Source organism: Arachis hypogaea, chromosome 3 (genome assembly GCF_003086295.3).
Source record: "Arachis hypogaea cultivar Tifrunner chromosome 3, arahy.Tifrunner.gnm2.J5K5, whole genome shotgun sequence".
In the NCBI taxonomy this organism is placed as follows: Eukaryota; Viridiplantae; Streptophyta; class Magnoliopsida; order Fabales; family Fabaceae; genus Arachis; species Arachis hypogaea.
This window is the reverse complement of record NC_092038.1, coordinates 128,521,554-128,643,683: the sequence shown is the minus strand read 5'-3', so window position 1 is coordinate 128,643,683 and position 122,130 is coordinate 128,521,554. Positions and strand designations below refer to the sequence as shown.

The 122,130-nt window shown below is 33.1% G+C and overlaps 5 protein-coding genes and 1 pseudogene across 11 annotated transcripts; 4 read left to right on the top strand and 2 right to left on the bottom strand.

Moving 5' to 3' along the window:
* Positions 1-14,857: 14,857 nt before the first annotated feature.
* LOC112791512 (E3 ubiquitin ligase PQT3-like) lies at positions 14,858-23,083 on the top strand. 5 transcript variants are annotated; one of them, XM_072233508.1, is made up of 17 exons: positions 14,870-15,616; positions 15,741-15,922; positions 16,221-16,253; positions 16,615-16,711; positions 16,924-16,999; positions 17,095-17,261; positions 17,597-17,673; positions 17,774-17,830; positions 17,944-18,100; positions 18,182-18,333; positions 18,528-18,692; positions 18,796-19,098; positions 19,196-19,238; positions 19,445-19,694; positions 19,775-19,897; positions 20,973-21,045; positions 22,443-23,083. In XM_072233508.1, coding segments are annotated over exons 4-14 (1,278 nt in total). In that variant the 5' UTR covers positions 14,870-15,616; positions 15,741-15,922; positions 16,221-16,253; positions 16,615-16,631; the 3' UTR covers positions 19,446-19,694; positions 19,775-19,897; positions 20,973-21,045; positions 22,443-23,083. The 5 variants fall into 5 exon arrangements, with proteins under 5 accessions (XP_029153032.1, XP_072089607.1, XP_072089609.1 ...); XM_072233507.1 differs by having other exon boundaries at positions 15,034-15,616; positions 16,188-16,253; XM_029297199.2 differs by lacking the exon at positions 16,221-16,253 and having other exon boundaries at positions 14,858-15,616.
* Positions 23,084-40,219: 17,136 nt separating this feature from the next.
* On the bottom strand, positions 40,220-41,171 carry LOC112782360 (NAC domain-containing protein 10-like; the record flags this gene model as incomplete). The annotated part of the gene is made up of 1 exon (XM_025824721.3): positions 40,220-41,171. A coding segment is annotated over one exon (627 nt), but the record flags the coding sequence as incomplete, so codon positions are not given.
* Positions 41,172-64,004: 22,833 nt separating this feature from the next.
* Positions 64,005-67,990, bottom strand: LOC112791511 (receptor-like protein kinase HSL1). Its single transcript, XM_025834373.3, has 2 exons — positions 65,229-67,990; positions 64,005-64,793 (listed from the first exon to the last, which is right to left on the bottom strand). The coding sequence occupies exons 1-2, from the start codon at positions 67,834-67,836 to the stop codon at positions 64,402-64,404; spliced, it is 3,000 nt and encodes a 999-aa protein (XP_025690158.1). The 5' UTR covers positions 67,837-67,990; the 3' UTR covers positions 64,005-64,401.
* A 24,349-nt stretch (positions 67,991-92,339) lies between these two features.
* Positions 92,340-93,635, top strand: LOC112791510 (protein DMP4-like). The gene has a single exon (XM_025834372.3). It carries the CDS (start codon positions 92,831-92,833, stop codon positions 93,443-93,445), a length of 615 nt encoding a protein of 204 aa, XP_025690157.1. The 5' UTR covers positions 92,340-92,830; the 3' UTR covers positions 93,446-93,635.
* Positions 93,636-96,115: 2,480 nt separating this feature from the next.
* On the top strand, positions 96,116-99,440 carry LOC112791509 (triose phosphate/phosphate translocator, chloroplastic). 3 transcript variants are annotated; one of them, XM_025834371.3, is made up of 12 exons: positions 96,116-96,831; positions 96,912-96,977; positions 97,152-97,217; positions 97,387-97,465; positions 97,552-97,672; positions 97,753-97,848; positions 97,932-98,044; positions 98,125-98,202; positions 98,302-98,418; positions 98,560-98,659; positions 98,781-98,881; positions 99,136-99,440. In XM_025834371.3, exons 1-12 carry the CDS (start codon positions 96,569-96,571, stop codon positions 99,151-99,153), a joined length of 1,218 nt encoding a protein of 405 aa, XP_025690156.1. In that variant the 5' UTR covers positions 96,116-96,568; the 3' UTR covers positions 99,154-99,440. The 3 variants fall into 3 exon arrangements, with proteins under 3 accessions (XP_025690156.1, XP_072089612.1, XP_072089611.1); XM_072233511.1 differs by having other exon boundaries at positions 96,245-96,836; XM_072233510.1 differs by lacking the exon at positions 97,753-97,848 and having other exon boundaries at positions 96,299-96,831; positions 97,552-97,713; positions 97,910-98,044.
* A 13,574-nt stretch (positions 99,441-113,014) lies between these two features.
* LOC112791508 (homeobox-DDT domain protein RLT1-like) overlaps positions 113,015-122,130 on the top strand; it is a 10,022-nt pseudogene continuing 906 nt past the window's right edge.

Below are 122,130 nucleotides of genomic sequence, written 5' to 3'. Positions count from 1 at the left end.
GCATACAGTGTGCTTATAAGTCGTACGGCTAGGCTGCATGCAGTGTGACTTTTCAAATCAATAAGCGTACATTTAGAAAACAGTTCTCAGTGTGTGGGCGTCCCTACTTTACATTTGGCACTAAGGCCCAAACAATGTCACATCTGCTCTCCTATGGCAGACAGTCTCTTAAAGTTTTTCTTTATCTTTGCTCTCAGCTCTCCTGTGGCAGAGGTCCTTCTAATTAATATATTCCTTTAATCTTTGTTCTCTGTTCTCCTGTGGCAGAAATTCCTTTTCTTAAAAAATCGAGCTCAAAACAACACTTAAAACAAAACCTCTCCTTGAAAAATTGGTTTTAAAACATTATGTTTTTCTTAATAAATCGAGTTTAATAATAGAATACACCTTTTCTCAACTAAATAAATCTCAAATAATATAATTTTCCAAAACCAAATCATTTAAAATAATTTTTCAAATAAAACCTCAGATTTTATAAAATTTCGTTAGCATTTTCTCTAAAATTCGGATTAAATCACCCTTACGGGTTCCCTATTCTTCAACAATTCACCAGCCTTTTTCTCAATAATTCTCAAATCAGCAAAATTCTTAATAATCAGAAAACAGTCACAAATAAAACATCATCACAATAAATCCAGACCGAGCACAAGCCTAAATCAATTCAACGCTCAACACAATATCATCCAATCAAATTAACATATCCAGTAACCAATAATTTCTCAAACAAGCTTGCAACAATATCCACCATCCTTAAGTAAATCTCAATTCCACATCAATCACATTTTCACAACCTCAATCCAAGCTTAATTCCACCAATTAATCTCTCGTAACAACTAAACCAGTCATATTCACAGCAATAATCCATACTCAATAACATTACTATTATTAATATATATATATATATATATTTGCAATTATCTAATTAACTTTGTAGCCATTCTAAATTAAAAACTTTTAACTTTAAAAATAAATCTGCTACCTCCGTACGTAATCAAAGTCCATAAAAATGTTGGAGAAGCTTTTTGACTGAGCTGCTATTAAAGAAGAAAACGTCAGAAATTGTCTGTGCCTCCTAGAACTCCAATTGATCGAACTCAAGAGGAAGAGGAGCTACGTTACTATCAACTTCTACTGGACAAAAATAACGCCAATATATAGAGAAGTAAGATACAAACACTTTTACTGGATTAGATTTTTTATTGGAGTTACGGTGATAAAAGAAAAGGAATAAAAGATAATGATGATGATTAAGGATAAGGCATGTGAAGGTGTCAAGGTTATATATATACCTATGTGTACTAAAGACATGTTTCCATTTTTTTTCCTTTTGTTTCCTTAGCTTGATGGCTTCGGCCTTTCTTCTTCTTTTTAATAATAATAATAATAATAATAATAATAATAATAATAATAATAATAATAATAATAATAATAATAATAATAATAATCAATGTAAATTTTATCTATAAAGTAGTTTTTAATAAATAATTCAATTTATTAGAATAAGTCATAATTAAATTAAACTTCAATAATAATAAAATTTATTTGATTATTTTTGATAAAATAATAATTAAAAAAATAAAATTGCAATAAATATAATAATATATAAATAATTAATTATTTAAGTTTTAAAAATTTGGAGTCTTACATCGACACGTAAATTTTAAAATCTTATAAAATACGGGGACACGCATAAATATAAAATATAAAGTATCTTTTAGATTAATCATAATAATATTTTAATATTTTACTCATATTAAAATATAAATTAATTTTTTTATTTTTTTAATGTCTTATTTTAATTATATCAAGTATTAAAATATTTTTATTATAATAAATAATAATATATATCCATAGTTGTCAGAACCGAACCGGTGATCGAACTGATCGTTCAACCGGTGAGTTGCTGCTTGAACCGGTTAATCCAATCCCACATAAGTAAATCACATAAAGTAGCTAAAAACTTAAAAAGTAACAGTTAAAAAACATATCTCCAATAACATTTTAATAAATATTAAGTCTCAAATCCTAAAAATAAGTAATACAAAAATAAACATAAAATTTGTTTGTACTATTACATAAACAATTCAATTTAACACAATGAAAATAATAATTCAGTTTTTTTTCTGTTACTATTTTTTTGGGTTCCAATTGTTGGATCAAGAGTTGATCCTTGTTTTTGAGAAGTTGGTATTTCCGATGGTATATTTGATGAAGTCATCCTAAATTTCTAATCAATCAGGACTAAATGACTAATCTTCAAGAATAATGCACAGCAACAATCCACTAACTACTAAGAATAATATACAATAGCAATCAACATATATAACACTATAACAGATAATCAACAATCAACAATCTAACAACAATGAATAATCAACAAACTAAACAAAAATAAAAAATAAATCAACAAACAAGAGAAATTAAATAGAAAAACATATGTGAAAGTATTCATGTTCTCATCTGCCATATATAACAACAATATATTACAAAAAATTGAACAATCAACAATCTAAATTCTAACAGAAATCAAACAGAAACCAACATACATAATCAATATCATTAATCAATTAATTCTAACTATCAGTACTAAATTATTGAAAATTTAATATACTGAATAACTTCAAAAAAATAAAAAATAAAAAATACATACCTGGAAGGATGGAGGGACGAGCAGAGAAGAGGAAAATCGGAGGTGACGACTGACGAGCAGGAGGCAGTAGGCGACGAGCAGTAGTAATAGCAGGAGACGACTTGAATCTTCGATGGAGGTGCTTCTTGGCTGTGGTGAGTGGCACACTGGTGTGGTTACCTCCAGCGACGACGGTGAGCCAGGTGAGATGGCGCTGCCGCGCTGGCTGAACGGGTCTCCGTCTTTCTCACACTCTCTGTCTCTATCTCTCAGCTCTCATGGTGGTCTCTCATGGCCAAAAGGTTTGGGAAGGGAAACAGAGAAAAGGGATGATGAACGATGGAGGCTAGGGTTTCACTTTTAGTTCAGATTTCAGTAGCTTTAGTTTTTTTTATTTTAATTAGAAACGACGTCGTTTCAAGTGCAGAAAAAAAAAGAGTTCGAACCGGTCTGGGTTAAATGAAACCTGCCAGTTCACCGGTTCTATCAAACGGGGTCATTCTGGTTCGATTCTTTGTCCGGTCAAAAAGTTTGCCTGGACCGGTTCTGTCACCAGTTCATCGGTTTTCCAGTTCGACTGGGTGGTTCGGTCCGATTCTGACAACACTTACTATATCTAAATTTATTTTAAGAATATATTTTAAGAATAAGACTGGACACGCTGACATGTAATGGTATTTAGATGTGTCCAAATGTATTTAGAGAAAAAATTTTATTTTTTATTAAGACACAATTTGGACACAGCAAACACGCATGTCGAATGAGGGTCGATGAGTGTCGTATCCAAAATGTGTCCAACACATGGACACGACAACTTAACAAAATGTCCGTAGATGTCATCCTTCTCAAGTCTCAACATCTAAAGAAACCACAACCTAACCCCTTTGTAAATTCGCATGTTAAAGCTTAAGACTGTCCCATTCTCTAATCGTGATTGTCTATCTATTCTTTATATAAATAGACAAAAAAAATAAAAACATATTTTAAATATATTTGTATTATGTTTGAACAAATTTTCATTCATATATTTGAATAAAACCATTGGAATATTCTTCTTTTTTTTTTTGTCTCAATGTGACTATAGATAGTACTTAAACTTTATTAACCCGAAAAATTATTAAACCAACTCTATTTTACTAAATAGTAATAAGACATGTATATATATATTTTTGAGAAACTTGCATTGGACTTATATATTTTTGAAGAAAGAAAACCCAAGAAATAAATTTTTTTAAATTTTGTGATGGACTTATAAACGAGTCCTTGAAAATTTAACATATTATACTTATATGTTTTCAAAAATGACAATGTTAAATAGGATATATTCATTTTTATCTCGATGATCTATAAGACGATTATCCTAATTGTTTAGGATTTATCTAATATTTTTTTTAGAGAAACTATAAATAGGAGTGATAATGGAGCGGATAAGAGCGAGATTTAGCTCTATCCAACCCCACCCCACTCTACAATGATTTGCATCGAACTCGTTTTATTTCTATCCGCAAATAGTAAAAAAGTTAAACCTAACCTGCTTTTACGGATACCTGCCATTATAATTATTAAAATCCAACAAAAAATTAAAATTTAAAATTTATATAACTATCATTACATACATAACATAAATTAAAATAAAAACTTAAATATAATATAATATTATTAATTATTTTACTAATTATTTCATATATATTATATACTGGGACAAGTAGGGACGGATTTAACCTACACTCAACCCCGCTCAAGAACCAGCCCCAGTGCAGAGCGGATAATTATCCGCCCCAAACAAGTAGAGATAGGATGGGTATCAAATTCGGATAGTGTTGTCATCCTTAACTATAAATCCATCACCAAATTTAATTTAAAAATTTATTTTTTAAAAAGTCTATAAATCCAACAGAAAATTCTCGAGTTGCTGATATGTGCTTCAAATGTTCGAAATATGAAGAGTTCAAGTATTATTTAGAAGATATTAGTTTACATTTTTAGAATATTTTAATTTAATTTGATGCATTTTTATTACTAGATTGGGCTTTATGTTTATAGGCTTAGAGTTTTCTATATTTTAACCTAATAAGAGGTTATAAATAAGTCATAAACTAGGATAGTCGTAATATAGAATAATTTTGAGGTTTGAAAACCCCTTTTTTGGTTTCGTGATGAAACCATGGTGTGGACAATTGAAATTGAGGAGTCCATCTCTTGTTGCATCGGGGAATTGAGTAGAAGGTTGAGGTGTCCCTTCAGTTCAGTTCCACAATTCCCTATGCAACAAGAGAGGGACTCCTTAACCTAAATTGTCCACACTATAGTTTTATCACAAAACCAAAATAGAATTTTCAAACCTCTACATCATTCTAGCTATGACTACCCTAATTTATGAGGTATTTATAACCTCTTATTAGGTTAAAATATAGAAACCTTAAACCCATAAACATAAGGCGCAATATAGTAATCAAAGTACATCAAATTAAATTAAAATATTCTAAAAATATAAACTAATATCTTCTATAATACTTGAACTCTTTATATCTCGAACATTTGAAGCACGTATCATTATACACCTCTTCAAAAAAGATTCGTCCTCGAATCTTATAGGTGAAAAAATAGTATATGAAAAGCACAATAATTACAAGGAAGATAATTTTTTTTGTATATATATATTTTTTCTTCTTCTTTTTTTGACACGGTATGCTTTTTTTTAAACAATAAAATCAACAATAATGACAAAACAATAATAAAATACAAACGAAAAATAAGAACACAAGAACTTAAAGAAGCACGCGACAGACAGTGGACTCTTTTTTTATGATAAAATAAGAACAAATATAGATTAATAAAAATTAATCTAATACCGGAGCTCTGATACCAAATGATAAAGAAATAAAAGGATAAACAATAAGATAAGGATTCAAACTGAATAAAAAGATACATTAAAATTGAAATAGGAAAAAATGATAGATTGAAATTGAGTACAAAGAGAATCACTCTACTTTCTATCTAATTTCTTGACACAATAATAAAGGAACTCCTCAATCTAACTTGTCAACGCCATAGTTTGAGAATTAAATCGAAGGGATTTCTCAACCTTCTACTCAATTCCCCGATACAATAAGAGAGGGACTCCTCAACCTCAATTCTCCATACAATGGTTTCATCACGAAACCAAAATGTGGTTTTCAAACCTTTAAATCATTCTATGCTACGACTAGCTTAATTTATGAAGTATTTATAACCTCTTATTAGGTTAAAATATAAAAAATCTTAAGCCTATAAATATAAGGCCCAATCTAATAATTAGAATACATTAAATTAAATTAAAATATTTTAAAAATGTAAACTAATATCTTCTAAATAATACTTGAATTCATCATATCTCAAATATTTGAAGCACGATCAATTGCTTTATACTTTTATTTTTCCATCTCAACGTGACCTATTCAAACTTTATTAACAAAAAAAAAAATTGACTAACTCCTATCTCACTAAATTAAAGTTGCTGAATGAGAATAATAGTTAATAACTTATCTTTTTTTCATTATTAAAAAATAAAGAATAAAGAATAAATATTAGTGGAAAATGTATTTATTAACACATCAACCAACTTTTGGTTAAAATTTGAAACAACCATTTTTTTTAGGAAGATTCTAATATGATAAAAGTATCTAATGATTTTTAAAGAATCAGGATGTTTAGAAAAATTTAAAATAAATTTAGAATAAAATTATAAATATATTAATATAAATTTTTTCGCATAAAATATTTACAAATTTGTTACATGTTCTTGTTATTTTTCATTTTTATTGGATTTAAGCTTTTTTTATTTTAGACATTTTTTAAATAAATAACTTATTTATTGATATATATTTTAAAAAATATTATACGATCAAATTATTTTTATAATCAAATTTAATTAAATATTTTTTATATATCTTTTCTTTCTTCTCTATTAGATCAATTACTTTCATTTAAAATAATAAAATTTATATTACATCAATTTAAATTATTTTTTCATCCATTCCAATTCAAATTATTGTAATAAATAAATAAATAAATTATTGATATATAATTCTTAAAATATTTTAAATTTTAAAAAGATATGTGTATTAATAAAAGAAAAAATGTAAATATTTTAAAAAATTATCTAAACAAATAATTACTTTAATTAATTTATTAAAAAAATATTATTAACAAAAAATTGTCGACCTATATTTATCAAACTACATTAAAAAATTACAATTTTTTTTCAAATAAACTCTTTTTGAAAATTTAATATTTTAAAATAAACATCAAATTTTAATTTTTAATATAATTAAATAATTTTAAAAATAAAATAATATTTTTGTGTTTTAATACTAATATAAAAAATATTATTTTTTTTGTAATATTAAAATAAATCTTTAATCCTTTCAAAGAAAATTAATTAAAAAGATGTTAGTCTATATCAGAGTTGACAATCCAAAAAACAGATACCTCACCATTCGAAAGAAGGGTCTATAACTCTTTTTCTATATATACACTGTAATAATAAAAATTTTTTTTCTAACCTCAAAATCACGCTTTTTATTTTTCGTGAGAGAGAGAAGTGTATTGCAAGATGCAAAGAAAAATATTTTATATTATTATAAATTATATAAATTGGAGATACTGATTTATTTGTATTGTTTTTTTTTACACAAATAATTATAAATTAGACAGTACAATTTGTATTTTTAAAAGTTAAAAAAATTTAATATTAAAATTAGACCATTTAATTTTTATTTTGAAAAATAAAAAAATTAAAAATATAAAATATAAATCATACCTCTTATTTATAATTTATTTTTTTCTTCAAATAAATCGAACTATTTGATTTGAATATTATCAATAAAAAAAAATCTCTATATAAAAGAAAAACACCTAATCTTCCAATAAAACCGTATTACACTTATATTTAATCAATACTAGTGTATATTCCCGTACCTTGTACGGGATAATACATAAAATTATATTAAAAATTTTATTAAAAAATTAAATAATATATAATAATTATTATTATAAATATTTTATAAAGTTATAATTAAAATTTAATTCTCAAAATTTTTAATATTAAAATATTAAAAATAATTAGTATTTATCTTAATCAATTTGAGTTTGTTAAGTGATCATCTCACTCGTCCGCTTAAACAACTATTAGGAGTTAGAATCTCGCTTTGTGTATATAGCAATTCATTAGCTAGCGATAAACCCTTAATAAATGGAGTATCAATACGTGGTTAGACTTGGCAGGAATTTTCGAATACGCGGGTACCCGACCCGTCCATACCCGGATGAAAAGGGTAATAACTTGACCCGAGTCGGGGCAGATTTTGTTCAAGACAGGATATGGTCGGGTTTAGGGTGTACCCGCCCCAAATATGTACATATAAACACTTTTTAGGAATTAGGATTTGTCTCACATTACACATGATTCATAGCTTCAATCTATACTCTATAGCTATGCAAGATAAACTCAGTCACCCTCACCTAAAATCTTCTTCTTCTCGACTTCTTCACAAAAAAATTCCATAGCTCTCGTCATGTTGTTGCTGAGTCCATCGCCGCTTACATATTCATAACTCCCATCTTCCTTCACAGCTAGAGACGGACCCACGTTTAATATAGAGGGGCATTTGCCCCCACAAATTTTTTTTTAAAGTAATACTTATATACATATATACCACTTATTATATTATATTTGTCTCAAAATAAAATATAAATAGTTCTTTTGTATTTTATGTTAAAAAATATTTTGTTAAACTTAACACATAATAATAATTATATTGTTAAATTTGATTTAGTATGAAAAATAAATAAATACACTAAAAAATTAGTGATAATTAATATACTGTAATTATTTTGGTTAAAAAAATATATTATCTATGTATTAATATACTGTAATTATTTTGGTTAAAAAATTTATTTATACTATAAAAATTATAATAAGTAGATTTGACAATTAAGTAAAATAATTGTTTAAAAATATATAAAAAATAATATTTAATCATGTTAAAAATAAAAAAAGTTCTTATAAATATTTTTTTTGTTATTTTAAATATTATACTATGTGTATGAAATTATATTTTATTATTTTAAATATTATAATACTGATTGTGTGTATATTTCTAGTTCTTATCAATATTTATTAGATAGTTCTAATTTTAAATTTTGAATATATCTAAGCCAATTTAGATTGATCAAGTAATCAACTTAGTCGTCCGCTTAAGTAAGTATTGAGGGTTCAAATTCTATCTCGTATGTATAGCAACTCATTGCCGACCAATTGTAAATTCTTAAATGGAATTCAAATTCATGACGGATTAGTCCTTAATTTGTTGAATATCGTGGGAAGCAAAAAAAAAATATCTATACCTAAATTTTATTATATTTTTATCCCCATTACTAAATTTTTCTGGGTCCGTCATTGTTCACACCTTATGTCATCATCGCTGCTCATCCCGTTACCATCGTTGTTGAGCCCGTCGCCACCATTCTCCTGCCGAGTTTCTTTTCTCTGGGTAAATTTTCCTCTTTCTCTCTCTCTCTCTTTCTCTCTCTCATTGTGAGTCTGTTAAGTTCTTCTCTTCTTCTTCCACATACTCATCACTTAGTTGTCTTCGCTATGAGACCGGACGTTGCCGTTGCAGTTTCATCTGAGTCTGTCACCGAATAAAATAGAATTTTTACTCAAGTTAAAAATAGACATGCATGAGATCATTTTGCATGTAATTTCTAAATTTTCTCATCCAAATTTGATCTATGTGGTTGAGTGTTTTAGTATGGGATCATCGTAGTTTTATTGTGACACTAATGTGATAAACTTTTCGGTAATTTCATAACTAATATATGAGATAGACCAGATTATTAAAGTAATGAGAGAAATAACATTCAGATTTACGCGTAAAATTTATAAGAGATTGTCTCAGGAAAATATATATTTATAACCCAAGTAGAAGATTGTTAGGAAATTATTATTTTTTAATATATTTATGGATAATACATATATTAATTATAATCGTAAATTAAGTAATTTCACATTAAATGACTTATATGACGGTGATGCCATTTATTGTCATAAATGTTAAATTAAATAAGTCATTATTACTTTTGATTTAGATAAATGAGATTAAAATCATAGATACTATTTTATTTGAGTTTTAGGGTTTAATGAGTGTCACACTCAAATATAAATAATGACTTTAGAATTTTGGTCTCCAACACATCAAACTCGCCTTCGTAATTCTTTTTCCACAGTAAAATTGTGATTCAGCCCTATCAAAAATACAGAAAATTTTGGTTGACGAAAATCAAAGAACCACAAGAGCCAAGCTCTCTGATCTCAATCATACTCTCGAATGAAGAAACGCTTTTGCGCTCTTAGTTATATTTTTTAATGATTTAACATGCATGATCTTGAGGTTGAGAAATCCTAAAATTTTTAGCTAAAATAAAAATTTTATTCAATCAAATGATAATAAATAATTTTATTGAATTAAATGATATTAATGTAATCATTAGATGATAAAAAATGCTAGAAAAATAAATAAATAATATTTTAAGAGTATAAAATATTAAATTGTCATTTTAATTGACTTTTTTAATCAACGATAATAAATATCTTAAATTAATTAAATTTTTACAAAAATTATACACCTAAAACTATTTCATTTTTTTTAAAAATCTTTTGAAAATACAATGGTTTCAATAAGAGGTTGACTATTGATAATTGAATATAATATTTTTAAATTCGTATTTTCAATAAAAAGATGTACTTAGTTCTATCCATCCTAAATAATTCTATATTCACTATTACTTATCCGTCTAAATAATTCTAATATTGATAGAATATTATTTTTAGATGCAAAAAATTTAAAATATATTTATTCTATTTCAAAAATTAATATTCATATTTAACTTAGAATTCCAACAAATATGACAAAAATATTATATTTTTTAGTTATTAAAAAATTAAAGTAAAATATCTATAAATATATTTTTGTGCTTTAGCTTTAGATTTTTTAAAAATATTTGGCAAGTTAATGGAATCAAATCATATTTCTATAACATATATAAAAATGTATATTACACATAAATTAAAAAATTAGGTATAGTAAGAACAAATACATAAATTAAAATAAAATTTAGAAAAATAAGAACCAATAAAATACTGAAGGAAAGAAATATAAATAGAAGAGAAACAAAATTATTAGATGGAAGAGAAATAATTTAATAAATTTTATGTGTATATAAAAGAAGAATAAAAAGAAGATATACAATACTTTATTTAATTTAGCAAGATTTATGGAAATAAACACATAGAATAAGAGAATAAAAAATAATAATAAAAAAAAAGCTAAACATCTAAATTAATATCAAAAAATAAAAAATAATAAAATAATAATAATCTATCATAATCTTAATCTTTTAATATAATTCTACCATAATCTTAATATAATCTTTTAATATAATTAATTTTAATTAAATAATCAAATAAATTGAATATAAATATGTCTAATCTAATCATATAAAAAATAGTAAATTTTTTACAATTAGACATATATATATATATATATATATATATATATATATATATATATATATATATATATTGGGAATAAAACATCACTTTAAAATGAGATTATTATTATTAATGACATATAAATATTAAAATTATATTAATACATTAATATAAATACATTATTATAATAAAAAGTTACAAAAATTAAAATAACTGAAATTTATTAACTTTAATTAGTTAAATTAGCATAAAATAAGAAAGAGATGATTAATCAGATTAAATAAATTAAAAAAATATTACTCAACAAAGTAAATATCACAATAATTATATTACTAATTGAAAAATAATCTATTTAATCAATTCAAATTTTTATTGAAAATAGAGAACTAAAGATTATCAATGAATAAAAATAAATAGGATATAATACATTAAAGAATAATTTTAGTTGTATAAATAATAAAATAAATTATTATATACAATTTTTATTTTTTACCTTACTATGATTGAAGTTAACATTAATGGTAAAAAAACTAATTTTAAATAATCCATATTTGTATTTTATAACATAATTAAAGTACAATTCATAATTTTTTATTTTGTGATTAATTAATATTTTTTAAATTTTTTGGTTAAGTCTTCTGTGTTTTATTATTGATAAATATTTTTTACAAAATACAAATTTATGATGAGTTATTACAATCATAATTAATTAAAAAAATCAAGAAAAATTATAAAAAATCAAATAAAAGATAAAAATAGAGTAAACATTTATTTTGAAACTAAAAATTTGTTAATTGTGCTAGAAATTCTAAAAATTTGTATCTTATTATATAATCAATTTTGTTACTCACTTTAACCTTAATATTCATTTATTGTATCTAAAAAAGTATATAATGTCACACTTTATTTTTAAAAAGATGAAACTCTTCAAATATATGGTATAATATATAATTTAAGAACAATAAAATAAAAATATTTAGAATTTTATAATAGTATTTAAAATTTTCAATGACGATATTACAAAGTGTTTAAATCGACCAAATGAATTCAATAGTTATTCTTTGCACATCTTATTTAAATTTGAATATTAAAAATTTACTTTTATCTTTTTTTCTAATATAAATTATTTTTGACAAAAAATAGAGAAAAAATTTATTAGACCAAAAAAATATCCGATCAAAAAATTATTATAAGGAGATTTATAATTAGAGAAGAAAAGAATAAAAGTATTAATAATAATTAAGAAAAAGAAAGAAGCTTGTATTAAAAAATGTTAGAAAAGAAATAATAAAGTTCCTATTAATAATAATGTTGAGGAATGATGTTGCTGCTTTAGGTTTCTAACCTTCGTCTTTGGCCATTTTTTTTTTCTGTTCTTTGCCTTTTTTTAAAATTATCAAGTCATAAAAATAAAGAACAATTCAAGAAAACAAAAGCAGCAAGATCGAAAACAGTAAGATCAATAGTAACTATACAACTCAAATACATAGGAGAAAAACAAACTATTATATGATAGAATTAACATGAGTATATTTCATCATTAAATAAACAAAGTTAATGCACAACAAAATTACATGTAAAGAGAAAAAAAAGAAAAAAGAGTTAAAATATCCAAAGTGATAAAAAGATTATTTTATAGAAGACTATAAAATAATAAACTTCTAACTAAATTAAATTGTACTTATTATTATTAGAAAGGGTAAGAGAGAGTAGTAGAGAAAAAGTTTGTGTGTATTCAAGTTGTGTAAAATGATACAATATAGAAGGGTATTTATAAGTGCTAAGAGAATTGAAATAATAAAGACATAATATCCTATAATAAATATTTAGATATGTTAAATAATGCTAATTGATCTAATTGATCATAATTATACTCTAACAAATATATTCAATTAATTGATATACATAATATTAAATTGTGTGATACTTAAATATCTCAATTAGTTGATATAATTAATCCACTGTAATGAATTGTATTTAATGAGTTAAAAAAATAAATCAGAAAACATTTTAAGAAACATGCCAAGTCAACTTTATCATTAAGTGCAAGAATTCAATTTTTATATAATAGAATAAATATAATAGATAGATATATCATTATTCGTTATTTTAACTTATCTATTATATATTTTTTTATATTTACCACTCAATATATTAAAATACAATTTATATATCTAGATAAGAATTACATAGATATTTAATTAAAAGAGCATTTAATTTTTTAAAATATGATAACAGTTTTAATTTCTTTGATTTTTCTTTTTACATTTTTTTGTGTGTTTTTTCAAATAAAAGACAAGTCTATAGCAAAAATAGGAAGAGATTGTAGTATTTATTGAAGAGGAAAAAAACAAATATAATTAAAATTTATACATTTAAAATGTGTTTGAACTTTAAAAAATGATATGAGATATGAGAACCCATAGACACTTGGTTTCAATGAATCTGTTTACACCATTCAACTCAGTGTTCTTTAACTTTCTGTTTTCTTCTTTTTTATTTCATATGAATTTATCAGTGCCAAACATGCATCACATAGAGTATTTTTTAACTCCATCTTAATTCATATATTATCTTTGCTAAACAAAATATAAAAGAAAAAAGACAATAAATAAATTAAAGTTATTATTATTTAAAGAGACAGTAAATATATTAGTATTTTTGTATTTTAAATTAATTAAGATCTAAATGAAAGATAACATTAATTTAAAAAAGTTAAATTAAAATTAACTCAAATATTGATATTTAAATTATAAAAAAATTAATTTTCATATTTTATAAAATATCATACTGGTGGTAATTGTAAATATGACGATACTTAAAATTAAATAAAGTAATACAGATAAAATAAATAAAAAAATAAAAAATAACTAAATCTTGTATAAAATTTACCTATAAAATTCTGTACCGAAAAATAAATTTAATTTTAGTATATTAATAATATAAAATATTTTATATAATCATTCAATTCAATTAGATTTATCTATTTAGGTCATTATTGAAAAATAAATTTAAGATTCCAATATATAATTACTTTAAATTAAACAAAAATTATCAATACTATATAAGGGACATACTATTCCACTAAGAATGATTAGTATAAGGAATAATTTTCTAATTTTCTATACTAATATTAGAAAGTTTATATAATACTATATAATAATATTATCATTATCAATACTATATGATATCAAAACAAAAAAAAACATCGTGCTAATATAATATTATCAATATTATATAAATCATCTTTATATTTATTTTTCTGTGCGTGTATAATATTTAATTAACACATTAAAACATATATAATACAAAGTGATTTACAAATTATTTTATTGAATATTATAAATTAGAGTAATTTATAAATTATTATAAATTCGTATATAATGTATAATTAAATTTAATAAATTTAATTAGAATAAACAAAAAATTATTTATTTTATTTCAGACTTTATAAATGAATAAATTAATTAACTAATATAATAAATTACAATTAATATAGTAAAATTAATTAAGTAATATATATTATAATAAATTATATTAATATTTAAATATCTAATCAAATCAATTAGTTAATATAATTAAATCATAATAATAAATTGTATTAAATGAGTTAAAATAATTAAATCAGAAAAGATTATTCGAAATATGTCACGTCAGCTCTATTATTAAGTATAGATTAGCCTCAAAATCAAGCCAAGCGATTTCTCGGCCTTTGTCTCAGAAATCCCCAAAATTGCTTTTCTTTCATCTCCTTACATTCTTTCTACACTTGATTATGCTCTTCTCTTTCCACACCCCAAAGCCAAACTTTTCCCAACTCTAACCCTAACCTTAATTAATCATTCTCCCCTTCTCCTTCAATCCTCCACCATCGATCACCGATTCCAGCTCTGCAACCGCACGCGGAGTTGTTCGTGATTCTCTCATTCGAGAGTTTCGATCGCAGAGGCTCGTCCAAATCCGAGTTCGCAGTTTCGCCTCCTTCACGTTCTTCTCCGAGTTGGGTCGGTTGTCGAAGCGCGACCGTCGAAAATTGTTGCTGTTCTTCCTGCTATCGATTCGACGATTGCATCGCTCAGCTCCTAACTGTCGTTGTGCCGGTGCCACGGTGGTTTCTGTTTCCATAGAGGGCTTCGACGGAGATTCTTCTCTTGGATCGGTCGTATTCGGAATACTCCGATTTGTGATGGTTTTCATTGAGAGCAGCTGCAACGGAATCTGAATTAGCTGAGATTCTGAATGCATAACGGAATTTTGTGAAGAAGTTCAAGATTCCGCGTTGATTTTTGCTGTCAGAAGAGAATTCTAGTAGTGTTCGTGCTCTCATCCTCAGCCTCAGCCTCAGCCTCTGCCTTGTGGGTTCGATTTGATCGATCTTAACCCTAGTAATTTGCAAGTGGAGGACAAAAACAGAGAAAAGAAGAAAAAAGAAATAGAGCTTTGGATATAGTATTGTACTGTTTTTGTTTTGATTTATTTAATATCAAGGGCCATTCTAGTTTTGGAATTTCATAGGCCCTTTTAATTCATCGTTTATTTTTGTTATCATTGATCGTAATCTTTTTTTTTTTCAAATAGAAAGAATAAATATACGATGGCGGTGTATTATAAATTTAAGAGTACAAGAGATTATGATTCAATTCCCATGGAAGGTCCTTTCATCTCTGTTGGAACATTGAAAGAAAAAATATTTGAATCCAAGCATTTAGGCAGGGGTACTGATTTTGTTCTCGTGGTAACCAACGCCCAGACCAATGAAGGTTGGTTCTGAGACTTTTTAATTAAAACTATTGTTATTCTCATTCAGATAGCTGTTTGGGTGGCGATACCATGAGTTTGGGGGGTTAATTGTAAAATTAAAATATGGAATTATTGCATTCTCTTTGCCTTTGAGAAGGGGCTTTCGTGGTTAAACTCTCAGTGTTTATCATGTTCCTCTCAAAGTAAACATTTTTGCTAGTCTTGGCTTTCAGGAGTTCATGGTGTTGAAGTTGGGTTTGATGTTTTATTTTCATGCACTGACAGTGTTGTTTTACACTGATGTCCAACAAAAATCAGGGAATTGTTGTGTTGTGATTGACAGTTAAATAGGTAATTCTCGTGAATTCTATTGGTTAATAAATATATAAGATTACACTGTCAGTACATGAGAATCACTTTATGATGAAATTCTTGCTTTTTGTAGTGTTTTTTATTTGACTAACATTGGCCTCCACCTCTGCAAAAATCAAAGGAAAGACAACGAGAGAATAGGAAATCCTCAAAGTTAAAATGCTTAGAATGTAGGCCAGGGTGTTGAGAATTTGAGTTCCAGTGAGGTTGTAAGCTAGTTGTAGGAATTACAAGTGCCCAAACCTTGCAGGATTTGCAGCATGGTAGTTAATATATATAATTGCCTTGATGAATGGCATATTCAGTGTTTTATAGCTGCTCTGTCTCTTTGGAATTTCAGAATATCTTGATGAAGCAATGCTGATTCCTAAAAATACCTCACTGTTAATTCGTCGGGTTCCTGGTCGGCCACGTTTACCAATTGTTACTGAACTAGAGTATTATCTCTAACCTTTAATCTTATTACTGTTGTTGGTTTTTGGACTATTGTCATGCATCATGCATGTTGGTTCTTGAAATGGGTAGTCATGGGCTTGCTATTCTCATCTTGATACTTCACGTTGTAGTCACACAGTTTTCCCAAGAAACTACCCTTTTGATTTGTGAGCAAAATTCTGCGTTGAGTTGCTACTTTCCTTGGCTTTTGCAGGCAAAAAAAGGTGGACTTTACGGCTATGGAAGCCGAACCTGAAAACAGCAGCTTACCAGCTGAAGATGCATCTGCTGTAAAATATAAGTCCCTTTTTGCTTTCCATGTGTTTTATTTGAATAAACAATTCCGCTTCATTCCTATTTTATTTACCTTCTCATAACATGACAGCCAGAAGATTCAGATTGGGATGAATTTGGAAATGATTTGTATGAGATTCCTGATGTACCATCCATTCAATCAAGCAACTTAATTCCTGAAGCTCCTCCAACCAACAAAGCTGATGAAGAAAGTAAGATAAAGGCTTTGATTGATACTCCTGCCTTGGATTGGCAACGGTGAGTAAACTATCCACTTACCTTCAGTTGTCTTTCTTTATTCTTGGAATCAGCATAAAAAGGGATGATGACTGTAAATATGAATATGAATTACTAATAAGTAACTTTGTATTCTTTTTCACCTGCAATAATATGGTCAATAATCTCTGGTGGAAGGGATTGCTCATTCTGGAATCAGCACCTGTACTAGAGGAGCTGTTGTTTCTTATTTACCATCATTCCTGCATAAGGATTTCTGCAGAAAATTTCATTTCACATACCAAATGTGCTTTGTTTTGGTGAAATCATTGTCACTCTAGACTTTGCCATATCTAAAGTTTCCTTTTGGCATGCAGTCAAGGATCGGACTTTGGTGCTGGTAGAGGTTTTGGAAGAGGTATGGGTGGACGGATGGGGGGTGGTCGTGGTTTTGGTGAGTCTCCTTTTCCTATTCTATACAAGTTTGAGTCACTGCCTGCTTTGAATACAGATTTTGATATTACTGTTCTAATGCTTATTCACTTACTGAGCAGGGATGGAGTGGAAAACACCTCCCCAAGGCTATGTATGTCACAGGTGCAAGGTTCCTGGTATTTCCTAGACTCTTATTATTATCAGGCAGAAAAAGGGGCTTTAAATCTGCTTAAATTGCTGGATGGCATTGTCGGTTATGCTTAGCTTACTTATTAAACTTTTTTTGTAGGCCATTTTATTCAGCACTGCCCTACAAACGGTGATCCAAGTTATGACATCAAGAGAGTTAAACAACCTACTGGTATTCCGAGATCCATGCTGATGGTGAACTCACAAGGTTCCTATGCTCTACCAAATGGTTCAGTAGCTGTATTGAAGCCAAATGAGTGAGTACGTGTTGGTTCTTCGTCTCCATTCTGTCATATGTAGGACTAATATTGTATTTCTCACCTAATCCTGCTAAACAGGGCTGCTTTTGAGAAAGAAATAGAAGGTTTACCTTCCACCACACGTTCTGTTGGGGATCTACCACCTGAGCTCCACTGCCCCTTGTGCAATGATGTGATGAAAGATGCTGTGCTGACAAGCAAGTGCTGTTTTAAAAGCTTTTGTGACAAATGTAGGTTTCTTTGTCTTCCTGAAGAAGTCCTGGTTCTTAGAATTTGAGTAAATACTTGCGTTTTTAAGCTTATAATTCTTCATTAAGCAAGTAAAGAATGCTTTAGATGATATAATCTCTCCTCAGCATTTCTTCCCGATGTACAAACATCTCAGATGAAGTTTTGTAAATATAATTCTGAAAATTCTTTTCAGGTATTAGGGACTATATTATCTCCAAGTCCATGTGCATATGTGGTGCAACAAATATTCTTGCAGATGATCTTTTACCAAATAAGACCCTAAGAGATACTATTAATCGTATATTGGAGTCAGGCAATAGCAGTGCTGAAAACGCTGGGAGCACCTTTCAAGTTCAAGGTTATTGAAACTATTTATCATGTGACTCTTACGTGGACTTTATTTGGTTAAAAATTTATTGAAACTAACATGCAAATTGCAATTGTTTTCTCCTCCTTTCCAGATATGGAGTCTGCTCGTTGTCCACAACTGAAGCTTCCATCTCCAACCTCATCGGCTGCATCTAAGGGAGAACCAAAGGTTTCACATGTTCATGAAGGAATGACAAATGTACCGGAAACTGTTGATGATAAAAAAACAGTTTCTGCTCCAGCTCCATTGCAAACATCAGAGCAAGTGAAGCCCAGAATGCCTGATGTAAGTGAAGCTACACATGAGTCGATGAGTGTAAAGGAACCAGCCTCACAAGGGAGTGCTCAGTTGGTTGAGGAGGAAGTCCAGCAAAAAATGGTTCCTGCTGAGGCAGGTAATGTAGATTGCTCATGTCATCGTGTGTAAGACATGTAATAATTTATTTTCTTTGATGACAATCTCATTTGTAGTTTCAACTTTCAACTTTGCAGGAAAGAAGAAAAAAAAGGAAGAAAGTCCATTTGCCTGCAAATGGTAAATCTACTCTCCTGCATTCGAATCTATATATTTATGTTCAAATCTGGACATGTATCTGTAACTTTTCCTTTATATTAAACTTTGCAAACCGGATTGCTGCTTGAACATTCGGGGGAGGAGTACAATACAGAGGTCTTTTTTTTTTTTTTTTACCTCTATTTATGTTAGTTGTAACAATGTCAAATGATTTTTATCTCTTTCAGATTTTCAGTGGAAAACCCCACACGACCCTGGGGCTGAGAGCTACATGATGCCAATGGGCCCAGCACCTGGTTACAATTCATACTGGAATGGCATGCAACCTTGTATGGAAGGATTTTTGGGACCCTATGGTGGCCCGATGCAAATGATGGGTTATGGCCTGGGCCCCTTGGACATGCCATTTGCAGGTGGTCTGCCTCATGATCCATTTGGCATGCAGGGTTACATGATGCCTGTTGTTCCACCTCATAGGTATGTACCTTTTTTTATTATCAAAATTTGTGTTGCATATTTAGATAATTACTATTTTAGAAAGCTAAATTATTGTTTAGGGATCTTGCTGCTGAGTATGGCATGGGGATGAATGTTCCGCCTCCAGTTATGAGTAGAGAGGAGTTTGAAGCTCGGAAAGTTGATCGTTGGAGAAAGCGTGAAAATGAGAAACGGATTGATAGGTAAAACAGAATTTCTCCTGGATGGCGATTCATTCTATATATATATATATATATATATAATCAGTTGACACCAGTGTCGATCTAAGTAAATATTGACTGTTCAACTTTTTATTCGTGTAATTTTTGAAAAAATCAACCATTGGATTAGGAATTTATATATTATAAATCATCTTAAAAATATTTTGTCAATCTAAAATCATTTGTTATATCTGTTATGCACTTGAAAATAATGTAATATGTTTGTTCAAAATATACATAGATAAAGAGGTCTTCAATTACATGTTTGTTAATGTTTGATTTTGGTAAAATGTGTTATAGATGATCTTTATTATTTGTTAGTATGATCCAATAGTTGGATCGAAAAATATATATCCTATAAATAGTTATGAGCGCCACCCAATTTGTCGACTTCTCTAAAAATGATGGAAAAAGAATAGACTCTTTAACAAGAGAAAAAATCTTCTATGATGAATTCAATAATGGTTGGAACTCTCAAAATGAAGGGGAAAAAACCTAAGCAATGAAATTCTAAATAGAGCGGAAGTTCTAGATAAGGGATTTATGCCATTAGATATATTCCAAAAAATGAATTAGATTATGCAATGAAGAGACAAATAGTTATGATCACTGTAACTTTATTTAAACTGACACCTATGTCATCCCATAAATATATATGGAATTTAAACTTTACAGTGAAATATCTGTTACCACCGAGTTAATAACTGTTTTAGACATGATTGGTCGTCTATGTGATCTTTTGCATATTTCTTCTGTATTTTGACTCTGTTTTGTTTACGATTTAACATAATTTTACTTTCTAATAGTTATGATTTGTAGCGGGTACAGCTATCCGTTTTCCTGGGTTAACAATGGACAAGGGTCGCATGTTAATCTTAGCAAAAGCTTTGGCTTACAAGATAATCTATTCTTTATTGACGACGTCTAATGAATTTTTTGTTGCCAAATTTTCCAATGTTATTGTGGTTCTTGTTGCTTGTAATTTTATGTGGGTTATTTTCGAGGTATTTCTGTTTTGTTTATCATTGTTAATGAGTTTGTTTCTTTAATGAAATAGGAATTTCTCCAAAGATCGAGATTTTGGTAGGGAAGCGAGCAGTATTGGGGATGTTCCTATGAAATAAAAAACTGTATGTGCTTTTTGTTCTCTTATTTTGCCTTTATTTATCTGTTGACATGTATGCATCATTTACCTTTCTAGATTTTTCCCACTAAATTTTGTTAGAAACTTGAACCTTGAGCTTGAACAGTAATTGCTTTAGATGATGCCATTCAGTGTTTTGGCTTCTTAAATGATGATAGTAGCCTTTAGCAGTTAGTCTTGCTTGTTTTACAGAGTACTATTCTTGTTGGTCATAAATGGTTGAGGGAGAAGTGCCCACTCAGAACCATATATCCCTAATCAACAGCCACCGGTTGGTTTAAAGTTGATTAAAAGGGAATTGGTATAACTAGATTAGAGTTGCATTGCTGCACTTGGATGGTAACAGTAATGTGATTAAATTTATATGCTCTCTCTGGGTTCAGAGTCTCTTTAGCGATCATCTATGGACTATTGTTTTTCGATATTCTTTGACCCATGATACCTTTAGATTTATGCCTTTTATCCTGGTTGTAAGGGTTCTGTTCATAATTGTTGTCCACTAATGGGGGCAGGGTATAGTGATTAAAATTTAATTTTTGTCTATATGGTTTTAATAACTAATACATGGTCTGTACTGCATTATTTATTTTTCGAACATAAAACAAACAAACTTGGGTCAGTATATTGTTAGGCTGTTTTGTGGCAGTTAAATGTTTTTTTTGCCATTCTTGTCATGTCATAGATCTGCCTTTTGAGAGGTAAACTTCTAGTCTATATTATGCAGGGTCTAGAAGTTGTAACAAGGGTAACAAGGATGAGTGTGCCACCTTGTGCGCCAAACAAAAACAAACACAAACTGCTCAAACTATGTGTTCTAAAATGATGTGTTTTGAGCGCAAAAGAATATCATGTGCGTTGAAACTAGTGTGTTACTCATGTTTCACTTGCTTGATTCCTTTAAGTTCCAAGATGGAGTTAGTTAATATAAGCTGTTAGAATGAATAATTCTAACCTATCATGAGTTAGCTGCTTGAAATGTACAAAATGTGTAGCAATGCTGGCAAAGATCGATTTTTGAATGACTAGAATGCACAATAGTGCTTTTAAAATGTTTAAACCTTATGCGCATGAAGTGGCCTTTGAAAAATGAATATGAAAGGGAGCTTTTAATGCTGTCCTCCAAGTCACTCTTAAGCTATCTTCCTTAATTGAATTTATTTGGGTGACCATATTTCTGTCCTGTGTTAGTGGTCCTTAATATATAGAAAGAAAATGTGATTGGTGTGGCTATGTTGCTTACATATTATTATTTGTAATATTATTGTCATTGAAAATTATAATGGAATATTGTGGTGTCAAGAGGAATGTCAAAAAATAATAATAATAATTAAAAAAACTAAAACCGAACATGTTTCAAACTAATTTTTGTTTTTTTTAATGCAGAAATCACTTCCAGCACCTCCAAGTAGTGAGTACCACCATCCCCAATCCCATCGTCACCGTGGGGAACGTGGGGCACCTGATCGGTCTCCATGTGAGGTGGAGCCTCCAAGTCCTATCAAGAGAAAAGCTGACTACCATGTGGATTGGGAACGGGAATGGGGATGGGAATGTGAACGTGATCATGATCATGATCGAGAAAGAGGCCATCACCACCATCGCCACCACCGGTCAGAATCCTCTTCCCGGATGTCATCTGAACCACCAAAACCTCCTCAACTGCACCATCATCTGCAGCTGCAGACCGCAAGCAGAAGGCCAGTGTTCTCTCCCGCATAAGCAGCTTCCCCGCTGAGGAAGAAATGACCAAGAAGAGGAAGATATCTGCCTTTCCCACAACTGAAGCTGCTTCAGCTGGTCCCCTGCCACATCTTCAGCACATCTCCAGGCCGCATCTCAGCTGCTTCGATGGCGATTCATTTTATTTTATATATATGTATATAATATCAATCGACACCAGTGTCGATCTAAGTAAATATTCACTGTTCAACTTTTTATTCGTGTAATTTTTGAAAAAATCAACCATTGGATTAGAAACTTATATATTATAGATCATCTTAAAAATATTTTTTGTCAATCTAAAATCATTTGTTATATCTTTTATGCACTTAAAAATAATGTAATATGTTTGTTCAAAATATACTTATTACATGTTTGTTAATGTTTGATTTTGGTAAAATATGTTATAGATTATCTTTATTATTTGTTAGTATGATCCAATAGTTGGATCGAAAAATATATATCCTATAAATAGTTATGATAAAAAAAATATATATTCTGTTGTTGCTTGTTTTGGGTTGAGAATTGTAACACTACTTGGGTAAGAGGCAGGGGTAAGGTAATTTGCTCCGTGTTTAGTGTTCTGTCCTGGGTTAGCTACCAGATAGGTCGGGTTTGTCTTTATAACTGACAGATGAAACTCATCAGTTATAGGGTAGGCATACATCATATGCATATGTGTGTTTTGTTTGATTGTGCATTAATTAGATTTGTTTATGTGATTATTATGTTTACCTACTATATTTGTTACCTGCTGTATCATACTTCTGTTTCTTTGTCTGTATTACTTGTTTATGCACCGGTGTTTTGGAGGGTTGGAGGAAGCAGAAAGTTAAGAGTTAAGTTAGAAATTGATTCAGGACTTGAAAACATTAGACAGTTATTTACTTTCTGGTTTAATTTATTTTCCTTAAGTTTAATTCTGAGTGTCGGAGTTTTAGGAATACCTCTGATTTTTCCGAGACCTTATATATTATCTATACAGATACTTTTATCATATTGAGAACTCCCGATTCTCATTCCATACATATATTGTTATTTTCAGACACAAGAAGCGAGACACTGCATAGAGCATTCTGGAGACTCTTGAAAGCGAAGAACTATCTTGGAACTTGGTGTTTGTATTTGGTTTATGTTTATATATGTGTATAGATTCTCCATCTTGTATATATTATGTTTTGTCCCTTTTAGAGGTTGACTTGGAGAAACAAAATTTATATTTATTTGTTGGTTTATTTTCGGAGTTATATATATATATATATATATATATATATATATATATATATATATATATATGGATTTTTATTTTAGAGTTTATAGCGCCTCATCACCTTTCGATTTATGTCTTAGGCGTAAAACTCTATGTGGTAGGGTGTTACAGAGTGAGTAATGAAGCTTACCTCAACAGTCAGTTCTTCCATCACGGTGCCGTCAATTGCTCCATCGGAACCAACTTCTTCCTCCAAGTGAAGCATCGTCAACGAATTTTTGGAGGGAGAAAATTAGAATTTTCTGTAATTCCAAAGAGTGAAAGAGGGCTTTTATGTTATCAGGGTTGAATCTTCTCTTTTTAGTACAATTGTTAGGGGTCGGGTTGGATGGTCCATTAATCTGTCCATCCAAATTGACATTTAACTGACACATCATTAACTTAACGTGTTACATATTCATGGTTAGTTGGCTCTAGAGAAAAATTATTAACGGAGGGGCTAACTTGTCTAACGGAATTAAAAGACATAGGCCGGAAAGGAATTTTTTTTTTCTCTAGGGCCTCGTTGTCTTTTGATGTTATTGTCAGGAGTCATGTAAAATTTTTTCTCGAATTTTTTTATTTTAAAATAAATAAAAAAATAATTTAAATTTTTTAAGAATTTTAATTTTAATTTTTTTATTTTTAAATCAGACAAAAAATATCTAATTTTAAAATTAATTCTCACACCAATTTAACTTAACATGTTAAATGTTAAAAATATTTTTATTTAAATAAGTAGATATTTAATAAAATCATTTTGTTAATGACAAAATTATAAAAAAAATTTAACTCATGTAAAAGTTATTTCAAACTAAAGAATTAAATTATATTCTATTAGTATATTAAAGTCATTCTAAATTATGGAATTAAATTTTAAATAAAAATTAATTCTTTTTTAAAAAAAAATAAAATTCTTTTTTTACACTCAAATACTTTTCAAACAAACTCAAAGTTAACCATTTTCAAAAAGATATGTTTTGAATAACTAATTTGATTTAAAAATAATTAAATTATCTAAATCATGGTTCTAAAAATCAAACCCGACCAACCCGTAAAATAGATTTACTAGTAATGTTATATGTCTGTTTGATGCGTTTGCAAGTACATAACATGCTAGTTACTACTTTATGTGCTAACTGCCCATTGCTTTTTGTTCCAACACCAAACTAGAATTAAACTTGAAATTTTGAAATTTGTTTGGTGTCGTTGGCAGCAGTATATACATTGTTTTTTATGTGAATTGATCAAATGCTTATTCATGTGTCTTTAACATCAATGACCATAGACATAGCCACTTGTTCTTTGATGTTTTTAGCAATGCACTTTATTTTTCAATCAAGCACTGCTTTGGACAAGAAAACTATGTACATGTGGTCATTTCTTATCCTCTCAACATGAATATGTGTATGCTTTCACTGTGACTTTGATTTTTGCCTTTTGCAGATTTTTCCAAACTCTTTCAACTTCCAAGGCAAAGTTGCAATAATCAATTTCTTCCAATTCATCTACTTACATAATGCACCTAAGACATACATATGTTTTCATTGTTTGTTCATTCATTTGCTACTTAGGTTGTTTGATCTTGGGAAAACACATTTCTTTTGAACATTTCACTGTTGTATACATGTTTTCTCCTAAGTTGAGCGTTTGTTTATCTTATTGGCTCTTACTTGAATTGTTTGATTATGTCCTCTGAATTCGGTGCCTTTTATCTGTTTCTCCTGAGTTTTATTCTGTTTCTATTTTTTTCAGGATGACTCGCAAAGGAAAAGAGAAAGCCAATCCTTTGGCTCGCTCTCTTCCCGTGCCTCCGAGCACTTTACCTGACACATTCATAAATGCTGAAGCCTAAGAACAATACAAAAAAGTGAAAAACAAAGCCTTTCACTATGAGCGAAAGCTAAACTTGCCTAAGAAATATGCGGACCAAGTTTTAGACAGATTAAATTTTTATCATTGGGAATTCATAAAATTCGATCCAATGGAAGTTAATGAACACCAGGTCAAAGAATTTTACCAAATCTCCTAAAGAGGGATGTCCCGACTGTTTTTCTCAGAGGTGTCACTCTGGACACCTCTGATACTGCTTTAGAGGCCCTCTTAGGTATTCCGCATATTCCTTCGCCTCGTGACGCTTACACTCAGATAGTGAAGGATTTGTTATCGAGCCAGCTTTCATTAGATGTCGTTCTGAGGAAGATTGGCACACCTGAAGTCAAATGGGAGTACAGCAGGGGAGAAAACGCGGTCTCGCAGAGCATCGCGTGCACTGATCTCAACCCGGAGGCGAGGATCTGGCAGCAGATCATCGCCGACTATATCCTTCTGAGCACGCATGCCACGCACATCAAGGTCTACGTGGCGGTTTTGCTTTGGGCCATTCTGGAGGGGAAGAGGATCTCTGTTCTTTCCCTTATCAGAGATTCGATGTGGAAGGTGACACAACAGTAGAAGTACAACATTCCCTTCCCATCGTTGATCACCAGATTGGCTACTATGTCTGGGTTGGAGAGATGGCCGACAGACCGGATGTCCGTCCTGATCAACAAGCAGTCGTTTCTGCCATACGGTGACTACAATGGACCACCACAGAAGAAGAGGAAGACCACTAAGCCATCATCATCATCATCAGCAGAGCCATCAGCACCTCCAGCACCTCCTGTGCCCATACCCCAACTCCAGACACCCTATGAGCTGGGTCGTGAGATCTTGGAGACTCTGCATCACATTGAGCGCCGTAACACTCGCCGCTTCCAGTAGATTATGGCGAAGTTTGATGGGCGAGATCCTGGGCCACCTCCTCCGGATACACCAGAGCCTGAGCTCGAGACTGAGGAGCCGGCACCAGAGGAGCCAGCAGCTGAAGCTGGCCAGGCAAACGAGCCCCAAGAGCATACAGCAGCAGAGGCCACAGTTGAGGAGGCCACATAGCACATAGTTAAGGAGCCAGCAGATCACATTGTTAAGGAGTCGACAGCTGTAGCTGAGCCAAGAGCTGAGACAGCATCAGAGCCAGCTGGGCAGGCATCTGAAGAGCATAGAGCTGATCCCGCCACCCGTCCATCCAGCGCCATCATTGTCTACCACCGTCATCACCACCCACCACCGCCAGGCGGTGGAGCTTTGTAGATTCGATCACCCCAGTCCGTTTATTGCACGGAAGATCGTGCATCATCTAAGTGTGGGGGAGGATCTACTGTTTTTAGGTGTAAATATTCTCTTTTGAACACTTGTCATTTAGTTTATTTTCAGTCTTTATTATGCTTTTTATGGATACTTTTAGTGCTTTCACTTATGCACTTTTTACTTTGGTATATATATATTAGTTGCTTCTGGTTATATCTAATATTGCACTTTCATTTTGGTATATATATACATATCGCATTTTATATTGCATGGTATATAGTATAGATATGGATTGTGATTGGATGATGTGAATAGCTTATGCCTAGCTCATTTTGATCCTAATTGTTCATATTACTTTTTGCTTGTTGAAAATTAGGAGAAGAACTAGAAAATTTTGGAAAATTTTGCATCTGTCACAACATACATACATACATATATAGAAAATAATTTTGGTGAAAAACAACAAGAACTTTCTAAGAATTTTGGGCTTTCTATTGAATTGATTGGAAAACTGTTTTTCAAACTTGCTTGAATGGATCTCATATGGAACATAGAAGAGTAAAGAACGAATACCTTGTGAGTTTTTGAGCTATATTGAGTGGTTACACATTCTAACCACTAATTTTGTTCATTGTGTGCTATATTCTTCTATGATTATAATCTTCGTTTTACTTGATTCTTTATTTCCAATGATTGATATTTTGAATTGCATTGAGCATGATTGAGGCCATCTTTGTTTAAAGCTTACTTTTCTCATATAGCATACCCTTTGCATTTACCATTATTAAACCCCTTTTGAGCTTTATTTACCCCATTGTTTTTTATTTTAGCACATCACAACCATAAGAGAAAAATCATGAATTACCTTGAATTTTATCATTGATTAGCTTAGGTTGAAGGAGTGTGTTACATTTAAGTATGGGGGGATCTTTTGGGAAACTTTGGTAGTAAAAAGAAAATGTTTAATTTGGGCATTCATTGAAAATTTTAGAAAATGGGAACATTCATGTATGAACTAATTAGACCATATGAAATTCTAATTTGAAAAAAAAAAACTCTTCATCATAAAAAGGGCGCAAAGACACCCTAAAGAGTAAACAAATGAATAAAGAATTGCATATGTGCTGTTTGTGTGAAAAAAGCATACATGAGTGTTAATGAACTGAAAATGATGGAAGGTTAGGATTGCGTTTTTATTTTAATTTGGTTGATACAGGTTGACGTGAAAATTTAAACTAATCAAGGATTCAATTACATTAGTTCACTTGGCCATATCTATCCCACCTTACCCTAACCCCATTACAACCATATGAAGTCCTCATGATAATTGCATTCATGCATCATTTGTTTGTTGATTGTTAGATGAAAAGCAAATCCTTGAAAGCATGATTGGAAGGGGATTTAAGTGAATTGACCTTAGACACCGAGTGATTAGAGTGTATACACACCTAATGAGGATTTAATTACTCAATTCTATGTCTCCACTTCTTTTATCATGCATTCTTGCAAGTTGCTTAATCTTGATGAGTTGAATCAATTCTTTAGATTTGTTGCATTGACCTATTTCCTTGCTTAGCCCTATTTTGTCTATACTTGCTTGGAATTGGATTATTTGTTTTCACCAAACCAATAGGACGTTATAAATAGATAGATAAATATATAGCATATACATACTTGCATGCATATAGATAGTTGTATTTAATAAGTTGATTACCCCCTTTGATCATTCTCCTTGTTGATTTAGCATGAGGACATGCTATTGTTTAAGTGTGGGAGAATTGATGAGTCTATATTTTTCGATATATTTTGGCTTGATTTGAATGGATTCTAGCATATGAACTCACACTTAAGCACCAAAATAGCATACTTTTGTGTTTGATCCCTAATTTGATCCTAAATGTAAAAACATGCATTTTAATGCTTAGATTAGTGATTTTTAATTCCACTTTTATGTCATTCGATGTCGTGATATGGTTTGTGAGTGATTTCAGGCTTTGGAGGCGAGAATGGATGGCCAAAAGTGGAAGAAAACATGTACAAAGGAGAAAACATGAAGAAAACAAGGAAAAGCACACACAGCGAAGTATGCGTGCGCACAACCTTGTGTGCGTGCGCACAACCTTGTGTGCGTGTGCACAAGCAAGAATTTCCATGTGTGTGTGCGCACAAGCACCTGTGCGTACGCATAGGTTAATTTTTAGCCGAGTGTGCGGACGCACACGTCTGTGCGTTCGCATAGGTCCCTGCACGTGGTTGCATTAATGAGCACGTGTTGTGCGAATTTGGAGGCCCTTGGCTCATTTTTAGAAGGCTGAATTGCTAAATGGGAGTGCTATATAAAGGGAGAATCAACACATATGAAGAGATAAGCTTTCATTAGGATTTTTACATAGTTTTTAATAGTATTAGGAGTAGGAGTAGTGTATAATAGAGAGCTCTCCTAGGGTTTATGTAGTTTTCTTGTAGCATTTTATAGCAAGCTTTGATATTTGATTTTGCCTCTTTAATTGTAAGTACTCTCAATTTCCTTTTAATTAAAGTACTTTCATTTTCCTTGGTTCAAGTTACTTTGCTTATATTTGCAATTTTGTGTTTCTTGAAATTTTGATTGATGAATTTACTATTTCATGCTTTCTCTATATTTGATTGCTTGTTTATTGTTGATATTGTTGATAGTTGGTTATAGTTTTTTAATTCTCCTTGCAATTTTTCATGCTTTACTTTTATGCACACAAGGTGTTTGTGAAAATGTTAACTTTAGATTTTGAGTAGATTTTCACACCTTGGCTTGTGGTTTGAGTTCGTAGGATACTAGAGTCATAATGTCCGACATTTAGTGGTAATTCTTGGGTAGTTAGTTGACTCTTGTTTCCATTGACGCTAGCTTTTTATCAACTAGTTTGGTACGTTAGCTAGGACTTATGGATTAAGGTCAATTATACTTGCTTGACTTACTCCTCGATGGTTGGGGTTGACTAGGTGAGATTGACTCATTATAATTATCATAGTTGTGGTTATGGTAATGATAGGATTCCTTTGACCCTCAACTCCCAAGTCAAGGTTTCTTTTATGCATTTTCACTGGTTTTGATCCTGTTTCCTTTTTATTTGCATTGATTTCCAAGTTTGAATATTCCTTAGTTCTTTTACTCTTATGTTCTTTCGATTTTGCAAAAAAAATCCTTTTTGTCCTATAAACCGAACACTTCGATTGCATTTCTGGGGAGACGACCCGAGGTTTGATTACTCTCGATTTTAATTAGAAATTCTAAACTTTGATCGAGCATTATTTGCCAGTAAAAAATTATACTTACAACGAGGTTATTTTTCTTTTATCGAGAAGAGATTCTTAACCGTCGATTTTTCTCGCACCAACCGCCGTTTTAATCAGAATGACTTAGATATAGCATTACTAATAAATCTAGTTTACAGGTTGGTCGGGTTTGATTTTTAGAACCATGATTTAGATAATTTAATCATTTTTAAATCAAATTAGTTATTCAAAGTGAACCCTTTTTGGAAATTGTTAACTTTGAGCTTGTTTGAAAAGCATTTGAGTGTAAAAAAAGAATTTTATTTTTTGTAAAAAAAGAATTAATTTTTATTTAAAATTTAATTTCATAATTTAGAATGACTTTAATATACTAATAGAATATAATTTAATTCTTTAGTTTGAAATAACTTTTACATGAGTTAATTTTTTTATAATTTTGTCATTAACAAAATTATTTTATTAAATATCTACTTATTTAAATAAAAATATTTTTAACATTTAACATGTTAAGTTAAATTGGTGTGAGAATTAATTTTAAAATTAGATCTTTTTTTGTCTGATTTGTAAATAAAAAGTTAAAATTAAAATTCTTAAAAAATTAAAAAATTTTATTTATTTTAAAATAAAAAATTCGAGAAAAATTTTTACATGGCTCCTGAAAATAACATCAAAAGACAACGAGGCCCCTATAGAAAAAAAAAACCTTTCCGACCCCCCTATAGGGAAAAAAAAACCTTTCCGACCCATGTCTTTTAATTCCGTTAGACAAGTTAGCCCATCCGTTAATAATTTTTCTCTAGAGCCAACTGACCATGAATACGTGACACGTTAAGTAAATGATGTGTCAGTTAAATGCTAATTTGGATGGGCAGATTAATGGGCCATCCAACTCGGCCCCTAAAAAAAGAAGGTTGGGAATGGATCATCTCCAGTGGAGAAAAAACTGGATGGTGTCAATTGTTTAATCTAACCCTTCATTATTCTCTCTCATGTTTATTTTTGGTCCCACTTATAAAATTAAAGGTGAGAGATCACACTTTATTCTCTTAAGTGTTAAAAAAAATTGAGAGGATCTATTTCCGATTCAACCCTGATAACACAAAATCCCTCTTTCACTCTCTGGAATTACAGAAAATTTTGAACTTCTCCCTCCAAAAATTCGTTGACGATGCTTCACTTGGAGGAAGAAGTTGGTTCCGACGGAGCTATTGACGGCGCCGTGATGGAAGAACTGACTGTTGAGGTAAGCTTCATTACTCATTCTGTAACATCCTACCACACAGAGCTTTACACCTAGGACATAAATCAAAGGTGATGAGGCGCTATAAACTCTAAAATAAAAATCCATAAATAGATATATATGAATAATAGTTTAACTAGAAGCATTGGAAAAAAAGTTGAACAAAACAAGATCGAAAGCGTGCCACACTCGAAAAGCGATTGGATAGAAGGCTTATACAGAAAACTAAAGAGATAAGTATATAAACAGAGTTTCAAAAGATAGATACATAAACAAGCTCTAAACTCGACCTGCGAAGAAAAGGTTGGATAGAAAAAAATAAAGACAAAGCAGAACGGAATTCTTTTGAATAGAAAAATAAAAACAAAACTAAGAAACAATAAAGAGATAAGCAGAGTAATACCTGATTGTGACTAATAAAGAGATGAACAGGCTTTCGAAAATTGTAACAAGAACAAGCAGTAATTGACTGCACAAAAAAAATAATAAAAAATAAAAAAGATAAGAAGATACAAAATCAGAAGAGAAAAGAACCCTAAAAAAATTAAGAAAAGAACCAGAAAGAAAAAAGATGATTAAGAATAAGGAAAAAGAAGAAAAAGAAAGAGAGACAGAAACAGAAAGCAAGAAGAAGATATTACTGTGAAAGAAAAGGAAGAAGAGATCGAAGTAGAAGACGACGACAGAAAGAGTAAGAAGAAGATGAAGAATGAAAAGATAGAGCAAGAAAAAGAGAGAGCACCTAGAAACGACGGTGAAGAAAAGTTAAGGTTAGGGTTTTTAACAAGATAATATAAGGGGTAATAGTGTAGTAATGAAAATTAATTATGGACAAAAAGAAAAAAATTATTAAAAATTTTGTGTCCATCAGTGTCCTTTATTTAGAAGTGGACATAAAAATAAAAAAAAAAGTGTCCCAGAGACACTGTATCCAAAGTTCATATCTCTATGTCCTGTTCACAAAAACAAACACAATCTTAAAGCTTAATTGTAAAAGAAAAGGACATGTAGTCAGTATTTTCTAATCACGTGATTGTGTATCTATCCTTTATATGAATAGACAAAAAAAAATTATAAAACATATTTTAAATATATTTGTATTATGTTTAAACAATATTTTCATTCATATACTTGAATAACAAGCAATGAAATATTCATTTTTTTTTGTCTCAATGTGACTATAAATATTATTTGAACTTTATTAAGCCGAAAAATTATTAAACCAACTCTATTTTACTAAATAGTAATACGACATGTATATATATTAGGGTTTTCAAACGGACTAACCCGGCCCATTTAGACACAGCCCGTTAAACTCGTGGGTTAAATGGGCTGGCCCATTTAAGCCCGCTTTATTCGTGGGACAGAATTTTTTAGTTTGGACCGTTTATGGTTAGTCCGATGGGTTACATGGGCCAGCCCATTTATCATTTAATTTTATTTTTTAAAAAATATTTTGACAAAAAATACCACTTTTAAGTCAAAAACCCTTAAAAATAATATTTTTTTTAGTTGATGGGTCTAATTTTCGGGTCGGATCGAAAGAAATATCGATTAAAAGTACTGCTTTTTTTAAAAAAAATTATAAAAAATAAACGGGCCACTCATTTAGTTCGTGGGCTAATCCGTTTAACCCGTCATTTTTTTCGGGTTAATCGGGTTCATCCCGTTTGGCCCGAAATTTAAAGAGGCTTAATTTTAGAGGTAAAGTCTGCCCATTTAAATGGATAAACGAACTGATCTGATGAATTTAGCCCATTTTGATGGCTCTATATTTTTGAGAAACTTGCATTGGGCTTATATTTTTTAAGGAAAAAAGAAAACCACTAAATAAATTTTTAAAAAAAAATTTTAATGGACTTATAATTTTTTGAGAAAATATTAAATGAGTCCCTAAAAATTTAAAATATTGTACTTATAAATTTTTAAAAATTACAATGTTAAATAGGATAGATTCATCTTTATATCAGTGACCTATAAAATGATTATCGAATTTTTCAGGATTTATCTAATTTTTTTTTAAAAAATTATAAATTTATCACAAAATTTAAGTTAAATTTTTTTTAAATTTATAAATCCAACATAAAATTCTTGAGTTGCTTTATACTTTTATTTTCCTATTTCAATGTGACATATTCAAACTTTATTACCAAAAAAAATTGACTAAACTCCTATTTCACTAAATTAAAGTAAATAAAAATTAATAACTGATTTTTTTTTTCATTCTTAAAGAATAAAGAATAAATATGAGTGAAAAATGTACTTATTAACGCATTAACCAACTTTTGGTTAAAACTTGAAACAACAATTTTTTCTAGGCTTTACATATATTCATATAATATAATATTACATTGAATTGGGACAAAAACTTCTCTTATTTATTGTTGGTTGCTGCTTTTTGCTAAGGTTGAAAAAGAAAGCTTTTTAATTTGTCAGAAGTAAAAAGTTTTATACAGAACATTAATAAATGATTCTCACAACGTCATTATCTAAGTTTATTAAAATCTTTTTTTGTTTTTGAAGTTGCATTTAATTCTAAAAATATGATAAGACAAGATATTAAAAATAAGATATAAAATGTTATTTAAATTATTTTTTTATTAATAATAGACTTACTATTGTAATTATTTTTTAGCGAGAATACATAAAGAGTACATAGTATATAAGGTGTAATAACTCAATAAATATTTTTTAAAAAATTTTTTCATTCTCTTTAACAATGAGAAAATTCTTCTTCCCTTAATCTCTCTTGGTTCATCAAACCATTAATATCATAATTTACATAAAATTTTCTTTATGATTACATGATTACGAATTGATATGATAATACTAATATTACATGATTGCGAATTATCTGAACTAAAAAAGTAAATTGATATTATTCTTTTTCTGATTACATGACATATTTTTCAATGAACTAAAAAAACAAGTTAATATGGTAATACTAATATTACTTGATTGCGAATTAGCTGAACTAAAACCACTCTCTCCGATAACTTGTCATTTGAACAACAACATTATAATTGCTTCACATCGCATATTCTCTGCCAAGATGGAAGCACAGGAACGAGCCTAGTCAAACTCGGCATTAAACTCGGCAATTCGGCACATTAAACTCGGCAATTCGGCACATTTCAACCTCCAGTTCAATTGGGATGTGAACGTTGTTCCGGGTATACAAAAAGGTTCCAAGTCATCTACTGGCCACTCTCGCAGAAAGCCGATAACAAATCTTGCATTGTGTACTTTGTTCTCAGCGTTCACTACATACCAAAAAGTGCTATGCTCATCCTTAGGTTCTCTAATCATAATTTCGACTGCCATCTGGAAAGCGAACTAGATGATTCACAAAGGAAGTTGACGGTGAAGGAGAAGCTGATGGCGAGGAAGAAGCAGGCGGTGGCTGGACAGACTACTGGGAGTTTGATGAGAGAGTCATGGACTGAGTGTGAAAATACATAAAGAGTACATAAAGAGTACATAATATACAAGGTGTAATATTAATACCTCAACAAATATTTTTTAAGAAGATTTTCATTCTCTTTAACAATGAGAAGAACTTATTTTTCTCCTTCTCTTAATCTTTTTTGGTTCATCAAACCATCAACATCACTACTTGAACAGTTTAGGGCATGAGATTTTTTTCATAGTGCAGCTTGGAGTGCAACCAAATTGTGAATCAAATTAAAAAAAAGTTGTGAATTGAGATCCAATTCAATTTTGCCATTTTCTTTCTATTTCTAATTTTTCTTTCCTATTCTTACCTCTTCCTTCAAACTCATCCAATAGAGTTTGATGAGAGACTATTTCGCAAGATTCTTTCTTGATGAACATAACTGTTCCGATCAACGAGTTGGAAGAAAAAGATCTGAATCCTCTTTACTCTGTGATTTCTTAAAATAGCGAACATGGTAAACAGATCTTCCCATTGTAGAGGTCGTGGTGCTACATTGACTTACTCTCATTGTAGAGGTCGTGCTGCTACATTGACTTACTCTCATTGTAACAAGCAAGGCCAAATAGAAGATGTATGCTATAAGAAGCATGGTACTGCTCCCATTTCTATCAACGGCAGCAACATAACACCACCATCAATCACGAGGGCATGATGATATACTTAGTGACAAACAATCTCAACTCAATTGTCTCAAAGAGAACATTGGAATATCAAGATCTGGGTTCACTCCCGAGTAGGGCTGGCAATGGGTAGGGTAGCCTAAACCCGTACCCTACCCTACCCGCAGGCATACCCGGACCGTACCCTACCCTACCCGCTGTGGGTAGGGTAGCCTACCCTACCCGAACGGATTGGACCGGGTTGGGTACCCGCGGGTAGGGCTACCCTACCTGCAGGCATACCCGGACCGTACCCTACCCTACCCGCTGTGGGTAGGGTAGCCTACCCTACCCGAACGGATTGGACCGGGTTGGGTACCCGCGGGTAGGGCTACCCTACCCGCAGGCATACCCGGACCGTACCCTACCCTACCCGCTGTGGGTAGGGTAGCCTACCCTACCCGAACGGATTGGACCGGGTTGGGTACCCGCGGGTAGGGTATGAATTGCCAGCCCTACTCCCGAGCAAAGATTTGCCTTATTAGAGTTTATCAAAGACAAAAGTGTGCAGCAGCAACCTCATAATGCAAATCAAATTTTGACTAATTTCATTCAGACTTCTACTCCAGGTAAAACCATTGCATTACATTTTAATGCGAGAATTATGAGTATTATCACTCCAAAATTTGCACTATGCGTCATTGATTCCGGTGCAACAGATCATGTGACTTTTGACTTAAAAGATTTTGTAAGTTTTCAAAATATTGCTCCAATCAATGTGATATTGCCAAATGAGACTAAAATTGTTAGCACCATCATTAGCACAATCACATTTTCTAAAAAAAATTCCTCAAAAATGTTTTATAGGTTCCTTCTTTTGATTTTAAATTGATCTTTGTGTCAGAGTTAACCTCAAACTTACATTGCCAACTGTTAATCAATGAGAAGTGTTGTGAGATACAAGATCGATCCACATCAAAGATGATTGGCATTGCTGAGTGTATAGAAAGGTTATATACAATGAGTAGAAAACCAGAATTCTTTCACTTTCCCCCTCTTCCAACAAAGCAACCTTCATTGGCAGCAACTATGACTACTACTCATCCCACCACACCTTCACACAATGAGCACATAACATTTGGCATCTTAGATTAGGACATATACCCATGCATAAATTGATTTTTCTGAAGAAGTATTATCCTTTTATAGATTGTATTGCTTTAAAACTTCCTTGTGATTCATGTCATTTTGCAAAATAAAAGAAATTATCTTTTAATCTTAGTACAACTGAAATAAAAGATTGTTTTGACTTAGTTCATATGGATATCTGGAGTCCTATTTCTGTCCCTTCCAATGAAGGACATATGTATTTTTTGACTGTGGTAGATGGTAAGAGCAGATTCACTTGGATTTTTTTTATGAAAACCAAATTTGAAGCATCACAATTAGTTATTAATTTTGTGAATTTTGTCAGAGTACAATTTGAAAACAAGTTAAGTGTATAAGGACTGACAATGGGTCAGGATTCACTCTAAAATCCCTTTTTGCATCAACTGGAATTTTATACCAAACTTCTTGTGTAGAAATACCAGAGCAAATAGAGATTGTAGAGAGAAAATACTAGCATATTTTAGGTGTTGCTACAGCACTACTATTTCAATAAGGAATTCTATATTGTTTTTGGCAATACGCAATTGCTCACGCCATTCACCTAATTAATAGGCTACCCAACACTAACTTGGATAATGCTAGTCCTTACAAGCTTTTGTATGGTAACTTACCTGACCTTTCATATTTAAGAGTATTTGGTTCTCTTGCATATGCCTCCACATTAACAAATTCAAGAACAAAATTAGACTCAAGAGGCAGAAAAAAAGCTTTTCTCAATTTTAAATTAGGAACAAAGGGTTTTTGACTTATTGATTTAAAATTAAAGGAAATTTTCATATCCAGAAATGTAACCTTTTATGAAACTCATTTTTCATTTTTGCATTCCACTAGCACTGATATTTTTGTGGTACCCACTCGTACTCTACAATGCATTGATCTTTTTCAATATGATACACCATCCACACATCATTTGCAATCACCCACACACTCACAGATTCAAATGAACATTTCTCAAGTTCAATGCACTTACCAATTTTCTCACACACCATTGCACCCATTACCACACCACACACTAACAATGCACCTGCATCACAACACTCTGACATCACACATGACTGCATTACTAGAAAATCTGAAAGAGTCAAGAAATTGCCTACTTATTTGAAGGACTATCATTGTATGACAACCCTCACAGCTCACTCTAGCAACTTTGCCAATTCTAACTCTTTATATCCTATCTCATAACACTTGTCATATGATAAACTAACACTAAAATATAAGTCACTTTCTCTAGCCATCACCTCAAATCAAGAACCTAGCACTTATGAGGAAGCGGCTGCACATGAATGTTGGAGAAAGACAATACAAGATGAATTGACAACTCTATATCAGAACAAAACTTGGTGTCTCACTGAACTCCCAAAAGACAAGAAGGCTGTGGGTTACAAATGAGTTTTTCGGATAAAATTCAATCTCGATGGCACCATAGAGAGGCACAAAGCGAGGCTAGTTGCAAAAGGATTCACTCAAGTGCAAAGGAGTAGATTATAGTGATACTTTTAGTCCAATTGTCAAAATGACTACCTTATGAGTAATGTTAGCATTAGCAACGGCAAAGAAATGGCATTTGAAACAGTTGGACATCAACACTGCCTTCTTTCATGAAGATTTGAACAAGGAAGTTTATATGAAGATACCACCTGATTTGGCTGTGTCACAACCAGGTTTGGTTTGTAAATTGCAAAAGTCTCTATATGGGTTTAAACAAGCAAGTAGATAATGGAACATTAAGCTCACTCAGACTCTTGTGGATGCTGGTTATAAGCAGTTTTTTATGATCATTCACTCTTCATCAAGAAACAATCTGAAAGCTTCACTGCCATTCTAGTATATATTGATGACTTGATTTTAACCGGGAATGACATTGGCGAAATCAATTCCATCAAGAAAAATTTGGATGACAAATTTAAAATAAAGGATCTTGGTGAATGGTGATCTCAAATATTTTTTGGGAATGGAAGTAGCACGCTCTAACTCTGAAATTCACATTTATCAGCGAAAGTACACCATGAACTTTCTCAGAGATTTTGGTTATCTAATTGTAATCCTCTCTCTACCCCCATTTGATTATAGTCAGAAACTCGCAAAGGAATCAGGTACTATTTTAACAGAGAACACTGTTTACAGACAGCTCATCGGCCGACTCCTTTACCTCACAAACACTAGATATGATATCTCTTATAATGTGGGACATTTGAGCCAATTTTTGGACTGTGCAACCACTTCTCACCTACATACTGCTTTTCGCGTACTCCGATATTTAAAAGGCTGACCTGCAACTGGTCTCTTCTTCTCCTCTACTTCTAATCTGCATCTCACTAGATTTGCCGATACTGACTACTACCTGTGTGCTGATACTCGTTGCTCCGTTTTCGGTTATTGCTTCATACTTGGGAACTCTCTCATTAGCTGGAAGAGTAAGAAGCAAACCACAGTTGCCAAGTTCTCTGCAGAAGTTTAATACAGGTCTCTTATTGTTGCCACTTGTGAAGCTAGTTGGTTATCTTTTTTTAATGGATTTCATTGGTTTGCCATTTCAAAAGTCTAGACAACCAGTCAGCCATTCACATTGCCAATAATCCTATCTTTCATGAAAGAACCAAACACATTGAAGTGGACTGCCACATTGTTCGTGAAAAGCATTTGTCTGGTCTCATTCATCTTATGCCAGTTCATTCCAAAGATCAACTTGCTGATTTTCTTACCAAAACTCTGTCACCGGGTCCTTTTCTTGCTAATGTTTTCAAGCTAGGATTGTTAGATTTACACGATTCTAGCTTGTGGGAGGGTATTACCTAGATTATTTCTTTATCAATAATAGGCTTACCTTGTAATTATTTTTTAGTGAGAGTACATAAAAAATACATAGTATATAAAGTGTAATAACTCAACAAATATATTTTAAGAAAATTTTTTCATTTTCTTCAATAATGACAAAAACTTATTTTTCTCCCTCTTATAATCTCTGTTGGTTCATCAAACTATCAACATCACAACTTGAACAACTTAGGACATGAGATTTTCTTCGTAAAGAATAAAAATATAAAAACTAGCTAGTATTATATTTTGTTAATGTCTTTTTATATTTTATGTATGTGTAACACAAAGTACATAATATTTTTTTGTTTATATCTCAGTGTCTCATATATATGTAAATAAAGGCACCCTAAACTCCCCATTGAAAGGAATAAGATAAATGGATAAGACATATGTGTCACTTGTTCGTACATATATAAAAAACAACAATAATAGTAATGAATTTTATTTTATTGTTGAAAGAAGAAAGGAGTGGAGATTTCAGATTAAGCGAGCGATGGAAGTGAGTTTTGCGAATTTACCTGTACACTAAGATTAAGATAAAAGTATACAATACAGTACAGGAAAGACCTTGTTGGTCGATGGTCTCTCAAGTCTCAAGTCTCAACATCAAATCAGCAAAAGTCAACATATATATATTAGGGATTAAGGAAGCCGATTCAGGCCTAAATAATTATTTCCTTAACAACCCTACTGATTCCCCTTCATTCTAATTAATATTCCTATATATATATAAATAGAATAATAAATACAGTCATCATATAATAATTATAAACACATATATATGGCATTAAAAAAAACATCAACATGCATACATGCAGTCATTGTCATACTACTTTCTGTCCAACCTGGGTTTGTTTGCATCCATGGCTAACCGAATGAAAGAAGAGCTGTCACCTTGCACCACCATATTCGGAATCAGTTGCGGTGAGGTAGTCTCGTTCATCTGTTCATAATTCATATTCATGAAACCGGGGTTATAATAATCCACAAAACCTGCATTGTTCTTGGGTAGTGCGTGCATGCTAATGTCATTGACACTGTTGATTTGTGAAGTCATCAATAATCTTTCATCATAAGGATCCTTATTTGCACATTGTCGAGGCTGTGTTTGATAGAAAACCTTAGAAACGACGAGCTCGCCGTCTTTCTCTTCTTCGTTGGAGCCGAGATGGTACTGATGCATGACCCAGTTGGTCTTCTCGGGCTTCTTCTGCCTGCCATAGTTGGTGTAGAGAACAAGAATCTTCTTGAAACCCTTAACGGAACCAGCCACAGAGATGGGTCTGGTTTTGCCAGTTTTGTGCCACCTAGTCTCGCTTCCTTCTTGGTCGGTGTGAACCTTTCTTCTCTTCCTTGTTCCCGTTGTGTATGCTTTTGAAGGCCTGTGAAAGAAGTGACGCACTTGTCCATCTTTGCTTACTCCTGTGCCAACCAATAATATCAATTCATCCAACCTTTATTAACATTACACTAATTATTGCTTAGCTACTTAATACTATAGCATAATATTCAGCCTCAAATATTAGTTTCTAAAACTTTTTCTTTAGCATTAACACAACGGATTGGGAGAAGGAAGATAGTTATATAAATTATGCCGTGTGTATACCAAAATCAGCCACTAATATAAAATATATGTTAAAATATAAATATATTAAAAATAAATTAAATTACATATATTTATATACAAATACATTAATAACTGATTATAATGATTGATTTTAGTGTATAAATAACATTTTTGTAGTTATATATATCAGTTGTTAAAATCCTTCTCAACACTTATAACTAGCTAAGTTAGTTAGATTCAATATTGTTAGACATATAATTATTTATAATTTTTTTAATTAGTTTAATTTTATTTTTAAAAAACAATTTTTATAATATAATATCAAAATTTTTATATAAAAAAATGCCTTTCAATTCAAATATTAGTTTTCATTTGAAAAATTCTCAACTGTTCATCACAAAATACCAACAAATTTCTCTTTTACAAAATCATCTTAATTTCTCATTATCATGTATTATTTATAAAAGATGATGAGAGACTAATATTTTTTATTAATATTAGTTAATATTTTATATCAATATATTTATGTATAAATTAAATATATGTGTTATTTAATTTATTAAGATGTATTTATATTAATAGCTGATTTTAGTATATATTTAATATAATTAAATAAAAAATATAAATAAATAATTCTTAACCAGCATTATTAAATAAAAGATAATCAATTTTATTGATCATATAACATTGCTTATTATTTATTTATACCATTTAAGGTTCAGAATCGTTAATTACTTAAGGCATTATTCTTAAATGTTTTAGTAACAGAGAAATAATCCTCCATTCTATTAGGGTGGTTGATTATTTCGATTCCCCTCTCCACAACTGATGATCTATTGCACCATGTCATTTCTTTTGATTTTTCCAGACCCGGCCCTTTCAATTCCACAAGTTATCGATGATCACCACCTCCCTAATAATTAAAATAAAAATAGAATCAACAGAGAGAGAAGAAAAGGAAAAATAAAATAAAATAAAAGGTAAAGCTAGGTAGTAGCTTGTCCCTTTTGGAACACGTTTTTCCTGAATGATCACCTTCAGAGGAGAGCGAGTATAATCTTACCTACCAGTCTGCTCTATCTACTTAGTTTTCCATCTTTTCTATATTTCTATTATTATTCTTCTCTGTTTAAGATTCATACAGAAACTGTGCTTTTTGGTCTTCCAAACGCCTTGCACTACTACTTCGCCAACTTCTTCTCTAATATAGAGGGAGAGAGAGAGAAAGAGATAAAGCAGAGAGAGAGAGAATAACAGATAAAAAAAAGGTGGGGAACACAAGTGGGTTCTACATATAGCAAAGAAGCTTGGAAGCCAAGTTTCTCTTTGTCCTGGTATATACGGTTGAATCAATTAATTAATCAAGGGCTAAATAATAAATAGTTAGCTGCACTAGTTCTGAGGGTAATTATATAATGTAAGAAAATGAAAATGATCTTATTGTTGGTGTACTTGAAGGATTAATTACGTTGACTTAGTTAAGAAAAATGAAGAGTATATGAAAATGTGCATGGTTAATTAATTATTTAAACCCTTAATTCATAAGAAAAAAAGGGGTAGTGGGTAAGAGTGGAGATGGGGCAACCTGATGATTCTTGCGAGGACGTTTCACCTCTTTAATTTAGAGTGTGCTGTGTGCATGTGTGTGTTAGGGGTTCGGCTGCACTGTCAAATTTGAAGTGTCCTTAAAGCTATGTAAAAACCTTCAAATAAAATAAAATAGAAAACTTACACACTTATCAGATATGTACATACGAACCGACAAAGTTCAATGTAACCCAAGGAATACTTTTCATATATATATATATATATAATTGTGTAAAGGTGTAAAATTAAGTATTGACGGTAAAACTAACATAAAACAAAAAAAAAAGAAAATCAGTTAGTAATACTGCTCATAAAAAATAAATCGAATATTCTTTTGTTGAATAATCTATAACATAATATATATACACATTATTTTTTGTAAGGTGAATTTTCATATATAATTATTTTTATGTAAAACTAATAGTTAAAAATTATTAAATAATTTAATAAATTAAATTAAATTATTATTTAACAATTTTTAATTTTACGTGACAATAAGTGCATATAAGTTTTTATATTTTTATAGAATAATTTTAAATAAAAAAATATTAAGATCAGATCATCATTCTTAATAAAAGATTAATTAATATTAATCTAGAATAAAAATAAATATGAATTACGGCCTAATATTTTTTATTTAAAATATCTTTCAATAAAATTTCAAAGGATATGTTTCGATTTTATTTTATGTATATAAAAATTTTAGCGCCAATAAAATTTTTATTTGTAGTGTATTTTTATTTGATTGGTGGTTGTTGATATTGTTCAACAAAGTCATTGTCGTTTAACATTCCCCTAAATAATACACTGTATAGTCCTTTCAATTCATTTCTTCCCGTATACTTCTTCATTCAAGTAACGCATCTCTCTTCTTTTTCTTTATCCTTTCACAATCCCGTACAAACTAAACACTCACGCACACACGTACTGGTTCCAAACTATATTTTTACTCTTATTAAAGAAAACAAATTTTACATAAATCAAGAGAATATGTATTAATTCAAAGTTTCAAAAGACACATATATAATTTTCAAATATTTTGAACGTGTGCCGTTGATATCATTTGGCTTTAGCTGGTAATGATAATGATAATATGATGAATGCATGTATGTCATGGTCATCATCACCTTATATGTTTTTTCAAGAAATAGTACAATAGATTTTCGCTTGCGGCCGAAGTTGTTGAACGTTTTCACCACGGCTTTAGATCACAAACAAACATAAGAGTAATAGGTAGGGACAAAAGACGCTAACACATATTAGCATTAATCCTTCCTTAAGATTTCTCAACTATAGTATACACCAACCGACACGTCTTTGGAGGGCTTCTCAAAGAAGCTACTCGAAACTTGGCCGTTAAGCTCCTCGTTTTGTTGCAATTTGTGTTTCTATTATCAACTTTAACGCCTTCAACACTAGGGTTTCAAGGCTTTGTTTTGACATGCATTCTTGTTTCCTGTAATTTAGATAACACCAAATGCTTTTCATTTGTACTGAAAATATTTTATGTACTTATGATTTATTATTAATTTAAATATCTTTTATGAGTACAATATAATCCCAATGTATGTATGTCCACGTGTCCATTAGATGCTATGGATAGGGATTGGAGTTGGTTTTTTGGAGGAGTAAAGGGTGAATGAAAGGAGGAGAAGAACAAACTTTATGTTATAGAAAAACGTGATATGTTTCATGGATGTGGAGTATCAACCAAAACACGATATATGTGAATGGCATGGATACATACATAGCACTACGCAAATTATGGGTTCATGCATGCGGGCTGCTTCTTTCGCTTTTCCTACAAAGCTGCGGGTTTGCTCAAAGCTAAGATGTATAGTGTGTACATATTATTTTTGTTATTCATCACACTACTTTATTTGTTAGGCTGCTTCTGGAAAAAAAAAAAAAAAAAGAAATTGGTTTCTTAGCAAAAATGAATAAACTCGCATATTTAAATTTCATCATGGTTGATTATTAGTTTTTTATTTTTACTGTTTTACAAAAAATAAAAGTAATGTTAACTAGTCAAATATTATAAACAATAAATAAAAATATATTATTAATAATAATATTTTCATTTATAAGACATTATGAATTACTCTTTTAAAATTAATAAATAAGCATACACATATATGAATATTAAATAAATAATATTAAAATATTTAAAATTACGATTTATTGATGTATATGTGAAATAATTTAATTAAAATATATAATAAAATATAAAGAGTATTAGGGACAGTAATTTTTGTGATTTGTAATTATCAAGTAGTCATCATTTTAATGGTGTGAGATTTCATCCAATAATGTAGGATTATTCATTTTTCTTTTGTTGATTACATGCTGGCCAAAATTTAATAAAGTTGCTATTTTCTAAACTTTTTTATAAAATATATAGTTTAAAATTTAATAATATTAATTATAAAAATATATTAATTAGAAATATTATATATTTAAAATTATGAATATTGTTAATACAAAATTATGAATGTTATAAATATAAAATTATAAATATTAAGATTTAGCTATCATTTGTCTTTACTCGGTGTTAGTAAAAATTTTTTATTAATAATAAATTTATTATAGGACGTATATTAACTAAACCCTTTAAATATATGGCATTCTTTTTTAAAATTTAATTATGGTAAAATAACTTTTTGTAGACACTCATCAAGCATAACACGTATTACCATTAATCTCTCTGAAAAAATCAAATTTACTTTCTGATAGAGCATTCAAAGCATATATATCATTCATTACCAATAATATCTCTATTTGACAAAAATTAATTTTTTGGGGGTAGAACACTCAATGCATAGCAGTATTATCATTAATATCTTTCTTTAAAAAAAATAACGGTTTATCGATTTTGTACCTAAGAATATAGATTAAGATTATAAATTAAAATTTTTTTATTAAAAATACAAAAAACTTAAAGTTTTTACGTATTTATTTTATATCTATTAAATACAAAAATTTAAAACCTTTTTCTACCAATAATAATTTTATTATGTGCCGTTGAGACACATGTTAAACCCACAAAATAAATCATAACATCATTAATATGAAGTAGCTGCAGGGCGCGTAAGAATAAATATAATAAAAATATTTTATCTATCATGTATCTTTAGAACAGATATTAATATTATAAAATAAAAAAAAATTGAATAATACTACATAACTAAATCTTTTTGTTAATAAAATCTAATCAAAATAGTTTAACATAACAAAAATAAATTATAACTATTATTATTCTAAATCTTAATATTATTTAATTTGATTAGACTTGATTCATAAAAAGATTTAGATGTGTAATATTATTTAAATTCTTAATACATTTATTTTACATTTATTAAATAAAAATATTTAAAACTTAGTAATAAACTTATCATGTTTCTTAAAGACATATGTTAATTAAATCCTAATAAAAATTACAAGATGCATTAAATAAAGTCATAAAAATTTTTTGACGGTTTTTTAGTAAAAATTTTTGTTTTCCCAAACTTTTTGCTTCAAAAATAAGTTTACGAAATGGTCCTCGGTGTGTTTATATTTTTATGAGTTTAAATAGGAAGTTAATTTGAATTTTTAACTAATATTTATCAATTTTTAAAATGATTTTTTATCCTAGTTAAATTTTAAATCATAATGCAAAATTTTAAACTCTCCAAAAAATAAGTGTTAAAAAAAATAATTTTATAATAAAAAATTGATTTCTTAATATATAATATATATTGGTTGGATATTAATATTTGTAAACATTTTTTGTGTTACTCCTTGATTTCGTTTTCATCATTTAATAATCACTTTTTATGTGGTGGTTATCATTTATTAGATAAGAAGTTGATTTGGTTATTGATTTTTTATGTGTACATAATATTGTTGTTTAATTAAGCGTGAATTCATAATTGTGAGGTTTATTTTTTTCCAAAAATACACAAAAAATCAGCTATACAAATATATTTGTATCTGTGTTATCATACATATATTTAATATATATTTTACATTTTAATATATATTATATTTAAATTAAATAATTGAATGACAAATTAAATAATTGAATAACAAAGTTCAGTTTTATGTGCTGTACACTGTATGCGTCTGTTTCAATTTTTGTGACAATAAATCATATTCTAAATTGAAACAATATGTTTTGAAAAACTAAATAAGATTATCTCCGGTTATTTTCATTTTTCTTAGTTATCTAAAAAAGAAAAAACAAAATTGAAAACAAACGTGCACAACCATATATAGATAGGCCTTTCTAAATTGTAACTGGCAAGTTGGCAATCCCATAATAAGTATGCAAATTGTTTGTTGAGTGAAAGGTTTAATAAGAACTTCTGAACATAAATTAAATTTGCTTGGAGGGTCAATTTCTAAAGAAAAATACCAATTGGGCGGTGTAGTTATGGCATGGGAAACCATGTTCCAAAAACGACAATTGAAATGCAATTATCGAGTACGAAGTGGGAACACAAGACTTTTGCCTCAAAAACAGCTGGTAAAAGAAGCGCATAATTATTCCCAATTTTGTCAGTTTCTATTTTGCACTTTGCCTTAGCAATGTCTAATCAATACGAATATATCTTACAGAGTCTGTTGGAATAGTGAGAAGAGTGACAATTATTGTTGCAGAATTAAGCTCAAAAGAGAGAATTGAATATCGAAAATAAGATTAGAATATTATTATTATAATCTCGAGTGTATAAAGAAGTGTGATTATACATGTATATATATTAAAGAGTGTATGTGGCTTAGAGTAGAAAGCTGTGCACAATAGCTTGGGAGATAAATAATTGAAAACAGTTTCTTTTCTAATAATAGAAAGTTGTTGCTATTTTGTTATTTTAGTTATATTATCTACTCTATTATTTATACTTCTCTTCCCCACAAAGTCAAAGTTATAAGAACATATACTCTAAGTTTGTGCTTGAATTTTTCAAATAAAGCAGTGGATAAAGGCTTGGTCAATAGGTCTGTAATTTGGAAATTGGAAGGAATATGGACCACGAATAGTTATTTTTTATTTATACGATCATGAATAAAATGGAGGTCTACTTTAAAGTGCTTAGACCTACTATAAAAACTGGATTTACTACTAACAATACTGCATTGAAGTTGTCATAGAAAATTGTTGGGTGAATTGTTAAAGAAACATACAGCTCTAGAAAGAGATTGTGTAGTCAGATTGTGTCTGCAGTAGCATCAGCTAAACATTGAAACTCTGCTTCAGTTGAAGAGCAACTCACAACATTTTATCTTTGACTAGATCATAGGAGAGGATTACAGCCTAATCACTGGTGGATCTGCGATCTTTCATGTCACTTCTCCAATCAGAAGTAAAAATTCTTTTTGTAAGAGGATCAATAACAAAGAGTTACCAATCTTAGAGATAAGAATACCTGCACCATTTGCAATATATAACTGCTCAGAACCTGTATAGTCAGCAGCAGAATCATGAGTAAGATGGTGAGTACCAAGCTGGATCAGCAATTGTAGAAGGGGTAGCTAGGTGGATTTTGCATTGAAACAGATGAATACGAATGAGATGTTGGATTGGAAGAAGATGGACCTTGATAGTTTTGATCAAACCTATAGAAACATTGAACTACAGTATGGCTTTAATGTGATCCTTAGAACTCAAAGTGTGACCAATACCTAAAAGTGCATCAACAAATTTCTTGATTTTAGCCAAGTAATTTTTGGTAGAAAGACTCGCTTTCTTCACACTTTTTAGCTTATTCTTGAATTGTCTCAATTTTGTTTTGTTTGAACTTTCAAGCAATCAAATGCTGCTGCAACTTGAATATTTCACTAAATGGATTTAATTCAATTAAAATTTCAGGAACAAAAAATAAGAATCTTATTATAAAATTGATTTTCATTATTGGCCATAGTGGAAACAATACTCTTCCCATCATCCTTCATTTCGTTATTATTCCGATAATGTGAAGAAAATTAAAATCAAATTAGCTCAAATTTCTTTAATAAAATGAAAATATGAAAAATATGTCGAGAAAATGAGCTACAACCGAATAATCAAATTAAATATAATTATTATCACAAATATAGGATATAATAAAGGATGACCTAATATTCAAATAGTCACTATCAGTATTTACGATTATGGGTCTCTTGTAATAAGTTTTTGATATCCATTCAGAATTTCCATAAAAGTACTACAAGTTTGAATCCACGATAAATGCTTAAAAGCAATCACAACTAAACAAACTGAATAACAAAAGACCAATACACAAATTAAAAGAAAAAAATGAAAAGCTGATTGAAATAGGGGAAAAAGAAATCCAAGGTCATTTTCGCTCTCATCAAACTTATAAAAGGATCCCCACACCGCACGTAACCATATATTAGCATATCAACTTCCCTCATGATAAAGCCATTGTCACGCACGCCTTTTCTATTTCAACATCTCAGTCTCATTGAATGATTTAGAATATGTAAAATCTAGACAAAATATCTAAGCAAAATATATTTTTTTTTAAATATATAGACTAGAAATGCTTACCAAGTTTGATCATATGCACATTTCCTAATATAAATAAGTTGTTGAGAATGGTTGCAACTTTAGCCATGCAAGGCCTACATTATATTTCCTTGAAATACAAACACTAACTAAAACAACTTTGGGTAAAAGCTCAAGCACAACGCACTCCAAATCCATAAACATCACTTTCTTCACTAGCACCACCAGTATATATACATAACCGAATAAACTTGAGGCCATAATTAATAAAAAATCTGATTTGCCTTTGGTTGAAGCCAACGGTGATAACTCGTGCACTAATAAGTTTCTTCACCGGAAGTGTTTCTTCTGAATCAGTAGGTTTTGTTCTTGCAAAGAATAGATACGAAGAGGACAATACCAAGAAATTAAAAGAGAGGGATGGAATGCGAAAGAGATGTATATATGTGTGGAAACTAGCTTTTGTTTGTTATTCAAAGTTGGTGAGACATCGGACAATCTATCTATTTTTATTGGACTATGTTACATACTTACATATATACTATTATCAGATACAAAATTCAGAGTCACCTGTATAAAATATAGGGTAGAATATAAATACATATTAAAAATAAATTAAACCACATATATATTTATACATAAATATATTAATGATTGATTTTAGTGATTAATTTTAATATATAAATAATATTTTTTATTTTATTATATAAAAGTTGATACCAAAATTTTTATATATTAAATTTAAGATACAATTCCGTTCTCCTAATAATGCCACCTCATTAGTTTTGTTGACTTGACAAAATTTAAAAATCAACCAATTAAATTTTAATAAAATATTTTAACAAATAAAAATTAAAATCATAACTTTCATAATTAATTAATTTATTACATATTATTATTTCATAAAAATATAAAGTATTAATTAAATATAATAAATTTAAAATTATAAAATATTTAAATTTCATATTATTTGATCTACTTATATATCATATATAAAATTTTTACCACTATTATTTTATTTCACAATTTATGATTTATTTGTGAAAAGTATTTACACCAACAAATAAAGAGAAGTCTATCTGATCTACTAAAAAATAATTTTATTAGATGATTAAATATAAAGTAAAAATATGTATTATATTTTCAAAATAAATTTATGAAAAAATACTTTTATTATTTTTACTATTTATATTCTTTTTATTATTTTGTAACACTACTGTTCATACCCTAACCCAATAATAAAAGCCCAGGATTAAGCAAAAGGTCTAAACCAAAGGGTTGGGCCTCACCTAGTACCAATCTTCGTCTTATGAAGTCGGTACTCACCACGACTTGCTATAAAGAGGTCGGGTACGAGGGTTAGCTGGCAGATAAACACTCATTCAAAAGAGTAACTGCCCCAAGAATCTCTCTACCTACTTTACAGAGCCATATCTTAACCTCCCTAAGATAAAGGGACGGTTAAACGCCCTAAAAGGGTGGCACTACTCCAATGGTGGTTATTGGTTCGCCACTATAAATACGCTAACACTCCTCAGGTATCTCTAAGTTTCAATACATTCTAAACCTGCTTAATCCTTTGCTGACTTAGGCATCGGAGTGTCTTTGCAGGTACCACCCCCCATTCTTTCACACACACAAGTCGGACGGAGATTCCCGAGTTACAGATCCACTTGAAGCCTCCTTCTTCATACGTTTGGGCCAACCAACGCCATCCAGCCCATTAATCTCCGGTTACCCACCGTAACATTGGCGCCGTTGCCGGGGACCCGAGAGATCAACCAGTGATGGCGGACAGATCCCCCGAAGAGGGTCATGTGGAGTCAGATTCTGAACAAGAGAATCTGGACACAGGTAATAATGATGCATACTTGACCCTCCACCAGGGAACCAATGATCAACACAGGGAAGGTACCTCCGGAATAAAAAATCCGAAGGTAAACTCTTCAGAATGTCGCGAATCAGAGAAAGAGGGACCATCCCACGCAACCGAACTCATGGGATTAGTCCACAGTCGCCTGGAACAGTTAGAACAAGAACGGGAGCGACAAAAGGAGACCGAAAAGAACCTAAAAGAGGAGATGGAACGACGAAAAGAGTTAGAAAGAAAACTCTTAAAGTTAGAATCCTCCCTCAAAGGCCGGAACTCCCGTGAAGAGCAAGAAGAACCGCCCCTATGAGGGGAGGATCCTTTCAGTGAGGACATAATGAGGGCAAAAGTTCCGAGGAACTTCAAAAGCCCCGATATGGACCTCTACGATGGAACCACGGATCCGAAGCATCACTTAAGCAACTTCAAAAGTCGGATGTACCTAGCTGATGCTTCCGACGCTACGCGATGCAAAGCTTTCCCAACCACTCTATCGAAAGCAGCGATGAAGTGGTTCGACAGCCTCCCCCCGAGGTCGATCACCAGTTTTGAAGACCTCTCAAGGAAGTTTCTGATGAGGTTCTTTATCCAGAAAGACAAAGTGAAACATGCACCGAGCCTCCTGGGAATAAAACAGGAGGTCGGAGAACCCTTACGAGTCTATATGGAAAGGTTCAACAAAGCATGTTTAGAGATTCAGAACCTGCCCACAGAGGCAGTCATAATGGGGCTAGTCAATGGACTTAGAGAAGGTCCCTTCTCACAGTCCAGATCTAAAAGACACCCCGTCTCTCTAAGTGATGTACAGGAAAGAGCTGAAAAGTACATCAATATGGAGGAAAATGCTAAGCTGAGAGACCTGAGTTGGCGACCTGGACACCCTCCCTCAACAAAAGAGAAGGAGAGGGAAACCAAGAAAAAGGAAGAACTCGGTCTCGAGAGGCCAAGAAAATACCACTCTTATACTCCTCTGAAAGTTTCTATAGTGGATGTATACAGAGAGATTTGTAATACTGAAAGGCTGCCGCCCCCTAGACCCATTAAAAATAAAAAAGGGGGGAGCCACAGCGACTACTATGAGTACCATAAAATATATGGTCACTCCACAAATGACTGCTACGACCTTAAAAATGTGATAGAAAAGCTGGCTAGAGAAGGTCGGCTTGACAGGTATCTCATAGAAAGGTCGGACAGTCATGGAAAGAGAAAGCGAGATGATATGGATAGAAGAGACCCACCACCGCAGACTCCGGAGAGACATATCCATATGATCTCAGGGGGGTTCGCGGGAGGGGGCTCACCAAATCCTCTCGCAAAAGACATCTCAAAAGAATCTACCAGGTCGGAGAGGAATCATCCGACCTCCCTACCATTTCATTCACAAAAGAAGATGGGTAAGGAATAATCCCTGGACACGATGATCCAGTAGTAATAACTATGATCCTGGCAAATGCCCATCTCCACAGAACCCTAGTAGACCAAGGAAGCTCAGCGGACATCCTTTTTAAGCCCGCTTTTGACAAACTAGGGTTGGATGAGAAAGAATTAAGAGCCTACCCCGACACCTTATACGGATTAGGGGACACGCTGATAAAACCACTGGGATTTTTGCCCCTCCACATCACTTTTGGAAAGGGGAAAAAGTCAAAGACTCTGAGTATAGACTTCATAGTCATCGATGTGGGGTCAGCATATAATGCTTTAATCGGCAGAGCTACTCTAAATCGACTCGGAGCAGTAGTATCCACTCCCCACCTTTGCATGAAATTCCCGACTTCAGCGGGGATAGCAACGGTAAGGGGAGATCAAAAGTTGGCAAGAAAATGCTACAATGAAAGCCTAAACCTAAGAGGAAAAGGCAAAGAAGTTAACACAATAGAGCTCGGTGGCGCAAGGGCTAGAGAAGAGCTGCGACCACAACCGGGAGGAAAAACCGAGAAAATACAGGTCGGCGAAGAGGAACGAAAAAATACTCACATAGGAGCCAACCTAGGGGAAACCCTAAAACAAGAGTTGACTAAGCTCCTAAGAGATAACTCCGATCTCTTCGCCTGGAAGGCCTCCGACATGCCTGGGATAGACCCCGAGCTCATGTCCCATAAGCTCTCGGTCTATCCGGGATCCCGACCTGTACAACAAAGAAGACGTAAGCTCGGCCCAGAACGAGCCCTAGTAGTGGAGGAGCAAGTACAGGTGCTCCTGGAAGCCGGCTTCATCAGAGAAGTCAAGTACCCAACATGGCTAGCCAATGTAGTGCTGGTCAAAAAACAAAATGGCAAATGGAGAATGTGTGTGGACTATACCGACCTAAATAAGGCATGTCCCAAGGACCCTTATCCACTGCCAAGCATCGATACCCTAGTAGACTCCAGCTCGGGGTATCAATACTTGTCGTTCATGTATGCCTACTCGGGGTATAACCAAATCCCGATGTACGAGCCAGACCAGGAGAAGACATCATTCATCACACCCAGAGCTAATTTCTGTTACGTGGTCATGCCATTTGGATTGAAAAATGCAGGGGCCACATACCAGAGGTTGATGAATAAGGTGTTTGCTTCTCACCTTGGGAGCCTAATGGAAGTCGACCTCTTGTCGGACCTTTCACAAGTCTTTGACACCATAAGGCTGCACGGGATAAGACTAAATCCCGCAAAGTGCGCCTTCGCGGTGGAGGCAGGGAAATTTCTAGGATTTATGCTAACACAAAGAGGGATCGAAGCCAATCCCGATAAGTGTAGAGCCATCCTGGAGATGAAAAGCCCGACTTGTTTGAGAGAGGTCCAGCAGCTGAATGGCCGACTTGCAGCCCTCTCCAGATTTTTGGCAGGATCAGCACTAAAATCCCTTCCACTGTTCTCCTTATTGAGAAAGGGATGTCAGTTTAAATGGACCCCTGAATGCGAGGAGGCGTTCCAGGAGTTCAAAATATTCTTAAGCCAACCTCCTATTCTGACCCGACCCGTAGCTGGAAAAGACCTCGTCCTATACTTATCTGTAGCAGACAAGGCTGTCTCATCAGCCCTGATAAGAGAAGACGAGGTCAGCCAATATCCAGTATATTTCATCAGTAAAGTTCTACAAGGCCCTGAGCTAAGGTACCACAAACTAGAGAAGTTTGCCTACTCCTTAGTAGTAGCCTCACGAAGGCTACGGCCTTACTTTCAAGCTCACACAATAAGAGTCCGTACGAACCAACCCATGAAGCAAATCCTACAAAAGACGGATGTTGCAGGGAGAATGGTTCAATGGGCAATAGAGCTCTCCGAGTTTGACTTGAGATATGAAACTCGGACGGCGATTAAAGCCCAATGCCTCGCCGACTTCGTTGCAGAATACGCAGGGGATCAGGAGGAAAAACCAACTACATGGGAACTCTATGTAGATGGATCCTCCAACAAAACAGGAAGCGGTGCAGGCATAATATTGGTAGATGAAAGAGGAACCCAGATAGAGGTTTCCCTAAAATTTGAATTCCCAGCTTCAAATAATCAGGCAGAGTATGAAGCCTTGATTGCTGGATTGAAGCTGGCAGAAGAAGTCGGTGCTACAAAGGTTATGATATACAGCGACTCACAAGTGGTGACCTCCTAGATAAGTGGAGAATATCAGGCAAAGGACCCAAATATGAAGAGGTACTTGGAGAAAACTCTGGAGCACCTTGGGTGCTTTGCAGAAACCGAGGTTAAACACATAACTCGGGATCTAAACAGCAGAGCGGACGCCCTATCCAAGTTAGCAAGTACCAAGCCAGGAGGGAATAACAGAAGCCTGATCCAAGAAACCCTCTAGGAACCCTCAGTGGTAAAAATAGAAGACAAACAAGAAGTCCTTGAGATAGTCGGTTTAAACCTCTGATGGATGAACCCTTTGGTCGAATACATAAAATTTGACATCCTTCCAAAAGAGGAAAAAGAGGCCAGGAAAATCCGGAGGGAAGCACAACATTACACTTTGATGAGAAATATTCTCTACAGAAGGGGGATATCAACACCATTGTTAAAGTGCGTACCGACCTCAAGAACCACCGAGGTGTTAGAGGAAGTCCACAGTGGAATCTGCGGAAATCATATCGGAGCAAGGTTACTAGCCAGGAAAGTAATCCGAGCTGGATTCTACTGGCCGACCTTGCGGAAAGATGCCACAGAATTTGTGAAAAAGTGTCAACCATGTCAGAGGCATGCAAATTTCCACGTAGCTCCCCCAGAGGAGCTCATCAGTATCACTTCTCTATGGCCCTTTGCAAAATGGGGAATGGATTTGTTAGGTCCTTTTCCCCAAGCACCAGGACAAGTTAAATACCTAATCGTGGGAATAGATTACTTCACAAAGTGGATAGAAGCAGAACCATTGGCCACCATCACTGCTCAAAGAAGTCGGAGGTTCCTCTACAAAAATATCATCACAAGATATGGGATACCTTATTCCATTACTACAGACAATGGAACCCAATTCACCGATTCTACCTTTAGAAGCCTAGTAGCCAGTATGAAAATCAAACACCAGTTCACCTCGGTGGAGCACACGCAAGCCAATGGGCAAGCCGAGGCAGCCAACAAAGTCATACTGGCAGGGCTAAAGAAAAGATTACAAGAGGCAAAAGGAGCCTGGGCTGAAGAGCTCCCACAAGTGCTATGGGCTTACAGGACGACCCCCCAATCTGCCACTGGAGAAACACCCTTCCGACTAGTTTATGGCATAGAAGCCATGATACCAATAGAAATCAATGAACAAAGCCCAAGGGTAATTCTCCACGACGAGATCGGGAACATACAGGGGCACAAAGAAGAGCTCGACCTACTTCCCGAAGTACGAGAACAAGCCCGGATAAGAGAAGCAGCGCTGAAACAAAGGATGACTACAAGGTACAACAAAAAAGTCATTCGAAGAACATTTGCCCCGAACGACTTGGTCTTGATCAGAAACGACATTGGAGTCAACAAGTCAGGGGAAGGAAAACGCGCTGCTAATTGGAAGGGACCATACAAAATCAATGAGGTCTTAGGGAAATGTTATTATAAAGTGACCGACCTGAACGACACCGAGCTACCGAGGTCGTGGCATGCTTGTAATATGAAAAGGTACTACAATTAAAAGCGAACTCTACTCCCTGATGTACTCTTTTCCCAACTTCATGATTTTTTCCCAAAATAAAAGGGTTTTTTCTGGAGAAGGGTTTTTAACGAGGCATCATAGTAGGGACTAAGGGAAATAGATTGTCAAAAACTCTTAGTAGCAATAGAGTACCTCCCCTAGTTAATAAAGATCTTTTTTCATCTTACAAATATCTCTTATAAATTCTTTCTTTCTTTCTACGAAACGCGCCGACTTAAGCTCGACAAAACGTGAAAATCTCATGAACCGACCTAGATGGTCGTCAGGATAAAACGATGAGGTACAAGTCGGTGTAAAGAGGTTATAAAAGTTGATCGTAAGAAACTCGGAAACACTTCGACCCGTAAATCGGAATGAAAAACCGAGTAGAAGAAAAACGCATCGCAAAAATAACCTAAGTCATAAGAACTCAATAAAGCAAAGTTGAGTATAAGGAATAACAAAAAAAAAAAGAGATTGAAAAAACCTAGGAAAAAGTTCAAAGGCTGTCCTAAAGTCCTTAAACAAAAAGGCTCAGAAAAACAGACAAGCCAAGGGGAAAGGTTTTCTGGAAAAGATCAAGGGGATTTCGAAAAATCAAAATCAGAAAAGCATGCGCGCATAAGGTAACTTAAACCCTTATCCAAAAAAGGGTATTTTGTTAACTTAAAACCCTTATTAAAAAAGGGTATTTTTAAATATTTTGTTAACAGCCTTAAAAGGCCAAAAGAAATTGTTCAAACACCACCAACAAACAAGATATAAAGAGTTTAAAAAAGGGGGGGACTCACAGGCCGAGCCCCCATATAGCCATATAAAGTTATTTCTGCAGAGGAGTAGACGGATCACCACCACCAGAGTCAGAAAAAGCGCCACCAGGACCGGGAAGAGAGGCAACCACAGGAGATGAAGAGGAAGTCGGAGGAACAATAGAAGAGCTCGGAGCGTCTTTAGAATGAGGAGGGGACTCCATAATCCTCTGCCCCCCGAGTCTTCAATTCTGACTCGGAAACAATTACGGGGGCAGGAGGATCCACAATAGCACCATCAATGACGACTTTGTCCGGATCTAAAGGAGAAAGGTCCAGGTCAGGGGCAATGACTCCGACCTGCTCCTTGAAAATCCTCCAAGCCTCCTCGGCGCCATCAGCAATAGAGTCCTCCAACTCAGCATATCCATTCCGAGAGTTCAACAAGTCCTTCCTCACAGACACAAGATCTTGAAATAAACTCTGGTAACTCTCCTGTGCTGCCTTCCTCAAACCCGCCTCCATGTTGCATTGGGCCTGCAACTTACTCTCCTTCTCCCGAAGGGTATCTCTCTCCTCCTTCAGCTTAGCGACCTCCTCCTTCAACTCCCTCTCATGCTCTTGATAAGCAAGAAGCCTTCCTTCCAGCTCCTCAACCTTCGAGGTCAACCCCAAAGAGCTGAGAGGAGTCTTCTCAAAAATATCCAAGAGCTTGCCACAAACACCTGCCGCCCTAAAACTCTCCTCAGCCAGAGTGGTAAGGTGGTTCCGAACAGAGACATCATCCATACTTATATGAGGATAGATGTTCTTTCGGACGAATGCAAGAGCATCCGCCTTAACCCCACCATCAAAAGAAGAGCCAGACTCTAAAGTCTTGCGCTTCTTCTTCTCTGGCTCAGAAAGAAGTCGGGCGGAGGGGAGTGGCCGAGACAAAGCTGAAGAAGAAATCACAATGGGCTGGGAAGGAGTCCCCACGTTCTGAGGAGGAGGAGGAGGAGGAGGAGAGACGATCACCCTGGTGCCACCAGTCCTAGCCCGAGATCTTGCCTTAGCCTCCTGAACTCTCTGGTAAGATTCTTGAGCATTCTTCCTTGCCATATCTGCAAAAGAAACAATTAGCAAAAACAACAAGTCGACAAACCTCAAGTCGGCAGACACAAGTTGAAAATAAGAAACGTATATACATGTATAAAAACTACCTAGTTGCGACCGAACAAAAGTTGGCGATCCCTGGAGGAATTTTCTAGTATCCAAGTATGGGGCCCTCCCCCACACTTCTCGGAAAAACCCCACAATGGTCGCCTCCACTTCGTCTAGGTCGTCCAGACCATACTTCTCACAGGGGGAGGCCTCAAACCAATAGAGGGGAAAGCAATGGGAAGGATTCTCATCTAAGAAAAAGGGGTGGTGACCCTCTACAGCTTGCACTTTGAAAAAATAATTTTTGAAGTCATGGAAGGATTCGTCAAAAAGGGTGAAGATTCTTCGACCTTGTATGGCTCGGAAAGACACCCATTGCTGCTTGTTATTTAACCCACCGAAGGGCTTAGTCATGTGGAAAAGATAGAAGAAAATCCTCAAAGAAGTCGGAAAGTCCAAAGCGTGACTTATAAATTGATAAATTTTCAAAAAACCCCAAGAGTTGGGGTGAAGTTGGGTAGAGGCAACACGACAGTGGCGCAAAACAGCCATTTCAAATACAGAAAACGGAAGAAAAACACCCAAACGGGTAATCATGCTCTCATACATATAGAAAAAATGAGGGACCTCCTCGAAATCCCTCCCAAAATAAACCCGGTCTTCCAGACCCGGGGCCACCAACTCATACTTGGGCTCATCCTCCTCAAGAGTACAAAGGCGATGATGAGTGCGAAGATGGGTGATGAACTCGGCATCAACCAAGGGTTCCTCCCCCAGGACCGTAACATCAACCCACTGAGCAAGAACTTCTACAGAAGACATTTTTTCTAAAAATGCGACGAAAACCTACAAAGGAAAAAAGAAAAAGAATAAAAAACGAGAGTCCCTAAGGGGATACGAAACTTAACAGAAGCCTACAACGTCACTTCTCCCTCTCCAAAGAAAACAAAAAACATGCAAGCAAAAGCAATTAACAGAGGGAGAGGAGAAAGAACCAACCTTTGCCAGAAAAAGGTAGGAGAGGATGAAAAGCCTTCAACGAAAGAAGTCCCATAAACTGATATGAAAATGCTTCACGGATGAAAGTGAAAATTTGAAAAATCAAAGAAACGAGACAAGGAAAGAGAGAGAAAGTATTTATAGGCACGTTAGGGGCATAATGGTAAAAGCGGGGCAGCCATTAATGAGAATGCACCGTTACCAAGGCCATCAATCCCTACGCACATCCCTAACGGACACGACGCTTGATTAAACGTAACTGTCAGAACCGAAAGGCCACGAAAAGCCACGTCGGTTTCAGATCATCACGTCGGTCCTCCTACAAGTCGACAACGATCCTGAGTAAAATACTCGAACCCAAAATCTTGAAAAGAAAATTGGGCTCGAGTAGGGGCACTATTCATACCCTGGCCCAATAATAAAAGCCCAGGATTAAGCAAAAGGTCTAAACCAAAGGGTTGGGACTCACCCAGTACCAATCTTCGTCTTATGAAGTCGGTACTCACCACGACTTGCTATAAAGAGGTCGGGTACGAGGGTTAGCTGGCAGATAAACACTCATTCAAAAGAGTAACTGCCCCAAGAATCTCTCTACCTACTTTACAGAGCCATATATTAACCTCCCTAAGATAAAGGGACGGTTAAACACCCTAAAAGGGTGGCACTACTCCAATGGTGGTTATTGGTTCGCCACTATAAATACGCTAACACCCCTCAGGTATCTCTAAGTTCCAATACATTCTAAACCTGCTGAATCCTTTGCTGACTTAGGCATCAGAGTGTCTTTGCAGGTACCACCCCTCATTCTTTCACACACACAAGTCGGACGGAGGTTCCTGAGTTGCAAATCCACTTGAAGCCTCCTTCTTCATACGTTTGGGCCAACCAACGCCATCCAGCCCATTAATCTCCGATTACCCACCGTAACAACTACTTTACACATAATTATATTTTAAAATTTTTATAATTATATTTATTTTAAAATGCTATGATCAAATAATCAATTTTAATCATTTTTAAATACTCTTTTGAATTTATATCACTTGAGATATTATCTGACAAAGAGTGGATTTTAACAGATATTTTTACTTTATGCTATTTAAATGATTCTTATTAAAAATAATTTATTCAATATATATGTATATATATACACACAATAAATATTTTAAAAAATTTTATTCTTACTATTGTAGATGTCATTAAAAACTGTATGTATTAGGAGAAGAAGAAAACAAGTAAATGTCAAAAAAATCACAAAAAATAAAGTTTTTATGCGATAACATAAAAAATTATTACAAATTCAAATTATAAAAAATTCTATCAAATTATACTTATCATAAAAATTTTATCAACTTATAAATTACTAACTTAATAATTATTACAAATTCAAAATTAAATTAAAGATTTCAGATCAAAGTACTACAACAACTTTTGTGTTATTTGATAGAGAAACAAAAAAATTATTGGATACAACTGTCTTAAATTTAATTACATTCTAAGACAGCAATAAAATTGAAGCATCATCTCAATTAAAAATTTATACAACTTTACACTTATATTTGAAGTCAAAGTAAATAATTTTAACTTTAAATAAAGCTCTTAACAATACTTTGTTATCAAGATATTTATCCCAACAAAAAGTACTAAAACTCAACCTTTGTTACAACAAATAAAACAGATAATATTACAAAAATATTATTTATTCTAAACATCATTTATATTGTTCATTTATATTCTTCATTGATTATAGAAATCAACTTCACCAACATTAATATGATATACCAATCAAAATATTAAGTAAAAAAAAAGTAAATAAATCCAAGATACATCTTTAGATAAAATATATATATACACAAAAATGGAATAAAAAAGATAATAAAAAGAAAAAATATGTCTTTACAAAAATATATGATAGAAAAAAATAATTCTAACAATAACCGAAAATAATAAAGAAGGACAAATACTACATAAAAAGACTAAGTTTGTTAATTAAAATAAATGCGAAAATAAAAATAACAAATAAAAATATAATTTTATACAATTTTAATATAAAATTTTTTGTATTATAAAATATTTTAAATAAAATATCAAATTTAATAATAGTTTATATGTATTTTAATTAATTTGTAAATAATATAATACTTATTAAAATATACTATATATTATCGATGAACAGGTCTCACTCTAATTGAAGAGAAATTTGAAAGTTTGGAACAAATAACAAATGTGTTATTTTAGTATCTAAAAGTAAAGTGTCTCTGAATATTAATTTCAGTTTAATGTTAAAAAAATATGAAATTTGAGAATTAGAAAGTGACGTCAATTTTTTAAAAAAATAAAGTGGATGATATTTTTGCAATGTAGGCATTAAAAGAACATTTCTTAAAACAAAAAATGCATTTGTTTGGCAGAACTTTTCCTTGTCCTTCTTATGATCAAGGTTTTGATAAAAACAGGTTGATTATTGAAAGAGAAATAACATTTGTATTATTTTTGTGAATATTTATTTTATCAATTATATTAAATATATATTAAAATTAGTCATTAAATTTAGTTATTAGTATAAAATACATATTATAATATAAATACTAGTTGAAAATAAATTGAATAATATATATTTATATACAAATATATTAATGTCTGATTTTGATATATAACTAGTATTTTTGTTATTTTATAATTTTTTTATAAAAAAACATACTTTATTTTCTCTTATTTCTTATTGATTACTTTCAGTCCATATAATATTCTTCTTTAAACTCTTAATTACAAGAAGGATAATATGCCATAATGAAAATCTGTAGACCGTTGTTACTTCAGTTGATACATGATCAAATTCTAATGTGTCCTTTTCATGTAGTTTTTCTTTTCTTTTCCTTTGTGTGTCTGTGTATCCAGCAGCTTTAGCTTAGTCAGTGAGTTCTATATTACGGTTCCTTAGATTCTGCTAATGCATGTGCATTGTTTGTACTAAAATGGGAGGAAGGAATAATCACACTAATATTCTAGCCGAAAAGTTCACAATCAGTAGTTAATCACACTAAGGCTGGGTTTGGTAAAGTTTTTACTTTTCGAAAGTAGCTTATGAAAGCTGTCTTTTAAAAGACAGCTTTTTAAAAGCTGCAACACTTGCGTTTGGTAAAATCAAATTAAAAATGACTTTTAACAAGTACAAGCACCACAATTATGTTTGGTAAAACAGCTTTTAAAAGTTGAAAAAATTATAATAAACATGTTTATAACGAAAAATAATTTCTTTTTTCAAATTCTTTAAAATTTCATATAATATTTTAAAATAAAATAATGTTAAAATAAAAATTCATAATAAACATAAATATAATAAATAAACTCTTTTATTTTTTAACTTTAGAAATATATGAGGATTTCAATGGCAATATAATAGTGAGAAATATGTGCAGAAAAATGAATAAAATTTGATAAGCACAAGTCAGCTTTAAAAATCTCCCTCCTACGTGCTTTCAAAAGCACCCCTAACTTTTAAAAGCCGCAAGCACAAGCACTTGGCTTTTTAATTTACCAAACGCAAGGTAGACTTCTTGAAAAAGCTTTACCAAACCCAGCCTAATATACTTACGACATTGAACAAACCCAGCAATATTTAGCTCTTCAGGTGTTAAGTCGTGTCTGTGTTTGCAGCATACATTTTTGTACTAGATTCTCCAACACTTTTAGATTAAAGTAACTTGCTTGACTCTACTTATGGCTTAACATGCAGGTTTTTGGCTGTGTTTCTTCTCGCCCAAATTCTTTTTCTCTTCAAAAATTGAGTTTTTTGGTGCAGCCGTTATGAAATGTATAAGAAATGACCTTTTTCAAATCTATTTAGACTGAAAGGAAAGTATATAAACAATGTATGAGTTAAGGAAGGCTACAATGCTAAACATAACCTTTTAACTAACAGCGTCCCTAAACTTTAAGGATAAATCACAAATGAGTTGTTGATACTGTATTAAAATATTTTATGACTGTGATTAAGAATCTAAATCTTAGTCCACAAGTTTCAAGTTCAGTAGCATCCAAGTGAAATGGCCACAGAATGGTCCTACAACCTCAGCATTCTGCATTTATGGCCTATTGGGCTAGGCATTTGAAACTGCCATTCAGATTTAGCATTCAGACTTAAACTTTTCCGTTAATAAGAATAATAGCTTGGAATTCCATTGTTGGTTGCCGCAACTACCCTATAAAGAGAACTTAGAAAGTGGAGCGGTTAAAAAGCTCAATCTAGCATTAATCTTGCAATAATTTCGTTTACATTTCATCGGACAATAAAGTAGTTGACGTATAAATATGACCACTAGACTAGACACAATAAGAACTAGCAATAAAGGACAAAATTCCAGTGTTGAGTCTCATCAAAATGAATAAATAAATTCAGTACCGCAAGGCCATAGCCATTTTCTAGGGATACACCTTTAATCGCAGTCCCAAATGAATGGAAACTGCAATTTAAAGAGAGGGCCCGGAGAGGACAAAGCCTTCCTAACAACCTCATTTACTAACGAATTATAGCTGTACACAGCACACAAGTGAGATACAAATTCTCAAGCTTAGAAGAGTAAGGCTCTAAGCATTTAGATACAAACATCCAAAAACAATTATGAGCATTCAAGAACAATCAGGCTGCTTATTCCATTCCTTACGCAGGCTTATCATCTTCTACTATTAAGTTAATATGATCTAGAAAAGAAGGTTACTGTAGAATGTTGCTTTCAGATTTTCAAAGCCAACTTTGTAGGTAAGGGTAGCTCAAACAGTATATAGCCTGATTTTACAGCAGAAGACTGGTTATGAGTTAGGACCCTGAATTTCTTTGAAGCTATTGATATTACAAATTTATAAATCCCTGACCCATGCAAGAGACAAGGAAAAATTCTTGTCACAGATATACATGTACCCGAAAAATCTTATACTTCTTTTAACAAAGGAAAATATCATTTCTAAAAATAAAGTTATAATGCAAAGGACCAACTTGATTTTGGTAGGGAAGCACCTCTGATGTAGATGTCTACTCAGAGTTAAACACCAATTTTTCAAGCCCAATCTTCCTCTCCTCTTTTCTTTGGTCAACTTTCTGGAGGGAAAGTTGGCTTCTTGTTAATGCGAAGCTTCAAACTTTCCTTTCCGAATCAATTGATCCAGATCTTTAGCTTGCAGGGCCTTGAATCAAGCAACACTTCCGTGATCCGAGGCATCATCATAGTAATAAGGAGTTAACTTGCCATCTTTCTTGGCAGGCTTCACTTGTTTCTCTGTTGCCACCTCTTGCAACATCTTCACCACCCTTCTCATGGAGGGCCGGTTGATCGGAAGAGGGCTGGTGCACATGAGGCCAATGTTGAAAACCTTGGAAATTTCGTCTTTGAAACAAGAATCAAGCCTCGAGTCAATTAAATGGTCCACCCCTTTCTGATCCAGGGTGGTGCACACCCACTTCACCAAGTCCTTCTCTCCGAATTCAGGATCCACCGGACGCCTCCCAGTAACCAACTCAAGTATCACGACACCAAAACTGTATATGTCGCTTTTCTCGTTCACTCTGAGAGTGTATGCATATTCTGCAGAACAAAACAATCAAAGGTCAGACTAGTCCAAACAAAGATATTAATAACACATGAAACAAAATATGATGCTTGCAAACAAAAATCAAAAGGAAAATATGCTACACAATCTGTACTTCCTTAGAGTTTAGATCATTAACTGTTCATATTTTATTACTATAGTAGTCTAGTAATTTAGAGAAATTATAACAACAAAAGTACACATGAAGTGCCATCAAAGGGCTGTTAGTTAAGCTAAGAGAGCAAGAACAGAACAAGATCTACAGAGAGCTCCATACTATTTATCAAATTACACTAACAACACGAAGCCTATGTGCTAAGCTAAGCACAAGTATTATCTACCACTAAACCCACAAATGCATCTTTAGAGTCAGAGAAATTATAGTCAACGCGAGCAAAAGTGAAATTTAATAACATGAAATTTCTACAAACCTGGCGCAATGTACCCACAAGACCCAGCTATGACAGACATGGATTTGGTTCCTCCTTTCCCTCCAGTTTCGACGGCCTTGGCCACTCCAAAATCCGCCACCCTGGCACCATAGTCCCCATCCAACAAGATATTGCTGGATTTCACATCTCTATGAACAATTGGTGGAACACAATCATGATGCAGATAAGAGAGGCCTTCAGCAGCGTCAACGGCAATCTTATACCTGGTTGGCCAATCCAACAACCCACCTTTGCTGCTATGCAACAAATCACCAAGACTACCATTGGGCATGTACTCATAAACCAGTAGCTTGCAATCCCTGGTTGTGCAGCAACACCACAGCTTAACAATGTTCTTGTGCCTGATCTTGCCCAAAGTCTCAACCTCCGCATCAAAAGCTTCGTCCTGCACCCGTCCACCACCACCTTTTTCCACATCTCCACTCTCTCCACCCTTCCCTGCCCCTCCCCATATCTTCTTCACCGCAACCGCTTCCCCGCTGCTAAGCACCACCTTGTAGACTCTCCCGGATGACCCACTTCCAATCACATTATCCTCATCAAGGCAATTCAAGATCTCATCTTCACCAAAACCCAGCTTATGAAACGACATCAAGGTCCACCTCGATTTATCAATGGACCTTCTGGCATCCTTGAAAGTCTTATACTTGAGGTAGAACCACACCACACCCACAAAGAACACCAAAGTGGCGACAATGAAGATAGTCCTGAGAAGCCAAACATAGCCCAAACTCTTGGCTTGGCCTCTTCCACTGCAGAGACCCTTCAAATCCCCACACAAACCGGGGTTCCCCAGAAAGCTATCCACATACACGTCCTTAGCCAACAGAGGAGGGAGCTCCCCGGAGAGACGATTGTAAGACAAATTCAGAATGTTCAGCTTCAAATTCTGCAATCCGTGAGGGACCATCCCGGAGAACTGGTTCTTGGAGAGATCAAGAGAATTCAAAACTGACAAGCTACCAATCTCATCTGGAATCTTCCCACCAATGCCATTGTTGGCCAAATTCAAAACGCTCAGCTTTTTCAAAGAATGAAGCCCTTTTGGAAGCTCCCCGGATAGTTTGTTGTTGTGAAGATCAAGGGTCCCAAGCTGCCCGAGATTCACAACAGTCTCTGGGATCGAACCGCTGAACATGTTATCGTTGCCAGAAAATTCCACGAGATTGTCCAACCACCCAACCTCGTCGGGGATCACTCCCTCGAACTTATTCTTCGAGAGAAATAGCAGCGAAAGGTTCCCGGCACCGGCAATGGTCTTCGCAATGGGGCCGGAGAACGAATTCTCCGCGAGTTCAAGAAGGTACACGTGGGGGAGACCCCACATCCCCGCCGGCACCTCGCCGGAGAACCGGTTGTTCCCCAGCCTCACCCGCGTCAGGCTCTGGCACGTTCCCAGACTCGCCGGAATCTCGCCGGAAAACAAATTATATATCACAAGAAGCTCCTCCAGTTCCCCGTGATCGCACAGCGTGGACGGAATCGGCCCCAAGAACTGGTTGCTGGAGACGTCGAGCCACCTGAGAGGAGAATGGCGCCCCAGATTCTCCGGCAACCTTCCGGTGAGACGGTTCCCGAAGATCCTGAGCTCGTAGAGGTTGGGCGAATTGGCAATGCTCGGCGGCAGCTGGCCCTCAAAGCGGTTCTCGTAGAGGTTGAGACTCTCCAAGGGCAACGCGCAGAGCTCCTCCGGTATGGTCCCCGTCAAGTGGTTCATGGAGGCGTCGAGAAGGCGTAGGGCGGTGAGGTTTCTCCAGCCACGAGGCAGGTCCCCGGAGAGCGAGTTGTTGTACAACTCAATCTGAGTCAAATGAGTCAAACGAGTGAGGGAAGTGGGGATGGAACCGTACAAATCGTTGAGCGCAAGGTCCAAGTCCCTGAGGTTCTTCAAGTTGCCAAGCGAGTCTGGAATGGTGCCAACGAGGTTGCACTGTGTGAGCCAGAGAACCTCGAGGTTGGTAAGGTTGCCGAGCGAGTCCGGGATCCGACCCGGGTAGAAGGGGTTGTAAGAGAGGTTGAGCATTTTGAGGGTGGTTAGGTTCCCCAATGAGGGAGGGATGGTGCCTTCTAGAAGGTTGTAAACGAGGGAGATGACCTCGAGTTTCTGGAAGGACCCGAAGGAGTCCGGAATGGGACCGGAGAAGTTGTTGCCGGTGAGGTCGAGGTAGCGGAGGTTGGGGAGGTGAGGGAGAGTGTGGGGGAGCGTGCCGGTGAGAAGGTTCTGGGAGAGGTCGAGGTGTTGGAGGTTGGAGCAGAGGGAGATGTCGAGGGGGAGGGTGGCGTTGATGGAGTTGTTGAAGAGGTTGATGGAGGAGAGGTTGGGGAGGCGGCAGAGGATATGGGCGGAGAATGGACCGGCGATGTTAGTGTCGGGGAGGGAGAGGGAAGTGACGGTGGTGTTGGTAGGGGGGTCGCAGAGGACGCCAAACCAGTTGCAAGGGGTGGCATGGCGGGGGTTCCAGTCGGCGAGGCGATTGTCGGGGTCGTCGAGGGTTAGCTTGAATTGTTGGAGGTAGAGGCCTTCTTGGTTGAGGCAGGTCACTGGGGAGAGGAGAATGCAGAGCATGCACACAAGCAGATGAAGCATTGTGGCTTCCTATGGAATCAACACTCTAGAGTCAAGAGTAAGTAATGAGTGTGTGCGCTCAATTTATTGAGAGAGACAAAGTGACTCAGCTAGGTTGCCACCCTTCTATTTTATTTCTTTTTTTATTTTAAATTTTTTAGTATTTGTCCGCTCCTCGTAACCAACTAACCAAGTATCTTTAAAATAGGACACTCCAGTGCATCAATTTGGCATTATCATGTCACTCCTTAAGAAAATAACAGTATGATTATGCTGCTAAACTTATAAAATGATTCTTTTTTGGGTTAAACATTCCTGACTTGGCCTAAACAAGTAAGGTTTAATTCCAACTCACAAAAGATAGTATACAAGTTAATTTTGAGTATATTTGGCGTTAATTAGTAAATGCATGACTACAAAAATATTATTTATATATTAAAATTAATTATTATATATTTATATATATATATATTATTTAATTTTTAATATATATTTTTATATTAATAATTAATTTTAATAGTGAATTTTAATGTTTTTTAAACAGGATTGACATAATTAATACGGCAAAATGTTACTAACTAGTAGCTACGGTTAACAACTAATGCGGTTTTGGATTGGTCAACAAAGGGTGCAGTATTGGTGTAACTGTGTAAGTGATATAATTACAACATGCATATTGTGATGATACGTAGAGGCTAAAATTTCCTCTATTTAGAACCTTACCTTTTTGCTAGCTTGTAACTTGTTTACTTTTAGATCTCAATCATTGGCCTCGGATTAATTACTAAGTGAATTTTACTGTATCTATAATTTAGTATTTAATTTTTGTTTAATTTATTTTGATGATAAATTTTAAATATTTAAAAATTAAAATAAATTATTAAAATAGTACTAAAAAATTTATATTGCTGACAAAAAAAATTACAAAAAATACTAATAATAAATAAATTTTTAGAATATTTAAAAATATGACAAAAAATTACATATTAAATATATATACTAAAAAAGACTTTAGACATATTTTTATACAAATTTTGTTATTATTATTAAAAAAATAAAAATTTTTCATTTTTAAAATTTAATAATTTTATGTCAAGTGAATTTCTTCTAGAAAATATTTTAATTATGAATGATCGTATAATTTAAAAAAATAAAAGGAAAAAGCTAGAGATCAAATTTTGCGCTTTTAAATTTTAATATGAAGGTATAGCTGGTGCTAGACGCTGATATGGGGAGAATGGGTGCTCGACATTGGGGTGGTGTCAGGAAAAATAGAACTCGGACCGTGCGACTGGAAAGACGCAACTCAGACAGTGTGAGTTTCTACTGTCAAAGCGGACCGTCCGATTTGTTGCTACCCCACCTACGTGTCGTTGGCCAGGTGCTCCATAGAGATGGTGTCTATTTAACACAACCAATCCCTCTATTGCATGCGTACCCAGAAATTTCACTTTCCCTTTCTTCTCCAGCCAACTTCGAAGCCTTCATCTTCTTCCTCCCTCAACCATTTCTGCTTCACCTGTTTGAACTCAAAAAAACCCAAATGTCAAAAAAATCAAAACCTAAAAATGTTGATCGTTCCAAACTTCACATTGTAAAAATTACTTTAAATTATGTTTTTATATACATGCAAAAACAGAACTTAACAAAAATAATATAAAAAATATTTATTATATAAATAAATAAATACAATAAAAAATACAAAAGAGAGTACTATAAATTTTATAATGTTAAACAAAAAAATATTCTATAATTTTCTTAATATTATCCGTACTCTTTAATTTAGTATTATTTTGAACTATAAATTTTCATTATTTATGCCTCTATTATTACTTATAATTAATTTGTTATTTATTTTATCCTTTTTTATAGAATCATAGTTTATATTATACAAAATTTTGATAATAAACGTAATATATAATAATTACAATTGCAAAATTTTATAAAGTAAAAATAAAAAATAAAATAAATTAATATAAAACAAAGATAGAATACATCAAAGAATAATACACTTTCAAAAGGACTATATCATCTATTCCTATCACTCACCGAAACAAAAACAAAAACTTTATCAGCAACTAATTTTTTTTCAACCCAACAATACAGACCCCACACCCTGAGAAAGAAGAAAAGAAGTTGAAGAAGATGAACAAACTTGGATCTAATTTCATTTAATGTGATCCACAACTAACCATGCGACTACTAGAACCTACTTCTCCAACGAACAAAACGGACCATCCGATTTGTTCCATGAGAAATCGCAGGATCCGATTTCCATGATGTGAGTTTCATCTCCTCCAAACAAAACGGACCATCCGATTTGCATATAAATTTTTTTTAACAAAAAACTCAAAAGGTCGGATTTTTCCACACCAACTCTGATAAAAAAGCTGTCCCACATAACGGTGTAAAACCCTCATCTTCCATAACCCTGTAAAGCACCTACACCCCTCCATAATCAGCCTCAAATTTTGTCCGAATTTTTATTGTACCTTCTAAATATTTATTTAAATATTATCACAAAATTTTATATTAAATGAATAAACTATTTGCTAAATACAAAATTTTTTGTCATTTACAAAAAATATTGTATTTATTTTTTATTTTTGTTGTATTCTAACATTGTTTAAGAATTATTTTATTGATAACATTTTTCAAAAATCTTTTTATCAACGTCTAAATTTTTCGAATACTAAATAAATAATTAACTCTTAAAATTATTTATTTTTATTTTTTTAAAATTAAATATTAATTTTTAATCTTTTAAATAAATTAGATCCAACCTTCATTGTAGGAATCACCTAATTAATATAGGAGTCGGACGGCCAATTCACATTGAATATCTTTCCATCTATTCTTCTTTTCAATTTTATATTAATTTTAATTTATTATTTTTATTTTATTAACTTTAAATATTTTAATTTTAAAAAATATAATTTTAAAATTTAAATATATGAAAAATTTTAAAATACATATTTTATTAAATTTTTATAAATAATAACTGATTGAAGAATAAATTTTGATAGATACCTAATCCCGGCGTGATATTTCGGATCCGGACAGTGTCATCACGTAGACTTTCAACAAAACGGCAAGGGGTCAATGTCTGAAAACGATATTCTTGGCTTTCTGTAATATTTTCTCTCTTGCAGGATGTGTGCCTTGCCTTTTCGTTTTTATTATTATTATTATTATTATTATTATTATTATTAAAGTGATGATTAGAAGTGTTAATTTATCATCTTAATTATTTTTATAATACTTAGATAGGTAAAAATTCAAATAGATATATTATTTTTAATATTATTATTATTAGTTACTTGCTTCTTTCTTTAATCCAAGTGTTTTTAATAAGTGTTTTTCTTATTTAAGATTTTGAGTTTCAAACAAAGTTGAAGGCCGGATTGCACTTCAAGTGTATATTCATCAACTTGAAGAGACTTTTTTCTTGTGCTCATCATTGAAATAGGGAAAATCTTTGAACTATAGTTATAGATACTATAGTGATGGATCAATAAATTTACTCCTTTTATTTATTACATGTGTGTAAAAAATAATAAAAGTGAAATTAGTATTTTATAATTTAACTAAGAGGTTAGATTCAAGTCTTAGAAATAGTAAAATATTTAGGGTCATGAGGTAGATGAAATCAGACTTAGACTTGATTTTAAATATATACTGGGTTTATTTTTTAGATTTTAAACCGTTTCTAAACCTAATAAAATTTAAATATTTTTAGGCCACAATTATATCGAATGAAAACCGGGTCTTTAAAAATTTAACAATAATTTATAAAAAAAATTATTATCAAAAAGTTGATATCCATATTTAAACTTGAATTTGTCCATAAATTTTAATTTGATGTTTCTTTGATCTATTTTCTAATTCAACAAATGTGATTAAAAATAAAACAATAAACTTATAATTAATATAACATAATATTGAAATTAATTTAAAACATATATATCTTTTTTGTTCCTTAGGATGCACATGAGTTGGGTGAATCCGGATTCGACTTGATCCGGATTCGGTCCGAAATAATGACCGAGTCTATTTTTTAGACCTTTACCCAACCCTAAACCTAGTAAAATCACACCAAATTAACCCCTAAAATGTTTGGGTCGAGCCATATATACCCCTAAAAATATTTTTGTTTAAATTACATATAATAAAATATATTTTAAAAAAGGTCTTGTAAAAAATGGCAAAAAAATCAATCACTAATTAGAAATACATCAGAAAATATTTTTGTAAAAAGTTAAAAACAAATGTTCCATTCGGAAAATAAATGTAAAAAACTAGCATATATAATTTGTCGACGATCAGATTTATTATTATTATTATTTAAAATTTAATCTTATTTCGCTATTCGTATGGTTCATAACCGTTATGATATATATTGACTCCATCACATGACTATAGTTGGACTCAGATTGACAATAGATGGGAAATTGGGAATGTGTGACTAAAGCTAATTTGAAATTTCCGGTGTAGGTATAATACAGAATATCATGTAATGTGGAAAATATCATGCATGTGAGATGTATGAAGGTATAGACTACTATACAAAGAGTATAAAACAATGTAAAAAGATACATAAAATGATCATGCTAGGACTTAGAAAATAAACGTGTGTGTAGCTGTTGAGAGTTGAGAGCCCTTTAGCCTTGTATAAATAGGAATAGAGCTTTTATCCCTAATAGTATAGCTTAATTATTAATAATAAATATTTAATTAAAAAAATATTATCAATATATTAAAATTAATCACTAAAAATTATTAATTATATATTTGTGTATAAAATATATATGTTATTTAATTTATTTTAATCTATACATAATATATTTGATATTTAATAGTTCATAAAATTGTACAATTATATATATATATATATATATATATATATATATATATATATTAATAAAAATAAAAGTGGCAGAATGCGCATGCATGTATGGACTATATAGTGAATAATTCATGAAACTATTACCCCGCATAGCAAACATAAATTCAATGAAATATGTTATTAATGAATAAACTTTCAAGTAATTAAATTCAATTATACTAGGTATATATAAAACTCAGTTATTAGTATAAAATATTATATTAAAATATAAAATATATATTAAAAATTAATTAAATTAAACAAATTATGTATTTATATATAAATATATTATAATTAATTTTAGTGGCTGATTTTAGTGTGCAAATAATATTTTTATTACATTTATTATATTCAATGCATGTATTGAGTATGCAGTGATAAACGACAACAAACTTAATGAATGTGTGTTGACATGTAGTAATAAATATAACTTATAATAATAACGACCACAAGTTATTAAATATGTATATATATATATATATATATATATATATATATATATATATATATATAAAATTCATTTTTTAATTTCTTTCAAACTATAATTAAACTGTTAACATATCTTTAACCTGTCTTGATTCATTAAAAAGTTATCCAAAACCATCGGTTAACAAAAATTTATTCTATTTTTGTCCAATAATCTCAATGAATAATTGTTAATTAACTTTTGAAATATGAAAACTAACTCATCAGGACCGGATAATAGTATGGTTTTTTTTTTTTTGTTTACATGATTTAGTTACATTAATATTATATTTACTCGCCACTTCTTTAATTAGTAATGAGATCACATGTTGAAAAAAAAAAGTATATTTGTTTTTACTGTAATGTTTTGTGTATAATTTTTCCACATCAAATAGTGTTTAACATAGAATCAATAGCAAGTCAATACATCTATAACAGATAAGTGTGCCAAACATTTCTCAAAAAACAAAGAACAACACATTGATTTGAGTTAATGGGTTGTTCAATTGCAAATATGATAAATGCTATCCACCAGTTTATTTACACAATGTTCGACATGGCTCCAAACACAAGTTTATTTTTAAAGTTAATCATTGACTTGTTCAATATGTTGTTAGTAGGAGCAGTATTAAAGGCAGCAACAACCTTGATACTCAATATTGTCTTGGCATTCTAAATTGAGATCTTGTGTTTCGTTTATTTCTTAAAACAAATGAGAGAAGAAAGTACTTGTTGGGATTATAATAGAAGATCAATAAAAGGGTATACTTAATTAATTAACTATTATTAATTAGTTGTATCAGATAGAGATTCCTGATATTAATGATCAACTTTTTGAAGGTACTTGGTCAAGTTGGGTAGATTGAGGGGACAAATTTTCGCCATTGTTACAGAATATAATGCATGCCATACTGACGAGGAAAGCGTGTACCAAATTTACAGACTGTGATGATATAGTAGCAATGCACTAAACTAATGCAAGTGTGATGATCTTCAACAGCTGAAGCTACTGTTTTCAATGTAGAATTACTTCAGTTGGTAAGAGTTTACATATGGTTCCACCTATTTCGTTCTGAATCAGAATATCTACTTATTAATTTGGTTGTTGTTACATAGATAGGCCAAAGTTAAAATTCGAATTCAGGGACACTGCAGAGGTTGGTGCAACATATTTATAATGTTATAATAAATTGCCTCGTGACTTCCATTTATTAATACACTGTCACTGCCTTCTTCGTGGGACATCTAACATTCAACATTTAAATTCAGCACCAACTTTTTTTCATGTAAATAATACTACTAATTAATGTATTGTAAATAGTAATACATGCTGTGTAGTCCTTTAATTAGTCTAAGATGCATTTTTTTTTAATGTCTCGCTCTGAGATGAATCTAAGAACAGCGATTTATCATGTCTTTAATTTAATTGCTTGTTTCTTGTTTGTTATGTGTTCTAAATGCTCCATCGTACATATAATAAAACCGAAATACACCTACCCTGGAATCTGGGTCTTTGAAGAAGCTATTCTAATATAAAGGATTTAAGTAAGGATAATAATAACCAAGGAGATAAGGTAGCTAGATTATAATTCTTGAATTTAAGGTATAGCATAATTCTCATCATTTTCTCCACCAAATTTTCCAAATGGGTTGTTGCTACATAACTATGAGAGATCATACGCATCCTTATAATCAAGTTGGTCCCACCTTAGTAATGTGGCGTAACTACAGAATATTGCTCATAAATTGTGTCATTAATAACAAATTTGCTCGAGTTACCCACCTATTCACACATTCTGGAAATCTTTTTTTTTTTTTTCAAAAATCAATATTCGAATAATTACTAATTAACTTTTCGTATATTATTCTGGAAAAATTTTTTTTTTCAAGAGAGTGTTACGTAGTTGAAAAGCTTAAGGTAACAAAGAGTGTTCATGGACATAACATATATCCATAGATCAATCATGTCATGCATGTTACTTCCTGCATTGATATAGAATGATGCTACGTAGGTAGCGGTGAAATAGGCTTTAAGGTAGATTAAATTAAAGATCAAATGTTACGTTACATATATAGGTGTATTTGTTAGGAGCTTAGCTTATTGGCTGCGTTGGGTGCAGCATGAACAGTGAAGTTTGTCTCCAAACAGCAGCACTAGTTCTTCATGTAAATTAGTAGCCTCACCTGAGAAGAAGCATCACAATCACCCCAGCCTAGCTACTTTAATTTAGGACTTGAAGCGTTGGCTATAATTTTGCGTACAAGCTTAAGTTAAAATTGTTTGTTTAAATTTTAACCTTTATAGAAAATGCATGCTTGTGGCCAAGAGACATAAAAACAGAACTTTGCAGTAGTTGACACAACATGATAATAATTATTTTTCTTACAAGCTTGGAGTCAGAGTCAAACTAACACCGGCTCCAGTTTAGCTGTGCAAAGTTGGAAAATCGACCATTCATTCTCAATATAATTCATCATTGGTTTTGGGTATTAACAGTAGCCTAATTTTTTGTGGATATTGAAAAAAAAATAGAGTGTAACACTTAACTAATAATTTTTTTAGTATTTTTTTAAATTTTGGAAGCGAGACAATACATTTCTCGCATTTTTAAAATATGCAGATACCTCCACATATTTTATATCTAGAAGTGTATTGTTCTGTCTCTAAAATTTTAAAAATATCATAAAATATCAATAACGGAATGTTACAGTAAAGTTTCATTAATATTTACAAAAAATATATATATACCTTGCATATACGTGTTACTCTCAAATATTCTAAGCTTTTTCAGCGTTCTCAATCATTTATCATATATTATTATTTATTATGATGAATGCTATGATACTTAGGTAGTGTCTAACTTTTAAAACAAATTAAAAATTAACATTTGATTTAAAAAATATAAAAATAAATCATTTTTAAAAAATTAAAATTTACTACAAAAATAAATTAGACAAAATTTAAACAACAATCCATATGCATCATATAATTGGTTATTTACCACTATTGTAATTATTACTTTGTTTGCCACGCTGTACTTGTTAAGCCATATTTATATATAGAAATATATAGTTTACATTTTATATTATCAAAAATACAAAATGAAATATAATTTTGTGGTTAAAAGTTATTATTATGAGAATTGAGATAGAATAAATAACTATTTTGATATCTAATTTCACTTTCCAATTTAAAAAAGGAGTAATAGAAAAATAATAAGCTAAGGGGCAAGTGGGCAAGTAATTTGGCACATTTGTATATTGATTTTGGAAAAATATAGTTACATGACAATTTCCCTTTCGAAACGCACTTGTACACATTATGTTGTTGCGTTGTTCGAAATTTGTAGGGCACTTAACCTTTAACAATTGTCAGCACAGTCACATAGGGTTCGTTATCAGTCCTTCTCCTTCAGATTAAAATTGATAGCGACCTTCATTGTATGTGAACCTAACACCATCAATTCTTTTGCAATTCCAATTCCATTGATCAATCACACTACAACAGTGAAACTTTACGATCAATTCCAAGAATTTTTTGGAACTTGGAACCTGTAAATTAAATACATATAGTACGTAGTACGTAGTGTTGCTTAATTAGTTAAATTTTGTGTATTTTAATTTACCACTATTTTTTTATATTAACTGAATTTCCAGAGAAAAAGACAGACATATATTAAAAGAAGTGTTAAGTTAAGACTTAATTAGGAGTAATCAATTTTGATTGTTTTGCCATTTTTAGAGGTACTATTTGGTAACATGTGATAACGTAACGGTGATTAAAACAGTAAATCCTCGTGATCCGTTTTACTTAGAAAAGGACCTGCACTAGTGATGCATGTCATATAGAATGGAAACGGTGTCGTACCTTTCCAAAAGTGGTTTTGCATAGGCAAATAAATAAAAAGAAAAGCTAGCTAGGTTAGTTGACTCGCTACTACTAGTGCGTGACATGACCAACTCCATAATTCAGTTCAGAAAGTTTACTTTTGGTGAATTAAAAAAGACTATCAACTCATGCTGCAATAGAGAATAGTTAATCATCCTCATCCCAAAAGAAAAAATTAAAGAAGCTAAGAAAAGCAAAGCAAAGGAAAAGTTCTTCTTTGGTGTTTGTAATAATTAACATTGCCTTTATTACACAACACAAAATATATGTTTAAGTGTAGATATAGTACTTAATTAACTAGTTATATATGTCGATTTGTCCAGATGTTGCGAATAACATTATTTTCACGCCTTTATTATGAGCATGTTTGGTGTTATTTTTGAAAAAGATTTTTTTTTAAATTATATTTTTTTAAAAGATTTTTTATCAAATAAAAATAATTTTATGTTTAGATATCTCATGTAAAAATATTTTTTTATCTATCAATTATATTTGAGTAAAATAAGATAAAAATACTTTTTTTATTCATTTATTATGTGAAAAATATTTTTTTAAGAAAAAAAGATATTTTAAAAAAAGATGTAAATTGTAAATTCTCAAAAAAGATATTTTTAATTTTTTTGGTATTCTTGTTTTTACTATTAAAAATTTGTCAAATACCCTATCAAATAAAAAAAATATTTTTTAATAAAAAAATATTTTTTTATCAATTTAACAACATCCAAACAAACATTATAACTTTTTCAGCAAAATATTTGGTAATGAACTAATAATCATCTAAATTAGCTAGGTTTCATCTCCTAAGAGCACGTTTAGGAACTACTAGACTAAGTAAAAGTTTATTATATTTAAATTGTAATAATTTTACTAATTTGACATCAAATATTAAATAATAAAACAACTTTTCTATATTTATTTATGTAACTATACCACTTTTCAATTAAAATATCTAAATATAAAATCAATTGTTTTTAAAAAAATAATTATATAAAAAAATTATTAATTAACTTTTTTAACATTCTCATAAAATTACACATCCTAAGTAGTTGTGACAACTTGTGGTCCAAACTTCAGAAACCAATAGACAATCTACATCATTTTCTTGAATGATGACTTAAAATCTGCTTCATGTTCAAGTTACAATAGAATAAAGGATATAATAGCACTTTTCACACTGTTTTTTTCCTTTTTCATATATATAGTACGTGGTCCATGCAGCTAGCAGAGAAACCCAACAACTAAAACATTACTTCCCTGATTTCAAGATGATAAAATCCCTTCACATATCTCAAATAATTAACCCAAAAAAAAAATTATTGTTACTAGAAATTTTAGTGCAAGGACTTTTTATTAAAGTATCCATAGTAGTAAGCATCATCTCCATGCTTCGGTATAAATATCCGAACCTATATGGTAGAGCCACTAGAAATTAAAATAAAGATATGTGTGGGGCAAAAAAGAAAGAACTTAAAGCTTTTACAAAATTTGAGGGGAGAGATATGAATGAATGACCCTAGCTAGTTAGTCCATTATTGATTAATAATTTAATATAGTAATTAAGCTACATGAACATATATAGATGTTTAAATTAAAATGCTAGTACTCTTATAAAGGTAATGGTGGATCCAACCCATTTGGATCTGTTCCAAACCACACACATTATTGTCGACTCACACTTTAAAAGCTTTTCTCTGTCTATATTATATTGTGTGGAAAAAGGGTTCTTCTTTAATTTGCAGACATTATGACTAGTTGATTAAAAAAAAAAAAGATTTCCTACGGCAGCTTGTTCTTTCTTTTTTTCTTGTACAAAACCTCTTGCTTCCTGGTTCCTACTATTGTGAATGATTAGCCAAATTAAGGAGATCGATTTGGATAGGATCTCGGTGCATGTTTGTTCCTTTAATCTCTATAGTTTAAAAATAACATTATAACATCTAGAGCTCATTGTAGTTTAGACAAGAGCCAAATATATATAAAAGATTCGATTTACTATATGTATTACTAATATAAATTAGTTGATATTTTTATATTCACAGTACATAAGGATTCATTAGTGTAGTAGTAAATTTAAACTTTTATTAACAATAATGTATATATATATTTGTTTGGGTGTGATTAAGTTATTAAAAAAAATTTAATAAAAAATATGTTTTTAGTATATTTAATAAAATTTTAATAATAAAAATAAAAATATTAAAAAAATAAAAAATATTTTTTATAAGTTATTATTTATATTCATTTTAAAAAAATTTTTTACTTAAAAAATATATTTTTATATTATTATATTCAAACATAATTATTAAATAAAAAATATTTTTATGTGAGATTTTTAAACATAAAATTAGATCATGTGAGTGCATGACCCTCAGCCATTGGCTTTTAAAGTATAGATCATGATTCATGGTAATTAAGGCATGCACATATTCTAGAAAATATAAGTTCGGCTAGTCTGGGGCCTAAAGCAAAAGGCTAGATAAAAAAAGATTAAGCTTGCACATACAGTCATACACCAACTCTTCATCATCATTGCTTAGGTTCTTTTTCAATTCATGATTAATGATTATTCCTTCACATATCAAGCACCAATCGATTAGCGGCGATTTTATATTTAACATTGACAAGTCTAGAACGAAGCACGAAGTTTCAATTAATCATGCAAAGAATTCTTTGCTACGCGTTTGGATGCCTTTTTTATTATCACCGCTGAAGGAAGCCAGGGGAAGACTATATGATTAGTGATTCAATTAGGCAGCTAATTTTGTGCGTAAATTCTAAGTTTTGTCTCTGACTCTCTTAGTCTCTTATCCATGTAACAAAAAAGTTACCATTTTCTAACAATCATTGAGAAATCAAGTCTCGCTAAGATGAAGATGGTGATGATGTTACTTGTTGATGATATATATATTTTGATGTAAAATCATCAAAGATAGATATGAGGATTATTTGGCGTTTCTTGATCCGATTCATCCCTTTGCCCAACTAGGGGCGGCAATGCCATTCGCTTTCTTAGACTCATAATTCAAGTGATCTATGTATGCCCAAAAATAACAAAAAACAATAAATATATAAATTATTTATTATTGCGCTAATAAAAAAATAAAAAAAATCTGGAGTAGCTTAATGGTCACAACTCACAACCAAACCCTTCACCACTTATCGTTCTTATTAATCGGAAATTAAAGTTAGAAAATTAAAGGAGAATAGATTTTTAAAATTTTTTTTATTTGAAAGAATAAAGTGTGATTTTTAATTTTTTTAATATTTTTTTTATATTTTTTAGTTTTATCTATAAAATATATAATAAAAAATTATACATGATCCTTTTAAGTAAAACAAAAAAATTGAGAGAATTCATCCCAAAAAATACTTGATAAATCCAAATTACCATTCAAAATAAACTTTTCAATGATAAAATGAGTGATATATTGGCCAAACCATAGACACATAAATACAATTAAAAAAGGATGAAAAAGAAAATGATTTGACCGATTAACTATTTCTCCGTAGAAAACAATGGCAATGGAGGGGCGTGGGAGTGAGAGTGTGAGAAGGTGTTAAAAAGGTAGGTAATTAGGGACAAAACTAGCATTAGAAGATTGAACAAGAGAGACAAGAGCCAAAGATGGAGATGCAAGTGATTGATGGATGGATAGGCTATGTATATAGCTACTTAACTAGGTTCATGCGCATGCATGTGTTTTGTTGCTTGTAATTTCCAATCATCCATCATGTCCAACCATCAGTCATACACATGCAAATGCAATTGGGTGGTAGATAGAAAGAGAGCCATGGCTTCCACTCTAGACCACTACAATACAAACCCATGTTGTTTTGAATTTGAATTTGGGTTGGGGTCATATAATGATATAGATGAAGGTTTAATCAAAGAACTTATCCTCGCTGGAGTGAAGTAGTTCCACTTAAATTGAACAGAAAGTAATACGTACGTATTTGAAACAAACAAAACAAGGGCATGAAAAATAGTATTCTTAAAAAAAAAAAAAAACAACTTTCTTAGGTCTTTTCTTTTTGTCGTTTCAATCGATATGAGTGGTAGGGTCTTCATCACTTTTGGAGATAGGAGAGGACTTAGGGAAGAAATTTTGGTGCTTGTAGGCCCCTCTTACAAAAAAAAAAATAAAAATAATAAAAGACAAAAAAAAAAAAACAAAGGGAGAAATGGAGAATGATGTTCCCATCTCTATTGTATGGACAACACTATATATATGACATACTAATACAGTATAACTTTGAAGGATAAAAGAGTAAATCATATTTAAATAATTATTAAATCACGTTAGTGAATGATGTAATTTTTTTATAAATAACGGGATCGAAACGCCAGAGAAAAATTCTAGATAGAGTACACAGTTACTATTATAAAAAATATAGTTCCAACTGATCAATGAAAAAACTAAGAAAAATATAGAGAGATAAAAAAAATGTGACAATTATATTGTAAATCATGTTCATGAGATGCCAATTTATCCACGCAAGAATTTGCTTATCTAAACCCATCCTGAGGACTCCAGATCCCTAATTTACTGCAATGCACGGTTGAATGATTAAGACTAATTAAAAGACTTAAGGAATAAAAATTAATTAAATCTTGAAGATACATAGTCGTCATAGTTACTTAATCAATGTTAATAAATGATGTAATGTATGTATTAAATTAAGATATTGTTATGAATAATGATTAAGAGATTTAATTTACCTTTCTAATTATTTTTTTTATACTTAAATAAGTAAAAATATTCATTTCCCTCTCCCTAGGATCTCCATGTTTGTGATAATCACCAAACACTTCGCTTACCTTTTGAAAAATCATATAGAAATTAAAGAGTTTATTTGTCACAACACTAATATGCATTGAAAAGTTGACCTTTTTGAAATAGAAAATATTAGGTAAACAATGATCATCTTGAACAACATGAATAAACTACCAATCAAATAAAAATACATTACATCTTAATTTAATGCTACTAATTAAATTTAAGATTAATTTATTCTTTTAACTCTATTAATTTACATTGTTTACACATTGTTCAAAAATATTGTTAGTTATTTATACTTTTCCTTTTGGAATATGTATTTCAATTGGAATTAAAGAAGGCCATGAGATTATTATGAGGGCATGAGATTAAAGGGTACGTTGTCCTTAAAAAATACAAAGAATAAATCTTTTTTTGTCGTATAAATTAAAAAGAAAAGGTTGATATGATTATTATGAGGCATCGATACTCTGTTCATGCTATGTTGGTGCACACTATGTAACATTATCATGCATATACCATCAATATGGGTTTCCCTACCGGCACCAATCCTCAAATTGAGGGAAAAAGAGATCACAAACAGGAATTAGAAGTGAACAAAAAGGTTCATGATGTCAATTATTAAAGAGGGGAAAAAAGATTTTCTCCTTCATGATTCTCAAGGGCGTTATTGCTCAATCAACATGCTTGTTTGAGCCTCTAATGTAAAAGGCTGACTACACTTTTTAACGGTCCATGCAACCCATCATCACTATACTACTTCACTTACACCACCTCCTCTCTCTAATTTCTCTCTCCCTCGATTTCTAGTTATTAAATTAAATAATTAAAGTTGAAAGTTGGAATGTCAATTATTAGGTGAAATTAGTTAGAACTTATAAGAGTGGTTAGTCCTATGGTTTACTAACATGTGTTCATTGTTGAATGTTGTAATCACCCATGCATAGACTAGAAGCAAAAGGTTCACCATAAGGGTCCACTTGGTTATTGAGTCCAGTAACTATTAAATTATCAACAATGCTAGGAACCAACTCTATATAAGCCAAGAATTAGCCAACTGATAAACCAGAGGCACCGGTGACTTTAACCAGATGTTGCTACTGATAGGCACACGGATGTTTCTTTTTCTTGTAAATTGGATGTTTTTGGATATGATTTCTATGCTTCATGTGTTACGCATTAATAAAACATAATTAATTATATAGAACCAACTAATGACTGATCAAAGCATCTGTTCTGTAATTCTCTCCTAACACTAGCGTATCTTCCCTCATGTTTTGAACGTGGTCAACAATAATTTAAAAAATAAATTAAATTATAAATTAATAAAACTAATTATAATTAATTATGTTGTTCTATTCTTGGCTGATTATTAATTGGTTCCATATACTTTTCTTTAAATTATTAATCTTAGCTTGAAGGCATGATTCTGAAGTAGTAATTAAGGATATACATTATATACTAATCATGACAATTCTTGATGATATGCTATCCATCAACACATACAGTCATAAACATTTTTGTCCTGAAATGTGAATAAGACAATAATGGCATATTAAAAGAAATCAATGATTTTAATTACTGCGACACTCTTACCTCAGAAGCAAAGTGTTAATTACTAATCGTTACAGGGGAGCATCCTCATTCCCCGTGGCATAGGATGTTACTATGTGGGGTGAGAAAGAAAAACAGCTATCATCACTATATTATGTGTTTTCCACCCAAAGATAAAGAAAAGAAGTGCGCGCTATGAAATCAATATAGAATATAGAATTGGATGAACTAATCAATGTCCAGAATTATCCATCAATCCAAAATAAAAATATATATGTATGTAATATATTGAGCTACCTAACCCCATGGACCAGATTCTGTACTCTAGATGAGAGTTGCTATTCCTCAAGATTCCTTTCAAGAGTAGGATAACAAGGAAATCAATTACTCCATTTTTTTTATATTTTATTTTAACTACTCATATACTTGACAATAAATTTAGCAGTCAACGCCTTATTATTAACTTTATCCAGCACAGAAAGAAAACATTAAAACAGTATTCCCCGTTCTGTAATAATCAATGGTGTCACGAGTATTTATTAGTCTTTCTCTCATAAATAAGTTTCATGATTCATACGATAGTTCCTATCCAAAAGTTTTATATATACTATAGCATGCGTATAGCAAATTAGCAATATACAATTCCGTAAAAAAAAAGTGTCTATTTCTTAATATGACACACATATATTATTATAATTTTATCTTTTCTTTCTCTGATTGATTGAACTAATTAAGGGGAAATTCACTACATTAAAATGCTACTTTCAAAAGTAGTTTAACTTTTATCCTGGAATTCACGTAAAGAGAGAAAAAGAAATCAATCTTGGATGCATGTATAGCCTACTTTCTATGTCTTATAGGATTATAGCTTAATTATTTTATTGGTAGACCTAGAGATTCTGCTATTGCGGTGTAATTTGTTTATACTATTCCTATTTTATTGTGTATAAGAAATTAATTTAATTAATTAATTAATTTGTTTTATTGTATTTTTTAAATTTTATTTTCTGAAGGGTTTAAAATTTAAAATAAAAATATTTTTAAAAACATACATTACTGATATTAACTAAAAAATTGCTCTCTAATTAAATTTATTATTTTATTACAATTACAAGGCAGCAGACCCTGATCCCCATGATAAAACTAGATGCGTGAGTGCGTGACCATCTTCACAACTAAAGAAAGGTACAAAATTTGTATGAAAAAGTTAGTGTAAAGTAGTTTGCTTCCATTCTTCTGTATTGTTTGGTTTCGAGTAAAATAGGCGTAGCTCTGTACGTATGACAAGTAGTGCCGTGTTATTTATAATCAAACTCAAGATTTCAAATTACATAAACTACTATTAATTTCTAGTAGATTAGCATCTAAGTGTATCCAGCAACAACATTATGCAGCTCATTGCATTATTCATAAGGTGAAGAGCTGAATATCCAGTTTAGTGAAATAACGTGAAAGAAATAAATAATTTTTTCAAAAAACAATAAGGATTGGTTGATTCGAATTAACAATTAACGAACTAATTAAAATCTAGCTAGCAGGCATTCCTTACATACATATGGTGCGTGCTATTTAATTTTCTGGAAAATAATATTTTAGTCTATGTGTTACTACTTACTACCATTTTTGTCGCTTTCTAAATTCATTGCCACCTAGATCTGCCATACAGTCGTAATACTATTGAGTAGCCACTACCACCACCAGCACTGTCAATTCTTGATGCCACGTTACTATTGTTCACTATCATCATTTCTAACATCGCCACCGTACTATTATATTAGCTGCGTTTGTTTAAGAAAAAAGTACATGGAAGTAATTCTAAATCAGTTAAAAATGAAATAATTTAATTAATTATAAATATAGTAATTAATTTTATTTATTTATATTTTAAAATATTAGTTATTAAATATTTTACCACATTTAAATTAGGAGAAGATACGTTTAGTATTATTACAATGTGAATCATGGAAATTAATTTTTATTTTTTTACTCTCCTTCTCTTTTTAAATGTCTAAAACATGATAAATCAAAAAACATATTTAAAATCATCCAATTTACAAAGAAAAGAAACATCCTAATGTCACATCATCCACGTAGAGGTTTTGGATTCACCCAGAAACATTTGACTGATTTTTTACTTGAACCGATTAGTGTAGTTACTCTCTAAAAACTACCTTGCCAGCTTAGCAGGAATTAGTTACAGCTGTTAGATTCTCAACTAGTTTGCTGTTACACTCTCACACACTCTACACCTCACTCAGTTTGTATAAATAACTAGCTCACACTGACTCTAGATTAATTCTTTCAATTCTGTTTTAATGCAACTCCTTTCTTCTACTCTTGTTTCTTTTGCTCTGTGATTCTCACTCAACCGTAAGCTACTGATACCTAACATGGTATCAGAGCTTTGTGGTTCAAGATCCATAGAACACTCAACATCTTCCACTTCACAAAACCAAGGAAATCAAGCTTCAAGACTTCAATCAACAACAATGGCGTCTATTGCTAATTTTTCAGCAACAATCAAGATGGATGAAGATAACTACAAAGCCTGGAAGCGTCAAGCATTAGCGTGCATCAAAGCAAACAGACTTCAGTGCCATGTGACTTCTCTATCGATTCCAAGAAAATTCAACTCCGATCAAGACAGAATTGAAGGAAAGATATCACAAAAATTTGAAGAGTGGGAACAACGTGATGAATGCTTAGTTGCTTGGATGCTCTCTGCTATGAATGAAACCTTTGTAAACAAAGTTGTGGAATACGAATATGCACATGAAATCTGGACAGCACTGGATGAATACTTCACAGCCAGGCTCAGATCTAAGATCAGGATGCTAAAGGCTCAGCTCAAGATGATCAAGAAATAAGGTACACCTGCAATCGAGTATATTTTCAAGGTCAATAAAGTAACCAACTCCCTAACTGCTCTCGGCACTCCACTGTCAAAAGAAGAACACATTGAAGCTGCTCTACAAGGTTTGGATGAAGAATTTAGTGCTTTCATTACCATGGTTAACTCTAGATTAGATCACATGACAATTAGTGAATTTGAGTCACAACTGCTCGCTCAAGAAGAAGTAAATGAAAGATTCTGAAAACCTGATCTAACGATGATCCAAGCTAATCTTGCTAACAAAGACCAAGGGGCAAGCAAAGCTAAAGGTGATTATTCAACAGAAGAGTCTTATGAAAACTATAGAAGCTATGGCAGAGGGCAATCCGACAGAAGAGGAAGAGGAAGAAGCTTTAGAGGGGGCAGGTCATGGTGGCAAGAAAATCGACCTCAGTGTCAACTGTGTAGCAGGGTTGGACATACAGTTTGGGAATGCTTCCACAGGTTCAATCAGAATTACCAAAACCCCCAAATGCAAACTTCCAACAATGGCCCTACTCCACGCACTGTTGGCTTCCATCAACAACCTGGAAATTCTAGCCACACCAATCAAGGCCCTCCTCAAGCCCTACTTGCTTCCAACAGCTCTGACCAGGGGTGGTATCCGGACTCAGGAGCTTCTCATCATATCACCTTTGACCAAATGAACCTGATCAACAGCTCGGCATATGAAGGACCTGAATAAGTATTCGGAGGTAATAGTAAAGGTATGTGTATTTCTAATATTGGGAGTTCTATTATGCATGTATCTATATCCAAAAAAATTTTTCAAACTCCAAAATTTGCTTCATGTACCATCCATCTCAAAGAACCTTGTAAGTGTCTCTAAATTTGCCCTAGATAATGGCGTATTTTTTGAATTCTGGCCTTACCTATGTGCTGTCAAATGCCAGGAATCCAAGAAGATCCTGCTCCAAGGTAGACTTAGCAATGGTCTATATAGATTTGAGAATATACAAATCTCAAGACCAATCAAACAGCCTAATAAAGCTCAAGTACTAGTAGTTGAGTAGAAAAAGAATGTGTATACAAACCTTGCAAAAACAGAAAACAAAAGGCAACAAAAAGGAGTAACAATAAAGATTCCAAAGCAAGAAAAGCCAGACAGAAATACATGCAAAGAAAAACCAGATAGCAATAAGTGTAGTAGCAGCATTAGGTGCACCAGAAGTGTGCCTAGAAAAATTGATTTTTTTTAGTGACTCCTGTGTAAGTTCAATTGACAGCAATAAATATAATGCAGTTAGTAATTGCAATACCAGTAACTGTGTGCCTTTTAGTAATACTGTTGTGATTTTTGATGACTCTACTAGCAAATTTTGATGTAATTGCGCACCCTGATATTGACACTAAAAATAAGTTCTGTGCTTTACTCACCCAGCCTAATACCCTCACCAATGACAATATCTTCCTTGTGTCAATAACAGTCCCAACAGTATCCAAAAACACTCCCAAACCAGTGCCTCTAGTACACAGAATGTCAGCCAAACCAGAAACTCTACCCTCCCAGAAGAAAGCCAAATCTCCAACCTCTCCTCATCCATTCCCATAAACCATATCACTACAAAATGTATCAAACCTCACCCCTGCCCTGTCACCTCTGAAGCAAAAGATATCAGCCGAACCAGCAACCTTGCTCTCTCACATGACAGGCAAACCAGTAACCCTTCCCCACCAGCCTCATTGTCAAAATCCATTCCCCCAGCCACCCTTGACCTCTGGTACAAAAGACTTGGCCACCCCTCTAACCATGTCATCAAAGCCATCCTCAGCAGCCACCAAATTCCTTTTTGCACCACCAAAATCACTTCACCTTGCCATTCCTGCATCATCAGCAAAATTCACCAGCTCTTTTTCTCTTCCTCTCAATCCAAGTACACACAGCCCTTAGAATTAGTCTTTTCAGACCTCTGGGGCCCTTCCCCACAACCCAGCAGGTCTGGCTTCCGCTACTATGTCTGTTTCATTGATGCCTACAGCCGGTATACCTGCACCTACTTACTACACACCAAGAATCAAATCTTCACAGCCTTTCTCTAGTATAAGACCCTGATGGAAAACCAAACATGCAACACTATCAAAGCCCTCCAAACTGACCATGGTGGGAAATACCTCTCAAATACTTTCTCACAGTACCTAAGCAGCCAAAGAATTCATCACAGACTTACCTACCCTCACACACACCAACAAAAAGGGTGTGTAGAACGCAAGCACCGACACCTCACTGAAACAGCTCTCACCCTTCTCTCCCAAGCCTCTCTGCCCCTTTCCTTCTGGGATGAAGCAATCCTAACCTCCACATACCTAATCAACAGACTCCCCACCCCTGTCCTGAACTTTAAATCCCCCTTAGAAGTCCTCTTCAACATCATACCAACCTATACCCTATTAAAACCCTTTGGCTGCGCATGCTATCCCTGGCTTCGACCCTATAATAAGAACAAATTTGACCACAGGTCAACCAAATGCATATTTCTAGGCTACGCTCCCAACCATAGAGGCTATAAGTGTCTATCCCCTTCAGGAAAAATCTATACTACTAGAAATGTTATCTTCTGTGAACAAGAATTTCCCTATCCAGCCCTCTTCCCCAACCCTTCCCAGCCTGACCATACCCAACCCTCAAACAATACCCCCCCAGCTACCTATACCTTTCATCCTCCCTACCCAAACATGCATAATAAGCCTCTCACTAATAGCAATAACATGTCTTTATCATTACCTTCTATACCTGTTGAAGTCCCTAATAATGCTGAAACATATGCTAGCAGTGCTAACAGTGTAGATTCCCTTGAGACTGTTCCATTGCAGGTGGTGACTGGTCCGACTCTGCAGCCTTCCAATGCTGCATCTCAACCCACACCTTCGCAGCATCCCAACACTGCTCGTGCTGGCACAGCTAACTAAAACAAACACCACATGCAGACTAGGAGCAAAAGTGAAATTTTCAAACCTAAGGCACTCAATACAGTAGTGGACTCAGCATCAACCTCACTTGATACCCTGCCCAAGTCAGTCTCCGAAGCACTTGCTACGCCACATTGGAGAAGGGCCATGGAGGAGGAATACTCAATCCTGATCAAGAATGGCACTTGGCAGCTGGTTGACCTACCCCACACTCTGAACCCATAGGATGTAAATGGGTTTTCAGAATAAAGAAACACCCTGATGGCACAATCCAGAAATACAAGGCACGGCTTGTCGCCAAGGGCTTCCACCAACGCCAAGAAATTGATTATGACCAGATCTTCAGCCCCGTCGTGCGCCCTGCTACAGTTCGAGTCATGCTCAGTGTGGCTCTCGCCAAAGGATGAAAAATTTACCAGTTCGACTTCAATAATGCGTTTTTCAATGAGAATCTTCACGAGACGGTCTATATGCAGCAACCAGAAGGGCTTAAGGCCCCAAACTGCCTCTATGTCTGTAAGCTCCAGAAATCTCTGTATGGACTCAAACAGGCACCCAGAGCCTGGTTCACAAAAATCAGCACTGCACTTCGACAATTTGGCTTCACAAGCACTCAATCTGATGTCTCCCTATTCACCAAATTCACATCATCCTCGGCCACATACATCCTTGTGTATGTAGATAAGATTCTTGTGACCGGCAACTCTGAGTTTGATATCAAGGCACTCGTGACTGAAATCCATAGTACCTTTGCATTGAGGTTGCAAAAACCCCTGGTGATACAGTGACTCTCAAACAAACAAAGTACGTTAAGGACCTTTTGAAACGGGCAGACATGATCCATGCAAAATCTGTACCTACCCCCATGACCTCCTCCCTAAAGCTATCTGCCTTTGGAGACGGCTCCTTTAGCAATCCCACTCTGTTTCGGTCAATAGTTGGTGGTCTGCAGTATGCTACGATTACAAGGCCTGAGATCTCCTTCTCAGTGAATAAAGTAGTCCAGTTTCTTCACAACCCTCTTGAGTCCCACTGGAAAGCTGTAAAACGAATCCTCAGGTACTTGGCAGGCACCACAGAGTATGGCCTCAGGTTCAACAAGTTCACAAACTTCAGGATCTATGGTTTTTGCGACTCTGATTGGGCCAGTGATGTTGATGATCGCAAGTCAACAAATGGGTATGGCATTTACCTTGGCTCAAACTTGGTCTCATGGGCTAGCAAAAAGCAAACTGCAGTGTCCAAGAGCAGCACTGAAGCTGAGTTTCGAGGAATTGCAGATGTTGTGACCGAAATCATTTGGCCTCAAAACATTCTAAGTGAAATAAGAATCATATGCTCGTCAAAATCTGTGGTATACTGCGACAATCAAAGTGCAGTCATGCTCTCTGCCAACCCAATTACGCACAACAAATCCAAGCATTTTGCTCTCAATCAGTCCTTTGTTCGAGATTATGTAACCAGAAAAGAAATATTTGTTCAACACATCCCAGCTCAAGATCAACTGGCTGACACCCTAACCAAACCTCTCTCAACTACAACTTTTGACAGATTCAGAAAACTACTAAGAGTCTTCAATACAGAGTCTTCATAGGCCCTTGTTTTGAGGGAGCATGTTAGTGTAGTTACTATCTAGAAACTACCTGTGCCAGCTCAGCAGGAATTAGTTACAGCTGTTAAACTCTCAACTAATTTGCTGTTACACTCTCACACACTCTATACCTCACTCAACTTGTATAAATAACTAGCTCACACTGACTCTAGATTAATTCTTTCAATTCTGTTTTAATGCAACTATTTTCTTCTACTCTTGTTTCTCTTGTTCTGTGATTCTCACTCAACCGTAAGCTACTGATACCTAACAGAACCATCTTGGTTCTCTAGTATTATTGTTGTTTTAGCACAAGATAAGCCATTAAAAATTAAATACAAAAGAAATATATAATTATATTTTTATATTTTATTTGATAATAAATTAAAATAAATTATAAAAAATTAATTTTTTTAGTTTTTTATTAAAAAAATTAGAAAAATATATAATAATAAAAATATAATTATAAAAAATTAGTAAAAATAAGTTGTGTTTTTTTATAGTGTTTTTATGTTTTTTTTTATCAGGATAGATACAAAATATACTAATTCAATATCTCTAGATATAATATTTCTGTTAATGTCTTATCTATTAAACATAATTTTGTATTTCTATATCTTTGTTTTAGTGTCCTGTCTCTATAAACAAACGTAACGATAAGGATGATGCTATAATTGTTTTTCTAATACATGAATGATTCTTTCATAATTCGTGATGATACTCTATTACCCAACCAAGCACCAAATTAAACTCATGCACAGCAAATTGGATGTAAAAGCTTGAGAAAAAAATTAGAACATCACGATTCTTTTGCAGAACTATACTTTGCTATTGTGTTTAATACATTTTTTAAGAGTAAATAGTTATTTTAACCGTTGAAATTAAAATGAGAGATTTTGATAAAATAATTCAAGATCATCGGAAAGGCAAAATATTCTGAAAAGATATAGTCTATTTGATAAAATATATCGGTCAATCATCAAGTTACTCCAAACTGTTAATTTTTTATGAAGCCAATAATTTAGTCTTAAGTGAAAATGGAGATGGGGATGGTGTTGAATATATTGTAGTAGAGTTAAATTATTCATTTCTTTTTTTCTAAAAAAAAAACAGCTAACAGTTAATTAACTGAATAAGTTTAAGAGTTGACCGAAGATTATGATCTTTTTTTTTTTATCAAGGATCATTTTGTTAAGTAGAACATATATGGGATCATTATCTGTTATCTTCTTTGGAGGATAATTTTTTTTTTTAATGTTTTGAAGGCGAATATACACTTAATGAATAAGCTTAATGGGCCTCAAAATACATTTCATGTAGTTCCTACCGCGTCCTTAAGAAAAACCCAGTATGCGTTCATAAGCCCAGAGTGTTCCTCCTGTTGGGCCTTTGGGCATAAGGCTTTCAAAGTTCAAACATTCCTCTGCGATGTATTGTTAAGACCAAAACCAATAAGGTCCATATATGTTCTCCCATGCTAGTTGGTCCTGTCTATTCGACCAATTGTATTGAATTGGGAGATACTATAAAAAAAAAATGGAGCAAATTAAAAGACCAAATCAGAAAACTATAACATTGTATAACTATATTCATCCATAGAAACGGAGCTGGTGGGCAAACATAGCATCATGTGCTTACATAGTAAAACTGCTAACCTATGCAAAATCAAAGCTTGAAGGCATTGCGTCCCCGGAAAACATTTTCCTATGACACCAAACTTTACCACATCCATGACAAGTTAATTGATAATTGAAATCCCACGCATTATCTCTCTTATTTCTGTATCTTTAATATTGCGCAAGCTTTTAGGTTCATAACTGTCATGCATGCTTTACAAGGCAATAAAACAAAAATCATACCTCCCCCAAATAACAAATCTCTCTCATAACTAACTAACTTTCGGCCCTGATGATCAAAGAAAACTAGAAACCCCCAAAACAAGTTAAAAGCAGATTCTTCAAGTTTTCAGTTTATGTTTCTTGCAAGTCTTCAATTGCTCCATGGGCAACTATATAGAGCAAATTAACACATGATTATTTTATGAACAATTAGTATGGATCATATTAATGATGATGAACAAAAGCTGCCACTCCTTGATCACAATAGAGAGGTTCCAGAAGCAGAGAGGAGCATGGTTCAAAGAGCCATAAGCCAAACATTTCAAAGCACGGCACATTTGGCGAATCTTCTTCCAACCGGCACTGTCCTATCCTTCCAACTCCTCTCTCCAATCTTCACAAACCAAGGAAACTGCGACTCTGTCAACAAATTCATGACTTACACACTATTATCCCTCTCTGCTTTCTCATGCTTCCTTCTAAGCTTCACTGATAGCTTCAGGGACAGTAAGGGGAATGTATGTCACGGTTTTGCCACATTTAAGGGACTGTGGGTTATTGATGGATCAACCACACTGCCACCTGAACTTGATGCAAAGTATAGGCTCAGGTTCATTGATTTTGTGCACGCTGTGATGTCAGTTCTGGTTTTCACCGCCATTGCGCTGTTCGATCAGAATGTGGTGAATTGCTTCTTCCCTTCGCCGTCGGATGAGGCGCAGCAGATGCTCACGGCGTTGCCGGTGGGAATTGGAGTGCTCTGCAGCACGCTCTTTGTTGCATTTCCTACACAGCGATATGGAATTGGATTCCCACTCTCAAAAACTTAACATCATTCAATTCAAAAACTCACGTGTGGACCTAACTAACGATTAATGTACAAAAAGTTTCCGTGATGATTATTATTGTTAGTGGCATGGCATATTCTAAAGCTTCCATATTATATATATTCTGCAATCTGTTAAAATACACTTTTTCTAGATATTCACCATTATTTCAATACTGGGCAGATTAGATAAATGAGGTTTCTCTCTCTTTTTGTTCTTTTCTCTTAAAGCTTACTGCATACATCCATTTTCAAAATTCTTTTTAGCTTGAGTTGGAGGGATTTGATGTATCAAATGTTGGTTAGGTGATCCCTTATTATTTTTTTTTCCAAAGTTTGAAACGAGGCTGGAATATGTGGTATTTTAGGTAGCGTTTGTTTTGAGGTACTAAGATCGAGACGAGGAAATTAAGACTCAATATCATATTTGTTGGTCCAGTATTAAAATTTTTGTCTCTATCCTCAAAATTTTAATATTTCATTACCTCTAAAAAGTAGGGACACAGGGAATTAAAATTTTTAGAGATAAAGACTGAAATTTTAAAAACATTTTATGCCTAAAATATCTTCATTTCAATTAATTAATTCCAATTTTATCTTTTGTGCAAATTAAATTAGAATTTCATTCTTGTTTCAATTTCTATCTTCCACTTTATACCAAATAGAATATTAAAATTTTTTTCAATATCTATTTTTTAGTCTCTATCTCTCCATCAAATGCTACTTTAAGCAAGTATGAAAAAAAAAATGTCTATAGCTCGTTGACAGGTTTAATTGATTCTCACGTTGAGATCAATATTTCCGAAATTTCAATTTACACTTTATGTTGTTGAGCACTTAATTCATATTTATATTTTTGTGAGATCAAATTATTTACTTTCAGGTTTTCTCTTAAACCTCTTGATGCAGCCTAAAAAGACATAGAAGCTGATATTATCCCAAAAAAATTTCATTGGCGATAAAATTCGTGCAGCCTAAACTTTTTTTTAAAATTAATCACTAAAACTAATTATATTTAGATAAATTATAAATATATATAATTGAATTTATTTTTAATATATATTTATTCTATTGATTAATTTTAATGGCTATTTTCGGTTTATAATTATTTACTTACTTTGACATTTTTGATTTCGCCATCCAACTTTTGACGTTTCTATTTTATCCAAAAAGAAAAAATATATATATAACGAGAAAAAGATAATCCAAGTTTTAGAATGTCAAGAAAAAAAGTTTTTTATTCACTGTAATGCAGAAGCATCCAAATTATACTAAGATGTTATGAAATTTTATGATCAATCATCCACTACGTGTGGTCCATGTAACGCAATCGAACCACAAAGTTCCACCACTTGTATAAGAGTAACGATGCTGTGTCCACATGATTTTTTTTTTTTTGGAATTTAATCATATTTCACCAAAACAGTGAACATGATGAAATTTTATAATCGCTTGATTGCATAAAAGTTTTCTTATAATATTAATTTATTAATATTTGTTTATTGCAAATACAATTATAAAGTGAAATATATGTATTTTTAATACAAGTCAACATAAAGCAAAATAAAAGGGATTAGTAATGCCTTAAAAGCATGATTAGCAAAACTTATAGGCTCCAATGCTTTCCCATGAATGAGTATAGGAATTAATTTTAGAAAAGTACAAGTAGATAATAAAAATATTAAACAATATGAATAATTGATATATTGAATATTTATTTTATTAGAATAGATAGATGAATAATTATTCTAATATTAAGATTTAAATGAGTAATTTAGTTGTGGAGTGTATTTTAGTTTAATTGATGGTTGTTTAGATTGTTCAAAAAAGTTATGGGTTAATATTAGGAGTGTTTGTTGTGCAGTTTGAATTAGTTTTTAAGTAAAAAATTTATCCAATCCAAATTCTAATTTTACTTGTAGTGTAGTTTGGATTAGATATTTAAAAAAAAAATTAATTCAATTTCAAATGGTTGGAATTGGATTGAATTTGTAATTTTGTAAATTAAAAAATTAAATATAAATAACAAGTCTTAATATCAAATTTTAAATAACCAAAAATAACATAATAAATATTAACAATATTTTAAAAAACTAACATAACATAACTATAAAAAAAATTATAGGTTAATTAAAATAAATAAATAAATCTCGTTTTGAACATAAAATATTTATTAAACAATAATAATATATGAATAATATAAAAATATATTAGAAGTTGAATATATTATAAGTAAAATTATAAATATAATTATAACATAATAATATGAAAGTATATTGTGTGGTTTGAATTGGATCGAATCGAGGCAAAAAAATAAAATCTAATCAAATCAAAATTAATATAATTTTAATCGATTTTCAGTTTAGATTAGATTGAATGAGCAGTTTAATTTAAAATAGGTCTAGATTTAAACACTTCTAGTTAATATTAATTTTTTTATTGCAAAATTATTTATTAACTCTTATTTTTAGAATATTTAATATTTAAAATTTAAAATTTAAACTTTATCATTTAAGATTTTGAATTAAGAAAATAAAAATTGTTATTATTAAATATTAATTGAAAAATATTTGATTTGTGATTGAACTCTTTTTTCTAAATAGATTGAAGAGGTAATCAACTAGTCATCCCCGCTTTTGGGTTGTAGAAAAGTAAGTAAAAAAGAAATGCAATTGCCTTTCTGTTGAGAAAATGTGGTATTTTCCGTGACATTTAAATTTAATTACAACGACAATAACCACCCCAGAATGGGGAACGATGACCTGTATGATAGTATAAGGCGAGGAGTGAAAGAAGAAACGATATGACGATAAGGTCCTTCATAGATGAAAAAGCAATACACACCAAAATCTCCACCAATCATCCATTCCACCTTGGACACAAATCTCCCTTCTAACAGATAAGGGGGTCCCACCTATCCACTTCCTCTCTTCACTCACACCACAACCCTTCACCCCTCACATCAACGGCCTCAACTCCATCAAGCACAATTCCCCGCGAAGCACCAGATCAAAAATCCAAACACAAGCGGTTAAACCACAGCCATACCTACTAAAACGGAGCCAAACATCAGCATACATATCATATCACTCACTCTCTCTCTCTTTCTCTTGTCTTCTTCACCGTGATGGAGTCGCGAGTGTTGTCACGTGCCGCCACCTCCCTCCCTCACCTCCGCAGGCTACCGCGCCGTGAATCCGCCGCCAATGCATCCTTTGTGCCAGCTGTGAAGGCGACCGGCTCCGTGGCTGATGGTGGGAACCTCATATGGGGGAGACAGCTGCGCCCGGAGCTGTTGTCGCCGGTGCTGAAGAAAGAGGGGCCTGCCGTGCTTCTTCGGCCGTGTCTGGCCGCCGCCTCCTCGCCGGCCGAGGGGAGTGATTCCGCCGGGTGAGGTCCGTTTCCTCCGTTCTGAATCGGTTAACTCGGCCAACTCAGTGTCCTCATTAGTGTGTTTTCTGTTGTTACAGGGAAGCGAAGGTTGGGTTCTTCGACAAGTACCCAGCACTTGTAACCGGGTTTTTCTTCTTCATGTGGTAAGTGGCGTGACTGCGCTTCCACCCGCGACTGTGTTTTTTTGTCGTGTCTGACTGTCTTCCTTTCCGTTACGTGGTTGGTACATGTGCGTGCGTGATCACTGATCACTTTGATGAGTACTGAAATTACTTCTTCGTCCTCTTGCTTCTGCTCTCTTTCTATTCTCGATGCAGGTACTTCTTGAATGTGATTTTCAACATCCTCAACAAGAAGATCTACAATTACTTCCCCTACCCATAGTAAGTTCATGGATAGCACATTTTCATGTCTTAATTAGGATTATACGTGAAACATTTATTCACTGTTTCATTTACCGCTCGAGGCTTATTATTAATCTCTCTCTTTCATCGTTTACGCAGATATTTTATGTTGATTAAAATTAATCTTTATTTATGGTTGTTTGTGCAGCTTCGTGTCGGTTATTCATTTGTTCGTGGGTGTGGTGTACTGTTTGGTGAGCTGGACCGTGGGCCTTCCTAAGCGCGCTGTAAGTATAAATTATAATCGAGCCCAAATTGTTTTGCAATATTTAAAGCCCATTGCTGTTTATAATTAATAAGTATTTTTGTGTAGCCTATGGACTCGAACCTGCTCAAGTTGTTGATCCCTGTGGCCGTGTGTCACGCATTAGGCCACGTTACCAGCAATGTCTCATTTGCAGCGGTGGCTGTTTCGTTCACACATACCATTAAAGGTGACTGTGTCGATTTTCTTTTATCCTTCAAGGTTGAAACTGTATCTTGCTAGCTGACATTGATAGAATATTTGTTTCAGCTCTTGAGCCATTCTTCAATGCTGCTGCTTCACAGTTCATACTTGGCCAATCAATACCAATTACTCTCTGGCTCTCACTGGCTCCCGTTGTTATTGGTACGTCTTCTCATTTGTTAACTCCACTGATTTTAAGTGTTCCTGCATTTGGATTAATTAGTTTTGCATGTTATGTAATGCAGGTGTGTCAATGGCGTCATTGACCGAACTCTCATTCAACTGGACCGGATTCATCAGTGCAATGATTTCAAACATTTCCTTTACATACCGGAGTATCTATTCCAAGAAAGCCATGGTTATCTTTCAATCTTATCCCTGTTAACTCATTCTGTTCTTTATGAATTCAATGTCATTACTTGATAATTTTTTGTGCAGACTGATATGGACAGTACTAATATCTACGCCTACATTTCCATCATTGCTCTAATTGTCTGCATACCACCCGCTGTTATTGTGAGTGAAATTCACTTTTGTTTTCCGAATGACATATCCCTAATTATTTATTCATTTATTAATCGCTGTTATTGTTCGTTGGAACTGATGTTATCACAGCTGGAAGGGCCTGCACTGATGAAGCATGGATTCAATGATGCAATTGCTAAAGTAGGATTGGTCAAGTTCGTCTCAGACCTCTTCTGGGTTGGTATGTTTTATCACCTCTACAATCAGGTAAATTTTGATGAGTTCTTAATTATTAGTCATGTCATTACATTACATTCCTTTTGGATAAGAGAAACTCTTGTTTAATTGTTGTGTGTGGAGTGTCATTGATAACATAACAATAACATTATTGCATGACCGACCATGCAGGTGGCCACCAACACACTGGAGAGAGTGGCACCTCTCACTCATGCAGTTGGCAACGTACTCAAACGTGTATTTGTTATTGGATTTTCAATCATTGTCTTTGGTAAGTTCACATATTTTTTCTCCCATTCTCGATGTTCAATTCCACTGTTAATGTCTGATTTATATTGGTAACAATCTTAACATTCTAACTGGCTAATATAATTATATTGCTTCACACACAGGTAACAAGATTTCAACCCAAACTGGCATAGGAACATGCATTGCAATTGCTGGAGTTGCACTCTACTCGTTCATCAAAGCCAGGATGGAGGAAGAGAAGAGAGTAAGTATTCTTTCAAATTTCTATAATGGAAAAGTCTAGGGGCCAGCAATTTTATTGCATTTTGGCCAGCATATAACCAGCAGAGAAAGGTGAGCCATTGGATGAAATCTCACACCATCACATCATCATTAATGGCTAGTTGATGGCTACTAATCACAAATGTTGCTGGCCCTAACATTGCTCTTCTATAATTACTATATAAAACAATATTATATTTTTTTGACAAAAATGTTTTCTTTGTGATTTATTTTCAGCAAGCAAAAGCAGCATAATAAGTAAGAGGCGTCAAGTTGGAGGAGGGGGTGTTTTGCACTGTAAATCATCACATATTTCCTTCAAAATAATTGGGTGGTTGGTTCACTATTGTACTATCCTTGCGATAACTTTCTATTCTTCCTCTCTCTCCCTATTTTTTCTTTGTCAAATCTTTTTCTTTTCCGTTTGTTCATTCAGAAAACAGGACTTTCTGATTTGCAGTCTTCTCTTGTTGACTGAAAAATGATGTATTAGTACCTTGATTCCCATAAATAGCTCCTAAAACTATTATGAAAACCAAAAACAGTGGCAACGGCATTTGGGGAGATATATTTTTCTAGGTCTCTCTTTCATAGCCACTCAGCTATTTGTTTGGTCTCCCATGACGTTCTAAAATCAAATACTTTGTTTACGACTTTACGTAATAGCATGTAACTGAATCACCATATCATAAAAAAAAAACCACTTTCATTTCACCACTCTCGTTACACCAGCGTGCACACAAGCCCAATTCAATAATGCTTCTTCGTTTTTATCTTAGTCTTCGCTTCTTTCTTCTTTTTCTTCGCTTTCCTCTTTCCTTGTCTTTACATTTCTTTTTCTTCTTCGCGTTCTTCCTTCTTCTTCTTCGTCTTCCTTCTTTTTTTTTTCAAGTTCATTCTTCTTCTTCGCCTGTTTTTCTCGATCATCATTCTTTTACTGTTGTTATTGTTGTTGCATTTTTTCTTTATCTCCTTTTAGTTGAGGTTTATTTGGATCTAAAAATAAACCAAATTTGGTTCAGATTACAAACGAATCGAATTCGGTTCAGATTTGAAAAAAAATTGATAAACATTCAACCAGTAAGAAAAGTACATTTTAATTCATTTTTGCATGCAAATGAACTCAATTAAACTAAGAAATGAACCGAATTTCTTAAGAAAAAACAGATTTAGTAAATACTTATCAAGTGAACCTAATTCAATTCACAATGAACGGAATTCGGTTTAGATTTGAACAAAAAGTGATAAATATTCAATAAGCAAGAAAAGCACATTTTAATTCATTTCTCCATGCAATTGAACTCAATTAAACTAAGAGATGAACCGAATTTCTTAAAGAATAACAGATTTGGTGAATACTTAAAAGTAGTATCAAGTGAACTTAACTCAATTCGCAAATCAACCAAATTCGATTCAAATTTGAACAAACAGTTAAAAAATTACTTAAAGAATAAAAAGAAGAAGATGCAACATTGGGAGAGAGAGACCCAAAATTCCTAATCCTCATTCGCATAACCCTTCTTCAATTCATAGATCCCTAGCATCGTCCATACTCCATCCAACCTCTCTGCAGCCAACCCCTCGCCACTCTCCTGTAAAGGTTACAGAGGGTTTAGAGAAGTGGGGTTGAATCTATGACCCTCTTCTGCTTTAATGGATTAAGCCTTTAATATCAAACTTACACTTAAAATTTGTTTGAGCAGTACATCGGAAAAATTTAAGAGACAATTTCATTGTGTCTCATAAATATCAGAATACAGAACAGTAGAAGAAAGAAGAGGATGACACAGTCATGTATCTTGGTGCAGTTGATTTGTGCAATGCAACCTACATCTACAGTGGTGGAATTTTACTATAGTAAAAGTATTACATACACCAATTCCTAGGATTCACAAAATCCCATCTTGACTCTCAAGTTTCTTCCTAAACTTGACTTGGTTATGCTAATACCTTAACTCCTTACACTAAGTGCTTACCCAACTTAGTAAGAGGCACCTTTCAGGTACTTGATACAAGATATAAAGTTACAACCAAAGGAAATCAGACTTCATTCTTAACTTTTCTCTCAAGTGTTTCACTCAACCTTTTTCACAATGTCTCTCTATCAGCCTTTTACCTCTCAAAGACAATAGAGAAAGATATACATTAAAAATGAAATACAAACTGTAAAACATGAAGGAGAATAATGCATTAACAGCCTCTGTTGCTATAAGTTGAATCGGATTCAACTAATTCTGATTGAGTTCTTCATCTTGGCGGAATGCTTCTTTAACTTAGAAAACACTGTCCAAAAATGTTGAACTCTTCACAGGAAAACTCTTCAAAATAAACTCAGATTCTAGTTTTCTCTCCTTGTTTTTCAGGAAAACAAAGTTTTTCTTTTTGTACCTCTTACCAAGTTGCTATTTGGATTTCTCCTAAGTTAACTCGTTGAACCTTGAGCCTCTTTTGCTTGTCATTTCACTTTCTTCATTTAACCTCCAAATTAGGAATTTCAAAGCAGGTTCTTTTGCTTGACTGAAGACCTCAGATTAGCAAAAAAAAATTGTTTCAATGGTAAACCCAAATCTGAACCTTTGAGTTTGTGCTTTGTCCCTAAGAAATAATTTGAGCCTTTGATACACAGCAATGATTATCAGAAATCACTTTTTTCATTTATCTCAAATTGGCGTTGCAGAGATTTGAAGAAGGAGTGAAGAAAACAAATTGAATGTAAATGAAAATAAATCACATTTATCCTCTAACTTAGCTTAGCTTGCTTTGATTAGGGTGATTAGGCATTTGTTTTTGTGATTTACCTTTCTCTTTCTTTCTTCTCTGTTGAATGAACAAGAAGGACGAAGCTCTCTCTTTCTTTCTGATTCTGACCGAAGTAGACTTGTGAACGTTGGCTTTGAAGGCTTCAACTTGGTGGAATCTTTCTGGACTTGGGTTGGATTTATTTTCCATTCAACTCAACTGATTTTTTTGCTTTATTTCTTTAGGTTTTGAGAGTTAGAGAGCCCACCGAGAATCTTTGTTTCATTACTCTATCTCTTTGGGCTGCTTTTACTATAATTCTGGCTTGCAACATTAACCAAAACAATAAAAACTAATTCGGTATTTAACACATTAAATCAATGTTTGTCATCATCATTTAAGTTAGTTAATTTCTTAACTCAACCATCTTCCCTTGATGATAAACATTGTTATAAAGGAGAAGATCAAAGGGATTGAATTGGATAAAGTTAAAGTACTTCCCTTTAGATGATATCAGTTGTCTTTGACTTGCTCCCCCTGAACTTGTGTTCTTCTTTTATTTTCTATTCACACATTTATAAAGAAAACACAACTATGTACAACATGCAAATGATTATCAGAGGATTGAGCATTCCATAAGAATTTCAATCCTTAGTTTAACCAAGGCAGGACATTTGAAACAGAGAACCCTAAATATACAAAACAAAGCATGTCATCATCACATCACATCAAACATAAAACAAAGCTATCATTTCATAAAATATAGCATAATACTCTCCCTTTTGTCATCAAGAGAGGTAATCGGAACAAATCAATCTGCAGTAACCTGTTAAAGTAAAAAATAAAAATAAAAATAGTGTGTATCATCACATCAACACAGTACACAATGAGTTCAAACTACTCCCCCTTAAATGCCAGATCCCCTTGCAGTAAACTTTGTTAGAGTTATAAGTTCACATATGTCTGAACTAACTAAGATCAAAAGGAAACAGTTGGTAATGATTACAGTCATCCAAGACAAGACAAAGTACAAAACAAACTACAATTGTTTCATAAGACAATTATCCAAAATAAAACAGCACAGAAAAGATCAATAGAATAGACATCCTCAGGCATCTAAACCATCCCCTTTAGAATCGGCATGTTCTTTAGGGTCAGAGGCCACATTTTCATCCTCAAGAGTGTTTTCAATGAACTTCATGAGGACTGTCACCCTGTCTCTAGACTTTCTGAGGTAGTTTTCATGCTTGGCAGTCAATTTTCTCTGCTCTTTACTTAAGGTAATCAAATGGTTGAATTGAGAGACAAATTCCTGCACCACATCCTTAAGTGTCCAGTGGAAGATGAAGTCCTAGAGGCAGATGGAGGAGAAGATTCTTCTAGTTCATAGTCATCATCATCATTATCAAGAACCACCCTTTCAGTTCGAGTTGGTCCCTTTTTCTACTGGTTCACTCTTTGAGGACGATTAGGAGCAGACATAGGCTTAGGTCATGAAGGTTTAGGTGCAGGTTCCTCAGCAGTAGAGTGCTTTCCCTTCGAAGTACTTGGTTTGGAGGGAGCACTAGGTGGAGCTACTGGCTTGGAAGAAGAGGGATACCTTGGAGTATTTTTCATTCGCGCCATTGGATCGGTGCGAGGAGCAGAGTTCGGTGGAGAAGGTGATGGGGTAAATGTTTGATTTTTAGAACGAGGAGAGGTTATTGGTTTATCAGAAAGTTTGAAAACTTTGTCACAAAGACCCCTTTGAATGATGGTTTTCTTCCTCATTCTGAGAATCAAGGGTTTCACTCAAACAATACAATGATGGTAGTGGGAGTTGAAACCGAAGAGGTTATGGGAGAAGTTATGAAGAAAGTGGTTTGGTAACTGCCACAAGAAATGAGGTTTCTTGAAAACATGCAACTGCATCACCAATGACTAGATCTTGAAAAGACTTGACATCATGAAAAGTGATTTGATTTTATTAAAATAAAACAAAACTGTTTAAAAAAAAACTTTTTTACTAAAAGACAAAATACAAAATAACACATGGATTATGTAACACTCATTGGACCCAGAGATGGTAGAGTTTAAGGAAATATATTAGACCACAGTAACTCTGAACTGAAAGGTTGGCCCAGAAGATTCAGAACGTGCAATTGAGCCCAGAAAATAACATTCAAGAAGATAGTTTTTTATTTGCCCAGAATTGTCTGATCCCAACCTAAGAGACAAAAACTTCAACAGATACATCAACAATGTACAAATAAAGAATCATGACTTAAAATCTCTAGATTTGTCCTAAGTTTGTAAAATCTGTCTTCAGCTAGAGATTTGGTGAAAATATTCGCTAATTGATCTTCTGATTTAACAAATTGAATGCTAATATTCCCTTTTTGAATATGTTTTTTTATTGAGTGAAATCTCACCTCAATATGTTTAGTTCTAGAATGCAAAACTGGATTTTTGAAAATATTTATGGCACTCGTATTCTCATATAACAAGGAAATATTTTCAGCATTTAATTTATAGTCAGCAAGTTGGGTTTTCAACCAAATAAACTGAGAGCAACAGAAAAAAGCAGCGATATACTCAACATTTGCAGTGGATAATGCCACTGTGGACTGCTTCTTACTTGACCAGACGTTTAGGGACTTCTCAAGAAAACAGTACATGCCTGATGTACTTCTTCTATCCACTCTATCTCTGGCAAAGTCTGCATCACAATAACCAACTGCAGAAAACTCATTAAACCTTGGATATCATAAACCAAATTTGGATGTGCCATGAACATATCTAATAATCCTTTTAACTGCAAAAAGATGTGATTCTTTTGGTTGTGATTGAAATCTTGAACTGCTAAGGAAAAAATATAAAAGGATAGATAAATGGGGTTTTCCTACTAGACCTCTAAGATACCTGTTCTTAGCAACCTAGGTCACTGGAAAGGATTTCCTACTAGACCTTCAAAGAACTTGTCCTTGACAACCTAGATGAGAGGGATGAAAATTGAATTACTCAATTTTTTCCATGCAACAAGCGAAGCAAATCACTCCCCTCATTTAATCACACTAAAAAAACGTGCACAAAGCACTAAAGAAATTTTATTCATAAAAAATTATTCCAAATGGTCTCACTAGAGGTGTTTAAATAGGCTCCTAACAAACTAACTAAAGATAAGATAAGATAACTTAATTTAAATCTCCTAAAGATAAGATAACTAATTTAAATCAGATTTGATCTTATTGGATTAGATCAGATTTGATTTATATTTTAAAATCCTAAAGATATAATAACTAATAAGATCAAATCTGATTTAAATTTAAAATCCCTAACAATACTACTAAGTAAATCAGAAGTAATTCAAATCTTCCAACAAGCTATGACAGCAAAACAAATTAAAAATAAATTACTAAAAATTCGAAAATTAATAAAAATTATGCCTCCCATTGAATTTGAAAAGCTTTATTGGGCTTCTTGTTGTCTTGTCGTAGCTCAATGGGCCTTATGAATTGTTGCCCTTTCAGCACTACTGTTTTTGAGACGGACTCTTGGTCTTCTTGATGTCCAAGACTGGCATGACACAATTCTTCTAGAATTCAGATCCTTGAATATGACAAGATTATCATTCCATCCCTTTACTCTAAGATGACGAAAATGTCCTCTTAACCACGTATCATGAACATATTCCAACACTTTGCATGATATCAGGTAGAAACAGGCCAGGTCAGGGCAGACTTTGCTCTTAACAGGCCTGGCCTGTCATACAGTTGATTAGCTTGAGCTTGGCCTGCAGCCTGTTATAGGCTCTTTATAAAGTACTAGGCCTGGCCTGTTATTCAGCCTGGCCTGGCCTGAAGCCTATTAAAATGCCTGATAATTTTTTTTTTACAAAAATAAAAATATTATTTTAAAAAATTATTTTTTAATAAAAATAGTTATATGTAATATGTAATATATTTAATATTTATAAAAAATTTTAAACTTTTAACATATTTAAAATATACAAAAATATTTATAATAAAATATAATAAATTTAAAATATCTCATAATTTTATTAATAATAAATAATTATTTATATATTTAATTATATTTTATCAGGCCCAGGCAGGCCTAACAGGCCTATAAGACTAATTAGTAAGCCTGGGCCTGGCCTATTAATGTATTAAGGCTTTTAAAAGAGCTTGGGCCTGTACCTGTTTTATAACAGGCCAGGCCAGGCCAGGCCAAACACAGGCCAGGCTACAGGCCCCTAGCAGGCCACCTGGCCTTTTTCCACCCTAATATCAAGTCTAGAGGAAATTAGGTACATAAGAGATCCAATCATTCCTCTATACCTAGTCTCATCAACATCTTTCTCAATTTCACCATTTTCTAACTTTGAGTTGGGGTGCATGAGTGTTCCCATGGGTTTGGCATTTTTCATACCAAATTTCTTAACTAATTCTTGGCATACTTTTCTTGATGAATAAAAATGCCATTTTTAGTTTGATTAATTTAAAGCCAAGAAAAAAATTAAGTTCATCCATCATACTCATGTCAAATTCACTTATCATGAACTTGCCAAATTCAGTATAAAGAGTCTCATTTGCTGATCCAAATATAATGTCATCAATATAAATTTGGACTAGCATGAAAGAATCATTAAAATCTTTAATAAATAGAGTAGTGTATGTAGTGCTTTTTTAAATTTTATTTTTCAAAAGAAAAGAACTAAATCTTTCATACCAAGGCCTAGGAGCTTGTCTTAACCCATAAAGGGATTTTGAGAGTTTGAAAACATGATTAAGAAATTCCTTATTTTCAAAACCAGGTGGCTGAGCCACATACACTTCTCTATCTATTATACCATTTAAAAATGCACATTTCACATCCATTTGGTACAATTTGAAACCACAATGAGCAGCATAAGCTAATAGAAGTCTTATAGCTTCCATTCGAACAACAAGGGCAAATGATTCATCAAAGTCTATCCCTTCCTCTTGATCATATCCTTATGCCACTAATCTTGCTTTGTTTCTAGCAATGCTACCATCTTCTCCCAACTTGTTCCTAAATATTCACTTGGTGCCGATCACTTTTTTTCCAAATGGCTTAGGAACAAATGTCCAAACTTGATTCTTTTCAAATGCACCGAGCTTATCCTCCATAGCCTTTACCCAAGAAGGTTCATTAAGTGCTTCATTGATGTTTTGAGACTCCATTTGAGAGAGAAAAGCTAAATTTGTTTCTTCATTTGCTTTTCTGGTGGAGGAACGAGTCTTGACACATTAAGAGATATCCCCAATGACAAATTCCTATGGATAATTCTTTAAGAATCTCGACTCACGGGGTCTTGTAGATTTAGAAGTAGTTTCGGTTACTGTAGGATCCAAAGAACTTGTATTCTCAGAAATTTTGCCTGATTCAAGAGACAAAATAGAATTGTCTCCTGCAGAATTTTTTGCAGCGCCAATTTCTAATTCAGGTGGCCCAGAAATGTCTTTCTCTTGATTTGGAACTTCTCCTTCTTTGTCTTGAACCTGATTTCCTGCATCATTTTTTTCCAAGATACTTTGATCTAAGTTAGTATCACAAAAGGTAACATGTATAGACTCCTCAATAATTCTAGCATCTTGGTGGTAAACTCTATATGATTTGCTAATTGTGGAGTATCCTACAAATAAATACTCATATGCCGTTGGATCAAATTTTTCTAGATTTTCTTTGTTATTTAGGACAAAATATTTGCATCTAAATATATGTCGGTAATTCAAGTTTGGTGGGTAGCCTTTCCAAAGTTCATAAGGAGTTTTCTTCAAAAATTTCCTTATGATTGTTCTATTCAAAATGTGGTAGGATGTGTTAACGACCTCAGACCAAAGGAATCTTGGAACATTACTTTCACAAAGCATAGCTCTAGTCATTTCTTGAATAGTTCTGTTTCTTCTTTCAACAACACCATTTTGTTGTGGACTTGTGGTATTCATGGACAAGAAAAATTTTGTGATATTCCAAATTCCTCACAAAAGGATTCAAATGATTGATTTTAAAATTCAGTTCCATGATCACTTCTTATTGAAGTGATCTTTAAATTCTTTTTTATTTTGAATTTTCTTGCTAAAAATTTCAAAAGTCGAGAAGGCTTCGTTTTTGTGCGCAAGAAATACAACCCAATGAAACCTTGTGTAGTCATCCACAATCACCAAACCATAATGTTTACCACCTAAGTTTTGAGTTCTTGTTGGATCAAATAAGTCAATATGTAGCAATTCAAGTGGTCTTTTAGTAGAGATGTCTTCCTTTGATTTAAATGAGTTCTTTGTTTGTTTTTCCATTTGACACGCATCACAAGTGATGTCTTTGTCAAATTTTATCAAAGGAAGACCTCTTACTAATCCTTTCTTGACAAGCTAAGCTTGTTTATTTAAAACATGCTAGCATGGCCTAATCTTTTGTGCCATAGCCAATTTTCAGACTATTTGGAATGAAAACAAGCTACATTTTGATTATTTAGTTCATCAAGAGTGAGACTATACACACTATCACATCGATTTGCTACAAATAGCACTTCATTTGATTTTTCACTTACCACTTGACATTCTAATCTTTTGAATATTACCAAGTAACCAAAATCATACAGCTGACTAATACTCAAAAGATTATGTCTTAGACCATTGACTAAAAAGACATCATCAATGAAAATAGAATGATTATTACCTACTTTTCCAACACCGATGATTTTACATTTTTTATCATCTCCAAATGTCACAAACCATCCATCATACTTATTGAGTTTGATGAAGAAAGTTGACCTTCTAGTCATGTGTCTAGAGCATCCACTATCAAAGTACCACATATCTTTTTTCTTCTTAGATACTAGGCAAATATGCATAAAATCTCAAGTAATCTTAGGTATCCAAATTAATTTGGATCCTTTGAACTTAATCCACCTTGGTTGCCCAAGCGCATTAAAATCACAAACAACATTATAAGTTTGGTTTCCTACTTTTTTCTTTTTTTAATGAAGCATTGTAAGTAAGAGTGACCAATTTTCTTACAATTAAAGCAATAATTTTCTGATGCATGTTGCTAAAATTGATTTAAGTTTTGATGCTGGAAATGATTAGTAAACTGAGATTTTCTGGTTTTTGAAAAATGTACATTTCTCTTGACAAAATTATTTTTGTTATTATTATTTCTTTTTGCAAGAACATTCAAACAAGTATTTTTTAAACCATATGGGCTTCTTGAATAAGAGGTTCTTTTGTGGAACTATGGATTTTTGAAAGCAACCTCATTATTTGAGATATAGCCCAAACCTGACTTGTTTGATATTGGTTCGGTTCTTGAGGATGATACAGTTTCATCAAAATAAGATTTTTCAAATTCCTCTTCATAGGTGGGAACATGTCCCAAACCAGATTTGTTGATGATAGATTTTGTTTTTGAAGAAGAGGCCATGGATTTTGTAGAAGAATGATAAAAAACTGCATTATCTTTTGTCACATATCCTAAACCAGATTTTTCAAACAATGGTCTTTGATTTGCAAGTAGTTTGTCCAAGTTGCTAGAACTATGATCAAATTTTGCTAAATCACTATTCAATCTTTTAATCATTTTATTTAATCTTTCATTTTTAGCAATAAGCTCTTGAGAAGGATCCACAATGTACTTTCTTTTTAGTTTCTCAATTTTAGATTTTAGAAATCTATTTTCTTCAATAATATCCAAAGCATATTCGGCTTTCTTCACCATTTTTTTTTCAAAAAATCATTTTCGACTTTCAACATTTCTTTTTCAAATTTGCATTTATTGTATTTGTTCAGCAATTTTTCAGAATTGAGGGTGATATCATCTATGATAACATGCAAGTCATCTATGGACAGGTCATAGTAATTTACCTCATCAATTTGATCCTCACTAGCCATGAAGCAGATTTGAGCTTCGAATTCGGAGTCTTCTTCCTCATCCGAATCATTCTCAAGATCTTTCCAAGATTCAATGAGCACTCTCTTCTTTTTTTTCTCTCTTTTGTCCTCCTTATTGAGTTTCGGACAGTTGTATTTTAGATGTCCAGCCTCCTTGCAGTTGTGGCAAATCACTTTGCTCATGTCCTTCTTGTATTCCTTTGAACTCGAGCCTTTGTACTTGTCTTTGTTCTTCATTAGCCTTCTAAGTCTTCTAACAAAAACATAAATTCATCATTTGAAAAACAGTCACTGGATTCACACTCTTTTGATTCAATTTTTGACTTAAGGGCTATTCTCTTTTTCTTCGAGTCTTGGCTTGTGTGCGTGGTTTCATAAGCAAGAAGTTTCTCTCTCATCTCATCATATGTTATGGGACTTAGGTTGTTACTCTCGGTTAGGACATTGGCTTTTGTTTCCTATTCTTTTGTGAGGCTGCTAAGGACTTGTCTCACTAGTGTTTGTTTTGTGTGTGTTAAACCCATAGCATCAAGGTTGTTTATTATGATTGATAATCTCTTAAATATTTCATTAATACTTTCTCCATCCTTCATGTTGAACATCTCATAATCTTTTCGCAGCATATCAATCATTGTTTCTTTGACTTGTTTGGTGCCTTTGTGTGTAACCTGGAGTTTCTCCCAGATTTCTTTGACTGTCTTGCATCTAGACACCTTTCGGTACTCCTCAAAGCTAATAGCACAACAAGTTAATGGCTTTAGCATTCAGTTCCACTTTCTTCTTGTCGTCGTCATTCCATTCAGTTTTCTCTTTTAGAGTCACCACTCTATCAGCACTTGTTTTTGTTAGAATTTTAGAGCCGCTAACAACAATCTTCCATATGTTGTAGTTGATGGATTGGATGAAGATTCGTATCCTTTCTTTCCAGTAGGCATATTTCTTCCCATTGAAGAAGGGAGACTTGTTCTTTGACTGACATTCTGTTAGAGTATAGGCAACTATGGTTGTGTCCAAGTTGTTTGTCATTGGACCTTTTCTCAAAGCAATGAAACTTGATTCTTGAGACATTGGCTCTTGATACCAAGTGAAGGTTACCGAGGGCTTAGAAAAGGGGGGTTGAATCTATAACCCACTTCTGCTTTAATGGATTAAGCATTTAATATCAAACTTACACTTAAAATCTGTTTGAGTAGAACAGCAGAAAATTTAAGAGACAATTTCATTTTGTCTCATAAATATCAGAAAATAAAATAGTAGAAGAAAGAAGATGATGACACAGTCATATATCCTGGTTCATTTGCTTTGTGCAATGCAACCTACATCAAGTCTCCACCACAATAGTGGTAGAATTTCGCTATAGTCAAAGTATTGCATACACCAATTCCTTAGGATTCACACAATCCCATCTAGACTCTTAAGTTTCTTCCTAAACTTGACTTGGTTATACTAATACCTTAATTCCTCACAATAAGTGCTTACCCAACTTTGCAAGGGGCACCTCTCAGGTACTTGACATAAGACATAAAGTTACAACCAAAGGAAATCAAACTCCACTATTGGTTTTTCTCTCAAGTGTTTTAGTTAGCCTTTTTCACTCTTAGGCTTTTTCACAATGTCTCTCTATCAGCCTTTTACCTCTCAAAGATAATACAGAAATATATACATTGAAAATGAAATTTAAATTGTAAAACATGAAGGATATTAATGCATTAACAACCTCTGTTGCTATAATTTGAACCGGATTCTGCTAACTCTGATTGAGTTCTTCATCTTGGTGAAATGCTTCTTTAACTTAGAAAACACTGTCCAAAAATGTTAAACTCTTCACAGGGAAGCTCTTCAAAACAAACTCAGATTCTGGTTCTCTCTCCTTATTTTTTCAGGAAAACAAAGTTTTTCTTTTTGTACCTCTTACCAAGTTGCTGTTTGGATTTCTCCTAAGGCAACTCGTTGAACCTTGAGCCTCTTTTGCTTGTCATCTTACTTTCTTCATTTAATCCCCAAATTAAAAATTTCAAAGCAGGTTCTTTTGCTTGATCGAAGACCTCAGATAAGCAAAAAAGAAATATTTCAATGGTAAACCCAAATCTGAACCATTGAGTTTATGCTTTATCCCCAAGAAACAATTTGAGCCTTTGATACACAGCAGTGATTATCAGAAATTACTTTTTCTATTTATCCCAAATTGGCGTTGCAGAAATTTGAAAAAGGAGTGAAGAAAATAAATCGCATGCAAATGGAAATAAGTCATCTTTATCCTCTGACTTAGTTTAGCTTGCTTTAATTAGGGTGATTAGACATTTGCTTTTATGATTTACCTTTCTCTTTCTTTCTTCTCCGGTGAATGAATAAGAAGGTCGAAGCTCTCTCTTTCTTTCTGATTCTAACCGAAGCAGACTTGTGAACGTCGGCTTTGAAAGGTTTCAACTTGATGGAATCTTCTTGGACTTGGGTTGGATTTATTTTCCATTTTGCCCAGCTGATTTCTTTGCTTTATTTCTTTGGGTTTTGAGAGTTAGAGAGCCCACCGAAAATCTTTGTTTCATTGCTCTATCTCTTTGGGCTACTGCTACTATAATTTTGGCCTACAACATTAACTAAGACAATAAAAACTAATTAGGTGTTTAACCCATTAAATCAATGTTTGTTATCATCATTTAAGTTAGTTAATTTCTTTACTCAACATCCCGTCTCATCGCATTGTTACCCCTTACCGTTCTATCACACTCGCCGTATCGTTCTTTATATTCGTGGCGTTCCTTTCCATAACTCTGTCGTCATGTCCTTTCTCCTCTCTACTGTCGCGTCCCCCACCTCATCCACTGCTCTGTGCTCTGGCTCGTCATAGCATCTCCCACTGTGTCATTTTAAAAGAAGTCACCATCTTGTCGTTTAGATTTTTTGTATAAGATCTTGCTATTTTTGCATAGGATGGATACTTTCAGCTCTATTCCTATGAAAATTAATAACTAGTCAAAACTATCAGAGAGATAGAAAATGGGGTCTCCGCAAAGAATGAGGTCCTATGAAGAATAAGAATGGGAAGTAATATCCCCCATAGCAGAAAATGGGAAGCAAATTCGGAATAGAAATGGGGAGCAGAGAGGCATCTCTTATTCCCTCACCTATCCCATTGACATCCCTAATTATAAATGACACAAAAATAACTAAATTTTATATATGAATTCAATACATTTAACTAATTCAATAATTAAAAAAATACATGATTTAGTTGAAAAAGTACTAATAGTCTAATATGCTATTTTTCCTAACTAAATGGTAATGTGGTCAAAATTGGAAAATGCAAAATTTAGTTTAGACTTTAGAGCACTTTCTTTTGGACCCCATAGAGAGAAGAGGATGGAAGGCAGTCCATGAAAATGCCCAAATCGAAGCCCACTAAAACATAAAAACGTGAAACATCTAGAGATTCCAAATCACCGAAATCAACCAAATAGAGCACACCACCCAAAACCAATAAACATGACTTTCATTTTACAATTAGAAGAACGAATCCGAAGCAAAGTCAGCAATTCATATCTCTCTTCAATAATCGCACAATTTCGTACAAACACATTAATTCACCAAAACTTTACAGTTTATAATAAGTTAATAACAAAGAAAAGAAAATAGTACTACTAGTACAAATCAAACAAACAAAACAAAATTAATATTAAAAATATGAAACCCCAGACAATGACACGAGCCTTTGAAAAAAGTTCATCAAAATTAATACACACGCACGCAGTCACAGAAGCATTTAATTTAATTATTTTGGTGTTGAGAAACTTCATTTTTGTTTTAGCAAAACCAAATAGAAAAAAGAGACAAATTTTAAAATAAAATAGAAAACGTAAAATTCGAGACTGAAAAAAAGAGAAACAAAAGAAAAAAATATCAAAAGGAAAATAAAAGGAACGGGGATTCTTCTCATCTTTTTTTTGTTTTTGTTTTTTTTTGCCCCCATTACGTCCTGTTTGACAGGAACATATATAGTTATACACAACACTCGCACTGACACCGTTCGTTCATAAAAAAAGGGGAGATCTCAAAACAAATCTTTTTTTTTTTAAAAGAAAAATCTGTTTATTATTATTCGAAGAAGAAAATAAAAATTAAAGGGAAATTAATATGAAAGGTGGTGGTGGAATTATAGTAGGAGCAGTCAAGAGCAACTGTTGTTGTAATTGGTTGATTAATTTTGGTTTTGGATTATTATTATTATTCTTACTTCTTCATCTTCTCATTATTATTGTTTTTTCTCGGTTCTTTTATTATTCTTCTTTGTTGTTGTTGTTCTTTTTCAATCCCTCATCACACGCTGCTTTTCTATTTTCCTTTTACCTTAATTTATTATTGTTATTGTCAATTTCGTCATTCGCTAATCCTTGTTCTGCCTTTTTTCCATTCCTTGACTATCACGGAATTTTGGTTCAAGAAGAGAGAGAAAGCCGTAGAGATAGAAACACAAACTCAATTGATTCTTTTCGGGTACCCTAATTTTGGTGTTGCTTCGTTTGGTTTCTTTCTTTTACTTGTTTTCTCTAGCGTGTTCTGCGATTTCTAGGGTTTGTGAAAGGGGGAATCACGGATAGAGGGAGAAAGTTTCGATCTTTGATCGATTTTCGTCGATGGAGGGGGAGGGTGGTTCAGAGGGAGAGAATAATCAGAGAAGGGGTGGCACAGATGATAATAGCAATGAAAATATCAATGGAAGCAATAGCAAAGTTGCGAATTCCAATGAGGGGCAGAGCAAGCCCAAGCGCCAGATGAAGACACCCTATCAACTCGAAACCCTCGAGAAAGCTTATGCCTGTGAGTCTTCCTTACCCAGCAACCCTTGTTCCTCAATTTTTAATTGTTCAGTAAAATTCAGATTTTTTTTTTGGGTTAATTCGGTGATTTTGTTTTTTGGTGTTTTGATTAGTGGAGACGTACCCTTCTGAGGCTATGAGGGCCGAGCTATCGGAGAAATTGGCGTTGTCTGATCGGCAGCTGCAGATGTGGTTTTGCCACCGGAGGCTGAAAGACAAGAAAGACTTGCCCCCCAAGAAGCCGCCGAAGAAGGCCGTGGAGAAAGTGCGGGAGCCAGAGCCTGAACCAGTGCCGGATTCCCCAGTGGATGACCACAGATTGGGCCCCGAGCTAGGCAATGAGGATGGATCCGGGTCTGGTTCTGGGTCAAGCCCGTTTACCCGGTCAGAGTCCAGGAGTGTGGCGCCACGGGGTTATTATGAATCACAGCAGGCTGCGCTCGAGCTCAGAGCAATTTCTTGTGTGGAGGCACAGTTAGGGGGGCCATTGAGGGAAGATGGACCCATTCTAGGAATAGAGTTTGATGCATTGCCACCAGATGCATTTGGGGCGCCCTTAGGTACATATAATCAGAGAATTTGTATTCCTATTTTCACTTACAGAAAGACTGCGTAGCTAAAATTGTTGAGTTAAACATTGATAGATATGTTTCACATATCTTAACCGAATTCTCTTGCATTGTTCATCATGATGATACTATTGACCATGGTGGCTATATTTTGGAAAATATATAAGTGCAGTCTGTTTTGTTTGAATAAGTTTTGGTATAAAGCCTTGAAACAATTATGGTGACGTGGTCTACGTTGCTTGTCATAGGGTTGTGCAACTTGTTTTGTGACTGACGCTTCTTGTGTTTGTTTCTATGGAGCAACCATTGCAGAACAGCAGAAGCGACCAAGTCATGCCTATGACAGTAAAGTTTATGAAAGACATAATGCTAGACCAAATAAGGTTGGTTTTATGGTTTCATTATCCTTAACAGTATGATCTCTTTGTAATGTAACTAGTGTCGAGCTGTATATGTGGCTTATGATTTCAGTCATAAGTTTGGTGATGCAATGGCATTTATTTATCCTGTAGTTCTTATGATGTTTGGTTTTCTACCTTTTGATCAATTACGAGTAGAAGTACTTGAAATTAGATACATGGATATTTATGTTACTATTTTAATTAACATAAAAATAGCTGGTAGAATACAGGATTCTTATAAAAAAAAAAAAAAAAGGGCAACCCGGTGCACAAGCGTCCCGCGTTTAACGCAGGGTCCGGGAAAGGGCCGCAACCAAGGTTGTAATGTACGCAGCCTAACCTGATAATTATATCAGTGGCTGTTTCCACGGCTTGAATGCTTTATTTTAGAATTTGCTTATAAATGAGGTCTATTTTAGGCTATGGCAAGGGCATTCCATGAATATCAATTTCTACGGAACCAGGCTGGCCCCAGGTCTGATGGTTTTGGACAATATCCCCAACATCATTTACATGATCCGATGGAAGGTCCTGCAAGAAATACCCATTTTGCACATGGAACTGAACAGTTACATAGAAGTCATGCTACCCAAGGTCATTCTTCTCGAGTCCGTATTTTACCTCAACAAGATAAGCAAGGGATTCCTCATCCATCTCCTCCTCAAGATGATGATGTTGCTTCGCAAAAGCAATTGCACACAAATGTAGTGAACACTGGAGTGAACTCTCATTCTACTGATTACCAAATTGTTGGGCCCGAAAATCCCTATAACCCACCAGGTGGACAAGTTTCCCATATCACTACAATGCAGATTGAGAAAAAACGAAAGGTATCTTATTCTATATGTGATAATTGATGTGTTAGACTCAAATCCTCAACTCTTGAAAGCTGAAACTATTTAATGTATCTTTTGTAAAGGATGACCAAAATTTTGTAACCATCTTTATTGTAGAGTGATGATGCTAGAAGTGCAAGGGAAGTTGAAGCCCATGAGATGAGGATCAAGAAAGAGCTTGAGAAACAAGATAACCTTAGACGAAAGGTTTTGTTGAAATTAAATTTAGCTTGCTATATGACCTTTGTAGAGGTTTAAATGAATCACAGTTGCATTCATTTAAACTGATCCCCATTTTTCTCTCTCCTTTTTTTTAGAATGAAGAGCGAATGAGGAAAGAAATGGAGAGACAAGATCGTGAAAGAAGGAAGGAAGAAGAAAGGTTGATGCGTGAGAGACAGCGAGAAGAGGAAAGATTAAGGCGTGAGCAAAAACGTGAGCTCGAACGAAGGGAAAAGTTTTTGCTGAAAGAAAATTTGAAAGTAAGATTGTAATCCTAGTATTGATGGTCTTGCATTTAGAGAACTTAGGTATTTGGTTGATCATTTCCCTGTTTTCACATGTTGTATCTTAAAAAGGCTGAGAAAATGAGGCAAAAGGAAGAGCTTCGCAAAGAAAAAGAAGCAGAGAGACGCAAAGCTGCCTTGGAGAAGGCAACTGCTCGTAGAATAGCCAAGGAATCCATGGAACTAATTGAAGATGAACAACTGGAATTGATGGAGCTTGCTGCTTCAAGCAAGGGATTGTCCTCTATAATTCATCTTGATTTTGATACTCTGCAAAACCTTGAATCATTTAGGGGTAAGCAATTTATTTTGTTTTTGTTTTCTGTAATTTTATATATTTAACTTCTTTCATAATCTACCATTTGTCTGCAAATACAGAAAAATTGAATGAATTTCTGCCTTTTATTTCTAAGACTTTCTTGTTATTTTGAAGATTCATTGTGTGTTTTCCCACCTAAGAGTGTAAAGCTAAGAAAACCATTTGCGATCCAACCCTGGATTAACTCAGAAGAGAATGTTGGCAACCTTCTCATGGTATGGTATCATCATCATTATGCTTTCCTTATAAAATACGTAACGTACCAGATCTTTACATTCCACTTTTTTCTTCAACTAACGCTTGAATGCTGTGATGGTCTACCTCAGGTTTGGAAATTTTTGATTACTTTTGCTGATATTCTTGAGTTGTGGCCTTTTACTCTCGATGAGTTTGTGCAAGCTTTTCATGATTATGTGAGTCAGATTGGGCTTTCATGAGCTGGTGATTTTGTGCTTTCAGTTAAACTATTTTTGTGCACTGGTGAAGCTCATCCTGTGTTCAAACCATTTGATTTCAGGATTCAAGACTGTTGGGTGAAATACATGTTGCTCTCCTTAAGGTGATAATAAAAGACATTGCAGATGTTGCAAGGACACCTTCCACTGGATTAGGAATGAGCCAAAATGGTGCAGCTAATTCAGGAGGTGGCCATCCAGAGATTGTGGAAGGGGTCAGTTCAGATATTTTGTAATATTTTGTATCTGTTTTTTTCCCATTAGAACTAGTGGTTTTATTTGGGGGGACACTCCTGTGATTTATTTATTATTTTTTGAATGCATCAGGCATATGCATGGGGCTTTGACATACGTAATTGGCATAAGCACTTAAATCAGTTGACATGGCCAGAAATTTTTCGACAGCTAGCATTAGCAGCAGGTTATGGACCACAGTTGAAGAAAAGAAATATTACATGGTCATATGCAAATGATAAAGATGAGGTTCGATACTCAAATTTGTTTCTTTTTAAATAAGTTTTGGCTTAAACTTTTATGAAATTTATGTTTACATGAGGTGATATGGAAAGGGGTGGAAAGGGAAGGAACTATGGAACGAGACTTATTTACTGCCGTTTGAGTGTTCAAATAAAAATAAGGCAGGCATACCTTTCCCTTTGTTTGAGAGATAAAATAGAAGGGAAAAAGGGTTGTAGCATTATATTTCTCATAACGGAAGTAATAGTATGATGGAAGTACATAGTATGCCTTTAATTCCATAAATTCTTAAATGAAAAATATAGAACCCCTTTTTCCTTTTGAACTTCCAAATAAAAAGGCATTTTGATTTTAAGAGGGATGGAAGGAGGGGATTACTTGGCCTTTCCCCTCATTAAAATCATGCAAACAAGAGTAATGACAATTTTTTTTCCTTTCCCTTCTTAGCAACATCCAAACAATACAATAGTGATGTTAAGAAAAAGAACTACATTGTTTTAATTATAAGACTTAAAATAAATTGAAGATAAAATCTCAGGTGCAAGTTTGATGTTAGCTTTTGGTCGCCATGGATGTTTTGCCCGCATTTTTTAATAAAAAGTTTGTTTTCATTTGGAATCCAGTTTAATATGTTTTGTTTTCCCTCTCATTAATTTACAGGGCAGGAGTTGTGAAGATATCATTTCTACACTTAGAAATGGTTCAGCAGCTGAACATGCTGTGGCAAAAATGCGGGAGAGAGGTCTACTAGCACCTCGGAAATCAAGGCACCGGTTAACTCCTGGAACAGTAAAGTTTGCTGCATTTCATGTTCTCTCACTTGAAGGTGGTGAAGGATTGACAGTACTAGAACTTGCAGAAAAAATTCAGGTAAGCTGCCTCTTCAATTTAAATGCTTTTGTAAATTGTTAGCTTTGTGCTTAACTTCTTATAACAATCTGTCAGAAATCCGGCCTTCGGGACCTGACAACTAGCAAGACACCGGAGGCCTCGATTTCTGTCGCTTTGACAAGAGATGCTAAGCTTTTTGAAAGAATAGCTCCATCGACATATCGCGTACGTACTGCATTTAGAAAGGATCCAGCGGATGCTGAGTCTATTCTTTTAGAAGCAAGAAAGAAAATTCAGATATTTGAAAATGGGTTTCTAGCTGGTGAAGATGCTGATGAGGTTGAACGAGAAGACGATATTGAAAGAGATGATGTTGAAAGATATGATGATGTAGAAAGAGAAGAAGAGTCAGAAAGTGAAGAAGTTGATGATGATCCTGAAGTTGACGATTTGCTAGGTACTTCAAGTGCTAACAAAACATCTGTTCTGTGTGATGATTTCTCATCTATTGGAAAAGAAAGTTTGGGTCATAAGGTAGAACTTATTCAAGATCAGTTTGAGAAGGATCTTCCGGAGAATGGTACTAAGGATGTGGATGGTTCTAAAGATGCTCATCTTCCAGATGCTATCACTGGACAACCCGTTATTACAAACTTTGAGGAAGATAATATGGAAATTGATGAAAGCAAGACTGGAGAGTCATGGGTTGAAGGGCTTGCAGAAGGAGAATATTCTGATCTGAGTGTAGAGGAACGTTTAAATGCTCTTGTTGTATTGGTTGGTGTAGCAAATGAAGGAAATTCAATCCGCGTTGTTCTTGAGGTAAACTTTATTCTTTAGGACGTATCTAAGTTAATTTTCATGTGTAGTTTATTGAATTGACCTGAATAGTTTTCCAGGATCGTTTGGAAGCAGCAAATGCTCTGAAGAAGCAAATGTGGGCAGAAGCTCAGATAGATAAAATTCGACTGAGAGATGATAATGTAAATAAATCAGATTTTCCATCTATCAATGGGAATAAAGTTGAACCACAATACACAAGTCCTGCTGTGGGGGGGAACCAAAGCCCATTGCTTGACATAAACATTGACAATAATAATAATAATGAGGCATCGCCTAGCACTGCAGAAAATAAAAAGGCTGCAGTTGTACAGAACCTTGCCATGGAAAAGCCCTCAATAGGTCAAGATTACTGCATTGGTCCAGATAACCCTCAAACTCAACTATCTGCTCCCTATTCGAAAAGGTCTCGTTCTCAGTTGAAATCATATATTTCTCACATGGCAGAAGAGATGTCTGTATACAGGTCTTTACCCTTGGTCAAGATCGCAGACATAATCGCTATTGGCAATTCGTTGCATCTGCTTCTTGCAATGATCCTGGCTCTGGCAGGATCTTTGTTGAATATCTTGATGGCAATTGGAGGCTTATTGATTCTGAAGAGGTAGAGATTGCTTTGGTTTTGCCTTTTCCATTTTTCTCGCATATGCGGATCCTTCTTGCTGATCGACTCACTTCTTAGGCATCCAACATATATCCTGTTTTCATTGTCTCATCACTAAACAAATTCCATCTTAACTATATGCTTAGTTCTTCTTAATTCTTACAATATACATTTATAATTTATTCAACCAATCCTGTGCAGGCCTTTGATGCTCTTTTTAATTCACTGGATTTGCGTGGGATCAGGGAATCTCATTTGCGCATAATGTTGCAAAAGATTGGAAGTTCCTTCAAAGAAAATGTTAGGAAGAATGCACAATCTGCCAATATTGGAAGCAGAGATGAAACTAATATTAAAAATGAAGCTGATGAAGCAGAGTCCAGTCCTGATTGCCATGCATTGTCTGACAGTCCCAGCAGTACACTCTGTGGCTTGAACTCTGATACATCTGAAACTTCTTCATCATTCAAAATTGAGCTTGGGAAAAGTGAGAGTGAGAAGAAAGGTGCCTTGAGAAGGTATCAAGATTTCCAGAAATGGATGTGGAAAGAATGCTATAACTCATCCATATTATCTGCAATGAAATATGGGAAAATGAGATGCAAACCTCAGGTGGACATCTGTGATATCTGCCTCAACCCTTATTTCTTTGAAGACTCCCATTGCAATTGTTGCCATCGTACTTTTCCCTCAAATAACGGATTTAATTTTTCAAAACATATATTTCAATGTGGGGGCAAGTTGTCCAAAGATATTTGTATTCTGGATTGTTCTCTTCCCTTGCGGACAAGATTGCTTAAGGCCCTGCTGGCTTTTATTGAGGTGAGTTGATTATTACTTTACGTTGTTAACTATCTTTTGGTGAAATTTTATGTTAACTTTGAGGGTTATATTATACTCATATTTTGATTTACAGGCATCTGTTCCCTCCGAAGCATTTCAATCAACTTGGACAGAAGATACTAGAAGGCATTGGGGTTTGAAGTTAAGCAAATCATCTTCTGTCGAGGAACTTCTTCAGGTTTGACATATTAGTATTTTATCTTCCATATCTTCACATTATTTTTAAGGTAAGGAATCCGTACTTAAGAGATTTCTGAATTTAACATGTTTTTCAGTTATTGACTGTATTTGAGAGAGCAATAAAGCGAGATTTTTTATTGTCATCCTTCTCAACAACACAAGAATTGTTGGGATCAAGCAGTATGTCAGAGAGTGCTTTTACCGATCCTGAATCTGTTGCTGTACTTCCATGGGTTCCACAGACCACCTCAGCTGTGTCTCTCAGACTCTCTGAGTTTGATGCGTCCATTAGCTATGTTCAGCTTGAAAAATCTGAGCATCGCAGGGAGAAAGAAACTATAGAATACATGGTCAGTCTCTGTTATCCTTCATTGTTTTTAACTTCTCTAGCTTTTGCTCTTGAATTTAACTGCAATCAGTCTTTGATATTACCACGAAACATTTGAAATGAATAAGTTAAGATGTCATTTATATTTTTGTGAAACTGCTGAAGTGAGATACTTATTGTTATAATAGCTTTTAACCAATTGGGGTTTAAGAGTTTGGCTGGACAATTTTCATTCTACTGGACAATCTTCATTCTAATAATAGTCAATAATCTTCTAACTTGCTTTGCTTTCATACAGAAGCTTCCTTCAAGATCTAATCCTTTCAAATCTAGTAGAATAGTGGAACCAGCAGACTTGGACCATGATGAATTCATGAAAGTTAGGTCTGCTCCCATGAAAATTGTACAAAGTGGCAATAAACGTGGACGGGGGAATAGTGATAAAGGACGGGGTAAAAAGATAGCTAAAAGAATGCATGATTCCAAACAAGATACTGGCCGCCGCAGTGTTAAGGTCACAGAGAATCTTAGTCAAAGACTAAAACAGCAGGGGCGAGGAGCACAAGGACAAAGTGGTGGACGTGGTCGCCGAACTGTC

What these genes read in the sequence shown, in the direction of transcription:
- LOC112791509 (XM_025834371.3), top strand. Translation starts at nt 96,569, where the DNA reads ATGGAGTCGCGAGTGTTGTCACGTGCCGCCACCTCCCTCCCTCACCTC. An exon ending in ACTGGCTCCCGTTGTTATTG is followed by an intron (nt 97,849 to 97,931) that starts GTACGTCTTCTC and finishes TATGTAATGCAG; the next exon opens with GTGTGTCAATGGCGTCATTG. An exon ending in TTTATCACCTCTACAATCAG is followed by an intron (nt 98,419 to 98,559) that starts GTAAATTTTGAT and finishes CCGACCATGCAG; the next exon opens with GTGGCCACCAACACACTGGA.
- LOC112791512 (XM_029297199.2), top strand. Translation starts at nt 15,757, where the DNA reads ATGGCGGTGTATTATAAATTTAAGAGTACAAGAGATTATGATTCAATT. An exon ending in CCAATTGTTACTGAACTAGA is followed by an intron (nt 16,712 to 16,923) that starts GTATTATCTCTA and finishes TGGCTTTTGCAG; the next exon opens with GCAAAAAAAGGTGGACTTTA. An exon ending in AATGGTTCCTGCTGAGGCAG is followed by an intron (nt 19,099 to 19,195) that starts GTAATGTAGATT and finishes TCAACTTTGCAG; the next exon opens with GAAAGAAGAAAAAAAAGGAA.
- LOC112791510 (XM_025834372.3), top strand. Translation starts at nt 92,831, where the DNA reads ATGGATCATATTAATGATGATGAACAAAAGCTGCCACTCCTTGATCAC.
- LOC112791511 (XM_025834373.3), bottom strand. Translation starts at nt 67,836, where the DNA reads ATGCTTCATCTGCTTGTGTGCATGCTCTGCATTCTCCTCTCCCCAGTG. An exon ending in TTGTGGGTACATTGCGCCAG is followed by an intron (nt 64,794 to 65,228) that starts GTTTGTAGAAAT and finishes TTTGTTCTGCAG; the next exon opens with AATATGCATACACTCTCAGA.